General features: G+C 35.8%; 14 protein-coding genes, 1 long non-coding RNA gene and 2 pseudogenes across 27 annotated transcripts in view; 10 read left to right on the top strand and 7 right to left on the bottom strand.

Moving 5' to 3' along the window:
* LOC110714878 (protein ZINC INDUCED FACILITATOR-LIKE 1-like) overlaps positions 1 to 11743 on the bottom strand; it is a 13499-nt gene extending 1756 nt beyond the window's left edge. Inside the window, exons 1-13 of one of the 2 annotated variants that reach the window (XM_021893430.1) lie at positions 11390 to 11743; positions 3371 to 3411; positions 3040 to 3100; positions 2831 to 2933; positions 2613 to 2715; positions 1919 to 1972; positions 1773 to 1835; positions 1576 to 1625; positions 1075 to 1150; positions 774 to 977; positions 588 to 675; positions 188 to 273; positions 1 to 92 (exon numbers count right to left, since the gene is read on the bottom strand). The exon at positions 1 to 92 is cut by the window's left edge and continues 16 nt beyond it. In XM_021893430.1, coding sequence (XP_021749122.1) covers positions 1 to 92; positions 188 to 273; positions 588 to 675; positions 774 to 977; positions 1075 to 1150; positions 1576 to 1625; positions 1773 to 1835; positions 1919 to 1972; positions 2613 to 2715; positions 2831 to 2933; positions 3040 to 3100; positions 3371 to 3411; positions 11390 to 11546 — 1178 coding nt within the window. In that variant the 5' untranslated portion in view covers positions 11547 to 11743. Of the gene's footprint in view, positions 93 to 187; positions 274 to 587; positions 676 to 773; positions 978 to 1074; positions 1151 to 1575; positions 1626 to 1772; positions 1836 to 1918; positions 1973 to 2612; positions 2716 to 2830; positions 2934 to 3039; positions 3101 to 3370; positions 3412 to 4330; positions 5124 to 11389 lie in introns of those variants that run through there. The other variant, XM_021893431.1, reaches the window with a different exon arrangement.
* A 2593-nt stretch (positions 11744 to 14336) lies between these two features.
* LOC110714954 (leucine-rich repeat protein 1-like) lies at positions 14337 to 22828 on the bottom strand. The gene is made up of 6 exons (XM_021893508.1): positions 22237 to 22828; positions 19125 to 19196; positions 18874 to 19017; positions 18696 to 18767; positions 18529 to 18600; positions 14337 to 14703 (listed from the first exon to the last, which is right to left on the bottom strand). The coding sequence occupies exons 1-6, from the start codon at positions 22449 to 22451 to the stop codon at positions 14631 to 14633; spliced, it is 648 nt and encodes a 215-aa protein (XP_021749200.1). The 5' UTR covers positions 22452 to 22828; the 3' UTR covers positions 14337 to 14630.
* A 2950-nt stretch (positions 22829 to 25778) lies between these two features.
* Positions 25779 to 28936, top strand: LOC110714953 (F-box protein At4g09920-like). Of its 2 annotated transcripts, XM_021893506.1 has the most exons (4): positions 25779 to 26186; positions 26694 to 27651; positions 27747 to 27908; positions 28078 to 28936. In XM_021893506.1, the coding sequence occupies exons 2-4, from the start codon at positions 26716 to 26718 to the stop codon at positions 28387 to 28389; spliced, it is 1410 nt and encodes a 469-aa protein (XP_021749198.1). In that variant the 5' UTR covers positions 25779 to 26186; positions 26694 to 26715; the 3' UTR covers positions 28390 to 28936. The 2 variants fall into 2 exon arrangements, with proteins under 2 accessions (XP_021749198.1, XP_021749199.1); XM_021893507.1 differs by lacking the exon at positions 25779 to 26186 and having other exon boundaries at positions 26329 to 27651.
* Positions 28937 to 29336: 400 nt separating this feature from the next.
* On the top strand, positions 29337 to 34636 carry LOC110714887 (fatty acyl-CoA reductase 2-like). 2 transcript variants are annotated; one of them, XM_021893438.1, is made up of 10 exons: positions 29337 to 29451; positions 30872 to 31222; positions 31346 to 31449; positions 31536 to 31735; positions 31853 to 31953; positions 32060 to 32270; positions 32387 to 32548; positions 32654 to 32735; positions 33501 to 33898; positions 34197 to 34362. In XM_021893438.1, the coding sequence occupies exons 2-10, from the start codon at positions 31033 to 31035 to the stop codon at positions 34360 to 34362; spliced, it is 1614 nt and encodes a 537-aa protein (XP_021749130.1). In that variant the 5' UTR covers positions 29337 to 29451; positions 30872 to 31032. The 2 variants fall into 2 exon arrangements, with proteins under 2 accessions (XP_021749130.1, XP_021749129.1); XM_021893437.1 differs by lacking the exon at positions 29337 to 29451 and having other exon boundaries at positions 30826 to 31222; positions 34197 to 34636.
* Positions 34637 to 34996: 360 nt separating this feature from the next.
* LOC110714898 (L-2-hydroxyglutarate dehydrogenase, mitochondrial-like) lies at positions 34997 to 39204 on the top strand. 2 transcript variants are annotated; one of them, XM_021893453.1, is made up of 5 exons: positions 34997 to 35671; positions 36806 to 37087; positions 37207 to 37643; positions 38350 to 38462; positions 38550 to 38645. In XM_021893453.1, the coding sequence occupies exons 1-4, from the start codon at positions 35351 to 35353 to the stop codon at positions 38447 to 38449; spliced, it is 1140 nt and encodes a 379-aa protein (XP_021749145.1). In that variant the 5' UTR covers positions 34997 to 35350; the 3' UTR covers positions 38450 to 38462; positions 38550 to 38645. The 2 variants fall into 2 exon arrangements, with proteins under 2 accessions (XP_021749145.1, XP_021749144.1); XM_021893452.1 differs by having other exon boundaries at positions 35002 to 35671; positions 38303 to 38462; positions 38550 to 39204.
* A 1529-nt stretch (positions 39205 to 40733) lies between these two features.
* Positions 40734 to 46014, top strand: LOC110714749 (myb family transcription factor PHL7-like). Of its 3 annotated transcripts, none has more exons than XM_021893292.1 (7): positions 40734 to 41432; positions 42264 to 42484; positions 44198 to 44274; positions 44414 to 44456; positions 44544 to 44601; positions 44733 to 44802; positions 45352 to 46014. In XM_021893292.1, the coding sequence occupies exons 2-7, from the start codon at positions 42274 to 42276 to the stop codon at positions 45772 to 45774; spliced, it is 882 nt and encodes a 293-aa protein (XP_021748984.1). In that variant the 5' UTR covers positions 40734 to 41432; positions 42264 to 42273; the 3' UTR covers positions 45775 to 46014. The 3 variants fall into 3 exon arrangements, with proteins under 3 accessions (XP_021748984.1, XP_021748983.1, XP_021748985.1); XM_021893291.1 differs by having other exon boundaries at positions 40736 to 41432; positions 44414 to 44462; XM_021893293.1 differs by lacking the exon at positions 40734 to 41432 and having other exon boundaries at positions 42313 to 42488; positions 44414 to 44462.
* Positions 46015 to 47815: 1801 nt separating this feature from the next.
* Positions 47816 to 54928, bottom strand: LOC110714866 (protein argonaute 4-like). Of its 4 annotated transcripts, none has more exons than XM_021893416.1 (24): positions 54723 to 54928; positions 54319 to 54365; positions 53163 to 53327; positions 52839 to 53044; positions 52514 to 52738; positions 52253 to 52389; positions 52044 to 52141; positions 51856 to 51953; positions 51615 to 51774; positions 51411 to 51527; positions 51223 to 51330; positions 51077 to 51139; positions 50877 to 50990; positions 50586 to 50778; positions 50387 to 50499; positions 50170 to 50301; positions 49951 to 50087; positions 49682 to 49747; positions 49444 to 49507; positions 49232 to 49346; positions 49075 to 49148; positions 48580 to 48674; positions 48446 to 48477; positions 47816 to 48339 (listed from the first exon to the last, which is right to left on the bottom strand). In XM_021893416.1, the coding sequence occupies exons 1-24, from the start codon at positions 54736 to 54738 to the stop codon at positions 48194 to 48196; spliced, it is 2721 nt and encodes a 906-aa protein (XP_021749108.1). In that variant the 5' UTR covers positions 54739 to 54928; the 3' UTR covers positions 47816 to 48193. The 4 variants fall into 4 exon arrangements, with proteins under 4 accessions (XP_021749108.1, XP_021749109.1, XP_021749110.1 ...); XM_021893417.1 differs by having other exon boundaries at positions 52514 to 52723; XM_021893418.1 differs by having other exon boundaries at positions 52514 to 52720.
* Positions 54929 to 55332: 404 nt separating this feature from the next.
* On the bottom strand, positions 55333 to 59278 carry LOC110714727 (anti-sigma-I factor RsgI6-like). Of its 2 annotated transcripts, none has more exons than XM_021893264.1 (7): positions 58550 to 59278; positions 58014 to 58060; positions 57625 to 57847; positions 57323 to 57489; positions 57092 to 57190; positions 56193 to 57002; positions 55333 to 55944 (listed from the first exon to the last, which is right to left on the bottom strand). In XM_021893264.1, exons 1-7 carry the CDS (start codon positions 58587 to 58589, stop codon positions 55573 to 55575), a joined length of 1758 nt encoding a protein of 585 aa, XP_021748956.1. In that variant the 5' UTR covers positions 58590 to 59278; the 3' UTR covers positions 55333 to 55572. The 2 variants fall into 2 exon arrangements, with proteins under 2 accessions (XP_021748956.1, XP_021748955.1); XM_021893263.1 differs by lacking the exon at positions 58550 to 59278 and adding an exon at positions 58290 to 58514.
* A 138-nt stretch (positions 59279 to 59416) lies between these two features.
* Positions 59417 to 64765, bottom strand: LOC110714729. Its single transcript, XM_021893266.1, has 6 exons — positions 63721 to 64765; positions 62554 to 62712; positions 62077 to 62464; positions 60486 to 60693; positions 59836 to 60336; positions 59417 to 59734 (listed from the first exon to the last, which is right to left on the bottom strand). Exons 1-6 carry the CDS (start codon positions 63724 to 63726, stop codon positions 59650 to 59652), a joined length of 1347 nt encoding a protein of 448 aa, XP_021748958.1. The 5' UTR covers positions 63727 to 64765; the 3' UTR covers positions 59417 to 59649.
* A 131-nt stretch (positions 64766 to 64896) lies between these two features.
* On the top strand, positions 64897 to 73720 carry LOC110714728 (vacuolar protein sorting-associated protein 45 homolog). Its single transcript, XM_021893265.1, has 13 exons — positions 64897 to 65208; positions 67556 to 67757; positions 67913 to 67992; positions 68617 to 68844; positions 69095 to 69214; positions 69315 to 69395; positions 69476 to 69617; positions 69756 to 69934; positions 70980 to 71135; positions 71501 to 71608; positions 71682 to 71803; positions 72293 to 72424; positions 73153 to 73720. Exons 1-13 carry the CDS (start codon positions 65119 to 65121, stop codon positions 73211 to 73213), a joined length of 1701 nt encoding a protein of 566 aa, XP_021748957.1. The 5' UTR covers positions 64897 to 65118; the 3' UTR covers positions 73214 to 73720.
* A 969-nt stretch (positions 73721 to 74689) lies between these two features.
* LOC110714886 lies at positions 74690 to 76514 on the top strand. The gene is made up of 3 exons (XR_002510167.1): positions 74690 to 75056; positions 75172 to 75239; positions 76064 to 76514. It is a non-coding gene; the product is annotated as an uncharacterized LOC110714886 (long non-coding RNA).
* A 39-nt stretch (positions 76515 to 76553) lies between these two features.
* LOC110714885 lies at positions 76554 to 82757 on the top strand (annotated as a pseudogene).
* Positions 82758 to 86354: 3597 nt separating this feature from the next.
* Positions 86355 to 103578, top strand: LOC110714884 (protein argonaute 4-like). The gene is given in 21 exon segments (XM_021893436.1): positions 86355 to 86860; positions 86960 to 87184; positions 87280 to 87413; positions 87508 to 87605; positions 87728 to 87825; positions 87911 to 88082; positions 88166 to 88282; positions 88375 to 88482; positions 88602 to 88661; positions 88739 to 88852; positions 88984 to 89152; positions 89244 to 89356; positions 89441 to 89572; positions 89674 to 89801; positions 89893 to 89961; positions 101722 to 101785; positions 101894 to 102005; positions 102092 to 102165; positions 102479 to 102573; positions 102672 to 102703; positions 102804 to 103578. Coding segments are annotated over 21 exon segments (2757 nt in total). The 5' UTR covers positions 86355 to 86393; the 3' UTR covers positions 102980 to 103578.
* Positions 103579 to 104158: 580 nt separating this feature from the next.
* Positions 104159 to 109078, bottom strand: LOC110714788 (ABSCISIC ACID-INSENSITIVE 5-like protein 2). 2 transcript variants are annotated; one of them, XM_021893336.1, is made up of 4 exons: positions 108241 to 109078; positions 106799 to 107928; positions 106576 to 106647; positions 104159 to 104621 (listed from the first exon to the last, which is right to left on the bottom strand). In XM_021893336.1, exons 2-4 carry the CDS (start codon positions 107663 to 107665, stop codon positions 104541 to 104543), a joined length of 1020 nt encoding a protein of 339 aa, XP_021749028.1. In that variant the 5' UTR covers positions 107666 to 107928; positions 108241 to 109078; the 3' UTR covers positions 104159 to 104540. The 2 variants fall into 2 exon arrangements, with proteins under 2 accessions (XP_021749028.1, XP_021749029.1); XM_021893337.1 differs by lacking the exon at positions 108241 to 109078 and having other exon boundaries at positions 106799 to 108209.
* Positions 109079 to 122132: 13054 nt separating this feature from the next.
* Positions 122133 to 125345, bottom strand: LOC110714766 (UBP1-associated protein 2B-like). 2 transcript variants are annotated; one of them, XM_021893314.1, is made up of 2 exons: positions 123709 to 125342; positions 122133 to 122491 (listed from the first exon to the last, which is right to left on the bottom strand). In XM_021893314.1, the coding sequence occupies exon 1, from the start codon at positions 125209 to 125211 to the stop codon at positions 123730 to 123732; it is 1482 nt and encodes a 493-aa protein (XP_021749006.1). In that variant the 5' UTR covers positions 125212 to 125342; the 3' UTR covers positions 122133 to 122491; positions 123709 to 123729. The 2 variants fall into 2 exon arrangements, with proteins under 2 accessions (XP_021749006.1, XP_021749007.1); XM_021893315.1 differs by lacking the exon at positions 122133 to 122491 and adding an exon at positions 122512 to 122992 and having other exon boundaries at positions 123709 to 125345.
* A 1528-nt stretch (positions 125346 to 126873) lies between these two features.
* LOC110714868 (14 kDa zinc-binding protein-like) lies at positions 126874 to 129848 on the top strand. The gene is made up of 5 exons (XM_021893421.1): positions 126874 to 127058; positions 127573 to 127630; positions 128215 to 128304; positions 129252 to 129369; positions 129448 to 129848. The coding sequence occupies exons 1-5, from the start codon at positions 126889 to 126891 to the stop codon at positions 129513 to 129515; spliced, it is 504 nt and encodes a 167-aa protein (XP_021749113.1). The 5' UTR covers positions 126874 to 126888; the 3' UTR covers positions 129516 to 129848.
* A 764-nt stretch (positions 129849 to 130612) lies between these two features.
* On the top strand, positions 130613 to 137868 carry LOC110714862 (annotated as a pseudogene).
* The last annotated feature ends 2177 nt before the right edge of the window (positions 137869 to 140045 follow it).

Here is a 140045-nt window from a genome sequence, read left to right as displayed (position 1 = left end):
ACTGCAGAAGCAAGATCAACCACAAGTGAGAGACTCGTGCCTCTTAAATTCTCAAAAAAGGGATAACATGACAGCAACGCGATACTGAGAACCTTCATGCCACAAAAACAATAATTAGAGTAAAGTTGGGAAAATATCGCAAGTCTTATCATGGTAGGAAGAAAAACACACTAACTCAAAGCCATACCGCTCCAACACGTGAAACTGTGATTGGACCAAGCTTCCTCTCCAAGAACGGGTAGAGAAGTAGTTGACAAAATAACAAACCAATTCCTACAAAAGAATTGAAAAAAATAAATGTATAAAATCAGATACATTATATGTTCACTGAATTATGTTCACGAACATGATCAATATCGATTACAAATAATTTTTCATATAATTAAATGAATACGAAGTATTTCAAAAGGACATCAACCAAGTAGTCTAAAGCTGTCATTCGATAAAAAGTAGTAAAATTAGTTCAATGTCCTCATCAAATCTTTTACAACTGGACATCTTACAGAAAAGAAATAGCTAATATATGATATATTTGATAAACGAGTTCAAATGCATTGCAACTATGCTATTGATTGACAGAGCTATACCTGCCACAGCAAGAGCTTGACCAACATCTTCAGTTGATAAACTCAATCCTCCAACAGACTTCGGACTTACAGTCCATAATGAGAATATCTGAGGGGGAAAAAATCAAATTTCATAATCCAATCATGATAAAATCTGAAGCTGATGTTTCCAATGATGTCTTTATGTCGCTAGATATTCCACTTTACCTCAATATATGCCATATCATGTAGCTGGAAAACACAATATACTATGATAGTTGACATTAAAGGCCAATTTTTGAGAAGGCTGAACCATGAATTTGAAGCCCCCTCTTTGGAATTTTGCAATTTTTCAGTGTCAGCATCTTCTATATCACTAGAGTGATTCTGGACTGTGCCTTCAGCACTAAGCGTGCATGTGTGCAATGTTTCCTGAAAAAACCAGTGAATGCAGGTAACGATTGAGTTATTCAACAAAAGTATGAGTGGTCAGAAATGCATTATAAAGAGATGGACAAAGAGACTGTACCGGGAGCCAGAAGCAGAGAACGAATACAAACATCGCAAAGATTGAAATCACCAAAGAAACTAAAAAGTACGGGAACCTACAAACCACAATTCAAGTTGGAGAATATTAATATAAAATAAAGCAAATGCTTGCATCTAGAAGCATTAAGGCTATGTTTGGTTTAAAGGGAAAAGTTATGAACTGAAATTATTTTCAAAAAGAAGTACCCTCAACGGAAACTAAGTTTTAAATTTTATTTCCTTCGTTTGTTTCTTTACTAAAACAGAATAGAGAGAAAAGGTAAAAAGAAAATGGAAGAGATCGAAGGAAGAAGGGAGATCTGGAAAAAAAAACGTGACATTCCTTTCCTAAATATGGAAAACAGACAAATTGATTATCCTCACAGATTTACAAACCAAATGAAAGAAAAAAAAAGGTAGTTTTCTTAAATAATGATTTCCCTTCTTAACAAACACAGCCTTAAAGAAGTAAGACACGGGATAAGGGGGAAAAGGAATTTACCTCCCGAAAATTGATTCTTGAGAGAATACACTTGGAAATTTGTCTGCAGGCTGTACAAAAATATTCAGATGTATAACAAAAAGATTGACAAGATAAAAGACAGAGAGGTAAAATAATTGATTGTATAGGGAGATATATGAAGAATAATTTCATGTATTGATGTATACATAAACCAGAAAAGATAAATGAGAATTCACCTGTGCAAGATAACCACCAATTGCAGGGCCTATGACCAAACCAATACCCCATGAAGAAGTCATCTGAAATGGATTAAACTCTCACTCAGCATTGCTAAGCTACTCAACAAGAATTGCAACAAACAAGCACAAGTTAAGAATCATACCATTGCCACCCCTAAAGCTTGATGCTCTCTACGGCTAACTTCAGTTGCATATGCCTGGCCAGTGAGTTCAAAAGTTGAAGCAATCAGAAAAGTTACACAGACGACGCTAATTGTTGATTTTGAAAGTATGAATAAAATGCAAGAAAAATTATCCGTGTAATGAAAACATGTACATACATAATCTTTGACAAGTTTGGCTTGCTATAGTGTAAAAATATATATATCAATAAATTTCTCTTGTGGCTTCACTTACTTGGAGCCTTGGAGGGACTAAGAAACAATGTTAAAGTAGAACTACATAGCATGTTAGCAACACCATAATAAAGAAATCTCATCATCACTGTCTCTAAATATTAACTTTTAATTTATCAGGCAGGATCAAAACCTTACAGTGAAATAAAAGATCGATCCACGACAATTGAAAATTGGTTTTAGGACTTCACAAAATATATGAGTCAATATGTTAAGAATAAATGAAATCGTGTGTATCTTGCACAAACAAACGTTATTATAGAAGACACTATATATGTTCTTCCATCAGGACTTCTCATGAGTCCTGTCTAAAACCGATAGAACCTGCTAAGGCAATACAATCAATTCCTTAGGTTTTTTACTATCACCAACTCATACATTCCATCAAAGACAGCAGAAAGAATGTCAGCAAAGAAGCTACATAAACACAAGGTGAACATACCCTCATCGGACCAAGTGTACCACAGAAAGCACCAAGAAGTAATCTTGTAGCAAGTGCCATCCAATAATTTGTGCTCAGGCCAAACATTGTATTGAATATAACCCTGTAATAAGCATATATGTAATGTCAGTCTACAAAAGAGACAAGAGATCGATCATACGGATATAGTACATATGAGGGGAGGACTGAGGAGGAAAGAGTCAGAAGGCACTACTTACACTGATAATGTGCTCAATATCATGACAGGTTTGCGGCCATAACGATCAGCCACCATTCCCCATAAAACAGCCGTCAATGTTCTCCCAATCATGAATGCAGACCCTTCAACATACAGAAAAGTATTACATTGAAATGTGAACTCCGTTTGATAATATATCTCCATACATTATTCCTGTCCAAAATGTCAATGCAATAAAACTTTGCTTACCCTCAAAACCGGCATAGAAACTAACATCTTCTTCCCGTTTTGCAATATTAAAGTCCCTCACCTAAGCAATACAATAGTCTTCAGATTCACAGAGCCAGAAAAAATTGTGACAGTGAAAAGGTATAAACTTGTATACAACCACCTTAAATACCTCAACTTACATTAGCATCAACTTCACAACTTATTAAGCATGTTATAAACAATACTTCCGTTGTATTCAAGACCTAATATTTTGAAAAGAAAAAAAAAAGGCATTTTCTCCAAGTAATTGGTCCACCACAGACATCACCAAAACAAAAAGACTACATATAACCCGAAAAACTGTACTCACCATGTAGTAAAGGAAGGGGAATATGGATGAAATCGGCAAAGCTGAAACAGCAACAAAGCAAGTGACACATGTTAGTATTACAATACAAACCCACTAAACAAGAAGTTAACTAAAAAATTAATGGAGGCATAAGTCAAATACTAGTTATTAGTATTAACATTCTTTATACAATCAAATAAGTTAGAATTAATCAAAATTTAAATCATCAATCAACCACATTGCAAAAACGAACTTTGATCACTTTATTTAGCTAATCATTGATGAAAACTAAATGAATCCAAGTTATAAAAAAAAAAAATGGTTTCCTTTGTCAATCATGAAAGGACATGAACGTGTCGAATTTCAATGCCTTGACAAAAGAAACAAAAAAAGTCCCCAATGATCAATTATTCATTTAGCAATGATTTAAAATCCCAAGTACCTAATACTAAGAAAAATTAATCCCATAAACCAAATAACATCACTCAAACCAACAAAAATCATACACTAACTTCCAAACCCAAAATCCCACTAAGATTAATAGCAAAAGCTCAATTGAAGTTCCCTAAGTAGCTTTATTAACAGTAAATCAGGAAATGATTGGAGAAGTCAATTATTAAAAACAAATCTTCTCAACTTAAAAAACAACATAAATCCAATGAGGACCACATTATGTTTCCTTGATTCATGAAAATAATACCGTACATTCATTAAAGTTACAGTATGTTCTTTAATCTTTCAATCATTTAATCTAAAATTATGTTGTTTTTCTCAAAGTTAGCTTCTTTATGATGCAATTCAAGAACAGAACACCAAATAATTACTGTAATATATAAATTACTCCGTATTAATAATAAAATGCATAAAAACACAAAATTCAAGAAACCCGCATAATAAAAACATATCATAAACAACAATAACAAAAAAAAAAACCCAAAAAATCAACATAAAAAGAAAGAAAATAAGGAAAAAGAGGGTTACAAGAACAAAGAGTAATAATCCAAATGAAGAAGAAATGAAGCCAAGGAAGATTTGGGTTTTCAGCTTTTCGCTTCTCAACTTGACAACCAGCGCAATCTTCATTGTAATAGTAATCCTTCAACAACAATGGTGCTTTCTTTTCCGCCATTGTTAACCAATTTAATTTAATTTCTCTTCAAAAATCTAATCTTTATCTAAATTAATTAATTCCCTACTAAACTACACTAAAATGAATTCTACAACTACAACAAAAAGTGAAAAAACAGATTTTGTATACAAAAAAATATGGAGAAAAAAAAGTGTTAAAATATACAAAAGAATAGCAATTATTTATAATAATGATTTGGAGTTTGTTATATAAAAAGAGAGTAAGTAGTAGTAGAGAGATCTAGTTTCTCGTGTACCAAGAAGGATGTCGTAACAAACAAAAAAGAGGACAGATTAAATGTGAATTATAGTAGTATATTGGATCAACGTGTCGTATTTTGTTTGTGTTTTTGTTGTTGCATGATATGCTTTCTTTTTTGTTTGTTTATTTTTCCAATTAGATGGGGTTGGAGGATTGAGATGCCACTTATTACGGTGGATTCTACAATTTCGTATTGTCTTTCTCACCTTCCGTTTACATCTTTGGTTCTTAATGTCACTCCAACGTACTTGATTGTACAATGTATTTGAAGTAAACTATGGGTGGGAGTAAGTACAAGTCAATTCGGATAGGTTTAATTTAATCGGGTCGAGTCGAGTCGAGTCTAAATTTTAGGTTAAGTTGTGCTATCATTGTGTTCATACTTCATACAACTAAAAGCTAATAGGAGTAAATTATTTTATTGGCTTTTAACTTGTTGGTCCGATTTTTCACTAATAAACAATTATCAATCACAATTTAGGCATGTTCACATTTACTGAGATGAGCTAAATTGAACTGAGCTGAAATAAATATTTTATAAGATAGGGAAACTAGGAGTTGAACTGAATTGAACTCAAATTAAGTAAATGTGAACAGACCTTAATTTTGCCAAACACTTTTACTACCTCCGTTTCATATTACTACTTACCACCATAAAAATTATCAAAACCGTCAACATTTAGTGTGACTAGACAATCAGGCCCTTAGTACTTCACTACTATCTTCCCTCTTGCCATCAATCACTAACACCTTGACCCCACCACCCTAATTGACGACTAACACCACCACCACCCCCACCACACTAACCAGCGACGATCACCACCGCACTAGCGACCCACCACCTTCCCTCCTTTTTTTTATTTTTAAATTTTAGATTTTCAGGCAATCGCGGTAACCAAAGCCCAAAATCAATTACCGTGCATGGTAAACGGAGCCCAAAATCGGTTACCGTGCATGGTAAACGGAGCCCAAAACCGGTTACCATGCATGGTAACCGGAGCGGTAACCGGTTACCACGCACGGTAACCGATTTTGGGTTCCGGTTACCACGGTTGCCTAAAATAATAATAAAAAAAACCACCACCTTCACGCTGACCAGGGAAGGTGGTGGGTTGTCATAGAGGGGGGTGTGATGGGTCGTCGGTCAAAAGGGGTTGCCGGTTGGAAGGGGTTGTGGGTTGCCGGAAGGATGAAGGGATGGTGAAGTAGTAAGGGTATGATTGTCCATTCACACCAAATGTTGGCAGTGGTAATCATTTTTGTTGGCGGTGTTTAGCAATCCACTTTTTTTTTATTTGCATAACTTTCCTTTTATGGGTGTTTCTTTAATTAAATGCATCACTTCTATATTTGGTAACTTTATAGTTTATATTATATTTATCATTTCTCTCTTTTACTATAAACCGCACTAAACTTATTTTATCATTTCTTTTTCTTTCATGGTCCCACTAAAATAATAAAAATATCTATCCTCTCTCACATACTACCTCTTTTGGTCTCAGCTTACTTTACTACTTCCTCCGTTTTTTTAATATTGCACACTTGTCCCTTTTTTTAATATTGCACCACTTGTCTCTTTTTTTAATATTGCACCACTTGTCTTTTAAGGAAATTTCACAAATATTGCACCATATCCATTTTAGGAAAAGAATTATTTGTATTCACACTATAAATGCCCAATATACCCTTGCTTTTCAACACTTACATTTTGTTTTGTGTATACTATCATATGGGCAACTTTGTATTTCTACCTTTCTCTCTCATCCTTTTTTCCACTACCAAAAAATTTGTGTCAATCTCTTATAGGGCAATAATAAAAGAACGGGGGAAGTATAATAATTTATTCACCCACAATATTATATTACTCTCTTAAAACTTTGTGCAATCTAAAGTGATACAAAAAACACAAAAAAAAAAAAAACAAAAAAAAACGAAGGGAGTATTTGCAAAGATTAGACATTTCTCCTCTCTACTTTATATCAAATCGTTGCAAATAATATAAAACAACAAGATTAAACAACCAACTTAAAAAGTTCATCTGTACAACCAATACTTCCAGTTGGTCAAACAAGCTTAGCAAACTAGCCAACAGCCAAAAGTAAACCGGCAATTACCAATTAACTCCAAAATCAAAGAGCATATGTAAATAATGGAGATAAATTATGCAAATATTTAAACGTGGGGAAATTGTTCAATTGCGCACAAGTCGTCAGGTGATGAGTATTTCACCTAAAGGTCAAGTCAGATTGACTCGCCACCTTCTCTTTTTCAATTAACATATCATGAAAAATTGACTTGATCATCATTGATCTTATGCCATTATATGGTTAAGTACGGATCATATCATTATGGTCAAGTTATTAGTAAACCATATTTGACTTCGAACAAAAACAATTACTTTAGGGTCAATTACTCAATTACTTTCCACCTCGGCCCCCACCTAGCTAACAATTACAAGTGGCAGGGCATTTAAGGGATGGTGTATTATTCAAATTATTAACGGAGGAATTATTTAATTCAAAAGATCCGTCAAAACAAAACTAATCGAGATAAGTTTGGTAGTAATAAAGTAAACTTAAACAAAGTTCAAATAAGAAAATACAAAAATGAATATAACACATCCTTATATTTTTAAGGCTTAGGAGTTAGGAGCACAATAGTGTTGCCCAACCTTATGCGTGAATACAACTTGATCTTAATGATTAATAATTTTTAATTTTTTAGGAGTAGAAGTTATTGACAATAGTTATAGAAAGGAGTTGATACTAAAAAATACATTAGTATTAAAATTTTTAATAAATTATACAAGTACTTAGGACACATTCGATTTACTGAAGTGAACTGAATTAAATTGCTTATGAGAGAAGAAAATTAGGATTTAAACTGAACTGAAATTAAGTTGAATAAGCTGAAGTGGACAGGTCCTTAATTGATTTTACAACATAATAATTAATCAACTTAGTAAAGCTAAATTTATAGGTCTATGATAATAATACAACAAAGCTTGTATCTTCAAACTTGAAAAGATACTCCGTAACACCGCCTTAAAATTATTACACATAAATTTAAAATAAAAATATAATATAGTATCTCTATAATACGCGTAATTTTATATCCACCTTAAAAAATTTTGCAGTCTCTAATAATTTTTATTTATTTTTTTTTATTTTTTTTGAAAATGTCGTATATACTATTCTAATTTTTCATGCAAGGTGTGCCTATAGATCTACAGTATTACTTTCAAATTCCAAGAATGCATATAAAAAAAATCCCATACGCTTCTAAGTGTATATAATAAGAGTTATAAGACAATAATAATTCACCAAAACTTCCCTTTTAAGCCACCACCACCTCAAACACAATAAAAAAACAAAACCAAAACAAAAACAACAAAAAAAAACGTGCAAACACAAAAACCCTACATAATATTACAAAAAACGACCTATATTTCTCTACGACAAAATTCTAGCTACTTTAAATGGCAAAATTATAGCTTAAAGTTGCCCGTAATAATAATGCTCTTATAGCAATCTGTCTTTTATTAGTTGGTTTTATTTGCTAAAAGTTATGCTAAAAATATTGTTTTTATTCCTACTAGTAATCTTTAGTGTAGTAAACTTTGGGGCAACTATCGCCATTTTTTGGGAAAAAGTTCGATGAATTCTCATAACATACACTACAAGTCTACAAGTTATTGCATGTGATGAGTGCTTATTTCATATATTCATGACTTATTTAAGTAAAATAATGTAGAAAAAACAATTAATTTGAAATTTGTACGTAAGACAAAGTAAGGACGTTATAGCTTTATAGGAATTTTAATTGGATTCTTAACTATACAAAAGTTGACAAATAAATAAGCTTATATAATAGAGATCATATTTTTGAAACTATGCCTCATACAAACTTGTTCCTTAGGCTTATATAATATAGATGACCAATAATTATGTTTATGAAATTTGATCTTATTATTCAATATTACTCCAAAGTTATAACTAATATTTAATAGAGATAGTAGATATCTACTATCTGATTCTTTAACCAACTAAAACGCTAAGTAATTAGCATCCACTAATTTAAGTCACGCAACAACCAAAACTAAAGATAGTCATTTTTACAACAATGTCCGTGCCACCGCTGCGGCCGACACGTAATAAGAACACCCCTACCAATCCCACGAAGGCCACGAGGAACCCTGACCTCAAAGGCCAAACGAGAAGAGAAATTGTGTTTTTTTATGTATCATTTTGCTTTCTCTGAATTTCACTACTGTATGTCTGCATTACATTGATAGCTCCATTTCGATGATTTGCCAAGTATAGTACAGTCCATGGTTCATTAAGCATAGGTCGTGCCAATAGTGGGTTCAAGTAAGTTCACGTAATCATGGGCCCATTAACAAACTCCTTACCTTCTTAAGAAAAGGACTTATAAGACTTTTAAATTAACCATTAGTTTGGGCTAGTTTTAAAATTTTGGGGAAATTTTAAAATCAAACTACTTCATTTAAGTTTTATGAATAGTGTTTGGACAATTATATTCTCTAAAATATTTATGGGTAATGCTATATGCAGCCCTTAGGGCTGCATATAAGCATTTAATATACTTCCTTTTTTAGTATTAAGTTGGGAATTTATCGACAATTCACGAGTAAATCGGTGTAATAAATGGTTATTTATTGTTTTTCCTTTCTATTTTTAGCTTCTTATATGCAGCCCTTAGGGCTGCATATATCTTTTTCCAATATGTATTTAGTTATTTGTCTTAATTAGGGTGTATTCTATTCACCTAATTTTTACTTATCTGAACTTATCTGGTCTAATTTAAACTTATCTGAATTTATCAGATCTTATATGAACTTATTAACCCTTATTAAAACTTATTTTAGTAATAAATTAAACTTGAGTAGCCCTGATTAACCCTTATCACAACTTATCTGAACTTATTTTTCCTAAACTTATCTTATCTGAACTTATTAACCATTATCAGAATTTATCTGAACTTATCAACCCTAAAATTAGTGAAAATAAGGTGAATAGAACAGGGACTTAAATGTTAATTTTTTTTTTAACTCTTAAGAAGAGTGTATGGACATTTTATACCCGTAAAAATTGCCAACAACTAAAAAAGGTCCCGATACATGACTAGTTATGATATGTGCATCGCGCGCCTTAGTCACCCAAGTTTAAGATAAATTATTTTAAGATACTACTCCCAGGTAGTTAAATAGTTTTTATCGTACAAGGTACAACAATTGTATTGTATGTGTACCTGGTATAATCAACTCATTAAACAACTGTATGGACTATTTTTGCTCATTTACTTGTATAATACTAGTACGAGTTCAAGTAATTAGCATTAAGTGCTTCAATAACACATACCTAAACTACCAGTCTACCAGCACCTTCCAAATAATGAGATAATTAAAATTTTCTATGTTCATGAAAGAAAAACAAATTGCTAAAATGTCTTTTTCTTTTAATTAAGTTCCAATCTTCTAACTTTTGCTATGGAATAACTTAAGAAGGTGACTTTTAAAAACAAGTTATAGTAACATCTAGTAAGATGTTGCGTAAGTAACACTACATATCAGTGCGATTTTGATACCCCCACCCTTAATTTTACCAAGTGTGAAGAATCCATAATTTCATTTCACATTGTATAATTTGTCGTTTTATCAATAGAGAATTTTATACTTTTTGTACAAAGAAACATTATACTTCGTATATTTATACTCCATTCGTCCCAAAAATCCAAAATATCGACTTTTTCACTACTCATATATTACTGTAGTTTTGACTATAATTTTTTGATAATATAATAAAAAAAATTATTTATTATAAAATATAGTGTTAGATAGCTAGGTATTAATACAATATAAAGTTTCATAATACTTCGTACAATTTTTAAAATAATTTTCATTAATACTTAGTTATATAAAAGTAAAGTCAAGCTAACATATTAGTATGTATGCAATGTTGATTGTGTTAGATATTCCGGGAAATAAGGAGTGTTGTATGTATTTAAAAGTGTCAATAATCTACCATTATAGCTAGCTACTAAAAATGACTTGTTATTTTGGAAACATCATACTCCTTTTGTCAGACGGCCTTATAAAATTATTTAATTTAGTTGTAATTTGAATTTGGATAATCCTATTTAAACATCATTGTAACTTACAAAGTAATTTTTCTAATTTTATCTTACAAAAACTTTTTTTTTTAAAATAAAAAGAAATAAGATGAATCAAACAAGACTTAATATCGATCCCACATAAAATTAGTATTGTTCATAATCATCTAAATCCAACCAATTATAACTCGTCACGCACCAAACAAGGCTTGGTTCATATAACAAGTGAGGGTGTTTACAAGTGGTAAACCCTTAGCCATTTCATTTACTCTGAAATCATCCCAACTCCCAAGTGACTAATTTTGCAAATTAAATTGAAAAAAAAAAAAAAAAAAATCGTAAGAGTTAAACTCTCGCCTAAATCTAACTTATCACCCTTCCCCGCCCATGTCTCTTACAAGTTACAAATGAGCCCCTTAAATAATGATTTAATACGTACAAGCTAAGTATTTCATGTTCGGATTCGAAAAAACTCAACAACGAGAAAGCAATAAAGAAGATAAAAAATGTAAAATTACCAGCAGTAAGGGTAATAACCCAAATGAAGAAGAAATGACGCCAAGGAACATCTGGGCACTCTGCTTTATGCCTCTGAATTTGACATCCTTCGCAATTTTCATCAAAATTATACTTGTTTTCCTCCGAAACTAACAATGGTTCTTTGTAATCCGCCATTTTTAAAACCTTGGATTATAATAAAACTCGCAACTTTATTTTCTCTCTATTATATGTATTTAGAAAAAATAACAAAAAATTTATTGTGGTTTTAAAGGACAAACATAATAATGAAGAATAGAAGAAAAATATTAAATGATGACAGTTAATGTGTTATGATGGGTCGTAAGTTTTAAAGGAAAAATTCTGGTTGTGGTTCGTCCACGAGAATAATATACGTAAAAGTTATGAATTTATGCAAATTTGACGAAGGCATTGATGCAGCTAATCAGCACCTGTCTTATTTTTTCAATATTTTTTTAGTAATTTTAAATGCGAATATAATAATTAGATTTGGCATTGAACATATTTGACAGTGACAGAATTTATTAGCAAACCAAGTAGCTACGGTAGCTTCGCTTTATAGGGCCAATGACGACTTTTAGGTCCAATCTATACTTGATAACTTAGGGCCCGTTCTGAACTGAACCGAAGTGAACTAAATTTATTAGAGCCGAACTGAACTGAACTGATGAACTTATTATAGCTGAACTGAACTGAAATAAAATGAATATTTTATAAGAGAAGGAAATTATGAGCTGAACTGAATTGAAAATAATCGTATGAGAACAGATCTTTAGTGTTTGTTACATTTACTGAACTAAACTAAATTGAACTGATTAGAGCTGAAATGAATATTTTATGAGAGAATGAAATTATGAAGTGAATTGAACTGAACTGAAATTAAGCTGAAGTGAACAAACCCTTAATAGCGGTGTAGATCGAGTGAGGGATAGCTCAAGTGATTAGAGTTTCTCTCTTGATTTCAAGAGATTTTGGAATTTATTCTCATCATTTGTCCGTGTGGCTCTCTAAACAAAAAAAATAAAAAGAAATAGTGTTGCAAGTTACATAGTTTTGCTAGAACATCGGACAATAGTCATCAAGATATTAACCTATTTATAGATAAGGAGTAACAAATGTTCTTATTTTCTCCTCTAGGTTAGGTCTTTGTTTTGAGTAAGGACGGGTTTAATTTTATATCTCGTGCATGGTTTGATTCTTCTCTATTCAAAAAAGAAAAAGGTACTAGTTTTTATGATGTACTCAATTCACAATTAAGTTCTATGAAAATTGTGTTCTTAAGTAGTTTGATATTTGAACATTGGTAGTTTGGTACCAAACAATTTATTTACTCCTTTCATATCTTATTACTTGTTCTATTTTCATGTCCGGAATTTTAAGAAAAATAATACTACGTAGAAAGTAATATAAAACATAAAGGAAGTGTAATTGGTGGAAAAATAAAGTACAATAACTGGGAGGAGAGAGAATATAGAATTATTAAAATATGATATTTGAGGGTCTACAATGAGAGAAAAAATTAACAAAATATTGTAAAAAATTTCCAAAAAAGAGAAATAGTAATAAAATACAGCTGCAAAAGAAAAGTTGAGCAAATAATAAAATACGAGTACAAAGGGAGTAGTACATTGCTAAATAAGGTGCAAATCAAGTAAAATATGAACCTTGCCTAATTCCGCCTAAACATAGATAAAACTATGTAGATCCAATAGTTTATTTTGGAAAATTTGCAAATTGTAGCCATTTTTTTTTTTTTGCAAATTGCAGCCCAAAAGTTCGTATAAATTGTAAATTGCAGCCCGATTCAATTTTTTCATCGGTTTACATGTTGAAAAATCTTCGGTTAAGGTTTTAAGGGTCATTTTAGCCCTTAGGGGCCCGAATTGAGCTCAAAATTAGCAAAAAAAATAACGTAAGTGTCTCATATTTACAGTTTCCCACAAATCGATACATTTTTGTTACGCAAACGAGATACTTGCGTTATTTGTTTGCTAATTTCGAGCTCAATTTGGACCTCTAAAGCCTAAAATGGCCCCTAAAACCTTAATCAAAGATTTTTCAACTTGTAAACTGATGAAAAAGTTGAATCGGGCTGCAATTTACAATTTATATGAACATTTGGGCTACAATTTGTAATTTTATATTTAAATGGCTGTAATTTGCAAAATACGAATTTTAAATAACTGAATATGCAAATATTCCTTTATTTTTTATTGTTATTCAGTGTGGTCACACGAATTATTGCCCTGATCGCTGACTTTGACAGGTTGATGTAAATGTAATCCAGCGTCACACAAAGTCAATAAATGTTGATTTGTTTTGCATACTTCACCCTAACATTGACGCAATGCAATATTCAACTTACCAAAATTTGAAAAAACTCCCTTACGGGTATGTTTAATTTTCAACAAAAAAAAAAATAAAAAAAAAAAAAACTCTATTCGTCCCTAAATAAAAGTCCTTTATGGGTAAATTTAATCACAAAATGTTCACCCATTTGCTTTTTCCAACAACTATTAATATTAATTTTTTTTACCAAAATTCCCTCTAATTTACAACAATATTTGTGCAAATTTAACTTTTCCATGTAAATTTTATTATTCCCTTTTACGGAATACTTTTATTACTTTCTCTCTCTACTTTTTTGCATACCCAATGTCAATTTACTTTTTTAATGTACTTTTACTATTGTTATTTGTGTTTATTAATTCCCGTTAAAAATGTAAAGGACAATCAATAGGGGACGAAGAGAGTTAAAAAAAATACCAAAATTTGCGAACATGGCATAAGATAGTATAACAAGTTTATTACTTGGTGGTGGGCATAGAATTTTAACATGTTCATTAGCCTAGGGTTTCATCACGAAACCGGGCATGCCTACGATGAATTTTTCGAGATCTGAATGAAGAACAATACCTCAGTCATTGATGCATAGTATGCATGATAAGGATCAAAGGAGAGTAACTTTAGAGATTAGAGACATTACATTGGCCACAATAATGTCCGGTAAATGTAGGTCTATAGCAGCTTGCTAGTGCCAGTTAACTTTGTTAACAATCACGTTTTAGCGTCAAATATATAATCTTTCATTCACATTACTTTACTACAAGCAGTTTTGCACTCTATATAAACCATGTATTCAGTTATTATCACCGCCTTACATTACATAACTACAAGCACGAACACATTCAACTGTATGACAAGTAAACTTCGGCACTCCACGAATCAGTCCTTCGGAATTCAAACACAGTTTGTGTCATAACTTGCAAGTCCGACCAACTCAGGGCCTTCCAGACGAGGGTTGTTCTCAAAGCTGCAAAAATAGGTCATACCAAGTCAATTAGGTGTGGAAAAGATTTCTTCAACGGAAAATTTTATAGAAAACAACGATGGCTTGGTCTGTTCATCTCAAACACGCTATTATCATGAGCATCACATTTTCGCAATGAATGACTGCAAGCAGTAAGCATATAACAAAAGCAAATACATCAGCATTTTATGTCACACATTTCACCCCAACAAAATGCTAAGACCCTTTCTTAACCGCTGATTAGACAAACAGGATAAACACCTGGGAAGTGAAAGCTGAATAGTCTGTCATACGCCCATAAACCCTCCCTAGCTTACCCTCTCTTAACTGACATGCTGATAGTCTCGCACTCAATCAATCAAAGCCTTAATCCCACATAAGTGGGGTTTGAAAATTTCTTACAGCGAGCTTATGAGAGATAGATGAATAGAGGTAGTATATTGGATGAGGTGATGATGATGCAAAGAGGGAGGAGGGTTTGAAAAACTATTAATCCCATTTTAGGGTATAGTTCCACGTCATCCACCTAGCGTAATACCTTCCGAAATGAGAATATTCCCTCCTCACTTCATCACCCCATCATACTTCATGGTCTTCATCCCAATATCATCACGCCCACTCATCATCACTCTTATTCCTCTTATTACCCCTTTAACTCATTAACTCTAACATAAGCAAGCTAGAAGAAGGAAGATAACGGAAAAAGTGATAAGCACAAAGAAACAATAGCACCCGAAATGGTTGCTCTCACTGGAGTAGCAAAGTATTGGATTGCAGAGGAGATATTATCCGAAATCAGTATGGACATGCTATTAGGAACTTAAATATGGTGATAAATAATGAAGAACTTGATTTGACAGAGTTCACAGGAAGAGAAGTATAAGGCATGTAACCTGATCACTTTCTTTCATCATATGAGCTTTCTGAGATTTAATCCTCCCTAAAGAAAATATTTCATTGGCCAAAAAATGGATCCAAATACCAAATACGCGACCTCATAATTATTCAGATGCAACCACATCCTAAACACCAATGGCGGTTTTTTATTGCCAACTTACGATTCCGGCCACAACCGCTTGAGACCCAAAATGTAAGCTCTATTATGCCATAATGACCTCATCTTTCTTCATATATTATATGTATTTTTTCTGATTTCATCCTTGCTCTTTTCGGCAAATCAAAAACCATAATGATGAACCCATCTTTTTCCTTCTATATTATTTACTTCTCTCTACACCACACATCAAACTTTAGAAAGCCATGGCTTTTTGGTATGTTCATCGTCACTAATTGTATAGCACCACATACAAATATGAATGGAACCCCAAATTTTGGTCAAACAACTTCTCTTCTATTACAGTTTGAATTGGATGTTCATCGTCTAAATTGAAAAACAAATTGTATGTTCATCGCCTAAATTGGATGCCTTAGCCACAAGCAAATCTTCTAGATTCATAATACATATACCAAGTTACATTGTGATAAATGAAATTACAAACAGAATATATTAATCAATAAGTTCATTTAAAATGGAAATACCCAAGTAACAGTGTCACACAGGGGTCTCATTCCTCCACAGTCAACACGTTTTGTTAAACTCCACAAACCACCAAATTTTCTTTATTCATAGTATATTTTATAATAAGTTTCCTGTATTTCCAGCTAATCAATCATAATCATCATTTTTCCCCTTTAATACAACATCACTAATTCTGTCCGGTAAAGTCAGTTCATAACAGAAGACTCTCCGTAAGAGAGTTAAGTTCCTCACAAGCACAAAAGGTTGAAATCGTGTAATTCTGATAAGAGGATAATGTGACATTGTTCTTCAGCCTCAACTAAGGGATACCTTAAATATGCAAAATGGATATTATTAATTTATTATATCCTAGACCATTATCTTTCTAAGGAATATTTAAGTTAGAGTTAGGAAAAGAGGGAGGAGTCTTCAAACTGTAATAGAAGAGAATTTGTTTGACCAAATTAATAAGACCCCTAAAATATGGAGCCTTAGAGCATTCTATTTGATTGTATGTTTATTTACTAATTTATTTCAGGATACAAGATTGTTAATCGGATATGGATACTATCATAGACTCATAGCCCATAAGTGACAAAGTAAGCCACAAACTTGTTTGGAGCACATATCAAAACCCACTTTTGATGCTATCTTTCATATGATCATACTAAGAGGCTCATGGAACCCCACATTAGACGCATAACATACACTTTACATAAAAAAACTAAAACAGATATGTCCATAACAGTAGGGAAGCCCTCAGTTTGAAAATAAACATAAGCTACTAGCCAAATTAAGTTATGCTCATTAAAGGTGAACTTAGAGTTTCTATTAAAATGGTTATTGATAAAACCATAACAAGTTCTCACTTCTCGAATTGACTAGAAACCACCTGGGGCAAAATTTACATTAATAGGTGCTGTCTTATACATGCATACAAATTCAGCTTTTACGAAGAAAAAAAAAAAAAAAAAAACTTTTCTTTGTTTCATCTTTTGTGTTTCTTTTACATTTTAAACATTCTTAATCATTTCATAGGGAAAAGAAGAACAAGAGAGGGGGTAGCTTCTTAGACAATGCAATGCGGTCGGCACAATTAGACAAGTACATTTCTAGCACAATATACACCAATCATATCAAATACTAAAGACAACTAACATTTTCTGGAAGTGCAACAGAATATTTATTATTCTACCCCACCATTTGCAAATTTTGTCACAATTAACTTTACAAAAGACTCAATAGTGAAATAGAACTAATGAAGCAGTAGAGCGAAAAATTGATGATTTAGTTATTTGAAACATGCCAGAATAAGGACAAAAAAAATAGTTCGGTAAGAAAAAAAAGTATTCATTCATAAAAAAAAAACGCACACATACAACAAATTTGTGCTCTCAATGAAGAAGGTCAATGTTACATCCTATACCTACATGTGTGACTGAATTGGCTATACAATTAGCCACTTTTTCTTTGAGGCAATGAAGTTATCATATTATCCAGTTAGAATTCATCTTAAAAACTGAATGTTTAAGAAGACACCTTTCTGACAAAGTGACATGTTAACTTTATAGGATGTGGTTTATGGTATGGTCGATATCCATTGATCTTTAACATCTTATTGTAATACTTGAAAAAGTTGCAGACTGATTTCACAGATAAGTGAGATAATCCTCATTTAATACACCTATCTTTAACCTGTAGAAGAGTTGACTTTCATAATGTCCAATGATTTATAGGTTTGTCAAGCAAACACTGCCAGGGTCATAAAAGGAAAGTAAGGCAACCTACTTAAAAAAACATCTATCATTTTCAAGAGAGGTTTGTGAAGGGAGGAAAAGATGAGATCTAAATTCTCTTAGATTTAAATTGGAAAGCAGATAAAAGGACAAAAGCAAGTGGGGTAAAAGGTCACACCAGCAGCTTGAAGGAATTAGAAATATCAACACAGGGCAAGACGATGCTTAACTTGATGCCTGATACACTAATGCAGCACTATCCTGATACTATCAATTATTTTTTAACAAAGAAAGGCAGAGAGACCATGGATCTCTTCAGCAAAAGAATGCAGAAGTGCCCCATTTTATATATGAAAATGCCTGACAAGGTAACAACTTTTGGGAAAGCATAACAGCTCACTGTAAGCAACACTTATAGTTAATCTTAATTGAATGAATGACTTGCTGGTCTAATGCACTAATGACAAAAGACCTAGATAACTCCAGTTAGGTAGCATCCCAAGAATATGAACTACTGCAATTGTACAGGCAAAGAAAAAGTTAACATATAGAGTACAGAAGAAAATCACTTACTTCTCCAAAGGAATGTGCTCAAAAGGACCAGATGTTGGAATTGGTCCACATAACTTGTTGTTGGAAACATCACTGGAAAAGTAGAAAAGAGTTTAACAAATTAGAGAACTGCCAAGTGCCAACCAATAGAAGGATACATTGCAAAGTCTTCAACAAGCTCAACTTACATTACTTTCAGGCTGGCAATCTTGGATAACTCCTTTGGGATACGACCAGTAAGTTGGTTATCGTTCAATCGCCTACCAGAGTAAAAAACATCAGTAATTTCATAACCAAAATCCTACATAGATAACGTAACATAATGATAAAAACTAAAAAAAATAAAATAGAGTCAAGCTCACTTACAAGAAAACAAGGGATTGTAGATTTCCAAGTTCCGGGGGGATGCTTCCTGATATATTGTTGTTATATAAATCCAAGCTAATTAGGTTCTTTAGATTTCCAAGCTCACATGGAATGGTCCCTTGTATATTGTTCTTGTAAAGTTCCCTGATTCCACAAGTAAAGGTCAACTTAATAACCGAAGTTTTTTTTTTTAATTCAGCTGCACCAAAATCAACTATTAGCCAACTTAGTGAAACAAGGAGGATACTTACAGATACTGAAGATGTTCTAGCGTCCCAAGCTCAGGCACTAGGTGGCCAGAGAGATTTGAATTGCCAAGATCTCTGCATATAAAACCACATCGACATCAAACATTTGGGTATATATTACTCTTGAAAAGCAACTTCCAAAGTCTTAAGGCCACCAAATCAACATCCCAAACAAGGAGCTTAAAATGATGATATTCAATAGATCTTTTCAAGACAGTAAAGTTTAAAAACCAGAGCTTGCAACTTCAACTTTCAAGCTGAAAGAGAAGATTGCACCTAAGGTGCTATGTGCGTGCAAAAGTGAAAACAAAGAAAAATACCACAAAAAATCACATGATTACTAGAGGAGACGTGAAGAAAAATTACTCAAGAAACAGTAAAACAAAACTTCTACCAAGAACAAAGATAAGTCAGGGCGACATTTTTCAAATTTATATTTAATTGAACAGAAATCTCATATATTCCTTTTGAGAAGATCATTGATTGGCTAGATAAAAGAATCAGCAATGATCATTGTAAATTGTAATGGATGAATCAAGTTGAATCTTTCGATTATGACATTGGGTTAAAGGCATGTGCCACCTCCCACCAATCCTCATTCCTCAAGTCAGAAACATTGGAGCTCCTATAATTGCAATTCCGATTCTTCCAACCTCAATGTAACACAGTAACATAAATGCAACTGCTGTTGACCCATTTTTGACACCATACATCCTGTTGTTCTCCATAACTCCACCATTGGCCACATCAATAGAATGAATATTAAGATCAAAACCATATAAAGTAAAGTGATACATCCTCCATTCTTTTCTAGTTGCAGCAATTTCTTTTTGGAAAAGTTCCAAACTAGTTGCAACATTATTATATGAATATGACTTCTTGTCAAGAATTTAAGATTTGGGTTTTCTCTATCTCTTTTGTCATTACATAAGCCTCCTCCTTATCTCTCTTTTTTTTCACATGGCCTCCTTAATATGAGCCTGCACAGTACCACACCCTACGTTGTAGCTAAAAGAGAGCGGAGGAAGTATCTATGAGAGAAAAGGGATTTAAATCTGATCAATAATCAACCTGACACATCTCAGACCCTAGCTCATCAACAAACATCCACAATCAAAACCATATGAGGCATTGTCATTTGTTACATAACTTTGACTGCTGACAACCCTATATCTTTGGATCTGACCCAAAATTCTCTTTCCAGTCCCAACAGCTAATGAGAGGCGAGGCTGAGGAAAATGATGATCAATCTGGCCCATCTGAAACACTGGCTCGTAACCAAATATATACAGTCAAAAGACTCAAAACAATATGAGGCATTGTCATTTGTTACTTAAATTAAGTTATTAGCTGCTGGCAAATGCCCAAATCTATATCTCTCACTACCCCACCTCCTAAAATCTTTTTACAGCCTCTAAAGCTAATGGGAGGCAAAGCTGAGTCAAACGGGGCATCATTGATCCATGCTTAGACCCAAAGATATTTCAGCTCATCACCAAAACCAACAAAAAACACCATATGATTGACAAGATCTCCATTAGATGTGGCATGACTAACTGGCATAACGTAGAAATATTAACTGGCAAATGGAGGGATGGGCGGGATAGATGATAAAAAAGAAAAATATTTATTTGAACTGCACAGAAAAAGGAACACATAACATGATATACATCCAACAAAGATTCCAAAAGATGATGAATTATCCAGCTTTAATATCATCCACGCTCTCAAAACATCAAGCTATACAAACTAGGTAAGTATGTATCACTTATGCGCCAGATGCCACTGATTCCACTTTGAGCTATCCCCATAAGAGCTTTTCCTTTGAAGAACAACAATATTTTTCCCTAGCCTCAATCTACAGTTCTAATCACAAAACTTTTTTCTCTAAAAAAACACCATTGAGAGACGCATTGGTAAAGAAAAATACTCGTATATAGCAAGAAGTTTTCCTTCCAAAGGACCAACATACTTTTAAGATTCTGACACAAATCAAATGAAAACGCACATCACACATACACTTCACATCAACAATAGAAATACAACTGGAGAATAACTCCAGTACCAATTGCCATTACCATGTGCTGCATCAAGGACTTTCAGGTTCACAAATAAATCAAGTTGCTACTTGCCCAATATTCAACGACAATTACTTTCTAGGTACCAAATTACCAATTTGAAGAAGATTACATGTATGCGGAAAATACGGCAAATTATATTCACTTACAAAATACTACATACACAATTTTACTAACATAAAAAAAAGGCCATTTCTGTGGTTTTAACTAAACTAGAGAAACTTAAATTCCGCAACAAGAGTACAAAACCTGCTCACCCTGACAAACTCATTCTAGATTTTTCTACAATTCACCTCAAAAACCAGATCCACGACTTCTCTTAGTTGTTTTACAAAAATGTTAAATTCATGAAATGAAAGGCAAAATTTCACCCCTAAAATCATCCAACACAACAAGCAATAATTCATAGAACTGATAATGTTAACAATAGATTCTCTGGTTTACAGTGAACTAAGGTTAATTAAATCCCTCGGCTACCTTTTTTACTACCAATCCATGTCTTACTATGACTTCATTATTATTACTTTATGGGGCACACAAGAAGAATCTGATAACAGTTCACATAAAACAAACTAAGAATTGCTCAAGATGACAGATAAAATCCAACTCATTGCAAAATTTGCTTCCAATTAACTCAATTTAGACCAATCTCCCCCGATTTAAACCATTCTAAAACGAACATAATTGCCACAAAATCAAACGAATGCCCACATAGACTAAAATAATCCCCACAAAACCATCCAACAGAACAACGATTCAACAACCAAGCACTTAACAAGTTAAAATACACAAGTTCATGCAAATACAGGACAAATCCAGTCAAATACTCAAATCAACATCATCTGAATTGGTATGGTCAGTCTTACTCCAGAACTAGAAATCAAGCTTATCTATCCAAAACATCCAAAATAAGATAAATAAAATGAAATAAACAAAAACAAATCAATCAACACCCAAATCAGATACAAGCCCAAAATCCAAAAATTGCACAGAATAAAAAAGCAATCAAAATTAAAGAGAGAGAAAGAAGATTATACACTCGAGTGACATGATCATCAGCGTTGCAGGTGATGTGAAACCAAGTACAAGGGCTAACAAGATTCGGATCCCAACTTTGAAGAACATTATTTGGATCATTCAAACTCTTTCTCAAAGCATAAAGAGCATCTCCTTCAGAATTCCCAGAAACCCAATTCACCAAAACCAAAGATAAACACACCCAAATCAAAGATGAAGCTTTGAACCCCACCATTTCAAAACCCCACCTTTTTTTTCTCTCTCAAAATTCTAGGGTTTGAACAGCAGAAAATTGCAGAAAGTTGACAGCTTTTTTAATAATTACAACTAGTACTTGACTAGTTGCTTAAATACAACTAGTGAAGAAAGTAATAATTAAGAGGTTAGAAATGAAGGGAAGAAAATCAGCTTTGGAAATAGAAGAGAGAGAAAATGGAGAAAAAGGAGGAATCTTTGTATGATGAAGGAGTGAAACGCGTGCGTGTGAAATGTGATAATGCCGTAGAAGGTGGGTTTGTTTGAAGGAGCAGTTTCGTTTTGACTTGGAATGGAAAGGTTGGAACTTGGGATTATTATTAATGGTGATTGGTTATGGTTAGTGGAATTTGGAATCACTGGAAATTTCTTAAGTGAAGACTAGACTTTATTTGGAATTTTTGCAACAAATTTTGACTCAGTCTACTATGAGAATAGTTTCATCAATCAAAGTTTTTAAGTCATTGTATTTCTTGCTTCTAGTCAAGAAACTCAAGAGTTATACTATTAGTAGTAAGAATTTTTTAGTGCTTTTAAGATAGATTATATTGATTGGGGATTGACGTAGTTGTTTGTTTGATGTAATATATTGTAATGCTTTGCTAGTCAAGATGTATTGTGTACTAGTAGTAGTAAGAATTCTTGAGTGCATTAGAAGATGGATTATCGTGATTAACGTGTTTTTTGTAAGATTGATGAGATAGTATTATGTTCTTTTTACTTAAGATTAGGTTAAAAGGTGACTTTGTTTACATATTAATATATTATGTTGCAGATCATAAAGTCTTATATGTGACTGGCCACACCGTGTGGTCATCCATCGTGAGGGTTACTTGACTTACTTCGTAAGTGTTATAGGAATTGTTCATTCAGTTTTACAAGGGTTACTTCGAAATGTTTTACGAGTAACTTATGAGTCACTTGGTCTATATACCAAGAGTTACCGAATCAGTGTTACACGGAATACTTTGTTGTTTTACAAGTGATCACATGATGTGACCAGCCACACACAAGATGCATTGGTTCTTATAACCATATTAATTTTATAAGTTTGCAAAATGGATAGAATAATAATTAAAGGTTAAAGTAGGGATGTCAGTGGGACGAGTCAAGTAGGAGACCCGCCCCATCCTCGCCCCAATGGGGCGGGGATGGGTCTTGGTTTAGCGGGTGGTGGGGGCGGGGATGGGGATAAAAACCATACCCGCCATGGGTGATGGGCGGGGGTGGATTTTAAGTTGTACCCGCCTCCTCCTCGGCCCGTCTTACCTGCCCCATTTCGTACCCGCCCCATCCCCACCTCATACCCACGTCTATATATCTTTAAAAACAAAATTATATATACTTTTATACTATGTTATAAAATAATTACGTGAAATAAAATAGTACTTATAATACTTTGTACTACGCTTATATTATAAACAAAAATGTTTTGTAATTTTAAGAAATTTTTTTTAATTATTATAATCCGCATTAATTATGTAGGATTGTGTATTTGAGAGACAAAGATTAGGTGGGGGTTAGGCGGGTCTTTGGTGGGAATAAGGTGGGGGTGGATATCTTAGTGGGAGGTGGGGCGGGGATGGTTTTTGGAGTTGTATTGTACCCGTCGGGGCGGAGATGGGGATGAGTATTGGACCCGTTGCGGGGATGGGGATGGGGATGGGTATGAAAATGATAAGTGGGGATGGGGATGGGAAGGCCAACATCCGCCCCGCCCCATTGACATCCCTAGGTTAGAGCTCCTAAGTTATTACAAACAGTCCCAAGATCAATCTCTCCCCACTAACAACTTACAATTTGCATAAGTATAACATAACTAACTGTTTATTTTTTTGCCAAACAAAAATTGGATGTTGAATAAAAAGTTGCACATGGACGGAGGGCCTCATAAATGTTATCATGTTATGTCATTGTAGCCTTGATACTAAATCAGGTCTAATTTTAACTTATTTTCAATAATTAAAAAAAAAAATCTTACTTACACCGTTACACCCCCAGGTGCAAGATGTATCTAAAGGTATTTCTCGATCATTTGATGATTGATGCAAAGGTATTAAATCATCTAATAACTGAAAATTTTCCTTAGAAAGAGATTGAATCAGAATAGCACCAATTAACTAAAGATTTTCTTAGAAATTTTTGATGATCATAACTCATGGTTGTTTGCCAATTTTGGAGTTTTTTTTTTTTTTTGACAAAGGATACAAACAACTACATATTAATATTAAAACAAATAGAGTGAATTGCCGCTTCTCCGGCAATTTGGTGAGCTCTGTGGACGCGCTGGCGATTCGCCTTATGAATACCACAAACTTGGAAGCGCGAGGCAAGTTGCTAAATTCTCCGAATAAGCCATTTATAAGCGATGCTACCCTGACCCTCTCCACGAAGCAAGGAGACCAAATTATATGAATCAGTAAAAACCGTAAGAGACAAAATCTCGGAATCTAAAGCCCATACAAGCAAGCTAAAGCCTCCGCATGTAAAGGAGAGGAGCAAACCCCGTAGTTGCTACCTCCAGTAATCCGATCATCCAACGGATCCTCATTATCCATGCACCAACCCATTCCAGCTTGTAGAGAATCTTTAAACCAGGAGCCATCAATCTGAAGTGAGAGTAAACTCCTGTCAGCTTGGCCTGCACCCCCAATTTTGGAGTTGGTGATGGTAATTGTGGGCTTTTGAGGTTGCAAAAGGTGTGATAATTTTGTGAATTAACAAAAAAAAAAAAAGGTGGGAATTTTATTTAGAAAAACAATGTACTTGAAGAAATTTTATTTTACTTTTTTTCATTTTAGCATATTTCGCTTCAAAATGAGACATTATTAACCCGTTATGCTTGCACTCGTCCCAAATTTTAAAAATGATCACTATACACATTTCGTGCAATAGCTGGTTCCTACAGGCGCTGTACGGTGCAACGTACAATCGTTTTGTAGGAAAGAACATGATATATAAAAGTAATGAACATAAAGTTATAGTGAAAAGAACATACTATTAAAATGTAATGAACATATACCTAAAGTAAAAATAACATACCATCAAAATGTAATGAACATATACCTACAGTAAAAAGAACATATTTGCACCAAAAAAATAAATAAAAAGAACATATGTTTATGTTCATTGATCAATTAGTGTAATGTACTTTATTTGCAATATAATTATTTGCAATATAATGATCATTGCTTAATGTGAAAAGTTTATTAAATTTTGTCTTCAAATTAGGGTGGTTATATATAGATAAAGTTTATTACATAATATTATCATGTTCTTTATTAATATCACAGATGTTCTTTACATATGAAAAAAATATATAAAATTGGATGTTCGTTACAAAACAATTATATGTTCTTTACAAAATAAATGTATGCTCTTTACAAAATAATTACATGTTCTTTTTGCATTTTTTGGCTGTACCAAGCAAGGTACAGCCGCCTGCACCTTAAAATTTTCACATTTCGTGACCAACCATCGTACTTGGCTGTGTCGCTCGGGCTCGTGGTAAACTCGTTCCTGCCATATCGAACCATTTCGTGCCATCCTATGATCCTACTCTCAGTTCCCAAATCAAATTTTCATCTTCTATTCTATTCTTGTTCCCTCCATTTTTAAAACTCACTCAGACAAAAAAAAGAAAGCTCACAATTCAAAAACCTCCTCTTCTTCAGAAACTTCTAGTAGAAATCATCAACTCTACCATTTCAATTAGGTACGCCGATTTCTCTCTCCTATATACATTGATGAACTAGGGTTTAGTCTTATATTTCTTTCTTAATTGAATAATTCATGTTTGATTAATTGTTCTTGTCAATAAAATGTTTGATTAATTGTACCATTTGCATTTCTTATAATTTTGATGTTCTTGCGTTTGATTTTGTTTCGATATTCATGCCATTTTAGTTAATTTAGTCTTGTCCTGTAGAATGTGATCTTGAGTTCATATTTCAATTGTAGTTGTTAATGATTTTCAATTTTTCATTCTTACATTTTTAATTTGATTTTGATTTTCTGAATGTGTGTTCTTGAGAATTCTTGGTTTGTCTTAATACAAATTTTACATTTGCGTTGAATTTGATATTAATTTTTTTGAATGTTGTTTTTGTGGGTATTGAATTTTGGTTAATTAAGTTGAAGAATCAGAAATTTTAATCTCAATTGAACAGATTATATGATTGTGATGATGATTATTATTGATAGTGCTATGATTTCAATCTAGGGTTTTTTGGAACTTTGCGATTATGAAGACTCCAAAGAAAGATAGGATTAGCTATTTACCCGACGAATTATTGATTCACATTCTTTCATTCCTTCCTATGAAAGAGGCTGTGGCTACTAGTGCTTTGTCGAAGCGATGGAAGAAAACTTACACCTGGTTATCACGCCTCGAATTCGATGCCTTCCCTATATGTCATTGTCAGAAACGTCCATATTTGATTGACTCTTACCATGCTTTTGAGATGTATGTTGATAATGTATTGAAAGCATCTCAATCTCAGAAGATAACCACTTTTAGACTTCATTTTGGGGGTTACTGTGAGATCAGATACCCGTCTTCTTGCAATCGAGTTTGTTTCCCTGATATGGAACCTATGCGCTTGAATGCCTGGTTAACTTTTCCCTTAGCCCGAGCAGTTAGGGAACTTGACATTTATGCTCGTGTGAGGACACCTGGAAACCTACCATCAACAATATTTGTTTGTGGAACATTGGAATTGTTGAAGCTCGATGTCAATCTTGATCTTGATGTTCCTTTGTCTGTGAGGTTGCCAAACTTGAAAGAGTTTAATCTCTCTTTAATCTTCTTCCCGTTTGATGACTCTGTGGCTAGGCTAGTTTCGAGCTGCCCATCCCTTCAACGCCTTGATCTGTATGGTGCCTGGTTACCTGAGGCTCCTCTTGTAATTTCTTCACCTTCGCTTCATAGATTAGCTATAGAGAATGTTTTAGAATATGATGGCCGAATGTGTAAGGTTGAGTTTAATGTTCCTAACTTGGAGTATCTAGATCATTTTGACACATGTCCAAGGAGCTACTCTATTGCACATCTGAATGCTCTAGTCGAAGCGGACATTGAACTAGTTGAAGGATGCGGTTTTGATAGTAGGGTTGTACTGGGCTTTGTCTGTTTGATGTCCAATGTTCAGCATTTGTCTCTGCGTTATTGGCTTGTATTGGTGCGTCCTTCTATCCTTTTCATCCTTATGAGTTCTGACTGGGCTTCAATTATATTCTGCCTTTTTTTATCTAACTGGTTTTCCCATTGGTCTAGGGTTTACACTATGTAGATGCTTCTGAACTCAACCGTATGCTGCCAGTCTTTCGTAATCTGAAAAGTTTGAGGCTTGGTTGTTGTGGCTATTATGATTGGAATAAACTGTTGATGGGGCTGTTAAATTGTGCGCCTTTCCTAGAAGAACTTACTTTAACACAGGTTAATGTGATGTTTGATTTTGATCCCAAGCTCTCAAAAATGACTATCACTCTTATTATTGTATTTGCAGAGGCTCTTCTGATTTACAATTTTACATGCAACTGCATATTATTATTCTTGTAATTGTAGCTAATTATCTTATTATCTGACTTATCTCTCATATTTTCAGGGAATCAGATACGTAGGTGATGAAACTGACGATGCTTATATGATGGTGTCTGATCGGGACTGTCAGCCTTGGAGAAGAACTCAAACAGTACCATCTTGTTTGGGGTCTCATTTCAAAAAGTTTGTAATAATGGAATGTTACCATTCAGAATTGGACCGGGAAATCATAAAGTATTTTATGAGAAACTCATTAGTTTTGGAGGAGTTGGTGGTTGTAGTTTGTCATCCTTCAGTTACACAGGCAGCAAGGACATATTATGAGGAGTTACCAAGAGCCTCGATCACTTGTTCAGTAACTGTAACAGACAAGTGATTTTCTTTGGGTCTCATATTGTGAGCACTCTCAAATAATGGATGTAATACTCTTTAGTGGTTAGAATAAGTAGTACTGTTGTTTTGTATAGACAGTTTGGAGTCTGATGTTAGGATTTAGATGATGTCTTGTTTGCAGTTCGCGACTTTACAGTGATGAGTACTTTATATTTGGGTGTTAGTGCTACTATAGTCAGAGAGGCATGACTGATTTCAAGTAGTTAAGAATCTTATCTTCACTGCTAAACTTCTGCTGTTCTTCTGAACTTCATGTTAAGCTGCAGGTGAAGAGGAGATTCGAAGTTCCTGATTTGAGTTCTATTAATTTCTGTTCAGGCTTCCAGTAGCTACTGGAATAATACATTTGTATAAATATTTTAACCATTGTATAGGTTATATGTTGCTATAGAGGTTTCCTTTTCTTCCTTTGCGCATAGCTTGTAAAGAATTTGCTATCAATACAAAGTTACAAACATTACTTGCTTTCCAAAAGAAAATAAAGTGTGGTAAAAAGTTTTCTCTGATTAAAATGATTATCATATGTTGACAGGTGGGTTATTTTAAGAAGATCCAATTAACTTTTGTGAGCAATCTCCGTGTTTACAATCCCTACTTTTTAAAAAAATTTAGAAGTGTTTGAAAATTATACCCTCTAATAGAACACGAAAGAAAACACCATTTCGAAGTTAATGAGAAAACTCTCATTTCTTTCCTAATAAAAACCTTCAATTACAAAATTAACTCGAACATGATCCAATTGAATAGCTAAGCTTTAGCGTTTTGTTAATTTTTATTACCAATCCAAATTTAATACGTGACCAACACACAAGTTAGGGAACACAAACCATTTACCCGAATTGCAAGCTCTAGTAACCAGTAACCCACCTCAAAATAAAAAAGTAAAATTATTGGCAAACAAAATTACATCATCCGAATGAAACAGGATGATCATTCCGAAATCGGAAACAATCTCGATTAACCAAAACCCATTTATATTATCAATTGATTTTCAGCAATGGCGCCAATATTCACTGCAAATTTTTGTTCTACAGCCATGCAAATGGTAAAATTTCTTCCTTTTTTTCTGCTCCAATTTTAATGTTTTACTTGCAATTTCACAAGATTGTTTGTAAATCTACTACAACATATTAAAGAAAGTTTTGAATTTGTTGGTATATACATAAATATTGATGAAAAATTTGGACTTTAACTCATAATTGTTTTAGATTACCTGTTTAAACTGGAAATATTATTGGTTGAACTATGCTTAAGATTTAAGATGTTAAGAGTATCCTTAATCTTGTTACTGTAAATTTGAAGATGGGTTAATTATTTGGAAATATGGGTTAATTTCAGAAGATGGGTATGTTGATTTATATGAATTGGCAGCTTAATTTTCTTTGCGTGTGGCAACAAAGGCGCAATGATGTAGACGAGATTTGACGAGGTCTTAAGAAATTGGGCTGCTTAGTTATTGTGTATAGAGTATATTTGACTTAGTTTTTTGAATGTAAAAATACTTCTAGCATGCTTTATATTATTCATAATTGCCCTTGCTTGTTGAAAATAAATTATGAATTCATGTCAGAAAAGCGAATTTGTATGAGCACAACTGTTGATTTCTACACTGGTGATTCAAATTCCAACTTCATATTTTGATTAAATAGACCGAGTAGTCGAGTACCTTAAATATAACTCAAAACTATGCTATGATTTATCTTCTACAATAAAGTTGTGAATTTGATAAATGTATCACATTCTTACTAATGTTTGAGGCTGAGATCACAAGAATGGTAAAATAATGTGGTAATGATATTTGGGTGCATAAGATATTGTTGTCTTCTAGTTAAACAACCCAAACTTATTACATTTAAGCTAAAGATTGACGGATTTTGAGGAAGAAATGAAGAGCATTCTTTTGAAACACAAGTTCAATTGGTCAACAATTAATTGAAAATTTCTATTTTCTTGGCATCCACATTCCACAACCTTTCTTCTCCTTATAAAACCTGCATAGTTTATGTGCAAAAGTGTAATGATCGACGGGTTAAGAAATACTATAAAAATACATAGTTCCGCCATTTTAGCCATTGGTGGAAAATGTGTGAGGGAGGCAAAAAGAGAGCTCCTTTGTAATAAGAGTGAATCTAATCTAATAGCAAATTACCTAACCTTCATCCTCTTCACATTTATATGTTTCAATTTCTTCATTCCCTTTTTGTCACATCTAAACCATTTCTAATTTTTATGGACATTAGTTTGTTTACTTGCCATTATGCATTTGTTTTCTTATTTTTTTTGGTTTTTCAGTTCAGGAAGTGATTAGCTAAGGTTTTTAACCCACTTCTTATTTACCTACCAACTTTTTCCCTGCTTCCCTAACTTCCTTGGTTTGTTTACCTTTTCTCCTTCTAACTTTATTCATTCCCCCCTGTTGATGATGGGGGCTTTGCTCCGGAATTCGTTCACCATTGATCTTAAAGGGCTAGAACTATCCCATAAGCATCAAAGAATTTCGGCAAAGACCAGGAAAAAATGTTTTGTGCATTGCCAAAGTGGAAGCAACGTGACAAAGAGTGACAAGTTCACACCTATTTTGTCTGAGAGATCCACGTCGAAAAACACAGGTCATGGGGCAGCCATAATGGATCCAAGCAGCAGTTTGGTATTAAACCCAAATGGGAAAACTCCGGCTGATCTTGTGGCTAAGGACCTGGCACCTTATAATGGGGCATCGAGTACGTTAGCTCAAGTCCAGGAGGGGATTGGGATTGTCAAGTTCCTCAGAGGGAAGACTTTCTTTGTCACTGGTGCAACTGGATTTTTGGCTAAAGGTGCTCCTAATATATATATATGTTTTTACTTATAGTCCTATAAAACTATTAAGCTAGAAGACAGGCTCTTTGACACACCACTGTGCTCACTTTTCTTACCGGGCTTTGTAACTTTGCATGCAGTTCTTATAGAAAAGATCCTAAGGACAGTACCTGATGTGGGTAAGATATATGTCCTAATCAAGGCAAAGAACAAGGAAGTTGCATCCAAGAGGTTAAAAAATGAGGTATTTTCTTTATCTAGTGAACAAATTTTAATGTGCATGCTTTTTGTTTCGATTATGCTAAATAAGGATTTTTGTATTGTTATAAGATCATGAATACAGAGATTTTCAAGTGTCTCCAACAAATCCATGGGAAGTCATATGAAACCTTCATGCTTAGCAAGCTTGTCCCGGTGGTTGGTAATATTTGTGAATCTAATCTTGGGTTAGATGAGGCTTCGACGAGCATGATTGCTGAAGATGTAGATGTTATAGTGAATTCTGCTGCTAATACCAATTTCCATGAAAGGTGAAGTACATCTTATTCTGAATTTTGTTTTATTAATTTTGAATTCCCTTATATATCCGTTCTACAACTTGCATAAATCATCATGTTGTGGGTACTGAGATTTTCTTGTCAATCCAGGTATGATGTTGCAGTTGATATCAACACACGGGGACCTGGCCGGGTAATGGCCTTTGCCAAAAAGTGCAGGAAGCTTAAACTCTTCCTGCAAGTTTCGACTGGTAAGACTTTGCGTCTCAACTCTGATGTCTATATTATTAATACACACATACAGCCGTAGCTCAGTTTGAGGAAGAATATGATTTTATGATATTATCTAAAATGCAGCTTATGTGAATGGACAAAGGCAAGGGAGAATTATGGAGAGGCCATTTAGGAAAGGAGAAAGCATCACAGAGGAAAATACTGTAAATGGGAGTCTACCTTGTCCAATGCCTCTTTTGGATGTTGAGGGTGAGCTAAACCTAGCTTTTACATCAGCAGAAGGTTTTGAAGAGAATAAAGTATCCCAGAAGATGAAAGAGTTAGGCCTAGAGAGGTAAGAAATCTCGGCTTGGTTTATAGAATTGAAGTATAATGAATATATCTTGTATAGAGATAGAAGAGATAGATCTGAGTATGTATAATTTATGGATTCTTTTTAATTAACTACAGGGCAAGAAAATACGGCTGGCAAGATACTTATGTGTTCACCAAGGCTATGGGAGAGATGCTGCTTGGCAGTACGAGAGGAGATGTACCAGTGGTCATCCTTCGACCTAGTGTCATCGAAAGCACTTATAAAGATCCATTTCCTGGATGGATTGAAGGCAATAGGTATAATATTGCTATGTCATAAACCTTAGTTTGTACAAGATTTTAGATTAGCATCTCCTGTTATCTCATATATATTTCTTCATGAAAATTTTAATCTCTATTCAGGATGATGGATCCAGTAGTTACATACTATGGAAAAGGATTGCTTTCTGGTTTCCCAGTTGACCCGTTTGGGGTGATTGATGTTGTAAGAAGCTTTACCTATCATCCTCTGGCTTTTAGTCATGCATCTTAGCTAAGTCTATGTTTAAAGGTCATTTACCCTTCATGAAAAGAACTAAAGAAGTCAACACACTTAATCTGCAAAGTCAGCCTATTTTAAGCCTAATATAATGTGAAGCACAACTTTTATGAATTTGTATATTGTTGCAGTCCATTAATCAGCATAATGCCATGTGAAAGACTTTTATTCAATTCAAAATAGTTAAATCCTTCAAAGACCTACATTCAGAAGGGCACTAGAACCCTCTGGAAAACAGGGCAGTGTTACACAGGCCACTAGGGTATTCTAACATATGCTATCTTTAGCATTGCAAACAGATATCTTTTCTTAAGCTACCGCACCTAAGTTTGTCAGATATTTTTCCTGGCACGAACTCATGACTTGAGTAACAATATGAGTGAATCTTAGGTGAGAGTATATCCTGTTAACTTATTGTGAGACGTTAAAAGTTAACCTTAATAAAGGTCAAAAGGCTTTCCTTTAAATAAAAAGTCAGCCCACTCTCACAATAAGTCACAAGATATCAGGGATGTACTCCCATCTTATGATATATCTTAAAATAGTGTGTGTGTGTGTCTGTGTGTTTTTTTTTTAAAGCTGCTCCTATATTAAAGGTCTCTGTTATAAGTAAAATGCAGCCACTCTATACTATTTTAATGTCTTCCATTACAATCATATTTCGCAATATGAGTAGTAACACCAATTTTTTCCCTTTAATTTGTTTTACAGGTTCCAGCTGATATGGTTGTTAATGCTACATTAGCAGCTATAGCAAAGCATGGAACAGCTGGGAAACCAGAAATAAGTGTATACCAAGTAGCTTCATCAGTTGAAAACCCATTGGTTTATGGAGATTTAGGGGACTTGCTTCACCAATACTTCACGAGATGGCCATGCCTAGACACACAAGGAAGACCAATTCAAGTCGAGCCCTTTAAGTTCTATGGATCAATGGATGATTTCTCGTCTCATATATGGAGAGAGACAGTACGTTACATTAGTTCGTCTATGATGCCATCACCTAATGGAAAACAGTCGAAGAAAATCGAAAATTTGTGTAGGAAAGCTGTGGAGCAAGCTAAACACCTTGCCAGTGTATATGAGCCATACAGCTTTTATGGTGGAAGGTGAGTCCAAACAAATTTAGGTATCAGAAATTATGCAAAATTTGTCAATTTTTTTGAAGCTCACCTTGTATTTTTTAAGGATGACTTAGCTTAAACCAGTAACATCCATGAGGCATCATTCTTAAATTTGAATACACAAGAAGATTGCATTTAGTTGCAATTTTGAAAAGCCACCCACCCTCTATTTTATCATTTCTTTTTCCCAAACACGCTGAGAGATGGACTGCTTATAAAACATTTAGGAAAATATAAGATCATTTTCCAACATGTAAGAATTCTGTTGTGCAAAATTTTGCAGGTTTGATAACAGCAGTACAAGTTCATTGATGGAGAGCATGTCGGATGAGGAGAGGAGGACGTTCTACTTTGATGTTGGGAGCATAAACTGGACGGATTACATATGCAGTATCCATATTCCAGGTCTAAGAAAGCATGTCATGAAAGGAAGAGGACAGAGCAGCTAACTTGTAGTATTATCATTTATTTTTCCATCAGTGTTAAGTAAATCCAAAATCCTTTTGTGTTCATTTCAAAAAATAAAATTAATTTGTATGCCTATTTTTATGTCATTTATATGATTAGCACCCTTGATCGAGGCATCAAAGTGATAGAAATGAATGATGTTGCCTTGAATAAACGAATGTAATTCATCATGTATGTAATGACAAGCTCCTCGGAAAAGGGTTTTACTTTCGTGTTTTGGAAGGATTGTAGCTGTGCAGTAGGTTTGGAACTGAACAGATAAGTTGATTTATTTCAATCTTGCTCACAGTATACATGAAATGTCCATTATTTGGTTGTTGCACAATTTGTGTATCAAAATTATGGTAATCCACTAAGAATTGTTTACTGCTTAAGAATTGAGCATAATGTATTATCTACTTCATCTAACAGGAAACAAATGCAGAGCTCCCTCAAAAAATCTCTTTTCCTTGCAAAGTCAAAATGTTCTCATAAACACCAAAGGGGCAAAGATGCACCCACACAATATTTCGAAAGGCATTACCATAAACATTGATATACCACCAAAACTATTTAGGAGGCCATGCATGTTTACATGTTAGAGCCGGTCAAAACCAAATTGCTCCGATGTTGGGCTGGTCTTAGGCCAAGGAGTTTAGCCTGGCATGCCGGGGTTTATAACTCAGTTTGAATAGCCTATTTTACCTCACTTTATCCTATGAATTGATGAATTTAACCCGAAATTTTTTCTTTAACACTTTGGGTTGCTAAACCGTCCCTTAAAAGATTTTTAGTACTGACTACTAACCCGGCTCGCCCCGATCCATGACCAGCTCTTTTACATAAGAAATTTCTGGGCCCTTAAGTCTTAACCATTCCAAGAAATCCACAAACCTAAACTACCAAGGCAATACTACATCACTAATACCTCCACCAATTAGTAATCACTGCATAATCCAGATATCAACCCCAGAAATATCAAATAACAAGATGATGCGCAAATCATTATCAACTATTTTCCTAAATTCCTTGAAAAAAACCCTGAAAATCCAAAACCCAACTCTAGAATCATCTACAAAAAGCTTCAGCAGTTCAATTTGCAATTGGGATTCAAGTTCTGCTGCAAAAGAGAAGGTTGATTGCGTTGTAATTGGAGCTGGAATTGTAGGAATTGCAATTGCAAGAGAATTAGCATTCAAAGGAAGAGAAGTTTTGGTGATTGATTCTGGTCCCACATTTGGTACAGTCACCAGTTCTCGCAATAGTGAAGTCATACATGCTGGCATTTACTATCCTCCTAATTCTCTCAAGGTCTATACTTTTTGCAACTTTTCTTGAATTGGGTTGATATTATGTGAAATTTTAATTAATGGGTTGGGTTGATTTAATGTTATAATAAAGTATTTCTTGATTTGAAATGGGTTGATATAATTTGAAGTTTTAATTAATGGTTTATGTTGATTCAATGTTACAATGAAGTATTTATTGACAAATTTGTAGTTGTATACTAGTGTAGTTATTTGTATCGACTTATTGATTCAATGTTATCGTGCTTTCGAGTGTAGGATCTAAATGTAATTGTTGGCATACTTGAGTGATATTAGCAGCCTCTTGTAAATGGCCTCTGGCTTCTATCAATTTCAATTGTATAAGATGGACCTGTTGATTTAATTGAGTAGAGTGGCATTAGATAGTTGAGGATGTGTAAGTTCATCTTCATGAAACTTGAAATTGTCCAATCCAGGGAGGATGAATGTGGTGCTACCTTTGAGGCCCCGTAGTAATCTGGATGGCTGTGGTAGTTTATGATTATGGCGGTTCTATACTTCTATGTGGTTAACTAAGTATATTACCATGAGTTGGAAGTATGGCTCTTGATGGAGAATGGTGGCGGGTGTGATGGTGTTGGGGTGGTGGTGATGGTATTGGAGTGGTTTGTACTTTAGGTTGAGCTTTTATGTAGTAGATCAGGAACTGAGAATTGCTTAGTATATGTAAAATTGTATTTGTTGGGTTCTGTATTATTTGATCCACCTGTCATAAAGTCTTTTCCCTCCCAACCCATGTTCAGAATTTTGGTTGATAGATTTACTGTAGTGGCTAAATTAGAATTGAACTGATGAAACTAAATAACAACTGTGACCCATATCCGATGAAGTATGAACCTTTTTCATGAGTTATTGATCAGGGATGCTAATCCATTTCTGCCTTTTGGTAAAATTTGATAATGCTTGGACCCCTCACAGCCTCACCCTTAAACGAATTAATCAGATAAAATTTTGATGTCCCATAGGCCATAGGTAAGATCTATAAGACTGTATTGCATAGTTGGTTTGCATATTTACTCAAATTGTTCTGGTTAAACCTTCATTTTTGGAATTTGAAAAATTTACAGTCTAGCTACTTGATATGGGGTTCAGAAGAATTTCAATGTACATTTTGCAGGCAAAATTTTGTGTCAAAGGAAGAGATATGGTGTATAAGTATTGTTCAGAGCATGATGTCCCTCACAAGCAGATAGGTAAGCTTATTGTTGCTACTCGAGAATCAGAGGTTTCAAAATTGAATGAGCTATTGGTCCGTGGAAGTGAAAATGGGGTTAATGGTCTGAGATTGATGGAGGCATCTGAATCTATGAAGATGGAACCAGAACTACAATGTGCAAAAGCCTTGTTTTCACCTGTTTCGGGAATTGTTGATACCCATTCTCTGATGCTTTCTTTAGTGGTATGTGCTTAATTTTCCTTGTTAAATGGCATTCACAGAGCTCGAAAATTTGCTATGCTCTGTTTGTCTTCGAAGTAATGATTGGAAATTTACAGGATGTTGCTGGGAATTGAGTTCAGGGAGAAGCTGAAAATTATGGAGCAATATTTTCCTACAATACTGCTGTTCTTGGAGGCAACATAAAAGCCAACCAAGTTGAGCTTTTTGTGACGGGAAGCCAGCATTTAGACAACTGGAATGAGGGGGATAGATTACAAGCTGAACTTAGGCTTCTTCCTGAAGTTGTAATCAATTCAGCTGGCTTGGCTGCTGTTCCCCTTGCTAAGAGACTGATGGGCCTTGATAGTTCTTACATTCCTACTGCTTATTATGCTTGTGGTCACTATTTTTCTTTGTCGAAAACTAAGGGGTCCCCTTTTAGGCATCTGATATATCCAATTCCAGAAGATGGTGGATTAGGAGTTCATGTAACACTAGACTTAGAGGGCCAGGTGAAATTTGGGCCTGATGTCGAATGGATTAGTGGGGTTTCTGATATTGCAAGCTTTTCAAACAGGTAATTTTTTTTTTTGCCCTGAGAATTAGCAGCTCCTGTATTTGTGTTTCTATATTTCCAATTTTATGTTTTTATTTTCAATTAGCTTAGAGGAACCCTTGGATTTGTGCACTCTATTCATATTTATAACTTTGCGACTTATCCTTGATCTTCTGAAACTAGTCAGATTATCTTTTTTTGATCCAAGTTGGTGGTAAGTAGTATGTAGTAACTGCAACTTGTTTCTTGATCCCGATCATGTTCTACAAGCCTTATTACATATAGTGACTTAAGCTATTTTTCATTTGAATGCATAACAATTTTTAAATCCACTCACCTTGATAGTTTTCTGTACCAATCAAACTTTTCATCGGCTCATCCTCAGATGCTGAATGCTCTTGGAATATAAAAAAACGGTTCAACAGTAAAACCCCAGTAAGGGTCTTGCCTTTGGTGAACATGCTTAAAATTTTAGTTAAATTTTGAAATGGTTGCGCCTACCAAACTACTTACTAGAATAATTTGTTTTATCTTGTACGTGTGGACTCCCTAAGCTCTCCTTTTGTTGGGAAGTAAACTAGGTGGTGTTTATTTGAATTGTTTTAACTGTCTTTATAATTGAGGGAGATAATTAATGGTGTTTGGATATGATAATATATTAGTGATCTTCTCTCTTCCAGGTTTGATTACTCTGTACACCCTGATCGCAGTGAATTTTTTTATCCAGAGATAAGGAAGTACTATCCTCTACTGAAAGCAGGGTCACTGGAACCCGGTTATGCAGGGATACGGCCAAAACTCTCTGGTCCAGGAATGACCCCTTCTGATTTTGTAATACAGGTCAGTCTACACTTCCTAGTACAATACACAGGTTATGGTTTATGTGAATTTCAAAAATTACTTATGCTATCTTTTTTTATCAAACAGGGGCAAGATGTTCATGGAGTACCTGGACTTGTCAACCTCTTTGGCATTGAATCACCTGGTGTGACTGCAAGCATGGCCATTGCAGATTATGTGACTTCGAGGGTCCTCCATCAGATGTAGATTAGTGTCCACATAACAAGACTTGGGTTTCAACTTTCAATTCTTCTGCTTGCATTAGTTAATACAATTTCATGGTATCCGAATCCAACTCACAAACGTTATTGCTAGACCGCATAACCAATTTATACAATGGATAGAGGACCACGGACTGGTTTTAAGCGTAAATGACCCCTTAAGCTTTGTCATGGCATGTGAAATTCGCCTTCTTGAGTTGGTGCACTCTCCGGATTATTCTGCAAAGGAATTTGGAAGAAAAGGCACATTATGTGCTCATGATGTTATGATTGTAGTGCATTAGATTCTCTCATATAGGCATGGTTCATACTTTCATGTACCTACTTTTATGAGCACATTATGAGGCCATCTCATTCATGCAACATGAAAAAAAAAAGTATAAACCCATCTATTAATTATTTAACCACATGATGTTTCAGGTATTGTTGCAATTGAATAAGGAGGTACTTGAATTAATGATTGTGAAAATTGAAATTGCACTAGTTAGGACAAAAGTTATAGTTGAGGCATATAATGTGCAAAGATGTGTCAATTTTTTTGATTCAATTGATAGGGAGAGGAGAGAAGAAATTAAAGTGGGGAGGGGTGCTCTAAATTCACATCCATTAATGGTTATCTAAACTAGATATATTTATGTACACAAAATTTGAGGTATTTACATGTATTATACATGTAAATGACTCAATAATGAGTTTAAAATTAGGGCCTGTTCACATTTACTGAGCTGAACTGAAATGATTAGAGCTGAACTGAACTGAACCTGAATATTTTTGTGAGAGAGGGAAATTAAGAGCTGAACTGAGCTGATTGGAAGTGAACTAAACTGATTGGAGCTGAACTGAACTGAACTGAAATTAAGTAAATGTGAATAGGCCCTTACATGATTGATTTGAATTGAGATTCTAGTTAAAACTGAATTGATTCGAATTGAGATCTAGCCGAATCCAAAATAACATGATTCAAAATCTATAAAAACCATTTTGACCCAAATAAACCTAATTAAACTCGAATCGGAGTTCACCTGAACTCGATATAGCTCGACCTGAATTTGACTTAATCCGAATTCGATTTGTACTATAACATACTTGGATCCACCTTTGACTCAAATATAATTAAGCTTGACTTGGCTTGATTTGGTTTGTTTGGATAAATGGCTTGTCATTACCCGACCCATAGTGGGTCAACCTAAATTTCATCTGGGTACCCGATTTGACACCCATACATGTTGTATGTGTACAAATTTACAAGTCAGAAAATTTCGCTGGATGATAAAATTATGCATTATTTTTTATTCAAGATGGTTACAATTGTTTCAAATGAGCCTTAGGGTGTGTTATTGCCAACTTATACCAACTTATTTTGGATCAAATAAATCTAGATAAGTTCAGGGGTCTGAATCTTTGATGTTTGGATCATTACTTTGTCTCTAATGTCTTGAGGATTGTGTAGTAGTAGCCATTAGAATCAACAGTTCAAGAAAATTATTTTTTTAAAGCTTTGTAACTCAATTGAAAGACGTAATAAATATAATAAACAAAAAACCATATGTGAAAAGTGTCAAATATATTGAATAAATGATCTTTATTTCCATCAATAACCATAATCTTGAGTGAATTTTACTAAATAAATCACATTTCAAACGGATATGAGCACAAATTGAAAATTTAATTCGATATTATACTATAGATTGAACTCACATGAAATTTACACATTATATTTGGATTTAATCCCAAAGATTTTAACCATATACAACATCATAAAAGATACAAAATACAACGATTGAATTCTATATATACAACACCTAACAAAATGTGATATTTGTAATCTAATATGCCTGTAATCTAATACGAAGTCATGAGAGATTCATCCGAGTTCGAAATTCCAAAATTTTAAATTTCATAATTTCTAACTGATGATATATCTTAGATTAGATACTTAAAAATTTAAACCCAACTCAAAACGGAATTTTAGAAAACAATTTTGCACTCCCACCATCAAACTTAGTACTTAAGTGGAGAAGTATAAAAAATCTAACCTAAGTATGAAAATGGAGGAAATTAATTAAATAAATTACTTTTTTTTTTTTTGAAGACAATTATTTATTTATTTAATATAAAAAAAATCTATTCCGATTGAAACGTGTAAATGGCCGTCGACCGTCGTCTTTCCCACGCTATAGGGGGTTGATTCAATCCCAGATTTCCCCTTTTTTTTTCTCTCTTTGTCCCCTTTTTTCTTTCTCTCTCTTCCCCCAAATTCACAGCAAAATTACTCAGAAAATAAATCCAAATTTCTGCAAAAACCCAAAAAGAAAAAAAAGAAAAAAAATTCCCCTCTGCCACAAATTTCTCAACGCCAATCTCCTCTTTTTGTTTTTGCCCATTTATTTATTTTGAATTTCCCCCTATTTTTCATATTTTTTTCACCCCTTTTGGCTTTCAATATTAATTGAGCTGAAGTTTGCAAAATCTGAAGCTGCCCTTTTGAATTAATCATAAATTTCCGTTTTTTCTGAACTGGGGTTCTTGAATTTCTCTCTCTTTTTTTAATATTAGTTTGTCAACAGTCCCAGATTTTGACTTCTCTGATATCATCAATTTCTGGGTTTAATTCAAGTTCCCGAGTTTAAAGGGTGACTTCATGATAGTAACGGTCTAATTTACTAATTTCCCAGAAACCCAGTTTCAGATTTGTGAATTTTTGAGAAAAGGTGCCTTAATTTGATGCAAAGCTTCGTTCTTCTTTCTGGTAATTTTTTTATTAATATTTTTTTGGTTAAATTTTTATCTTTTACCCTAATTAGATCTTGTTGGAAGTGTAATAGTGTGGAATACATGCTGAATTTGAGGTGTAATTTTTGTATTGCAATATTTGATGGGTATGTTTAGAATTACCAAATGGTATTGATTTGTCTTTAAAATAGGTCATGCTGATGAAAGTTAGTACTTATTATTATTATGTTGATGATACAATTGACAGTTATAGAATTTGAAGTTATTATAGTTGCTTCTTCTTCATGTATTAATGTTAGATGATGATCACGCACTTATGAGTGAATTACTTTGTTTTTGTTTTGGAAGATGAGGTGAAATTGCATTATTTCAAGAGCATGTTTGAGCTGCTTTATAAGAACATTATAGGGAATACTTTCATTGGTTTGGCGTGAACGATTGATTGGCTATTTAGGTTGACTGTTGCGGCTTCTTAGTGAATGTGAGTAGGGAGCTGGAATTCGAGGCTTCGGTCATCATAGTTGCTCAGTGTTTCCTTTGTTTTTAATGGGTGATGAATGTCTTGTGTTGTAGCTAATTGGAGAGTATCATATAAGGTGTGGTAAGATGTTGCAAAAATCATGGGTGTGATTCTGAAAATCCAGCAGAACTTATTCTTCTTAAATTGGACTGAAATGTTAAGTCTCTTACAGACTAGTGTGTCTCAGTTTTTGTTCTGAAGGAATCTGAACTCTGGTACTTGTTAATTTATGGTAATGGGTTAGAAGGATCATACTTCGTATAAGACAATTAAGTATCAGAATGTTTAATGTTGATTCCGTTTTTTTTTTCTCTGCCTTAATTTCAGGCTATTCAACATGTACCACGCTAAAAAATTCTCGACAGTGAGCTTGGTCCCACATAAAACACAAGGGAGTGAGCCAGTTGCAAATGCTGGAGCCATGGGAAATTCTTCCATGAAGAGCTCAACACCTCCCGGAGGAGGAAGTGGGAAACAACGGCTAAGATGGACTGAAGATCTTCACAACCGTTTTGTAGATGCCATCACGCAACTTGGTGGACCAGATAGTGGGTATTTTCTTTTGAGCAATGAAATGTGTTGTTAAGTCAATGTCAATCCATGGTCCTGTGGACAATATTAGTTTACTAAGTCATTCCACGCAAATCAGTTTTTGTGGTTGCTGCTGGTCACTAGTTAACCTAGATGAACTTAACTAAGGCCTCTTACAAAGCTGTGTACTTAACTACTTAAATTGAAGGCTTTGATTGAGGATCCTTGTCAAAGGAAAAGAAAGGTTTTATTTGGTGCTACAGTTACAGAATTACATTAAATAAGTCTGTTTTGCTTACTGTGTTGGGCCTTGGAATACAAAATGCCTTTGATTTTGCTTGGATTTTACAAGGGCTTGCATGATAGAAATTTATCTCCTGCCACCTTAGCTCATGTCATTTTGAAATTTATGTTATGGGATGGTGGCTGTTGTTTTGACTGGAGTCTTTCTGGAAGATATGAACTCTATTCCTTCCTCCTTTTCTCCCAATTAGCTGTATATGTTATGGGGTGTACCTCCTTCTAGTCTCTAGGAAACCAGCATTATAGAAAATCTTTACCTTGTTTGATAGCTATATGACAAGACCTAGCCAAGATTGAATGTTTTAAGAATCAGGCTAGCTGTGAACCAGCTTTGGACTGATTCAGGAAGGATCTAATTTCAAATTTAAAACTCACTTTTTCTCCTCTTCCACTTCAATACCATTTTGCACTAAGTCTTACACATGCATTTCTCGTTCTATCTACCACTGAAGCCCATTTTTAAACGTGAGTTTTCATACAAACAAGACACTCAGTAGAGTATAGTGTAGTCTTGATGAGTACACAGGTCAGATTGTGGTTAGTAATTCTTGCTCTTCCTTTTTCCCTTATCTGCCACATAGTGTTTTCCTTTTCTCTGCTTTTGCAGCTTCTTGATATATATTTTCTTCTATTGTTGATGAACATATCATATCAAAGATCTCCTTCTATTCTTCCATATTTATCTCTCTTTGTTTTTTTTAATTATTTGTAGCACATTGTTGACACATATCTACTTCAAAAATATAAATATGATATAGGTAAAGGCTTGCATATAAGGAAGATTTGAAGTGGAAGATTTAGTCTTCCGAATGTATCTGAAACTTTTTATAATAGTAATAATTTACTAGGTCCTTGATCTGGAGATGATTATTATTATATATTTTTCTTGTTGCTGTCACTACAGAATACAGATTATTATTACATTTATTCTTTTATAGGCAAAGCCTTGGAGGGATTTTTTTTTTTAAGAAATAGACATGTAGTATAATATTCATTTGAAGCTAATATGTTTGGTTAAAGGGTTTTTTTTTTTTTTTTTTTTTTTTTTTTTTTTTTTTTTTTTTTTTTTTTTTTTTGGTGACAAGTGCTGAACAAGTTATTTTTCTATCAGTGTAGTTGAAATTTTTGAATGCCTTGCTGATGCTTACATGCTTGACTCAAATAATGTGATTTTCCAAGAAGAGTCTTTTGTACTACTGCTCGTTAATGCAAAGGGCCCCACACTTGTTACGGATTTTCTGGAGGATGTATTATTTTTCTTAAAAAATCTTTTCTTAGATGCTCTTGGAATACACTTGCATATTATTATTGTTAGAAATATGGCTCTTACAATCTTACTTGATTGTGTTTTTGCCAAGAAAACCTTGTTATTTATTAGTTTATCTGTTGAAAATATGAGAAGATTCATTATCATTTCTGTTTTGCAGGGGCAACCCCTAAAGGAGTTCTAAGAGTGATGGGTGTACCCGGACTTACCATCTACCATGTGAAAAGTCATTTACAGGTCCATCCTCAGTTTATTCCATATGCTCATAGTTTCACAGTTATTGGTTTATACTCTAGTAAAGATATAATCAGGATGGCAATTGTTTCAAATTATCATTCATGATGCTCAACCCAGTTGAATGTATCTTTTTTTGCAGAAGTATCGCCTTGCTAAGTATCTGCCAGAGTCGCCAAGTGACGGTACAGGTGCCTGCCTCTATACTCTGATTTTGATATATCTTCTTTAATTATCGTGTATTTAATGTAGACTTTTCTCTTGATTTATAGGTTCCAAGGACGAAAAGAAAGTTTCTTTGGATGGTTTAGCAAACGCAGATTCTTCCCAGTGAGTGTCTCCTAGCTTTATCCAATCTTCACATGCAATTTTCAGACCGTCCTGCTAGTACATAAGCTGCACACGACATGGGCGTTGATACTATTATTTGTTTTTATACTCCTATATCTACTGCTTTTCAGGGGATTACAGATTAATGAGGCACTTAAAATGCAAATGGAGGTCCAGAAACGTCTTCATGAGCAGCTTGAGGTTAATATTTATGATTCTATTCTTTTGTTTATTGATAGAAAGGACTTGATTTTTTGAGCAATTTTAAGAACTTGCTCTTCTTTAGATGTCACTCTGAGCCTTTATATTTTTATAGTAGGCCACATTTAATTCAAGATTTCAAGGTCATTTATGAGGAAATATTTAGAATACCATAACCATCTTTAACGGTTTATAAACTTTCCTCTCCACGTTACCAATGCAATTTCTATGGAATTCGATGATAGCCTATTTCAAATAAGAGGGGGGGGGGGGGGGTGGGGACATAGAACTCAAGATGTAATGTAATTAAGAAAGTGGCTACTTAGGACAGGCTAAAATAGAATGTGGCCTGATTCTGTAAGGGAGTAATATATTTCATTTTCAAACAAGAATTTGACCTAGTATTATGTGGTTCATGTTGCTGATTTTATAACTATATATAGGATACATCTTATGGGCACAGATCTAGTAATTTATGCTTCTGAAATCAGTGATTTAACCATATATTCTCTGAGATATATATCCTCAGTAACTTTTTTTTTCTTGAAGGTGCAAAGGCAGCTGCAAATGAGAATTGAAGCGCAGGGGAAGTATCTGCAGAAGATCATAGAGGAGCAGCAGAAGCTGGGTAGTGTCCTCAGAGCTTCTGAAACACTGCCATCATCCAACAATGAAGATGGGGAAAGAGAAAAATCGGCAGATTCTCAGCCTGGTAGGGAAGCCTCACCAAGCCCCACATCTCCTCGGAAGAAGCAAAAATTGGATGATTCATCAACAAGCAACATCGATACTCTCTCAGTTCCTTTAGAGAATAGTTCGAAGAAGGCTCTCCTCGACCAGTGGGATCGGAATCTATATGGCTCCGCTGCTGGGTTTGGGCTCGACTTAGAAACGGAGTTCTATAAGCAGGAAAACAATGAATGCGAACAAAGAATTCCATCAGAATTGGATTATCCAGGTAGTTCTAAGTAGGGCAGAAGCGCATTTAGAAATTAGGGGCACTTTAATCCTGCATCATTCTTGAATGCACACCTGTTTTGTAAATAGTATTATCATCATTATACACATTTATAACAATGTAACTTGTAGTTGATTGTGTAAATTATTAAACCTTTGAAGTTGAAGTGTCATATTTGAGCTTTGGAGCTGAAAATTTCGACTAAGTTCTCTGAAACTTTTCGAATAAGAAAAATGGCTGGTGCTGTATTATTAGATGGTTGTGGTGGTTGTGATACGCAGAATGATACGAATCTCGGAGATTGCTGTACCTTTTCTCCACAACTGGTGGTGCTCAAATCAATCTCCATTATTGAGTTAAAAAAATTTGCAGCTTATAAAAGTTCTTCAACAAGACAATTATTTTGTGTAATTTAGGTGGTCCAGGGATTAGAGAATTGTTATTCATTTGGAGTTTTTGATTAGGTCAGGATTGTATTAGTTGGCTAAGAAATTTACTTTGTTAAATATATTATAGGATTGCCAGCTATTTGAAGTTGACAGGAATCAACAAATAACTTCCATTTGTAGTGAGGTAAAAGTATCTTATACACTCACACTGTTTTCTTTGTCCTCACTCTTTGAGTGGTTAGGAGTAAGTAAAAGATTATTAGAATCATAATTAGGTCATAAGTAAATGCAATATTTAATTTTTTAATTAACACATGCCATTAAACTTATCTAAACTTAATAGAAATATGAAAAGTGTGCTTTATGTGGGTTGTTACCTCCTTAGCCTACCATAATAAAAACAATATCTCTACGGCCTCATCTCAAAACAATTTTCTTTTTTCATTACCTAAGAAGTTTAAAGAGAGACCCACTTTTCACTAACTCTCACTATTTCATGTTTTAAATTACTATAGTAAATAAGAAGATCGAAAAAGAACGAACAAAGTAACTAGATATCGTGTCATTGAATAAAGATATCATTTACTTTGTAACACAAGATAGACTTTCAAATCAGTTGAATTAATTCCCCATATTCCTTAAGCAGCTTAGACAACATTTCTTTAAGCCTTTTCCCTTTTCTTCTTGAAATTCTTAGATAATTTTGTAGAATTTGAGGATTAGGATGTGTGATTTAAAGTTGAAAAATGACTCCTCCATTATTGTACTAGTATATCATATCATATCATATCAAAAGTGCCAAAACACAAGCAAAATGATATGTATAATTAATTTCTTATTTCTTGTCAAACTTGTTTTGCATTTCTTTTAACCAAGAAACTAAAAATCCATCTTTCAACTTGCAATACAAAATTTGTTAACAAAAATATGAAGTATTCAACTAACTATTCAAGCATCATCTTGTACTCTATTTATTAAAAACTTTACAATTATTGTACCTCAAACAAAACTATCCAAAATTGGACCATACAAAAAGATGACCGATGTACACTTCAATACAACTTAAAAACTTCAGCAATCACCCTTGAATCTGAGCACTATTCTTCTCAGTTAACTATGCTATATATATATTTGTTAACCTTTAATTAGATTGAAATAGCTCAACAATTTGGCCTGGATCCTCATAGAAAGAACGGATAGACACACCGTACCCTGAAGTCTATTTGGTGAGCCTGTGAAGGAACAATAATAAGGCTTCTGCTACGGCTTCTGTGCACGAAAGATGAACACGGTCATTCCAAATGTGGCTGCAGCATGCATGCGTACAACTATATCCTAATTCCTAAGGATCAAGGTGATATGACAAGAATGACAGGTCTAGTACTGGCATCTACTAGATCATCATACAAAGATCAATGAAAATCATATATGACCATAGATGACTACATCAACTCAGAAGATCGAAGTCACGTTGTTAAATGATAGCAAAGCCACAGTGGATTTGCAGCGTCAAGTCTAGGAGGCCCTATCACTCGAGTTTGTTATGTAAATGGTTCCGCCATGGTAGAAAACTAATGTATCAGATAATTCTGATGAAAGAGGAGAAAAAATGGTTAGATTTTGGGAAACTTTTTGATCAAGTGTTACGCATGATGAGCATTTAGTGTTGAAGTGACAATTACACATTTACATATATGATCACTTTTGTGTTACATGGGTGTGTATAACTTAACAGTATACAGTATACAGCCACCATTAATTTTCACACATTTACGTAATATACATCGATGACATCTCTAAAGCCGTGACTAGGCTGACTTAACAGTATACAGCCACCATTAATTTTCACACATTTACGTAATATACATAACTACAGACTAACAGTATGTAATGCTTATACCTGTAACAAGTTGCAACACTAGGAATATATTCTAGGCTAGATAAGCTAGAAACTGGCAGTTTGATAATTCAGCACTTCAGCAGCAGCAACAACTCTACGATGCAAGTAGTCTCATAGCCAAGTTTTCGACCTGCTAATAAAGATTTAACAGAAGAACATGGATTCACAAACTTCCTTATGCAGCTTGGGTAGCTCAGGTGCTTGAGCCTCTGTATGATTTGAAAACACTTCTGAAGTCAAAATTTGTGACGCTTTACTGGCCGCTAGGTGTGCATATCTGATTGGAGTAACTGCAAAAGCGTTCAAAAAGCAATTCGATCAGATAATGTACCATGCAAAAATCACTATCAATTCCTGCTTTAGTAGGGTTGTCTAGAGGACAGCTTATGATTTTACCGATAGATATGGCCTTCGTGCATTTTTGGTACCTGCATATAATTCAGTAGATATGGATACTGTTAATCAGGAGTTTATTTGGATAAAAAAATCTTTTAATTTCAAGGTAAGTTAGGTATGGCCTTTGTTCTTACACATAAGACAGAGAATGAACCAACTCTTGCAGCTCATCAGATGAAATTCCTATCTCATCCAGCAAGACATGGTAATGTATCGGCCTCGCTGTACCCTGTGAAAAGTTAGCCAGAGTTCATTAGGAATGTTTCAAAAGCATGATACTTGTAATTGGTACTCCTCCGTCCCTAAATAATAGTATAACACAAGTACTGATTGAGGGTAGTTTTTTTTATATAAAAATACAATTTAATATAGCATCAATCAACATAATAATCCTTCATTATTCAAAGCTGTATTTATAATCCTGTAAATACCAAATTACCAACAGTCTTTCTTTGGAATTAGCCAACTAGGTGAGGTTTCATAAAAGGTAATATGGAATAGCGCAAATTTAGAAAATGGCCAATTATCTACGGAAGGCAGGATAGAATTATGGCCTACAATTTAAAGACAATCAGAAAGTAATTACAAATTAAAGGCTTAAGCTTGAAGTAATCACAAATTCAACTTACAGCATATGCAGCATGCGGGCACATGTAAAAATCATAGTAATGAGGATGGCAAATTTTGCTATCGACCACAGTTCCTGCAGTAGCATTTTAGGAGCTTTAGCAGGCTTAGGAGCTGACGTAAACAAAAATAAAAATCTCAAACAAGAATTTTCCTCACCAGGAGGAACATTTTGATGTTGTTGCCTAGATTGAAAGAATTTTGTATGATGCCTTTTCTGCGCGATAATTATGGTAAACTTTGGGTGCCAATCTGAATCAAGAAGCTTACATGCCTGACATTAAAACAAAGAAAAACTTCAAAAAGACCATGATGAATACAGATATTTAGAAGCAAAAGCTGCCAAGAGAACTTTTTGGATTAAAACTGACCTCCAAGATTTGATGGAACTCTACATTCAAGACTTGTTTGAACTGACCCTCGGAAACTCCATCCCTAGACATGAAAACAGTAATCAGATAGCAGCTCTAGAGGCTTAGTTTCATACAGAAATAACTAATTAGATCCATGACCAGAACATTGCTTCAGGTTAAACAGTTAGAATCTGACAACGATCACTTACAAAAAATACTCTCGAATCTCACACTATGCAGCTAAAAGAAATTCTACCTGAATATTATAACATGTGAAGGCTTCACTTTGCCTGAGGTTGAAAAAAAATCCAATAATAACTCCCTGTCAGAAAGCACAAAAGACTTGAGCATGTACTTTCTTTGCTCAGCACAGAGACAGAAGAAATGAAACCAATCAAACCAAACATCACCCAAAGCATAAAGCACGTGTATATATAAAAGTTTTTGAACAGCACACAGTCATCATATGTCGAGTTGAATTAAAGTAATTTAAAGCACATGTAGATAAGAGATTTAGGAACCTACCTGATCATGCCTTCGTCTTTGTCACCATTGCCAGGCATGGGCTTAAAAAGAGACTCTATAATTTCAGCCTTGGATGACTGAGAACGAACTGATGCCCTGTAATGAGACATTGATGGCCAACATCTCGAACTTACTACCTGCAAGTTCCAGGAAATATTTAGAGGGGGGGAAAGTTAATAGAAAGAAGAAAATAGTGTACAAGAAAAGATATCATCTTACAGAAGCAATGGATGGAAAATCATGTAGTCCTGTAGATCCATGACATACATCCATACCAAAAATTATGGTTGGCTTCTTAGAGAGAACAGGAGAATTCCATTCAATTGCTAGTCGAGAGTGCAAACCACCAAGCTGCAAGGAAGAAAAAGAGACTAGTGTCAAATGCAACTTCTAATGCATGTAAGGATATAAATGCACGAAAAGCAACATTATTTACTTTGGCATTGATCTTCAGCAGGAGACTAGTAAAATATTGCATGTCAAGTTTACTTGATGAAATGCATTGATTTGAAATCCCAAGCTCTATAAGAGTCTTCCTTTTCCATGGACCTTTAAAAGAATGCAACAAATTTGATTCATGAGAATTTTTCAGAGATGAACAAAAAAACGTGTAGATGCAAAAGGGTGACCCTGACCATATATGTCGGAATTTTTATTAGGCAGAAGGCAAAGTATGAAATCTGGCAACGTCTTTTTTTTATTTGATTGTGCTTTCAATGGCTTCAGCTTCAAGTCCAATTGTTCAAGTATCTTCTCCACTCTAATGGCAGGTGGTGCTTGTCTATAAGATTTGTTCTCCTCAATAATGCAAATTGGAGGCTTAACAGACTAGTAACAAAGAAAATGATACATATAAATAATATATAATAAGGTAAAACAAACAGAAATGCAGAAAAGAAGATTAATTTTTTTCAGTAGGCACTTACAATTCCCATCATTTCACCAGACTTAGCAAAATAAGTACAGACCATACTTGGATCAAAGCTTGATCTGAAACTCACCACTGCCCAACTATGAACACTCATAGGCTCAGCTAGCATCTACAGAACACAATATATCAAATATTGTAATATGTATACAGTTGGATATTAAACTAAGAGAAAAAAAGCATATTTGTATTAGCTACCTTGCCATTTAGGTTCCAGCAGCCAGCTCGAGGAACAACTTCTTCTCCTCGTCCTACTATTAGCTGTGAATAATCCAGTGACTAGATGTAAAGTTTGCAAACGGGGATATAGAGCATGTAACTGGGGAGACGGAGAAAATGATCACCTTTGGGGCTGCCAAAACACGGCCTTCAACTTGAGTAAAAGTGCTAGCAATTGAAACACCACAAGACTGCAGCATTGTCTCAGTTGCATATTTATTGGTTTTCCGAGCCTTTTCACCAAAGAAATTTTGAAAATTGTTAATATTTCAACTTCTGTGGAAAGAAAAGGGCAAAAAATTTAGGGTCATACCTCTGTCAACATTGTCATTTTTTCTAGCGGCCTCTGCCTTGAGGATTCAATAAGCATCAATCTTTGAGGGAGAGAAAGCTCTTTAGTGTATCGCTGTAGGGGAAGCAAAGAGCATAGCTTCAAAGCATACAGGAAGAGAGTTAGTGTATGAGATGGAGAAATTAAACAAATTTGTGAAACATTAAAATGTATCTGGATAATCACCTCAATGGGGTAGAACTTTGATTTTGTTTTGCCAATGTTAATACAAGGGAAGTCACCAGAATATTGAAGGTGCATCTTCTTATGCTTAACAAAATAATCATAGACTGTCACTTGCACCTCTTGATTATCATTTTTTAATCCTCTATTCCTTAGCAAAAACCTTACAAGCAATTGAATCATTGTAATGAAGTCAATGCCGGAATCTGAAAGCAAAGAGGAGGTGGATATAAATCATACTAACCTCTGCTTTTTACATATGTACTCACTCAATCCGGTGATTCTACTCTCTCTATTAGATGGGAAAATTTTTATCTTCAAATTCTTCAGCACACGTCTAGCCTGCAGAAAAGCAAAATGATATCAAGCCCTATCATTTTCATAGTATGACCTGGTTACAGGAATTGCTTCCCTCATCTAGAAACATTATACCTTTGACCAATCGATGCAAGATGTATTTTTGACATTCTGGTTGGCTACTAGAAAATCAAGCACAGGACCAGGCTTCAGAACTGTGGTCAGGGACATATCTGCATTAAAGACAGAATTATTAGAATGTTATGCATGTGAGCATTATTTCCTAAAAATGCTTAAATTTTAAAACCACTTTTTCAAAGAAAAGAGGAAGGGAGGAAGCTTGCCCATGTTAAGAGTCAATCCATTCTGAGTAGGACAAAAACTTGAGTGAAGACCTTTACATCCAAAGACACCCTTTCCAATATCAGTGAAGTTCTTTGGATCGTCATGATAAAATGATTGCTTGACAATAAGGCAGCTCCTAGGAGAAGTTTGAACCATCGGTTTTAAATTTTTAATACATGTAATAAACATTAGGCAAAAAAAAAAAAAAAAAAAAAAAAAAAAAAAAGGGAAACGACATGAAAATAGATATCCAAACTCACTTTTTTGCAGCATGTTGCCTTAAGACAACATCTAGCACCTTGATGACTTCATGAACCTTCTCAGAATGTCTTCCACGTAGCATGTCAGAAATAACACTAAACGGATATTTTCCTACATACTTCATCACTACTCTGAATGTCCTTGTCTGAAACACGCACTTTTGCCTCTTTCCACCACCCTGAGTAAGGCTTCCACTTCCATTAAAGCTGCTATTATCACCATTACTACGTATGTGAAAACAAAAAAAAAAATCATACCAAAGCTAGGTTTCACACATCATATATCATCAGGAATTCAATTAACTCGACAAGAAATATTTGCTACCTTTTTAATGAAATCTTGTCCAAAACAACAGTGAAGTCCAGCTCTTTCCTTGGAAGGGCACCCCACATGAATAAAGATTTCTCACCATCATAAGCAAAGTCCTTTCCATCCAGATCAAATTTATAAATTTCACGGATTTTGTCCATTATTGTCCTTCCAATACCTTTCCCTTCAGCAGGTCGGCCATCTTTGTTATAAATTGAAACCTTTATTTTGTGGAAGAGAAAGAAAAATCAAATGAGAAACTATTCATAAAAATTGCATTGTTAGAAGATTATGGAAGTATTAGATAATATCATGATAATAATGAAAAATGAGACATACAGAGTAGTGAAAGAAGTAGCCAGCAGAATCAGCAAGCTCTACTCTGAAGTGATTAGTACAAAGTGATATTTTGTTGCCTTTTACTCCAAATCCAGGCCTTGACATAGGAGTTCGTTCACGATTGTGATCAGAACCAGAAGCACTCGAATCCATTTTCCTCTTTACCTAAGTATACACCAATTACCAGAATCACAATGTTAAAAGATGATGAAGTCTAACAAAAAAATGCTCATGATCAGCCTGAACTTCAACCAACCCCAATGAATTTTTACAAAACCTCTATAATATACAATCAAGAACATTGTGCCAATTGCCAATAAGCTTTATTAATCATTATAATTTATACATAATGAACTAACAAGTAGGTGCCCTGAGCAGCAGAAATACAAACACTAAATCAAATCTACTTCAGTAATAAGGATTTGCATGAAGATAGTAAAAGCTAATATCATCATTATATTTGTTTACCTAAGGTTTAATGAGTTTTGAAAATTTGTACACGTAAGGTTTAATAAGTTTAGATATGTTATAATAAGTTTAGATATGTTCAAATTTACGCCAGTTTTGTTCAGATAATAAGTTTAAATATGTTCAGATAATAAGTTTAGATATGTTCAAATTTACGCCAGTTTTGTTCACCTTATTTCAGAAAAGAGAAAAAATACAAACAAACAAACAAAAACAAAAACAAAACCAAACAATCTTTCTTAAAACACATAAGCTCAAAGGAGGGCAATATGAGTTAGGAACATTTTTAGTAAAGGTCAATAAGAGCTACTTAAGTTCAATTTACAGTTAAAATAAGTTCGTGTAAGATCAGATAAGTTTAATTACGTTCATATAAGTGAAAATATTAGGTGAAAAGTTTAATTAAATGAGTCTAAAGTTTGATTAGTTAAGGTCAGGTAAATAGAACGCAACTTTTTTAATTCCCTAGTTCTCATCCCTCACTAAAAAGGTAAAAATCAATTAGCCCATTGTCAAATAGCAGAAATAATTGAGTGAAACAAAAAAAATAGTAATACCCCTTCTAATCTACTTTTTTTTTTTTTTTTTTTTTTTGAATAGCCCTTCTAATCTACTTGAAACTCCCACACTCTACAAAAAAAAAAAAAAGCTCTTTCAATTAAACAAGAGAGAAAGAGCAAATTTTTACCTTCAGAGCCTTTTGCTGTCCAAATTGAAATGGGCACTTTTGGATTGCTGAAAAGAAAAAACAAAAAAAAAAAAAAAAAAAAAATCAAATCAAACCCTCTTTGATCCTTAACAAAACAAATCAACAAGAAATGATCAAGCATTATATACCATCAAACCCAAAATAATTAAAAAGAAAAAAAAAATTTAAATTAAATTGAAGAGATCAAGACAAACCTTAATCAAAATTAACCAAAGATTGCATGCAATTAAGTTTCTTGTATTTCACCAATTATCCCTTCCTCTAATTTTTTGGGAGGAAGTAGGAGTATTGGAGTAAGACTATGAATTTATAATGCATGCTAGAAAAAACTGAAACTTTACAGGTGAATTTTTCAGCCATTAGATAAAACTGAAGTACTGTACCAGTAGTACCACCCATCTAAGCTGGCAAATTTCTGAATATTATCTCTCCTTGTTAGGGAAGAAGGTGCTGTTGGGCGTGGGAGTGATAGAAGAACAGAGGAATAAGGAGGGAGAAATGATGGTACCATTGTGTATTTGTGTACTGTGTAGTGTTTTGAAAATTTAAACCATTAAATTAATTTCGGGTCGGTTTCGAGTCAAGTACGGGTTTTTGTCAATTATTGGTACGGAATATGATAATTTATTGATGTTTCATACCAAAGTATTAGTTGTCGTGTTAACATCAATTTAGTCATGAAATTTTGAATACAATTTAAATAATCGGGTACGAGTCAGTTTTATCAGATATATCTTTAAAATGTATCAGAAAATAAACCCTCTTGTATACCGTTTGTATTGGTTGAAAGGGTATAAATCAATTTTGTTTTGCATTAAAATGCACTCTTGGACATAATGACATATGGTGTCAACAAAGTTAGTAACAATTCATTCTTGGTTTCTTGTAATATGATTTAATATTTCAACCTTGCTTAAGAGCAATGTATAGATGAGCTTTGCAAGCCTTCTAATATTGCCATAACTCATTTTTCTCTATGAAGGAACACATTTGTTATATTGTTTAAAGATCACTGGAGTATAGAACCGAGAAAAGTAGTGATGTACATGGTAATTGATCTCATGTCTTAAGTACCACCCCGAGACTTTACCAAGCAAACACACAATACTACATTGCTGACATTAGCCCATTACACACATTGACACATACACTTGTAACTTGTAAGACACTTCTATAAAGTGATCATGAAATGCAAGAATAATTATATTTACGGAAAGCTAACAGCAATCCCAGTTACATAGACAAAACATGGGGAACAAATGCATCAAGTTGAACAGGTACAAAGTTTGCTGAATTTTTAGTCACCTTGAGCTTCAACTTTGTGTAAGAATTTGTTTCAAGATGCCTTACAGTAACTTCATAATCCCCATGAAGCAACACAACTTCAGAGATTCCTTGGCCATTGGCAGAAATCTCCAATGGTTTCGAGCTTGAAAACTCCGCGATAAGCTTATCAACGACGTCTCCATTGGGTGTGTTGTTGAAGTTTTGCTCAGTCAAGCACATCTTGCATTCACTGCTGAATGGTGAAGTTGGCCATATCACAATCCCTTCAACTGCAGGATGTGAATATCCCTCCCTTAAAACATCCTCCAGATACTCTGCCTGCTTATAATTTTCGAGCAAAATAGTCACATCAAAATGTTAAAAATTGTACAAGCAGTAAGTATGTAACCTTTCCTAACATAATAGGTCTTATTTTGAGTTTGGATCATGCAGGTCGGGTTGGTTCTGTTTTGGTTCAAAGTCAGGTGATGTAATTTCGATATTTAGTTGGATGATCGAATACAGGTTAATTTGGCTGGACTATTTCTTGATTAGTAAGCTTTGTAACAAGTAAAAATTGATAGTACCTGGTTTTCCCCTTTGTCAACAAAGAGTTCAGTAAGCCATAGCGGGAATTTCATTGAAGCTAAGTAGTCCATTCCTGCTCTCATGTAAGCAATGTTGGGCTGACCGGGGCCGAACCTTGATTGCACCCCTACTCCCATAGGCAATGTATCATTACCACCACTCCTTTCTCTATAATATGATTGAGTGTTCTTCAACTTTCTAGCATATTTTGCTGGTATTGAATCTTCATCTTGGCTCAACTCTATAGTGTTGTACTCGTTCATGAACAAAATCGGCTTTTGATCAAGCTCATATGTTCTAGCATAAACCTCTGCTGAAGCATTTTCTCCAAGCTTATTCTCATAGAAGCTAAAATGCAAGTTCTCATTCACAACATCCCAATGGATCAATCTCCCTTTGTACCTTAATACAACAGATTTCGTCCTGTTTTCAGCTGCATCTTTCAACTCTTGTGGACTGGTTTCGTTGTTTATCCAAGTGGGTTGGTATCTTGGATCATCCCAAATGATGTTGTGACCTCGAACATCAATGTTGTTCTGCTCACAAAATTGTAGCATGGCATCAGGTATGGTATAGTCTTCCTGCCCTCGTGTTTTTTCTGTGAAGTACCATTTCATTTCGTTCCCAAAAGCAGTGACTGAAAATCTCGAGGCAAACCAATCTTGATACTTCTTGCTGTTTAGGATATTCTGGTTTATTTCACATCCTGTAGGGAAACCTGATTTTATTTGCTTCAGAGTAATTTTTGCTCCTGCTACTGAAGTGTTATCTTTATTTGTCACATGTAATTTCACCTTACTCTTTCTCACCTACATAAACGGCGATTTTTTTATGATTATATTCACAAAGTAACATACCATATGACTGTCATAAACTCATAATGTTGGTGTTATTTTACCTTTGCAATGGTCTTTTCTTGCTGTGATTTCCATTGCTTCTTAGTAAAAGGTTGCAAAGAGACATTATCTACCCAGATTTCATCAGCTGTGTTCTTAGTCTGCACATACAAAACGTCAAGAACTTTACGAAAGTAGACAAATAAGAAACAAACATAGGCCTCCCCCCCCCCAAAAAAAAAAAATATGCTATAACTTTCCCTGAGAAAAACATTGCACTGGTCAGAAATTACCTCGAAAAATAAATCAACCGGACCTGAAAAGGCTGCAACTATACCGCCTTTCAACATGCTCCAACATCCTTGCTCTGCTATCACTGTACCTCCATGGAGGTATTTTCCACCAGGACTTCTAAATTTTACCGATATAACTTCACTGCCTTGACTAATTTGAATCCAGGCTGTAAAATCCATTTGAATATGAACTCATCAAAATTGTATTGTGAATATAAACTCATATTTGGTCTTAAATTGTTGCCAAATCCTTCTCAGGGCAAGTTTTAAAGTTGGACAAGGATTAAGAAGCTATAAATAACCTGAAAATGCATAAATTTTTCCTTTCTGAATCTGAATTCTCTGAGAAAGGCTATCAGATGGCTGAGTTCTGTTCAGAGCCGCGATGAACTTGTTCCCATCTTTTGTTATTCTTTCTTCGAGCTTACCCTGACCAAACATAGTCCATCCTTCGATACCATTAGTGAACTCTGGATTTTGTATGATTCCTCCACCATATTGAACCTTCCAGGCTTCTTCCAAACACTTCAAATTGGCATAGCAACAAATGAAATTATGTATCAGAACAAAAAAAAAAAGCAAGCAACATTTTAATTGTACTGATTGGTTTTCAACATAGCTACATATCATAGAAACATTTTTTTATAGGTATTATTTGTAAATATGCTTAAATTTCAATCAAGTTTAGTACCTCTGTAGTTGCTGAATAGTCGTATGACAAAGCTTGTATGGTATCACCTACATCAGTTGAACAAATAAATTTTAGTAAATATAACATGCAAACTTTGTAACATCTACATACTAAGATATGTAACAGCAAGCTGTTTTGTTCAAAAACAGCAACTATCTTGGGAAATGAGAACATCACATATTAGAAGCCTAATATTCACAACCCTACAAGTGTAATCTTTAACAAACAGAACTAAATGAGAAGAATTGAAGCGATGATCAGGAGAGGAAGAGAGACCTAGATACAATAGAAAGCATGCATGCCATAATATGAAACTGATCTTCATTTCATAGGAAAACCAAGGAAATGAAATTTTTAAATAGCAAGTGTTCTCGGCTTAGAGAATGTTTGAATCTTTAAATAGTAAGCAGTAGGATGTCTCAGAATCTGTACAAAGAAGTAAATTGTAGATTACAGCAAGAGAAGTTGATTTTAGAGTTGAAGGGGCAGAAACTTCACCAACCTATATGGCCCACAGAAGAGTTCTGAAAACTTACAAGCAAAATGTATAAGATGTGACAATGACATTATGGTCATGTTTCATTGCTTTAATCCTGGGATTTTCTCGTCATCTTGGCTCACACTTTTCGAATGATCTTTTTCATGGTCATCAGCCTGCGTGATTGCGATGATAGGTGGATTTGGGAATTGCTTTGCTTCAATACTAATATGTGCATTTGACATGACAGCTTCTTTTGTAGTTTCACTTTACTCAGCACTCAGCAGCAGTGCGGGATTGAGCTTATCTTGGCTAGACAAGCCTTAAATCAAAATAACCTCTGCCATAATTGTTGTTTCATTTCTGAATGTATTCAATCGAAAATAGCAGCTCCGATCTTTTTCAATCTCTGCCTGTTTCATAGACGAACAATCTTAACGGAAACTACTGAATGAATGAATACTGAGCATGACCAAGACTCAGATCCTGTAATATAACATACTGTATGTATGTTCCACTCTACAACAGAAATCAGATAAATTCATGTAGTCTTTTGTCAAATTACATTTCCACAAAAAAGACCACAATAGTCAATTTGGTACGTGGTAATGATTTATGGTATTAGAAATAAATGTGTAAGATACCAAACCACCAAAGACCAATGTCAATGGATCAGTAATGTACATAAGCTGCACTTGCTATCCAATAAATGGTGCTTAATTTGACAACTTTAATTTTATGACATCTGCATTCAAACACTTGTGTCCTCATATCTTCCTTTTTTTTTTTTTGGGGGGGGGGGGTAATTTGGGGGATAGGACTATAGGAGGATCAGAGGTGTAGAGGAATTTCCAAGCAGATGTAAAACATAGGAATTGCCTATATGAAGATAACCAAACATTGACAATTTGACAACATTCTACAATTTACATAAATTCGGATTAATTTTCTTATGAAGCAGAGGCTCCTCTCGTCCGTATCTAGCAAAAACGTTTGCAAGTGTAGCCTTCTCATTCCATATTTAGTAAATTAGAGGAAGACCAGAAGCATTGAAAAATTTCCATATAGAGGTAAAACATAGGAAATGCCCCTAGACAAAGATAACCCAACATTGACAAACTGACACTTGACAACATTCTACAATTTACATAATCCAGATTACTTTTCTTTTGAAGCTGAGGCACCTCTCGTTCCATATCTAGCAAAAACGTCTGCAAGTTTAGCCTTCTCTTTGACTTTCAACCTGCATTATGGATAAACAATATGTCAAAATTGGATATACAATCAGATCCAGTATTGATGCAAACATTTCCAACAACGCTCATGCAAAAAAACATAGCTTACTTCTTTGCAGATCCTGGGATACGTTGTTTTGGCTTCTTCTCTAGCTTTAGGTTCGGATCCTTATCTGACTTTTGGTTAGGCTTCTTGTCTGGCTTTTTTTTAACCTCTGACTTCTTTTTAGGTGACTTCACTTCATTTAACGAAGCACGTGCCAACAATTTTGCTTCTAGCATTTCTACTTGTTTTAAGCGTTCGCTAGCACTTAATTGGAGCAAGTCCCCTAAAACATTTTGGCTGTCAAGGGCCTTGATGCTTTTAACTAATTCTTCATACACATAATCATCATCCTCCCTAAATTGCAACGCTGTTTCAATTTGCTCAACATCAACATCTTCATCTTCTTCCTCCTCCGAGGCAAGGAAGTTTCCTTCAGAAGTGCTGTTGTATCCATCATCTGATGACCCTTCATAACTGCCATCAAGCGGCTTCAAAATTTCACACTTTATAGGCTTCTCAGACTTACCAAAAGATATGTTTTGGCCTGAGAACATCTGAATGAACCTGTTGTAATAGAAGATTTCATTTAATTCACAATATTAACATAATGATCCAGAGAATAGGCGTAACTCATAAGTGATCAAAATGGCACAGAAAAGAATTCTGCAAAACAAATGGGTCACTTTCTCTCAGAGACAAGGAAAAACAGATACCTGTTTGCATCCGCCAGACTCTTAAAATCCACATAGGCAAGGCCTTTGCAGACAGGATCCCTTGTCTTTTTGTTTCCAGAGTTCACCGGTGATATTTTAATAATTCCAGAAACTCCTTCAAAGGCTGACTTTAGATCTCTGTGAATATTCCTTTTCTTAGGAAGGTTGCTGATACGAACACGGATCCCGCCAGGAACACCTTCAGAAGCTGTAGACATTTCAGGTAATGCATCTTATGATAAATCCCACAATTCCTCGATCTTTTAATCAAATATATTGAATAACAACCCATTGCAAAGACAATATCATCAACAAATTACTTTAAGCAGATTAGGAACTGCAAAAGGATATGCATGAAGAATTTAAATTCAATCATCACATCTTCGGAAGTGTCTGCTATAGACGTTAACCATCTGTTTCAAAAAAGTGAACATAACAAAGAGACAAAGAAAAAGGTTTTTTAGCAAGTTTTTGTGGAACACTACCATTTTCCTTCTATGAAACAAAATATGATCCATCAAGGCAATGGTTTGAAATCAATGTTTAGTTGATTCCATCTCTGAACTCTGACCTAAAAGTTATAAGTTTATAGTTCCTGATGTAATCACACAGTCAACAGAAACCACAATGGCATGAACGTACAAGTAACATGATAGATCAAACTTCCTAAGGAGAGTAGGATAAGTTGTTGGGTTGCCAGAGTTGAAAAATACCATGCAGCAAACTAGAGAGAAAGAGTACAACTGTACAAGACATACGTAGTATAAAGTACACAAGTATCAGATATTAGTCATATTACTTTATCGGATATCAAAGTAGCCAATGTCACAAAAACTAAACTAATGTATTTTATTTATTTCTTGGGAGAAAGGCATTCAACTGTTGCAAATTTTACTAAGCAGCAGTGCTACAAATGACTTAATAATGAGCAACAAGACGCGGGTTCTGATATCTGTAATTTCACTGCAAAAAGAAAACTGGACCTTCTTAAGCTGTCAAAGTTTTTTCTGAATTCCAAATCTCGAAAGACAGTTTTGCTTGAAACCACCTAAGATAAAGGACAAATGCATACAACTAACCAGGCATATTTGCATCATAAAAGGGGCATCTAGTCATCTATTACAAACAAATCACGGTGTCCATCCTACATCCGATTTTAAATTGTACCCTCTCACATCCTCCTCAACATGTGTTCTTTATCTCTTTATTATCATGTCGTCCATTAAACACATATATGTATATTGTAACTGAAAAGCTAAACAAATTCAAAACCAACAAAATATTTTTAACCAATTTTATTTCTAACAAATTCAAGCATCCAATTTCTACATCTTGGTATGGTACATTTCCTAAATCCATAAACTACAAACATAAGTTCATTCTATAAATTGCAAATAATATAACACTAAAGGACTTCATTCAAGGAAATGATCATTTATGGATCAATTAAGGAACAATTATGCCTAATTCCACATCCAATTATGGGTTAACCATGGTTCATTCTTGCTAATTAAGGCTACCAAAAATCAGAACAATAAACAAAAACCGAGCAAAACAATAAACAACCAAAGATGAGAGAGATTACACACACCATTGAACAACACCTCCGGGGGGTCATTCTTGGGTTTAGGCTTCTTGCCCTCATTCTTAAGCTTGGTAATGTTAGATAACTGAGCTTTGAAACTTTGCTCAATTTCTTCTAGTAACTTATCTTCAACTGAAGTATCATACACTTTCCCTTCACCAAACCCTCTTGGTCTATTCTCAAGCCATTCATTCATCTTGTCATAAGTAACCATCAATTCATCATCATCATCAAATTCATCCTCTTCTTCTTCCTCATCATCAAAAACATCATCCTCATCAAAATCAAACCCATCTTCATCTTCAATTTCTCCATCATTCTCCACCAATTGGGTAGCATCCAAGTTTGGATTTTTTTCCTTATTTTGGGCAAATAAGCAAAACCCAGTTCGACCCTGATAATAAAATGCAGAAAATTTAAAAAGGGCAATTTCCAAATTCGTTCAATTAAACATATAAACAAAATGGGAAGTTGAATACTAACCGAAAATGAGGAAGATAATGATAATGAAGAGTAATTGGGGAGCGATTCTGGAAAAAGAGGGAGGTTGGCAGTTTGATGTTGGAAGAGGAGAGAGAAGAAGTTGGTGGGTTTCTTCAGAAGAAGCGGCGGCGCTGACGGCGGCAGAAGCTTTCCTACAGCCTGCATCGTCGAGGATTAGGCGTTGAATGGGTGGGTGATAGTACTACTCTACTCTGCTAGCTAGTTCTGGGCTCTATCTACAAGATTCGCGCAACTCTACGCTTATGAAAGAGAAGGGAAAAGAAAGTAAAAGTTTTTTTGCCATAATTTTCTACAAAATTTGTAAATTACCACCTAAATAGTACACTTGTTTTAAAATTACCACTTGTTAATTTTTTAATTTTATTTTATTACTACCCCTTAAATTAAAAAATTACTCAGATTCCCATCTTTTTCAAAATTTCGGATGATTTTCCGTCTGTGAGCCCACCTCCATTTTCATTTTCCACTGCACCACCGCAAAACCTCTCTTCTCCATTTTCTCGCTTCTCCTTCTTACCTGAAACCATCATAGGAGGCAGAGGAAGGAGTCGCACTCAACGGAAACACTTCAAGCAAAGGGGAAAGAGGAAGGAAAAGGAACCCTTATCTCATAGCAACCCCCAATATAATTGAAGTAAAAACTAATTTCAAAAAACCCCCTAATTTAAGAAAACCCCTAATTCAATTGAAGCATGAATCCTAATTTCATAAAACCCTCAATTCTACCTATTTACTCCAATTATAGTGGAATTTGGTGAAGAAAATGTGAATTGAAGTTGGAATAGCTGTTTTAAAGAGAAAAATCGGGGGAAGGGGAAAATCAGTCAAAATAGTGGTTAATAGCCGTTAGGTGGGGCCCACAGGCGAAAAAATCCATTTTGCAAAATATGGGAAAAGTAATTTTTTAATTTAAGGGGTGGTAATTTTAAAAAAGGCCTACTATTTGGGTGGTAATTATTTATAAGATATATTAAAACACGTTCCCAAAAGGAACATAAGGATAAAGAGTATCGAATCGTCAACCTCTTATAAGAAAAATAACCATTTCACCATCTAATTATCAACTATGTCATTAAAAAAAAATAATAAAAAAAAAAAGTTATATAAGTGCAAACCATAAGGTTTAATTAAAGAAATATATACTACCTCCATTAACAGTTATCTGCAACAAAGGGGGTAGCACGGACTCCTAGGCAAAACTTTTAAAGTATGATTAATGAAAAATAAGGGCACTTGGTTAAGTATTAATAAAAAAAAAAAACAAAAACCCATAACCACCGACACCTGGAACCACTAAACCCAAAACCACCGACAACCACCGGAACAACCAAACCCACCCACAGTTTGAAGTTTTGAACCCAAAACCACCACCGACATCCAACCACGAACCCAGCAAAAACCACCGAAACCCGACCACAAACCCAATAAACCACCCACGAACCCAACCAAAACCAAGAAAACCACCAACGAACCTAGCCAAAACCCAGCAAATCCACCCAAAACCGAAGAAACGCCACCCACAACCACCGAAATCGACCCACAAACCACCGAAATCCACCCAAGAATCACCAAACCGCCACCCACAAACCACCGAAATCCACCCAAGAATCACCGAAACCCACCCACGAACCACAAAAACCACCCACAAACAACAACTACCACCGGATCTACGGAACCCACCCACAAACCACCAACATCCACCCACAAACCACTACCATCCACCCACGGACTGAGATAACAGAGATGACGATGGAGAAGAAGATGAGAGATAAAGAAGGAAGAAGGAAGAAGGAAGAAGATGAGAGATAAGAGATGAAGGACTGATCAGAAGGTCGAAGAAGATGAGAGATGATGATGAAATGGAGATGAAAATGGAGGAGAGAGATGGTGGAGAGATGAAATTAGGATTAATTTGTTTTTTTTGGGAAAAAAAGCTTAGATGATTAAGTTAAATTAGGGTCATAATAATTTGTAATTATGTATGATAATATGGGTTAAAAAATTTTAAATGAGGGTATTTTGGTCACTTTACCAGAAAAAGTTACTATATTAGGAAAGAAATAGTTTTGTTGCAAATAATAGGTAACACCCTTTTTTGGTAAATGTTGCAGATAACTTGAGGTAGTACTTAAAAAAAAATAAAAATAAAAAAACTCAATTTTAGTTTGACAATGACAATTAAAATGTTAAAAAAATATCGGGGAACGCCCGATCTATTCACTAATTGGATTATTAAAGAATTAGAGAAAGATAATGGAGGTTAATAATTTTAAGCAATTTAATTGAATGAATTTATTTGTAGGGAATAATTTTCTTAAAGAATAATTTTCTTTTTTAATGACTGAAAAAATTAAATTTACAATTATACCCTTCATTCCTTACAAGTAACAACATCGCAGGAGATCATTGTCGACTTCCATTGTTGAAGCTTGCAATTTCCACTCAACTTTGCCAATTTTCTGGGAATCAATCCCACCATTTTTCTCCAGAAAAGGAAGCAATTGATCTGAAATACAGATCTACCCGAAATCAAGGAAGACAAAGATGGTCTTAGTTACAGCAGTTCGTGATTACATCAATCGTATGATACAAGATATCTCCGGCATGAAAGTTCTTATACTCGATTCTTCTACGGTACTTCTAATTTTTCATCTTCTCCCTTTTAATTTTAGGGTTCTTGAATCTTAATTTATTCTAGTTGGGATTCTTTTCATTTGATTGATTGACGAGAAAATTTGGTTTCAAATGATGATTTTAAAGGAGAAGAATATGGTTGATTTGATTATTAATTTGGATCATGGGATTGTAAAATGTGGGAATCTCTGTATTCTGTTTGTGATGAGCTAGAATTATAGTTATAAGTTATTCTGAATTCGAATGCCGGGTTTTGCAATGATAATTTAGGGGTAAAACAAGGTTGATTTGATGATAATTTTGATTAGTGATGTTCTTTTTTGAACTGAATTGACCTATTACCCTAGTTTTTTTTGTTAGTGGTGAGCTAGAATTATAATTTATAATTCTAAATTTCCGCAAAGTAATTTCCCAAATCCCAAATGTGCTTTGTTATGCTGGCAAAATTATGTTTTTTTAGGGTTTGTTAAGTGTGAAAGTTATTGATCAATCAAATGTTGTGCTGTTATAGTTCTTGTCATTGATTTGGAATCTGGTCACGGCTCAATAGGATTGAAGTTTCTTTGATGTGAGGTCGTTTAATTTGTTTGGTTTTAATTAGTTTTGAGTGGATAGCTGGAAGAAAGGAAAATTTAATAGCCTATAAACTCGATGTTTCACTAGGTCAGCGTAAAACCTTCCACGTGTGACATTGGATCTCTACCTCCAAGATGAACTAGCTTAACCTGAACTACCATTAATAGAAGCCCCTGTAACATGCAATTGTGCTCACCTCCTTGTCAACTACTCATCATGATTTACATTAGGATGATCTGAATTAAAATGGAGGTAGTTTAGGATGTTGTAGAGAAGATGTAATTTTAATATGATCTCATCAAGAAACATCTTCATCTTAGTCTTGGGGGTCTCAATATGATACCATAAGTTATATACGGGATATTATAGACAATATTAGATTACTTTAGAGAACAGTGATGATGAAGTCTAATTATGGGCTTGAAAAATACTAATTCAGCCCTTTTTGAATCCCAAAAACCCCAAGGTCAAGTACATTAAGTAAAAAAAATTAATAAGATGATGAGAACAGGCTAAAGGTCTACGAAGGTGATCAACAAGGACAACAACAAAAGTTTTCAATTTACTTATCCTTCAATATATATGTTCGTTGTGACTTATGGAGTACTTTGTATTAAAATCATTTAAATGTCCGTATGCTACAAGGACTCTGTTGGTATTAGATCTGGCTGTCACTTATTAATGACATCAATTATATAGATTTTTTTTTTCAAAAAGTCTTTTGCATTGTGAAGCTTTTTTCTTGAACACATAATTCATCTGGAACCACATGCTTTATAGGAAGTAGACATTAAGACTGAAATGAGAACTGAGAACCAATCTTATCCATCAAAAGTAAAGCAGGAAAACACTAAAGTAAATTGCATTGACTCGAAAGTAAATGTATTTGCATCTATATATACTTGTTTTAAATTAAAAAAAAAAAAAAAAAAAAACTTTTGCTACCCTAATAATAATCAAATAGTAGCATCAAATTAAACTTTTAAACCTCTTTTGGTAAAAATCTGTTTTAGATAAGTTTTCATTCATTGTTTCCAAAAGCTGAGAAGAATATAGTAAAAGTAAATCAAATTGACTCATAACTACATTAAACTGATTTAATAGTTATTACAAAAAAGAAAAAGAAAAAAATGGAATTAGTTTGAGAAAATACACAAGAAGCACCTATCTGGCTATCAATGACACAGAGTAAATGGAATTACGTAAATGTTATCAATGACACAAGAAGGACCTATATGGCTATCTTGTCTGATTACCTTTCCAAAAAAAGTCTTGGACCGAAGCTTTATCACTGTGCCCGCTTCTAGTAGCTAGAAAGATCTTGGATCGGATTATGCTGATCTAAGTTCCCGGTTCTTTGTTCTTATTTTAGGCTATGGTTCTCACCAGATCCTAATTCCTTTATGCCAATGTTAAGGGGACCTTCTATTACTTTGCACGTGATGGGTTGGCTTCATTGAGTCATTGATGAGACGATAATTTTAGAAAGTAGTAGATAGAAAGATCACTTACGCAGAGTCCTATTTCAAAGTAAGATCTACTGGCAAGCCTGTCATTACTTAAACACCCCAGAATACGATGCTTTTGTTTCCTTGACATTATAAAGCTGTTGCAGCGAATTTTGTCGTATTTACTATGTGCCTGAGACTCTGTTTCTATGTCAAACACTCTGGTGCATTCTAGGATACCACAGTTTCAAAAGTTTTAAAGAAATGGTTTGATATCGTTAATAACTGAGTACTGACAGCTATTATGTAAAATCTTTTTTCAGGTTAGTATCGTAAGTGTTGTCTATAGTCAGTCTGATCTACTGAAGAAGGAAGTGTTTTTGGTGGAATTGATAGACTCCATCTCAATGTCAAAGGAACCCATGTCTCATCTTAAAGCTGTGTACTTCCTTAGACCCACATCAGAAAACATCCAGCACTTGAAGCGTCAGCTTGCTAGCCCTAGATTTGGAGAGTGTCACCTTTGTAGGTTACAATTTTGAATTTCACTATTTGCTTGAATTCACCTATTTCTTCTTGGAGTCTCATTTGAAGTAAAACTCAATAGTTTACTTGGAGCTGTATATTGACTTTTTGAGTATGGAATTGAGCATTAATTGTAAATTGTGCTGATTTTTCAGTTTTTTCCAACATATTGAATGACACTCAGATTCACATATTAGCAGATTCAGACGAACATGAAGCTGTGCTGCAAGTTCAGGTATAAAATGCAAAGGAATTAGTATTGTCAAAATATTACTATTAACCTATTATTGTGAAAAATACTAACTTAATTTAATTTACTAAAAAAGCTATGATCATCAACTTTAGATCTATAGTCTGTATGTTACTGTCAAGGCCTATATACATACTTTGCTTGTTAGGCCTCACCTCTTTAATTTTTTTTTTAATTTTTTTTTTTTGGGTTGGGGGCGAGGGGACGGGCTCTTTCATGTCTTTTAAACATGGTCTATATGTTTGAGCTCTATTTGTCATCTTAGCTCAATCAAAATGAATTGAGTTTTGGTGTAGAAGAGTAAAATTCACTTTAGTCCCTCTGCATTTTCTTGAGATTTCCTTTATGCCTTTTTGTGGCTGTATCATTTAATTAATGAGTAATGTGGAATGTCTGGACCGAACTTATAGTAAAAATTACCAGAAAGTTGTTATCTGACATGATTACAGCCTTTTGCTTAACACTGGGATCATAATTTATCTCCTTCCTAAGGTTTTATCAGAGAAGCTTGAAGTTATTTTGAAGTTGCTATATCTTCATCGTTCATTAACTTTATATATTTCATGGTTTTATGGGAAGCTGATGTTTTGTTCCGACTGTATGCTGCAGGAATTTTACGCAGACTTTGTTGCTGGTGATCCTTGTCATTTCAGTCTCAACATTTCTTCAAATCACCTCTACATGCTTCCAGTGGCTATGGATCCTTCAAATTTGCAACACTATTGTGATAGAATTGTTGATGGCATATCGGCTGTTTTTCTAGCACTAAAACGTCGACCTATAATCAGATACCAAAGAACATCTGATATTGCAAAAAGAATAGCTCAGGATACTGCCGTAAGTTCTGCACATTATCCTGTAAAATATAAAACCTTAGAAATTTTACAGATACGGGAAAATGATCACTGATAGGTTGACTTATCCTTAAGATGCTAATTAATTGTTTTGATTTAAAAACTTGGTGGTTTGCATTAGTTTATAACTAACCTTAGTCGTGCCTATATCCTTCCTGAAATTACGCATGCCTTTATTGTTTTTACATTAGGGTTAGTTTATCAGTAGTCAAATTTGTAATTTTGCATTACAGAAATTGATGTATCAGCAAGAGAGTGGTCTCTTTGATTTTCGGAGATCAGAAACATTGTTGCTTGTGCTGGATAGAAGGGAGGATGCAGTTACTCCATTGCTAAATCAATGGACTTATCAGGTACTTTGCAGGAATTGCAGCTGTGCTTATATAATTACATTGTACATTGCTTGTTTATATAGTTCTGGCTAGTTGCTCATCTATACGATGCTTTCTACAGGCAATGGTTCATGAATTGATAGGCATCCAAGATAACAAGGTTGATTTGAGAACTTTTGGAAAGGTTCCTAAAGATCAGCAGGTGAGTTTAGTGTTTAGATACTCCTTTTACTATTGTGAGTGCATTGAGTGTGAACTCAAGTACTCAATTTTCTTTTTCAGGAGGTTGTGTTATCTTCAGAGCAAGATTCATTCTTCAAAGCCAACATGTATGAGAATTTTGGAGACATTGGAATGAATATCAAGAGAATGGTGGATGAGTTCCAACAGATTGCAAAGAGTAATCAGAAGATACAGACAATTGGTGGGTACAAGAAATAAGTGCTGATACCTAGCTATCTCATTCCTTTATGCTGCAGACCTGCAGTTCTTATTTATACTCCATTGCTTCCTGGACACTCACTAATCAGCTATGTCATACATGTACTTTTGTGGTTTGCAGAGGACATGGCCAAATTTGTTGATAATTACCCTGAATACAGAAGAAAGCAGGGGAATGTTTCTAAGCATGTCACACTGGTAACAGAAATGAGCAAGATAGTTGAGGAGAGAAAGCTTATGTTAGTGTCTCAAACAGAACAAGAGTTGGCTTGCAATGGTGGACAAGGGGCAGCGTTTGAGGTTGTGAAACATTCAATTATCCTTTATATATATATATATATATATATATATATATATATATATATATATATATATATATATATATATATGTATGTATGTATTTTTTTTTTTTCCTTCTATGCTCAGATTCTTTAGTCAATTGCTGATGATACTTCTATAGTAGGAGATACTTAAATGGTTCTCTTGTAAGGTGAATTTTAAAGATGATGCTATACGGCTATACGCCTATACACCTTAATAGCTTTGTGGTACAAAAGTACCACCTATCTATAGGCTACACAAGTGAACTTGTTTGGACGTCAAGAGCCTTCTATTGTTCAGACTTCTGACCCACATCTACATATGTACACTACTGTCATTGATGTACTCTCAAGGGAACCTATTTGTATATGTTGAAATGCACAGTTCAGCCTCATTTCAATATTGATACAAAATTTTTCCCTTGTTTTGGTGGCCAATTTTAAATTGATTGATTTTCGTATATGTATTTGGCTTTGTATGTGTACATAACGGTCGTTTTGTTAAAATTATTAAATTTTTCAAGTTATAGATAATTAGACCTTTTCTTCATTTATTTGTTATAACTCTCCTGTAATCCTGTGAAGAACTTTTTCATCTTTTTTTTTTCCCTTCTCCTCAATTTTACTTGATGGCTATATTGGTTTTTATTTTATTATGTTGAATTGTTGATCATAGGGTCAATGGTTAATCATAATTGCTTGGATGGCTGATACTGATACTAAACATTGATTTGTTCCCGTAATTTACTGCTGATATGTACAAGGTGGTTTCTCAGATATTTTTGTTCATTTAAGAGTGATTTATGTCCTAGTTTGTAGTATGGCATGCTTGTTATCTATGTGGCTGTTTGTCTAACTGCATATCTGTTCGTCGTGATAAATATTTCAAAAATGAGCTTGCTGTGTGTTTGCAATGCCTATTCAAAATTGCCTGATAATTAGGAATGATGACATTGACCATGTGTTTAGTATTGAAATGTCTGGTATGCATATGACGTTATCTAATGCATTCCTGTGCTCTGTAGGCTGTGACAACTCTTCTCAACAATGAAAATGTCTCTGATATTGATCGTTTAAGGCTGGTAATGTTGTATGCTTTGCGTTATGAAAAGGAAAGTCCTGTCCAGCTGATGCAACTTTTCAACAAGCTTGCCTCCAAATCTGCAAAGTACAAGCCTGGGGTAATGCAGCTAATTGTCGTTGACTCTGAATTTTTTGTGTTACAACTTACTTGATTGTGTGCATCTGCTAAGTTTTTCTGATTTGCTCTTTGAAATATAATTTCTACTCCCCCAGTGTAGATTTCTCCTTTTAGTATTGTCAATTAATTGAAGAACTTGAACTTCATTCAGTCTTCACTGCATGAAGTCCAACATCACCAATTTATTAATGTATTTGCATATCATCAGTGGATGCTTTTCTCATCACTCTGTACATAAGATTTTCTTTCATTCTTTTCCCTGGTTGAAAGCTTAATGACGGTAGTTCTTATTCTGAGGTATGTCAATCTAACTGGTACTTGTTTCTCAATTCTTCGAGGTGACAGCTGGTACAGTTTCTTTTGAAGCAAGCTGGTGTTGATAAGCGTACTGGGGACCTGTTTGGGAATCGAGATCTATTGAATATTGCTCGTAACATGGCCCGTGGACTGAAGGTTTGTGACATTTGTTAGAAACAATGTTAGTTTCAAATAGCTTGAGATTAACCTATGAATTACAATCTTGTAGGGTGTTGAGAACGTATATACCCAACATCAACCTCTTCTGACCCAGACAATGGAAAGCATTTCTAAGGGGCGATTGAGGGATATTGACTATCCATATGTTGGAAATCACTTCCAGCCAGGAAGGTAAAAGATATGGAAACGAAATGTTGTATTTAAGGTTAATTACATAATGAACTTTCAATCAAATTTGTAGTTGCTGACTAATGCTCAGCATTCTGTGGAACTGTGCATTAAATTGCTTAAAATTTAGTGTTCAGGGGAATTAGAACTACAGGATACTATGTCATTTGTTGCATGTCCTTAGACGTGTTTAGATGGATGATAAAGTAAATGAAACTTTTTGCTATTTTGTTTTAGGATCTCAAAGATGAGATTTAACATGCTTAGCTGGTGCCATACCAATATACCATATACTTATGCCACATCTGAATTTGTCAGTCTAGTGTCCAAAGGGCAATGACGATAGATATAGTATGCACAAATGTTATGTTGTGATAATGTGATTTATATATTGTGAACAAGACATATTTTGACTGACATGTTTGTTGGACACATCATAATTTTTAACTGACTTTGCCTCCAACTGAATGGAAATTAATTTGCTCTGTGCAGACCACTAGACGTAGTCATATTTATTGTTGGAGGGACTACGTATGAGGAATCACGCTCTATTTCCCTGTTTAATTCCACCAATTCTGGGATTCGCTTTATACTCGGAGGCACAACAATTCTCAACTCTAAAAGGTATTTTGCTTGCCATTATATGCTCAACTTGAAAATTAAGATTTTGATTGGGGAGCTCTGTACAAGTTCATATAGATGTTAGGAATTGTAATCTCTTAACTCTACATATTGTTATAAGGGGGGATATGGAGAGGATGCTGGAAAGTGGAGAGGAAGTTTTTTTTATCTTCATAAGTCACTGTGCCTGAAAATCTTTTTTTTAACTATAGATAAATTTTCCCTGCAACCAACTCCTCTTTTCTCCCATGAGAGTAAAATTGAAGGGGGTAAGAGACTAAGAGAGAAGGAACATGAAATTTTTGTTCCGTCTTGAAGTTTAAATAGCTACCGCTGTTGAACTCCTTGGAGTCATTGGCATGGTGTAAAAAATTTACCACTTCCATTCTACAGTTTCTACATCCACCGTGACAATGTAGTCTTTTTAGGGCAATATGGGAAGTTCAAAATCTAACCAAAAGTGGTCTCTTTTATTTGTTTAGTTTGGGGTGATCCAAGTTGCAATGTGGCCTATAATTTTGGGTAGTCCTAAAATAGAAATGTGGCCTTATCTTGAACGGAGGGATCATTAGTCAATCATTAGGATCGGGATGTGGAACATTTAACAAACTTTTCTTGACCCTTAATGCAAACATACATGATGTGTTTGAGAATGATTTCCTTGCTTTACATTGCTGCCATTATACTTTGCATAGTAAAAGCAGAATGCTCATTCACATGGTTCAATATAGGTTCTTGAAGGACCTTGAAGATGCCCAGAGAATGATCCGGTCCAGCAGTACTGTAGTTTGAAACATAAACCACTCACTTTGGAGCTCTACTGATTCATGACAGCATGAAGCCATGTTGGGTAAAAAATGCTTTTAGGCCAATTTTTAATGGAAGCTTAGCTCAGCGTAATCCATTTCTTCAGCCATGTCTGCTGTAGTTTCCGAATTCTTGATGAAGTGTGTGTATGATCCAGAGCATGAGCCCATCAATTGTCGTGCAAGGTTACAAACTGTTGGACTATCAAATCTCGATGGTGCTAGCTAACACTAGTCTGTTTAGTGGACAATGTAGAGGGTGTTTGTTGATTGAAATTTTGTATACTTCTTTGATACGAAAGAGGAGCTGTATCTATAAAGGAGAGGAGAGGCCAAACCGTCAAATGTAGAAATTAGACAGGCTGCCTTTTTGTTTCCTGGCCTTGTACATCAATGTTTGAGAGCTTTATAACTGGAAAAGGGAAATCTTATGTCATTTGTAGATTTTATGTATGAATTCAGGTTTTATCTAACTTGTTCATCTTGAGATGTCCTTAGACCATCTCCAATGGTGAGATTTAAGTGAGTATTTTTAGGGGAGAGAGTATTTTTTGCAAAGGATACCAATAAGTTGGTATCTAAACTTAGCGACTCCAAAAGAAAGTTGCTAAGTTTAGATACTCAACTTTGAGTCTCATTTGAAAAAAAAAAAAAAAAAAAGTGTGGGCCCTTATCAGCATTAGTAGTAATATGTTTTGTAATTTATTTAAGTTTTAATTTTTTTGTTTTTTACTAAATAAAACTTAAAATATGATTTGGTGGGCCAATTGAAAGTGACATTAAAATACTTTAGAAAGTCTCACCATTGGAAAATTAGATTTCATATGAATTGCTAAATTGAGAAGTGGCTTGGAAATCACCATTAGAGGTAAAAAACAACTCATTTTGTATTAAAATACTCAAAGTTGAGTGCTTGAGTCTCACCATTGAGATGGTCTTCTCCTCACTTTTGCCTTCTATTGAGAGTGTCATTTAATCAAATAAACATAGTCATCAAATTGCAATTTCCAGTTTTTCACCTAGAAATAGGGCAGAACATTAAAGAACGGAGGGAGTATGTTTGCTCTACACAATTGCCAGAAATTAAAATGTTTACAAATGTTCATCATACAAAATAAATAAATAAATAAAAATCCAAATCTAATTAGATTAAAAAAAAAATACTACGTAAGTTCAAATTAAATTAGAGAAATAGAATGAATTTAACATACTACTTTCGTGTTTAAAGTGTTACCTCTTTGATTTTTTTCACTATTTACATAATGACTTTAACTTGTTTATTATTATTACGAAGTAATACTAGTATATAAAATGCAAATATTATTGTGTATAAATGTATAATACATTGTTGTTTTGTCATAATATATACTTTCATAATATCAATTTTTTAGTCAAAGTTGTGTTTGGTCTTGCATGGTTAGCCAAAGTGTAATACATAGTGTTAAATCATTACTAAGAAATGTCAAAACCTTACTCGATTGATGCGACCCGATCTAACCCAAAAAAATCCATTTCATATTTCAACTCGTATAGACACAATAACTTAGCACTAGTTAACTTTGAAATAAGCCCGACCCAACCCCACTTCACCAAAATGATCTAAGTACTCAAATCGACACCCCTACAGCTCATAACATCAATCAATTGAAATTTCACGTATCCAAGATTCCGAGCAGGGGCCTAATCGTACATTCGTACGTACGTAAACCCTCATCAAATTTGTTCGTTTCAAACTCCAACCATTTCTAGTCAAGCTTATAAAAGAGAAACAAATCAGACCAAAATTTAACATTTTTCATTTCTAGTCTTAATAATAGCAATTACCAAAGGTTTCTCTCTTTAATTTCTCATTTCTACTCTTTTTAAGCTTCATTTCCCTCTTATTCTTACTTCTTTTACTACAATTTCTTCATATTTTCTTGAAAATCCACAATTTTCTTGCAGAACAAACTTGCTCTTCTTCATCATTCTTCTGGGTTTAAGCTTTTTCTGGAGAATTTGTCGCTGGAAAGGTATATAATTCTGCTCTGTTTTACTTTAATATCTTAGAGTTTGATTAATTGCTTCTTTTTTTTGGTGGGTTTTTGTTCTCGTGCAAATTTATGCATGGGTTCTTTCATTTCATTGTTTTCGTTTTTTCTTTACTAATTTTTTCATTTTCTTAGTAATTTTGTCAATTATTTATGTTATTTGATGAATATGATGATCTTATGTAAAATGGCTACTTAGATTTTTTTACTTCGTAAGTTGGAAAAGTTGCCCATAATTAATTGCTGGTAATTAAATTTTAGGCATTTTAATTTTCATCATATTTTTGTTAAAGATTGATAGAGTTTTCTTGATGTTTTTGAAAATGGCAACTTCATTCAAGGGTAATATCATAGGTATTTTATGATTATCTATTGGTGTTCTAATTTTTTTGGGGTTTTTTTCATAATAATAAAAAAATTATTCCAAATAAGAACAACCATTGATTTCAATTTTATTTTTGTAATCTTCTGCCTTTAGTTTTAATTTCTCAGTCAATCTTTATCTTCTAATCGACTAGTCTTCATATTTTCACTTAAATGTACTTTTGCCAATGCACAAGATATTGATTACATTTATAAAAAAAAAAAAAAAAAAAAAAAAAAATATAAAAAAAATAATTTTAAAAAATAAATAAATAATATAAATTGGAAAGAATATAAATGTGTAATAGTCCTAAAAGAAAAAGATTATATAAATGTATTGAAAGCTCAAAATGAAATTATTTAAGGAAATTATATGGTTGTATTAACTTGTGAGAAGCATAGAACAGTTTTATGGTGATTTTGATTTCATCTTGGTGTACTAGAAAATGGATGCTATGTCGAGGCCTGGCTGTGGATCAAGTGGAACGAAAACTCAGCTATTAACCAATCACTTCAATGTATTTGTTTGTTTAATATTTTTTAATAATAGTAGTTGTTTTTTTTTTTTTTTTTTCCTAATTAGATGAGTTACGAAGAATTTATGCTGAAGAGGGAAGAGTGGCTTAGAGATTATTTTCGCTCCGGACGTGGGCACCAGCTATACAGAATTGCATAAGCTCCTCTGAACCAGGAATCAACATGGATATATCTTCAGAATTGACACAGGGGTTAGTTAATTCTCCGGTACAACATGAAACTGTTTTCAAACCATAAGGAAAAGAGGCCTTAAATGTCGGCATGCACCGGCCCCAAGGTATAAGTGGGTCACGTATACTCATTACCGGAACGTTAATAAGTTTACGTGAAATCACACTCAAATTCACTTACAGTCAATCGAACTCTATGAAAAATGTTTCATACTTAAAATAATGTTCCAAAACATTAAGTATGAAACATCTACCATCAGAGTCCGATTGACCGTAGGTGAATTTGAGTGTGATTTCACATAAACTTATTAACGTTCCGGTAATGAGTATACGTGACCCACTTATACCTTGGGGCCGGTGCATGCCGACATTTAAGGCCTCTTTTCCTTATGGTTCGAAAACAGTTTCATGTTGTACCGGAGAATTAACTAATCCCTGTGTCAATTCTGAAGATATATCCATGTTGATTCCTGGTTCAGAGGAGCTTATGCAATTCTGTATAGCTGGTGCCCACGGATCGTCCGGAGCGGGGTTACTGGATAAGGAGGGAAAAATTTTCGCAATATTAATCGGCGGACACGCTGAGGACCCTGGGACACCTTTTGTTTTCGGAATTCACATTGATAGATATCTCGAACGTTTGGCAAAAATTTGTGATTGACAGTCCATTCCACAAACTAATTCCCTAATGGAGAGAATTAGTCGGCTAGGTAAAAATATGTTAGACAGCAAAAACAAACAGATGGATAATATACGAGCCCGATTGGATGGTTCAAGTGAAGAAAGGCCTTCAGTGTCGGAGGTTAAGAAATTGTTTGGTATTTACCGGCCAATTCATCCTCTAAATTTTTCTATTTTAATGTTTTTATAAAATTTTACTTATTTTTTAATTTATTTATCGAATGTAGAGAGTTTGGAGAAATCAATTACAATTGTTCAGCCTGGACCACTGATTGATTTTCTCCTAGCCAACCAGAATGTACAAGATCTACACTAGCTTGATTGGGTGAAGGTAATAACGGAACTTTGAGTGTTACTAAATAAAAAATAAAAATTGGAAAGAATATAAATGTGTAATAGACCTAAAAGAAAAAGATTATATAAATGTATTGAAAGCTCACAAAGAAATTATTTAAGGAAATTATATAGTTGTATTAACTTGTGAGAAGCATAGAACAGTTTTATGGTTATTAACTTGCTGGTGATTTCGATTTCATCTTGGTGTACTAGAAAATGGATGCTATGTTGAGGCCTGGCTGTAGATCAAGTGGAACGAAAACTCAGCTATTAACCAATCACTTCAATGTCAAGATTGACAATACTGATGTGCACCACTTCTTCCAATACTCTGTATGTTTCATCTCTTATCATGTTGTATAGTAATGTTGTTGCGAAAGATGAAATATATATCTGAAGTACTATGCTGATCCTACCCCTCAGATTGCCCTTTACTATGTAGATGGAAAACCAGTAGAAGTAATGAAGGGTGTAGGAAGAAAAGTAATGGACAAGATCAAAGAAACATATAGCTCTGAGTTGGATGGCAAGGACTTTGCTTATGATGGTGAGAAGACCTTGTTTACTGTCGGTTCCCTCCCAAGAAAGAAGTTAGAGTTTACTGTTCTGCTCGAAAAGGTCTCATCTGAAAGGTAATTATTGATGCCTTTCTAAAGCAATCAAACTGCTAGAGAGTTTATTACTTTGATACAGTGCTTACATTAGTACTATAAAACATTATTATATTGTAGGACGGATGGTAAGAGCAGCCCGGGAGGCAATGGAAGTCCTAATGAGAGTGATAAAAAGAGAAGAAAGCGCGTGTCTCAAAGCAAGACTTTTAAGGTGGAGATCAGTTATGCAACCAGAATTCCAATTAAGGCAATAAGTGATGCTCTCCGTGGTATAGAATCTGAGGACTTCCTTGATGCTGTCCGGGTCCTGGACATAGTACTGAGGCATCAGTAAGTTCAAATTTCTTACTCCATGTTCTTTTTTCATATTTTTGCCTAATCTTGTATGTACTAACATACTGATGTTCTCTTTATGTTTTATATAGGGGGTGCCTATTGGTGAGACAATCATTCTTTCATGATGATAGGAACTCTGATGTTGGAGGGGGTGTCCTTGGTTGCAGGGGATACCATTCAAGTTTTCGAGCCACTCAAAGTGGACTGTCTTTGAACATGGGTAAGTGTTTTCATATGTATGGTTTTATAACACATATTGGTGTTTGGAACAACACTCGCCCTTAGTTCTTCCTTTGTTGTGACCTTGAGAGCAGATGGGACGCTTACTACAATTGTTCAGCCTGGACCACTGATAGGTTTTCTCCTAGCCAACCAGAATGTACAAGATCCATACAAGCTTGATTGGGTGAAGGTAAGAATGGAACTAAGAGTGCCTCTACACTAGTCCATACTGTATAGGGACTATGTTTTCATTTGAGGAGTTATGATAAGTGATACTTTACTTGTCATAATACCTTGTATAGGCTAAGCGCACTCTGAAAAATCTGAGGGTAAGTGTAAAACCCGGCAATACTGAGTGGAGAATCTGTGGATTGAGTGAAGATATTTGCAACAACCAGAGGTGAGAATTATCCATGCTAGCTCTAGTCTTTGCTATATAATGATCTTTGATAATTTATGAAATGTTCTGTCCTATAAGGTTCACACTAAGGAGGAGATCAGGTGAAAGAGATGGAGATAATTTTGTGGAAACTGAACTGACAGTTTCTGAATATTTTGCTCAATATCGAAAGATAAAGCTAGACTACTCAGGATACTTACCCTGTGTTAATGTGGCTAAACCAAAGAGGCCAATTTACATACCAATCGAGGTGATAAACTTGTAGCAGTTTTTTTTTTATTTTTTGTTTGTATGTGTGGTCTTATCCATAGAACTCTTATCTTACCTGAACCTCTTTGTTTTTGTTCAGCTGTGTTCGTTGCTTCCGCTACAGAGGTACACTAAAGCATTAACTGTCCATCAGCAATCTTCATTGGTAGAAAAATCAAGGCAGAAGCCACAAGATAAAATAAGGACTCTCACAGATGTATGCCTAGCAATCTTTGTGATTAATTCATTACCACATTCTCATATTTTTTGCCACATTTTGCTTATGCTCGCGTCTTGGCTTCTTGCTAGGCAATGAGGAGAAGTAATTATGCTGCTGAGCCACTCCTACTCAACTGTGGCATCACAATCAGCAAAGAGTTTATGCAAGTTGAAGGCCGTATTTTGGAAGCTCCCAGGTATCACTGCCCAACCGTCTTCATTCCCATCCCTCTTGGGAAAAAACAAAGGGACTTGTTTGTTAAATTTGATTAACCCCCCTGCAATAATTTCCTGCATATTTTTTATTCTTGCAGCTGGAATTTGGTGATGTGAAATTTTTTCCAAAAAATGGACGTTGGAATGTAATGGACAAGGTAGTTCACATTTTTCGGTCCCTCAGTTGAGACCTCTTTCTTCCCATCTTTTTTATGTTTGTTCTTTTTCTTTTACAGAAATTTTCAAGTCCCGTTACAATTAAAAACTGGGTGGTAGTGAACTTCTCTACACGCTGTAAGATATGCGACCTTTGTGAAAACCTGGTGAAGTGTGGAAAAATGAAGGGCATTGTAAGTCGAACAATATCATATACTTTGTGTGTGCCTGTGTGCCTATTGTCCTGTACATCTTTCAGAGTAGTAGTATATTCAGCTAATAATGTCTGAAACTTCTTTTCTTTTTGTTTGTTTGTTTTTTTCCTTTCTATTCAGGAGATCCCTAAGTTACCATTGCGTACTTTTGAGGAGAAACAACAGTTTAGGCGAGAACCACCTTCTGTTCGAGTGGACAAAATGGCTGATCAAGTGATGTCAGTCATGTCACGACTACGTGATAAAACCTCTATTATTCTGTGTGTCTTGGCTGATAGGAAAAATTCTGAAATATATGGTCAGAAACTCATCACCATTACATTTGATAATGTATGCACATCGTTTCTGTATTTTATGTTCGAAGTTGATTGATCACACCTTCTCTACAGGCCCTTGGAAGAAGAAAGCCCTTGTTGAACTTGGAGTTGTTACTCAATGCTTGGCACCTCAAGGATTTGCTAATGAGCGGTACCTCACCAATCTTCTGCTTAAGATCAATGCCAAAGTAATACTTCTTTCATTGCTTTTACTTATAGATTTCATACTACTGTTGGTTTCTATCTAATTATCTCTTACTTCCTTACAGCTTGGCGGAGTGAATCGTCGGCTTGCAGTTGAACGTAACATTCCTGTGCTCATTGATAAGCCTATGATAATCTTTGGAATGGATGTCTATCATGACTCTCCTGGCCAGTCGGGAGTTCCATCTATTGCTGCTGTTAGTAACACACTAATATTCCTTTGTCTCCTCAGCTCCCTCCCACTGCTTAATTAACTACTAGCTAAACTGGATTTATTTTTTTCAAATATATACAGGTTGTGAGTTCAAGGGCCTCATCAATATATCGGTACAGAGCATCTGTCCGTTCTCAGTCCCCAAAGGTTGAAATGATAGAATCATTGTACCAGCCTTTGCCTACAGGAGAAGACGGAGGCATTATCAGGTTTTTTTTGGACTTTATCCATCAAATAACCTTGTACACTAACTGAATAATAGATGTTCATGATATTTGCTTTTTTAATAGAGAGCTTCTGGAGGATTTCTACAGAAGTTCAAGCCCCCCCAGTTAAGCCATCACAAGTCATAGTATTTAGGTATGATACCAGATGAGATGCTTTATATTTGGTGTCTATGCAATCTTTAGATCCCATTGCAGAGACTAATATTTTTATTCATACGCGATCAGGGATGGAGTGAGTGAATCACAATTCAAGCAGGTCCTCAACATAGAGTTTGAACAAATTCTTCAGGTTTGTTGCAAATGTTCCCTAAATGAAATAGCCATATAGGTTTTGAATGTTATTCGAGAACCATTCACATAAAGAATTTGCATTATTGTAAATTCACTTCGTTTTGCAGGCATGCAAAGTGCTTGATGAAAGTTGGTCTCCGAAGTTCACCATAATCATTGCTCAGAAAAATCATCATACCAAGTTTTTCAAACCAGAAAGCCCTAACAAATATGACAATGTACCACCTGGTTAGCAAATCTAGCACACTTGCAAAAAAAATAAGAATCAGATTTCCAAAAAAATTCAGAAAGTTTGGCCTTAATTGTTGCCTTTGTTGTATGCAGGTACTGTGGTTGACAGCAAAGTTTGCGATCCTCGATACTATGATTTCTACATGTGTGCACAGGCAGGGATGATTGTGAGTAAAAAAATCTATTGAAGTTTCTTTCTTTTCTTTTAAGTTTTAGGATTTCATGAACCCACTCAGCTAGTCTTGATTCTTTGGTTTGCATTGTCATGCATTATCTATATTGGACTTGTTTTTACAACTCATACTTTACATGAATTTTCATGCTACTCAAACTCGAATGTTGGTGTGCAAATTTACTTGAGTTGAAATTAATAACATAGTTGTTGGACTATTGTATATTCTAATGAGTTCTTCACATTCTGTAAATCTTTGCTAGCAGTAGCAGACATAATCACAGCATATTCTTCACTGCTGGAACCTTTTCATTTCTATGATCAAACATAACGTGAGTCAAAATTTGCAGGGCACGAGCAGGCCAACTCACTACCATGTTCTGCTTGATCAGAATGCCTTTACAGCAGATGATCTGCAACAGTTGATTCACTATTTATCCTATGTGTAAGAAGCTCTTGACCTCTAAAAAAACTTGCAAATTTTTGTGTTTAAAGCTAAACATGCACAAGGACTCTAATTTTGAGAGCATATATAAACTCATGCAGGTACCAGAGGAGCACTACTGCTATATCTATTGGTAAATCTTATTGCTAACTCTGTTATATAGTCGAAAAAAATTAAAATTAAGCTTACTTTCACAATACTAAGTTTCATTTCATTCTTTTTCTCCATTTTTATCCTGCAGCTGCACCAATTCAATACGCCCACCTGGCAGCCTCCCAAGCAGCTCATTTCCTGAAGTATGAAGACCTGTCAGAAACATCATCGGGTCATGGAGGCATGACTTCTGCTGGAAATCCTCCTGTGCCTGAGCTCCCAAAGCTGCATCACAGAGTGTGCAGGACCATGTTCTTCTGTTAGTCATACCTGTAAAAAGAATGATCTGAAACAACTACTAGCTAGCCCCTCGGTTTACCCTGAAGTGTGTAGGATATTAGGATATTTCGATGACCACTGTGGCTCTCTTTACGCTTTCTGCTAACTGCTAAATGATGCATACAGTTTTGGCTGCAACATACATGTACAAATCGTCATTGATCAGAAATTTTGGACCAAATAATTTGTTGCTATGTTTAAGCAGTTTGTAATCTTTTGAATGTTAATAAACTTGATTTTATTGATTCTTTTAGACTGCTAGACTTTTTAGTTTTTACTATGCTTGTTTATTAGATAGATTCCACATAACTTCTGTTGTTTAGACCAAACTACCAAAGTATACATATCTGATGTTTAGTCAAGTACTTATCAGAAAAGATAATGGCAATGGTAACCTGCATATTTACAAAAATGACCGTGATGATGCCCTAATCTTTGGATTTAAGGCATTTGTTTAAATTACCTCATATGTCAACCAATCCAAGAGTAACACGTGCATTATTAATCTGTTAAACAGATTACAACTGTTTTGATCTCATTAAAATTGATATTACCAAAGGTTGTAATATTAAGAAACAATCAAAAGGTTGTCTTATTTAAATTCTATAGCTCAAAGGTTGTATTACGAAGTGAGTATTATATTTATGATAATATTTTTAATTTAATAAAGAGTAATGCATTGTTAAACGTGAATTGTAGTGTCGCAAATAAAAGACACAAAGTATGCACAATCAAAATTGGAAAAATCATTGTGAAACAGAAGGAGTACTCCGTGCTAAATTTCTCGTACTCCCTTCGTGTTTTGAAGTGTTACACTTCCTCTTTTGGCAAAAAAACTTCATTTTAATATTATATTTACCTACCTCTTATGGTTCGACTCAACCAACTATTACTTTTTTATTTCTCCATTTGTTCTCAAGTGATTTTTCCATTTGTGAAAACATGGAAATCAAGAAAGGGAACATGTAATTAATTGACAATAAAGTAGATAGATAAATACTCCCTCCGTTCCTTTTTTGGAAAATGATTTTGGCACACCCTTAATTGATTTCGACACACCCCTATGTGATAGCACAATTTTCTCTTCTCACATAAGGGTGTGCAAAATAAGAAGGGGAAGGAGGAATTAGTAAAAGTACATTGAAAAGTTAAATTCACATGATATTTGCAAAAAAAAGTAGAGAGATAAAGTAATAAAAGTACATCGAAAAGATAAATTCACATGAAAAACTAACATTGCACAAATATTTTTGCATAAGAGGGTAATTTGAAAGGTCATTTAATAAAGACAAGAAAAATACTCCCTTTGTCCTGTAATGATAGTCACTTTTGGCCAAATTTTACTATTTTAGTTCCAAAATGTCACATTACATTATTTGTTTTTTCCAACACTCATTAATACGAAGTATTAAATTTACTAAAATTCCCTCCAATTTGCAATAATATTTTTGCAAATTTAAATTCCCTATGTAATTTTGGCATTTCCATATACTCACTTTTATTACTAGCTCTTTCTACTTTTTTGCATACCTCGTGTAAATTTATTTTTTCAATGTACTTTTACTCCTTATTTAAGTTTCTTAATTCTCGTAAAATTTCACCAAAAATGACTATCATTAAGAGATAGAGGAGGTAGATGATAAAAGAGTAATTTAACGCAATAAATGGTAAAAAAAAATGAAATGGATACATCATTTATGTCCACAAAAAATGACAATAAGGGAAGATCAATAAGAGGAGGGCTAGAGGGAGTATAAGTAAATTAAAATGTCGTGATTAGATGGAGAGAGTAAATTTGAATTTACCCCATGATTCAATAGCAACCACCTAAGTGTTCGTGATTAGATGGAGAGAGTATGTATAATTATACAAGACTTAAAAACTTATCCCATACTCCCGTAAGACAACCTACCCTATACACCCGTAACATCAAATACTTCCTCCGTTCTAAATTAAATTATGGCAACATTTGAAATTTCACGTATCTGAACCAATGTCATACGTACATTATTACATACCAGTAACGTACATAACCTCATGTAGTCACAGTCATAGTAATCAAGTCAAGTAGTCAAAGTTAGTCGTTCCAAGACATCCTAGACTCTAAACAAGCTTAAAACAGAAACAAATGAGAGCCAAATTTAGCTAAAGCTTCACTACTCTGAATAGCAAAGGTTTCTCTCTTTAATCCTTTCTTTACTTTCTCATTTATTCTCAACACTCTTTTTATCTTCATTTTCCTCTTCTTTTTCTTATTTTCTTACTACAAATTTTGTACATTTCTTAAAAAATCATATATATATTTCTTGCATAAAAAACTTGTTCATCATTTTCTACTGGGTTTAAGTTTTTTTTTGTGAAGAATTTCGCTGGAAAGGTACAACTTTGCTCTATTTTACTTAGTGTTTTATTTCTTTTTCTTTTTTTGGTGGGTTTTTTGTGTTCATTGTGTTCTTGCACAAATTTGAAATTTATGCTTGGATTCTTTCATTATTTTTCCTTTATGGATTATTTCATGTACTGTATGACTGTATGTAGTTATTTTCTGTCATTTTGAGCAATGACTTTGTAATAAAAAGAGGAAAAAAAAAAGTTATTTTTGTTTCATAAATTTTTTTTCTTTTTTTATGTCGTTTGCTGATCTCACATAAAATGGGTACACAGTGTTTCAAAAAAAAAAAAATGGGTACGAAGTTTTTATTTTTATTATGTTGAGATGGAAAAGTTCCACAGTTAATGAATAAAAAAGAAAAGGTATGTTTAAGTATTTTTAATAAATTATTATGGTAATCTTTCTTTCTTTTTTTTTTTTTTTTTTTGAAAGAATCTTTCATTTTGATAAATTTTTATGGGTAATCTTTCATTTTGTTTTTTAGATGGATAAATTATTATGGGTAATCTTTCATTTTGCTTTTTAAGATGGTTAAATTTTCTCTATATTTTGATAAAGATGGTAACTTTAATTTTTTTTAATAGTAATTTGAACAAAACTTTAAAAATTTCTTTCTATTTCGATACAGGGTATTTTTTTTAGGCATTCTTTCACATGACATGAGTAATTATTTCTTAATGCTCTAAATTATTTTGAGGTTTCTCTAACAAAAAAAAAAGGCATTCATTCTAAAAAAAAAAAAGAGGTTTTATCTTCTTTTCTCGGTAACTTAAGTGTACATTTGCAAATGTACAAGATATTGATAATAACACATTAACACTAGATTGTAAAAGGAAATATTTTTTGAGGTAGTTTGAGAAATTATAAGAGTATATAAATGTGTTGAAAGCTTCCAAAGAGGTTTTTTAAAGGAAAGAATAGTCCTTTAGTAGTAAAAAATTTTAAAAAAAGTTTTATTAGTGACTAGTGAGTTACTAGTATGAAGAGAATTTTTTGTATGACTTACCTTCATTGTGGCAGATAAATGAAAGTGATTATGGTTATTGGTTAAGGATTGTTGTGTTTTTGTATGATGCTTGTGTATTTCACTTTATTTTACATGAAGAAAATAAATAAATAAAAAAATTTCGATCTTTTCATATATACCTTAATTTGATCCTAAGGGATTGTATCTTATGATGATTATGTTATTTTACCTCTTGGAAATGATACATGTTTATTGTGTGATGGAACTACTTCTAGCAAAAGTTTTAGATCTTACCTATCTCAAATGTGGTTTTGAACGTTTTAACACGAATCAAAATGGCTCTTAGGACTTCCAAAGCACACATTGATTGGTAAGTAGAATTACTGCTAGTCCATCTTTGGTGTGTGTATGTATGGAAGTACAATTCTTTGCTTGTTGTTCGCGGTAATGTAATAGTTATAAGAAATGTTTTCTTGATTTTGTGAAGTATAGAACATTTATGGTGTTTGTTAGATTGTGTGTGGTAGGAAATGGATGCTCCTGAACAAAAGCAGGTACGAGTTTCTATGGCGAGGCCTGGCTGTGGATCAAAAGGACAAAAAATTCGACTATTAACCAATCACTTCAATGTCAAGATTGCCAATACTGAAGGCTTCTTCTTCCATTACTCTGTATGTTTCATCTAAATAATTTCTTAACATATAGTGACCATGTTGTATAATAATGTTGTTGCGAAAATTGCAACATTTGAAACTTTTCATGTATTATGTTATCTCTACTCTATCCTCCAGGTTGCCCTCTACTATGAAGATGGAAAACCAGTCGAAATGAAGGGTGTAGGAAGAAAAGTAATGGACAAGATCAAAGAAACATATAGCTCTGAGATGGGTGGCAAGGAATTCGCCTATGATGGTGAGAAGACCTTGTTTACTGTCGGTTCCCTCCCAAGAAAAAAGTTGGAGTTTACTGTACTGCTCGACAAGGTCTCATCTGAAAGGTAATTATTGATGCCTTTCTAAAGTAATCAAACTGCTTGAGAGCTTATTACTTTGATACAGTGCTTACATTAGTACTATAAAACATCATTATATTGTAGGACGGATGGTAAGAGCAGCCCGGGAGGCAATGGAAGTCCTAATGAGAGTGATAAAAAGAGAAGAAAGCGCGTGTCTCAAAGCAAGACTTTTAAGGTGGAGATCAGTTATGCAACCAGAATTCCAATCAAGGCAATAAGTGATGCTCTCCGTGGTATAGAATCTGAGGACTTCCTTGATGCTGTCCGGGTCCTGGACATAGTACTGAGGCAACATGCTGCAAATCAGTAAATTCAAATTTCTTACTCCTTGTTCTGTTTTCATATTTTTGTCTAATCTTGTATGTATTAATTTACTGATGTTCTCTTTATATTTTATATAGGGGGTGCCTATTGGTGAGACAATCATTCTTTCGTGATGATAGGAACTCTGATGTCCTTGGAGGGGGTGTCCTTGGTTGCAGGGGACATCATTCAAGTTTTCGAGCCACTCAAAGTGGACTGTCTTTGAACATGGGTAAGTGTTTTCATATGTATGGTTTTATAACGCACATTGATATTTGGAACAACACTCACCCTTAGTTCTTCCTTTGTTGTGACCTTGAGAGCAGATGGGACGCTTACTACAATTGTTCAGCCTGGACCACTGATAGATTTTCTCCTAGCCAACCAGAATGTACAAGATCCATACCAGCTTGATTGGGTGAAGGTAAGAATGGAACTACGAGTGCTTCTACACTAGTTCATACTGTATAGTGTATAGGGACTATGTTTTCATTTGAGGGGTTCTGACTTTCTGATAAGTGATACTTGTCATGGTGCCTTGTATAGGCTAAGCGCACTCTGAAAAATCTGAGGATAAGAGTAGAACCTGCCAATATTGAGTGGAAAATCTGTGGATTGAGTGAAGAAATTTGCAAAAGACAGAAGTAAGAGTTATCCATGCTAGCTCTATTCTTTGCTATATGATGTTCTTTCAAATTTAATCAGTGTTCTGTTGAACGTCGTCTGAAGGTTCACACTAAGGAGGAGATCAGCTGAAAGAGGAGGAGAAAATTTTGAGGAAATTGAACTGACAGTTTATGAATATTTTGCACAACAACGAAACATAAAGCTTCGGTACTCAGGAGACTTTCCTTGTGTTAATGTGGGTAAACCAAAAAGGCCGACTTACATACCAGTCGAGGTGATAAACTTGTACCATATTTTTTTGCTGTGTTATCCATATTACTCTATCTTACTTGAACTGTTTTGTACATTTTTGTGCAGCTATGTTCATTGCTTCCGCTACAAAGGTACACTAAAGCACTTACTGTCCAGCAGCGATCTTCATTGGTAGAAAAATCAAGGCAGAAGCCACAAGATAAAATAAGGACTCTCACAGATGTATGCCTTGCAATCTTTGTCTTTAATTCTTTACCACATTCTCATATCTTTTGCCACATTTTACTTATGTTCGCGTCTTGGCTTCTTGCTAGGCAATGAGGAGGAGTAATTATGCTGCTGAGCCACTCCTACGTACCTGTGGCATCACAATCAACAACGAGTTTATGCAAGTTGAAGGCCGTGTTTTGGCAGCTCCCAAGGTATTAATGTATCATTGCCTAATCCTCTCCTCCTGGGAAAAAACAAAGGGACTTGTGTAGTTTTTATTAACCTCTCTACAATAATCTCTTGCATTTTGCCATTTTCGTTATTGTTGCAGCTGAAATTTGGTGATGGGGAAGATTTTCCAAGAAATGGACGTTGGAATGTAAACCGCAAGGTAGCTCACATTTTCTGTCCCTCAGTTCAGGTCTCTTTCTTCCCACCTTTTTAATGTTTGTTCTGTTTGTTTTACAGAGATTTTCAGATCCCGTTAAAATAAAAAACTGGGTGGTGGTGAACTTCTCTGCACGCTGTGACATACGCAACCTTTGCAGAGACCTAGTGAAGTTTGGGAGAATGAAGGACATTGTAAGTCCAACAAAATCATACACTTTGTGTGTGCCTATTGTCCTGCACATCTTTCAGAATAGTAGTATATTCAGCTAATAATGTCTGTAACTTCTTGTCTTTTCTTTTTTTTTTGATTTCTTTCTATTCAGGAGTTCACTGATTCCCCAATGTGTACTTTTGAGGAAGATCCACAGTATAGACGAGCACCCCCTCCTGTTCGAGTGGACAAAATGGCTAGTCAAGTGAAGTCACGACTACCTGGTCCTTCTACTATTATTCTGTGTGTCTTTGCTGACAGGAAAAATTCTGAAATATATGGTCAGAAACTCATCATCATTACATTTGATAATGTATGCACATCATTTCTGTATTTTATGTTCGAAGTTGATTGATCACACCTTCTCTACAGGCCCTTGGAAAAAGAAAGCCCTTGTTGAACTTGGAGTTGTTAGTCAATGCTTGGCACCTCAACGAGTGAATGAGCAGTACCTCACCAATCTTCTGCTTAAGATTAATGCCAAAGTAATACATGCTTCTTTCATTGCTTTTACTTTTAGATTTCATACTACTATTGGTTAATATCTAATTATCTCTGACTTCCTTCAGCTTGGCGGATTGAATCATCGGCTTGCAGTTGAACGCAACATTCCTGTGCTCATTGATAAGCCTATGATAATCCTCGGAATGGATGTTTCTCATGGCTCTCCTGGACAGTCTGGAGTTCCATCTATTGCTGCTGTTAGTAACACACTAAAATTCCTTTGCCTCCTCGGCTCCCTCCTTTCACTGCTTGTTTAACTAATTGCTGCTAAAATGGATAATTATTCAAATATTTACAGGTTGTGAGTTCTAGACCCACATCAATATATAAGTACAGAGCATCTGTCCGTTCTCAGTCCCCAAAGGTTGAAATGATCGATTCATTGTACAAGCCTTTGCCTGGAGGAAAAGACGGAGGCATTATCAGGTTTTTTTCCGGACTTTATATCCATCAAACATCATTTTACTTTACTAACTAAATATTAGATGTGCATGATATTTATTTGCTTTTTTGATAGAGAACTTCTGGAGGAATACTACTCGAGTTCAGACCGCCCAGTTAAGCCATCACAAGTCATAATATTTAGGTATGATACATATTGTTTGGGTCCAATTTAGTCCAATTGGGCTTAGGCATTAAATGATCCAATTAAAAGCCCAAGGTCAAGGTTCATCTCTCCAAATGTGCTAAAGTCAAATATCAGTCCTCAAGGCAAGTCAATTGGGCTAAGGCCCAATTTCTCCATGTATGCAGAGGTATAAAAGCCATCAATATTACATTTGTACATTCATTCAAGTAAAGTCTCAAGCAATTAATTCTCTTGCATAGTGTTCTCTTTCTAAACACTGTACTGACTTTAGCATCGGAGGGGCCTTCCTCGGCAACACCCCCGAGGCTAGTTTACGTGTGTTTACTGTGCAGGAAACCTTCGGCCCAACATTACTTGGATCGAATCTAGTCTTCTCCACTTCATCGGACCTTCGACAAGGTCCCATTGTTTTCACCCGAAACAATTTGGCGCCGTCTGTGGGGAAGACTTTCAAAAATCTTTAAGTCAAATTTCTAACCAAGATCATCTTGCAATTATCTTAGTAGCAATGGCTAAGAACCGCAAGAGCAAAGACCTCCGTCAAGGAGCAGGCGAAAAGCCTAAAACCCCTACACCATCACCCTCGCCGGACCGGAACTCTCCCAAGGGTGCCAGCTCGGGGGGAGGATCATACAGGGAGGATTCCCTTTCTCCCGTAATTCATAACTCTCATCATAGGCCGAGTCACTCTCGGTCTAGCAGGGGTCAGTCCGATCATAGGACACATTCAGTGCCCCAAAGCCAACCATCGACCGTCCGCTCTCATTCCCATACTCAGCCGAGGACACTTTGACGGGGCCCAGCTCGGAGGAGGTGGCAAGAGCGCTGGCAGTGCTCATGGAGGCAATGAGGGCACAAAATATGCCGCCACCTCGTGATCGAACTCCTCCGCATACCCGGCATCAGCGGAGGAAGCTAGACCATGATGGTGGGAAACTTCCTTCCTTCCGGGAATTGGAAGAGTGGGAAGAGGATACCTGGAAAACTGAAAAAGAGAGGAAAAAGAACCCTCAATTCTTCAGAGGATCCTCGACCTCCCGACAGGAAACGCATAAGAGCAGCAGCTCAGCTTCTCGGCCAGAATCTGCTCGCCAAGAACCTGAGACTGTTCGCCGAAGTGTTCTCGACCGACTCGGCAGTAAGGAACCGAGCGTGCTCAGTCGCCTCTCGTTCCCTGCGGCCGAGGCCCAAACTTCCCAGCCAGGGACGAAAACCGCTCCTACCTCTCTAAGAGGGCGGAGCGCGGTCCCTTCGGCTAGGAACAAGGGCAAGGTCGTTATGCTACCCGCCAGTTCGCCATTCGAGCAATGGATACTGGAAGAGCACGTGCCCACGGTTAAAATACCGTCGCACATCACATATGACGGGACCTCGGATCCGAAGGACCACGTGGCCTCGTATGAGACTCATATGCATCTTTGCCCCAGATCCGAAGCGACTTGGTGCAAATATTTCCCAACCACTCTCAAGGGGGTCGCGCAAGCGTGGATCTCCAAGGGAGTAAAGCAAGGCTCCATAACAGGGTGGGATGATCTGTCCTCCAAGTTTAGGAGCAAGTTTTCCACGGCAAACCGCCGAGAGAAGACTACTGCAGAACTCATGAGTCTGCAACAGGGGGAAACCGAAAGCCTCCGAGACTATCTGACCCGTTTCAGTAACGAGTCATCCAGCGTCTCTCAGCTGGACCAGGGGCTAGCCGTTTTTGCAATGCAGAATGGCCTTCAGCCCGGGAAGTTCCTAGACTTCATGGTCATGCATACCCCGCAGACCTTGGAGGAAGCTCTGAATGCCTCGGATAAGTTCATCCGAGCCGAAGAATGGAACAAAGCGAAAACCCAACCTCAATTCGGGGGAGGGAAATAAAGACAAATACCCTTGTCTGAAGGCCAAGGCCATAAGGCAAAGGGAAAGTCAAAGGCCTCGGAGCAATCTTCGGCCAGCGACCCAAAGAAGGAAAAATCTGCCTCATACACAGGCAGATACGAGTCCTACACTCCGCTCTCTCTTCCACGCGCCAAAATTTACAGCGTGACGATGGAGGAGCAGAGTTACCGAAAGCCGAGACCACTCCCAGAGTGGTATCAGCGAAAAAAAAAATCAGTGGTGCGAGTTCCACGAATCTCCGGGACACAACACTGAGGAGTGTATCCAACTGAAGGACCAGATAGAGGACATGGTCCGGAAGGGATACTTGAAAAAATACATCGCGGATCACCGCGAGAAAAAAGAGTCCGAGAAGTCAGCAAAGGACTCTCGGCAAGACCTCGACTTCCCCCGGAAGAACAGTAAAAAGCCGGAGGAATATGCTCTCGGAGGGAGCACAAGCGACACCTTAGGGCTTTGACTCACCAGGTGAACAACGCTGACATTCAGTCTCCCCAATCGCCGGTGCCGAACATGACGTTCACAACCGCCGACTGCCGGGGGATAACGTTCCCTCACGAGGATCCGTTGGTGATCATCGCCACGGTGGCCAACCACGACGTCAGTAAGGTCCTTGTTGATGGTGGCAGCGGAGCAAACATTCTGTTCCGAAAGGCCTACAATCAAATCAAGTTGAAGCCCAAGCACCTTACGCCGGTACCCTACCCGGTACCCGGGTTCAACGGGGCTTCAACTTATCCAGATGGGAAGGTGACACTTCCTATCACCATCGGCTGCGATGAGGCAGCCAGGAACGTCATGATTGAATTTTTGGTCATTGACGCTCCTTCAGTGTACAACGTGATTTTGGGGAGACCCATAATTCATGAGATCCAAGGGGTCGTCTCAACTTATCATCAACTGATGATTTACGTCTCAGACGCTGGCTTCCCCGAAAGGATACAGGGCAACCAAAAGGACGCCCGAAGGTGCAGCTACCTCAAGCCATACAGTAGTCGCCCAGATGACGACAAGGATGAGGAGGAGAAAGAAAAAGAAAGAGAGTCAAGCACAAAAAAGCCGAAAGGCCTAAGTGCTTCGGCCCAAGGATCTGTACCCAGAGGTAAAGGGTCCGAAAGGGAAAAGGCTAGCTCTTCAGCTGAACAGCAAGACTCAGAGAGCCAGCCGAAGAACAAAAAGACTAGGACACCTGCTGACATAGGCAGCAGGCCAGATTATGAAGAGTCCAGTCCATCAGCAATGGACATGGACCAACAGACTGAAACAGTTGAGTTGGCCGAAAGAGACGTAGAGAAATGTGTAACAATCGGGATGGACCTTGATCCGAACACCCGTTGTGAACTTATTCAGCTCCTTCGGGACAACAGAGATGTGTTTGCTTTCTCGGCAGCTGATATGCCCGGGATAAGTCCAGACCTCATCTCCCATAAGCTTATTGTTGACCCAACGTGTCGACCAATTAAGCAAAAGAAGCGGAATTACTCCGCTAATAAGAACCGAGACATCGCAGCCGAGGTCAAAAAATTGCTGGAGGCAGGCTTCATCGAGCCTTGCCAATATCCAGAATGGCTGGCAAATGTGGTGATGGTTCAGAAGGCCAATGGTATCTGGAGGATGTGCGTTGACTTCACGGACCTAAATAAGGCTTGTCCAAAGGATTTCTATCCCTTGCCGAGGATCGATCAGCTAGTCGATTCAACAAGTGGCCATGCCTTGCTTAGTTTCATGGACGCATTCTCGGGGTATCATCAGATCTTCATGCACCCCGACGATCGAGCAAAGACAGCATTCGTCACGAACGCTGGGGTGTACAATTACAAAATGATGCCCTTCGGATTGAAAAATGCGGGGACAACCTATCAAAGGCTGGTGGATCAAGTTTTTGCCGATCAAAAGGGCCGAAACATGGAAGTCTATGTCGACGATTCGATCGTCAAAAGCAAAAAACCTGAGGACCATGTTAAGGACCTGGCTGAAACTTTCGCCACCTTAAGAAAGCATCAAATGAAGCTGAATCCGAAGAAGTGTGTCTTCGGCGTGAAGTCAGGGAAATTCCTTGGGTTCATAGTCAGCAAAAGGGGGATTGATGCCAATCCCTCCAAAGTCAAAGCAGCGCTCGACCTTCCTGAGCCGAAAACAAAGCGGGATGTTCAGCGGCTCACCAGAAGAATGGCAGCCCTCTCGAGGTTCATTTCCAGAGCTTCGGATAAGGGGTTACCTTTCTTCAAAGCCCTGAAACTCCCGAAAACAAAAGAGCTCGTTTGGGAGGAAGAGCAAAAAGACGCCTTTAAACAGCTTCGGAAGCATCTGGCTCAACTCCCAACGCTGGCTAGCCCAGCAGAAGGAGAAACTTTGTACCTGTATGTGGCCGTTAGCCCAGCCACCATCAGTGCAGTACTGCTGAAGAAAGAAAGTAAAAGTCAGCAACCGATCTACTTTGTCAGTCATACACTGACGGATGCCGAGACTCGCTACCCTCTACTCGAGAAAGTCGCTTTCGCGGTAGTAGTAGCTGCTCGGAAGCTGAGGCCCTATTTTGATTGCCATCAGATAGTGGTCTTAACTGATCAGCCGTTGGAAAAAGTTCTCGGCAAGGTTGAAAAATCTGGTAGGCTAGCCAAGTGGGCTTTTGAGCTCACCGAATTCAGCATCAGCTACCGTCCGAGGGCTGCCATTAAGGCTCAAGCTCTAGCGGATTTCTTGGCCGAATGCTCATACCAAGAAGCGCTAGACAATGAAAAGAAAGTCTGGACCGTGTTTACGGATGGATCTTCCACCGAAAACGGTTCGGGGGCAGTAGTGATAACTTCTCCCGAAGGCAAATCCTTTGAGTATGCACTAAAATTATCTTTTAAGGCCTCGAACAACGAAGCCGAATATGAGGCAGCAATCGCCGGCCTAGAATTGTGCATCTCCCTGGAAGCCGATCATGTCTGCCTGAAAACAGACTCTCAGCTAGTTCCATATCAGATTAGCGGCAGCTACGAGGCCAAAGAGCCCTCCATGATAGCTTATCTTGCCAAGACCAAGTCAGTCATTGCAGAGCTGAAAACTTTTGAGGTTCAGCTGATCCCAAGGGGTCAGAATACTCAAGCCGATGCACTCTCCAAACTTGCCAGTTCAACTCTTACCGAGCTGAACAGATCTGTATATGTAGAAGTGCGTCGAGAGAGAAGTGTCGACAAAGCACCTGAATGGTGCTGCGCTGACCCTGAGCCTAGTTGGATGGACCCCATCCTAGCTTTCAAGCTTCGGGGAGAAACTCCCGAAGATAAAGCTTTGGCCTCCAAGATGAAGAGAACCAGCTCAAGGTTCATTGTCTTCAGGGGGGAACTTCTGAAAAAGTCCTTCTCAGCCCCATTGCTGAAATGCGTGGGACCAACAGATGCAGATTATATCCTACAGGAGATTCACCTCGGCATCTGTGGGAACCACATCGGGGGAAGGACCTTAGCCCACAAGGCATTGAGGGCTGGATATTACTGGCCCACCATGATCGCAGATGCTAAGGAGCTGGTCCGGAAATGCGAAAAATGTCAAAAATACGCTCCAGTTATCCACCAGCCAGCAAGGGATCTTCAGCCGATCCTTAATCCACTCCCGTTTGCCCAATGGGGACTGGATATACTAGGACCATTTCCAGAGGTTGTGTACCAGAAAAAATGGCTGATAATTGGTGTTGACTACTTCAGTAAATGGATCGAGGCCGAAGCAGCCTCGAACATTACAGAGCAAACTGTCAGAAAATTTATCTGGCAGAATATCATCACTCGTTTTGGCATCCCGAGAGTATTTGTCTTCGATCATGGGAGGCAATTTGATAACTTACCATTGAAGCGGTATACAGATCAGTTCGGCATCAAAGTGGCATATTCAGCGGTATGCCACCCGCAAAGTAACGGACAAGCCGAAGCTGCAAATAAACAGATCCTAAATGCCCTCAAGAAGAGGGTGGAAGATCAAAAGTCCAAGTGGCTGGAAGAGCTCCCTGGAACCCTTTGGTCCCTTGGACAACTGAAAAAGAGGCAACGGGCTATTCACCTTTTGAACTGGTGTATGGTGCCGAAGCCGTTCTTCCAGTGGAAATTGGCTCTGAGAGCCTACGAGTGCACCACTTCTCGGCTGAGAATGAGCGACTGATGAGGGAATCTCTCGATTTCCTCGACGAAGTAAGAGACTCAGCCTGAGACAGAATGGCCGCTTATAAGCAGAGAATCAGCAAATTTTATAACCGAAGGGTCCATGCAAGGCCTCTTAAAATTGGAGACCTTGTCCTTCGGAATGCTGCTGCAGTTCAGAAAGGCCGAATCCATGGGAAACTCTCAGCTGCATGGGAAGGGCCTTATGAAATCTGTGATGAGCTTCAGCCAGGGACATACCGACTTCGGTAGTTGGATGGAACTGAGTTGAAAAATCACTGGAACGCTGATGTACTGAAAAAATATCATGTGTAAACCCTTCGGGGCAGAACAATCTTTGTAAGTACATTTTGAACTAATGAAAGGCCTTGGAGCCGCCATTTATATAAATATTTGCAACTTTTTATCCTTTCAAAGTTTTCTCGGTTCTATCTACTCTTTAAGGGTTTTTTATTCAGCCTCGTCTGAAACCTTCGCCTTCGGGTAACTGGGTTTCAGATTGCTGACAAAACTCGTCTTTTTAAAGAACACTGGTCTTTCAGCTGAAGTCAAACTTTAGTAAGACTTGTTCTCCAAAGACATGAGTCCATGGACAATTCTGGGATATTGCCTTAACTGAGCCTTGTATCCCAGAAAGCCATTATCCGAAACATTGCCTTCAGTTGGCCCTGTGTTTCGGATATCCATTTTTCAATGATAGACAGAAAATCAAGGATAACAGCAACTGTTGGAAATTGTTTATTCAGCCTCGTCTGAAACCTTCGTCTTCGGGTAACTGGGTTTCTGATTGCTGGCAAACTCGTCTTTTTAAAGAACTCTAGTCTTTCAGCTGAAGTCAAGTTTCAGTAAGATTTGTTCTCCAAAGGCATGAGTCCATGGACAATTCTGCGATATTGCCTATCCCAGAAAGCCATTATCCGAAGCATTGCCTTCAGTTGGCCCTGTGTTTCGAATACCCATTTTTAAGAAATAAAGAAATTGTTTATTCAGCTGAAGCCATACTTCAATTTCTGGGGGGGCAAGAAGCACTACCAGTGCAAGTTTATGTTCAGCAGAATTGAAGAAACAGTAAAGCACTCAAAAACAAAGCAGCTGAAGAAAAGAACATCAAATTAATAATTTATGCTCAGAAATTGAGCTACAAGTTCAAATAAGTTAAGAAACTATATCGGCAGCCGCCCACAAGCGGAAAATAACAGCTGCCGAAATACGTACAGAAGCAAAAAAAATAAACTGTTTTGTACGACAAGGCAAGCTGAAGCAAAAAACAAACAAGGCAAAAATTCAGAAAGCGGCAAGTCTAAAGTTGAGCGCATGATGAACTGCAAGATTCTGAAGACGACTGCCCGAGTTCCTATGCTTTAGCCCGAGGATCAGACTGGTCAGCATTGTTGGGCCCCATGGTGGTCTCAGCCCCAGCAGCAGAAGAAGCAGGCTTTGCACTCTGTCGAGCCTCCCTTTCCCTCTGTTCAGCCTCCAACTCCATTCTCTCAGCTTCTTCTTCGGCTTCCTCAGCCTTAAGGATTTCAGCTTCGACTGGAGTTGCATACTTCATATGAGGGTCTTCGGGATCCTGGACCCATTCAGCACATTTGGACCAGTCCAACTTCGGCTCAGCATGAAGGCAGACTCTTCGGCACACTCTGAACCCGTTTCTGAAACCCATTTCATATTCTTCCTGGGTATAGACACGGACTTTGAGTAGAGCCTCAGCATCAGCCAACTTCTTCTGGGTCTCCTCCAAGTCTTCCTTGGATTTCTTCAGCTCATCGGCGAGCTTGAAGGAGGAACCTTTTAGCTCATTCAGCTGCTGCTGAACTTGGGAAGCCTCTGTCTGGGCCTGGGCCACTTCTTCCTTTTTGGCCATCAGCTGATCCTCAGCTTCTTGGAGCTTAGCTCTCTGAGCTTCAGCAGCAGCAGCAGCCTCTGAGAGTTGGACATCCTTGGCTTGGAGCATCTCTTCAGCAGCCATTCTGCTGGCTTCAAGAGCTTCTAGCCGTTGCTGCACTTCAGCTTGTGCAGCAGCTCCTTCCTGGATTCGGCTCTCAATGGTAGCCTTGAATTTGGAGATGTCCACTCCCATGTGCTCTTGGAGGAATTTTTCCCCTTCCATCAGTGGGGGAAAAACTTCCTTCTCCATAGCATCGCAGAAGGTTTTGAAGGCTTCAGCAGCTTTTTTCTCATATTCTTCACCCTTCTGCTGCTTCTCTTCAGCTGCTGCTTGCTTCAGCTTAGCAAGCTTTAACTCCTTCGGCTACCTTTTTGTCGTGCTCGGCAGCGTCTACCCTATCTTGTAGGGTATCTATCAGCTCTACAGTGAGAGTCTGATTGTGCACGAACTGAAAACAGGAGCACAAGTTAAAATAAAAAATAGAGCTGAATTTTAGAGGAGATAAAGGCAAGGAAAATCACCTGCATCATCAGCAGTTGGTTAGACCTGGCTGGGTCAGGAACTGATATGCTGGATTCGCCCATCCCAGCAGTGGCCTTCAGCGACCAGATTCTTGCCCTATCTACTTCGGACGTGCCAGCAAAATCGCCGAAGTAGGCTGCAGCACCTTCTCGGTTCTGACCCCATATGAGGTCCCAGATGTGATCTGGGATTGGAATTCGGGGGGCCGAGAAACTCATTTCTCCAGATTGTAGAGTCTGGAAGGAAGGAAAGGATGACGACGGAGCTTCTTTAACTTTGGATGGCTCAGCATCCTCCTTCTCAGAAGAGTCAATTATTATGACCTCTTCTTCTTCAGGGGTGAGGACGAAGGCCTCAACCTCTCTTGCAATGTCTGTCGTGAAACCCTCAGCACTGGACATCACGGCATCCTCATTCTTGTGCTCAGCAGCACTCTCTTGAACTTCTTCTTGGACCCCTCCCTTAGGTTCGGGAGTTTTCTGATCCACCTCCATCTCGGGAGGTGGTAGAGGGGTCTTTGGAGGTGATTGAGGTGGTGGTCGGGGAACCCTCGGCGATCCATTGCCTTCCTCGGGTTCCCTTATTTCGACGCCGATGGTCATCGGCCTCCGCTGAAAGTCACGGGGGCCGATGATGGCCATTCTTCGGCGCCTTTTCTGAAGCGGCTGCTCGTCCATGTCTGAGTCTGAGGACTCTTCTTGTATCTGGTCTTCGGGACGAATAGGGGCTTTCCCTTCTCTGTGTCTATTACTCTCTTCAGACTGTAAAAGACAGGGGGGAGGAAGAATGTGAGTAAAAACAAAACAACAAACAGAAACAGACAAAATTAAGTCTGAAAGCTCACCGAGGTCTTCAGCAAAGCCTCGTCTTCTTCAGCTGCCCTAGCTGCAGCTTCTTCTTCAGCAGCCCTGGAGGACCCTTCTCCTCCTTCACAAGCTTCAATAACCCGTGCAACCTCTTCGGCCGTACGGGCAGCTTCAGCTTCTTCGTCCAGCAGCTGAAACCAGGGATCTCTCTTCTTCCACCAAGGCTTCTGCCTTTGATACAGAGCAACAGCCTCAATTTGGAAGTGGGAAGAGTCTAGATGAACTTCTCTATGCCGCGGTTCAGTGATAGAGGGGGCCCGATCAGTTACAACTCGTTCTCGGTTGACGCCAAGACGAGCGTAGTTAATGCCGACGTTGGTCTCGTCCCGCTCTGAAAAAAGAAAAGGGGAAAGGTCAGTTCAGTTAGGTTGGCACAGCATAAAAAAGCGAAGTGAGAAGAGAAAAAGAGATAATTAAAAAGCCTCGGCCCCAGCCGAAGAAGCTTACCATCCTTAAACTTTCGGCTGAGGCCGACAGCTGCTAGCATGTTCTCTTGGAAAACATAATGCGTATCGGGGAGCCAAGTCTCCGGGATATGCTGCATTCAGCCGCTGCCCCCCCGGTTCGGCAGCTTGCCGAAGATATTCTGTTGATTAAGGTTTGGATCTGGGTCGTTATCTGCGGGGGGACCTAAACTTCCCATGTCGGGATCAGGCTCAGCAAGGTACCGGGGAGCGCTGAAGACGCAAGGGTGGCCCGGGTCCGTGGGTGCCCTAACCCAAATCCATTGACCTCTCCAGTCCTTGTCTGAAGAGTCGTTCGGCCACATGGTTAGGTACTGGGGCCGAGACTCAATCCGGTACCACCCAGAACCATGACTTCCGTGCCCACTTTGAATATTTGGCACTAGCCGATGAAGCTTTTTGAAGCAGTGCAGGTTCGGCACATACCTGAAGAACTTGCAGACCCATAAGTATGTCATCACCCTTCGGATGCTAGTAGGAGTTAGCTGACATAGGGAAATATTGTAATGGATCAGCAAGTCTCGGACGAATACGTCCAAAGGGAACCTCAGCCCATACTGAAGTTGTCTTGTGTACACCCCCACATACCCCGGGGGTGGACGATGGATTCTATCGGATGCCACGGGCATTCGGCACCAATACCCATCAGCTTCAAGGATGCCGTAATGTAACTCAATTTATTCGGCAAACTGATACTGTTCGGCATTCTCCACCCACCATGAGTAGGGGCGGTTCTTTATCATGGCCGAAGCTACTTCGGCATCCTCCCACTCTGAAAACCCGGGAAGGATATCCCAAAGGACAGCGGGAACTTCATCGTCCCGCCCAGAAGCGCTCGGCCCCTCCGTTCTCTAAGGAGGAGCCGAGGAAATTGGAGTCGCCCTAATCCCTTCAGCAGGGTCAGACTCTGCTCTTTGTCCATTCCAGGTCCCAATCCTGTTCCTGGGATCGGGAATTGGCCTTGCTCTTCTTGGAGCACGGGCTCTACCCCTAACTCCTCTCGCCATTGATAATTTCGAAGAAAAAAGTCGAAAAAAAAGGGAAGGAGTTCAAATTCGAAGAAAAATAAACTAAAATCAAAGGAATTTACCTTAATCAGAAGCGAAAGTTGCCGATTTACGAATTGGTAGTGGCGAGTCTCAGTTTCTAAGCTTAATGCTCGGGGAATTTGCGAAGTTTTGATGCGGGTTCTTGGGTTCTCTAAGTGAGGAGAGATGACGCGCCTCTAATTATATCTCCAGAAATGGGAATACGGGGAGTCCGCGTTTCAATTTCTCTTAAATACCCCACTAAGTAACCGTTAAACACACGACCTTGCGATTAAACTGCCCATTATCCGTCCAACTTCCACAATTATCCGCCTTAACTGTTGTTATCTCATTAATTACGGTTTAATTACGGTTTAAATTCAAATTTTTGGATTAATTAAATCATTCACTTCCCTCCTTTTCTGATTAAATCAAACCTGACCCGTCATCCTTCCAAATCGGGTCTGGGGGGCAAGTTGTTTGGGTCCAATTTAGTCCAATTGGGCTTAGGCATTAAATGATCCAATTAAAAGCCCAAGGTCAAGGTTCATCTCTCCAATTGTGCTAAAGTCAAAGATCAGTCCTCAAGGCAAGCCAATTGGGCTAAGGCCCAACTTCTCCATGTATGCAGAGGTATAAAAGTCATCAATATTACATTTGTACATTCATTCAAGCAAAGCCTCAAGCAATTAATTCTCTTGCATAGTGTTCTCTTTCTACGCACTGTACTGACTTTAGCATCGGAGGGGCCTTCCTCGGCAACACCCCCGAGGCTAGTTTACGTGTGTTTACTGTGCAGGAAACCTTCGGCCCAACATTACTTGGATCGAATCTAGTCTTCTCCACTTCATCGGACCTTCGACAAGGTCCCATTGTTTTCACCCGAAACACATATGGTGTGTTTATGCAATCTTAAGATTCCATTGCAGGGACTAGTATTTTACTTCTGACACGCTCGATCAGGGATGGAGTGAGTGAATCACAGTTTAAGCAGGTCCTCAACATAGAGTTTGAACAGATTCTTCAGGTCTGTTGCAAATGTTCCCTAAACTGAATAGCCATATATGATTTGAATGTTATTCGAGAATGTTCACATAAAGAATATGCATTATTGCAAAATCACTTCATTTTGCAGGCATGCAAAGCTCTTGATGAAAGTTGGTCTCCTAAGTTCACCATTATCATTGCTCAGAAAAATCATCATACCAAATTTTTCGAGCAAGGAAGTCCTAACAATGTACCACCTGGTTAGCAAATCTAGCACACCTAAAGAATCAGATTTCCCTAAGAATTCAGAAAGTCCATATTGGCCTAAATTGTTGCTTTTATGCAGGTACCGTGGTTGACAGCAAAGTCTGCCATCCTCTTTACTATGATTTCTACATGTGTGCACAGGCAGGGATGATTGTGAGTATAACAAAATCTTTTGAAGTTTCTTTCTTTTCTTTTGAGTTTTAGGTTTTCATTAGCTCACCTAATCTTGATTCTTTCATTTGCATTGTCATGCACTATCATATTATGTTAAACTTGAACATTGGTGTCAGAAATTGGTACATGTTCAAGAGTATTGAAAAATGACAATGTAACACTTGAGGTAAATTGAGGAATTTGTGCAAGACTATTCTATATTCTAATGAGTTCATCACTTCTGTTAAATCTTGCTACTAGAAATCTGGAATGTTTTCATATCTATGCTCATATATAGCGGGTTAAAATGTAGGGAACGAGCAGGCCAACTCACTATCATGTTCTGCTGGATGAGATTGGCTTTTCAGCAGATCAGCTGCAAGAGTTGATTCACTCTCTATCCTACGTGTAAGAGGCTCTTGAACTTTTTTTTAAGGGCAAAATTGTGTCTGAAAGCTATATATGCTCAAGAATCTAATTTAGAGAGTATATTTCAACACTTGCAGGTACCAGAGGAGCACTACTGCTATATCTATTGGTAAATCTTATTGCTAACTTTGGTATACAGTCGTTTAACACATTAAAATAAAAATAAATATACCTCAAATTTACAACATGTTTCTCTCTTTTTCCTACAGCTGCACCTATTCGATATGCTCATCTGGAAGCCACCCAAGTATCCCAGTTCCTGAAGTATGAAGACCTGTCAGAAACATCATCGGGTCATGGAAGCATGACTTCTGTTGGAAATCCTTCTGTGCCTGAAATTCCCAAGCTGCATGACAGAGTGTGCACCTCCATGTTCTTCTGTTAATTACACCTTTTAAAACAATGATCTGAAACATTAGCCCCTCAGTTTACCATGAAGTATGTAGGATATTAGGAATTTAGGATAATCAAATAACCAATGCACAACTATCTCTATGCTTTTTGCGAAATTATGCATATGGATTTGGCTGGTAACACAGGTCTATAGGTCGTCGTTGATCAGAACTTTTGGACTAAATTATCAGTTGACTATGTTCATGCAGTTTGTAATCTTTTGACTATCAAAAGACTTGATTGTAATTGATGCTTTTAGTCTGCTAGACTTTTTACAATGCTTCTTCATACAATAGATTCAACATGACTATCTGTTGACTGTTGCTTAGAACAAAGTCATACATAATGAAGGTTAAGTAGTCTTGGTCCCGGCTATAGTAAAGTGCTTAAACAGCAGAAGATAACAGCATAGGTAACCTGCATATTTGCAAAATGATCGCTATGATGCCCTAATCTTTGGACTGGAGGCATTTGTTGTAGCTAGCTCATTGCTGTACTATAATGTGCAATGTTTTGTTTCGCTTTAGATAACCCCAAGTTTGCTTGCGACTTTCCTGTTTATTACATGTGAGCAAAATCATTTGCCAAATACAAGTTTCTTATTTCAAATACGCTTCATTGCTTATGACATATTTACTCCCTCGTGGAATTAGTAGTCATATAAACTATAATGTCTTAAAGAAACATGTTTTTAAAATTTGATGACATCTTAAGATCACTGTGGAAGAGGAAAAGGAGACAAATATTAAACAAATTTGTTAAATCATTATAAATTGGCTTATTATGGTCTTTCAATCATCTAATGTAAATTTTGTGTCATGTAATCTTAAGTACAATTAGTCAATAATTAATAAATGTATGTCATACGATTAAAATAAACAAATCATTACCAGTTCACCACTGCCTAATAAACTGCTCTGCTATCTCAACTGAAGAAAAAATGAATACATGGATAAATGGAAGTACAGGAGAAACAACAAATGGAGCTTTCTAAGTACAGCTTAAATGTGATTTCATTTATACAAACCGAGTACACATATTTTATAGCCAATTTACCAGTAACTATCTAAATGATGGAAGGCGCGTCTCACATACAAGAAAATACAAATCATGAACCAGAAATTAGCAATTCAAGCAGTAATTTCGACCAAACAATAAAACGAGACAACTATGAGTGAACATTAGCTGCATTCTAAAATTTTCTTTTTTCCTTTTCTTGCAACTCTCTTAAGATTCGTTCGATACTTAAAATGTACATACACAGGCTACTCACAAAGGAATAGAAGAAACTGGTAAAAATAAATAAATAAATAAAAAGGAATTAAAAAAGAGAGGAAAAAAAAACCTAGGAAAATCAGCAGCAGTTGCAGACTAGGAGAACTGCCAGATTTATGAGAAAGGGGGGAGAAGTAGAAAAGTTACAAAGATGAACAATCTGACATGAAAGATGCAGACATTCCAGGACAACAGTTAGCTTTGCTCGTTAAACACTATAAGGTCGTACACTCTTTTTTCCACGGCTTTGCATCGTACAACTGCTCATGAACAGATCGCTAGAGAGGTGCTGAGCTTGTTCGTCGGAGCTGGTATTTGGGTTGAGGAGGGGGAACACTTGGCAGGGCCTTCTCCACCTCCTGTCAACAGATAATCATCATAAAGGGCAAAGGAAGGATCAGTCAAGAAAAACACAACTTAGTACAAGTTTTTGAAATTAATCATGCTCACATGAATCAAATATAGTGATAAAGATGACAACTTAAAACTACACAGCTAGCAACATATGGACTGATGTAGTTCACAGACTTGTTACAAGCCATTTATTAAACAATCATCTAGTAAGATATGTTGAGCTAGAAGTTAGTTGAATCCAAGACTCGTAGTGGCTAACAGCCCTGAGCTAGTTTATAGCCAACTGGGCTGCAGGGATGGAACCCAGGCTTGGACTGATGTGGTTCACAGACAGGTTACAAGCCTTGGCCAGGCTGATTCAAGAGGGCCTAGATTTATCAATTTGCTTTATAGACCGGGCTAGCTAGGTCAGATTTAGAAGGCATGACCCAAGACCCATGTACTGATGATCCAAGGTGGACCTTCACCGGGTCTGGGAGTTTGGGCAAGGGAAAACCCAGCCCATTAGCCACCTCTATCATGACCTTACAGTGTCATCAAAAGTCACAAAATGCAAGATGAAAACAGTATATGAAATAACGACTAAGTATCATTTAACATGAGACGGTATTGAACTATAGATACTAGTCAGCATTCACTCAGCACCAGTTAACAATTATTAAACATATTAGTCAGCACTTTGAAAGCACAGCCAGTCAGCCATAACTGATACAGAGAAGAAGAAAAAAATATTATCACGGGATGTACTTTCACCCAAGAGTTACTAGAAAAAAGCTGCTTCAGAACCTACAATCAGCCTAGAGGCTATAAGGGGAAAAGGTAGCTTGATGATTAGCAATACCATGTTTATCAAAGAAAAACATGCAAGCAAAGGGCAACTTTGTTGCTATGAGACTGGCTTTCTCCAGGACATTGCATGCCCAGCTAAATGCAGGGTGAACTAACCACCCTTACTGAGGTAAGTAGCAAACTGAAAAACTATAAAGATGTCTATATCCATTATTATACATAAAAGGAGCACTCTTCAGAATTTTTGCAAACATACTACTCTTGTGCTCAACTGCTCAGTCACACGGCTTACACCATGTATGATTGTGTAGTAAATTCCCGTCCATCCAACCAAAACCAAACAAACAACAGAAAAGAAAAAAAAAATGATATGGGAGTTACAGAAATATTAGGGCTAGGGTGAGGCTAGAAATGCATCTCTTATAAGGAAATCTGATAGACTACTTCAGATACAATTTCATTATGAGTTGGCCATGCACAGAAGCCAAAGAGTATGCAGGTGAAAAGCCTAAAGGGCTAATCTCAATGATAGTGAGTTAGAGACACCAAGTATACATTTCAGACCAAAACTCCCCAACCAAGAAATCATAAAATTTCTAAATCAACAAGCCACTGTTTTCAAGCCATACCAGCCAACGAACAAGTATGGAGTAATATTGGTTTAATTTGCCAAGACTGAATATATATTTTTTGGAAAGTCATCCCATCTGCCTTTATATGAAACACTGAGTCGGAAAATGTTATTTCAAATAGTTGAATCCTAACCTTTGAAGTTGTTTAGACACTCTAATTAGATCCAGATAATTGCTTTCATCCATCTACTGCCTAAAGAATGCAACTAGCTTGTGATTTGCCAATCAAACTGCAAACTGCTCAAAATATCATCTAGTAAGATGTCAAAATCTAGCCTTACAAAATGAATGTTTATTATTTTCTGACTACACACCAACTGTTAATGTGAGTTATCAAGTACTACATCAAAGATACACTATCGCAACAAATTTTAAAAGTGGAGACTCTACCACAAGATTATCCAATAAAAGACCGAATTTCCCTCACTTTAATAGAAAGGGATTGAGATAGCACAACTGCAGCACTAGTATAAAATTAGGACCTTTTAAAATGCGAATTTCACAACCATGAATACTATAATATGGTAGCAGAACATACCCTCATTCTCCTTAGCCTTTCGTTTTCCTCTTCTAGCCGTTGAACTTTGTTTTCCAACTCGTTGGTATAAGCCTGTCCACCATAATCACAACTTTATCATGAGAATGGAGGATCAGAGACAAAGTAGAAACAAAATTCTACCAGTTGGATAACAAAATATAAGACAGTAACCGAAATTTATACACATGCAAAGCAAAATTAGAGACAATAATCTGTATTTAACCTGTTTCCTGGCTCGAGAACGTGCAGCAGATTCTCTATTCTTAATCATTCGCTTCTGCCTCCTCTCTACAGTCTTTTCAACCACATCTCCCGGAGCAAGCCTCTTCCGACCAATTGCCTGTGTATCGGACAACGTTCCCATCAAAGGAGTAGTTGTAACAGCCAATTGAGCATCGGGGTAAGCTGTATCTGAGAGAGCTCCGCCACTGACAGCAATAGGTTGAGGAACATGGTGTCCTGGCATAAACATTGTCATCATACTATGCTGTTGCTGCTGTGGAAGTAGCTGGTAAGGCATCCACTGAGCATGTTGCGGAACATTCGAATGTCGCCCAGAGTTTGGATCAATACCCCCCAAGTTACATTGAACAGCACTGCTAGTATCATTCTCATTTCCACCACCACCATTACCACCAGCTGCATCAAGAACAATCCCAGCTTGAACCAAGAAATCTTCCAATGTCATCTCACCTAGTGTATTTTGCCTCTCAGGATTCCTCTCCTTCACCTGCTGAATCTCCCTCCAAACTTCATCAACCGTCTTCTTACTTAGATCCCGAGACAAATTAAAACTCGATTGTCGATTAAGAGACGCCTCCCCAGGAACACCCTGGTTAAGATTTTGAGCACCACTATCAACATCATTACTACTACTTCCTCCAACAGTCTGGTTAGCTTCCACTGTCCACACATTCCTAAGAAGCTCATCTAGATTCATACTACTTAAGGGTTTCCCCAAATTTCCCAACTGATTTTGTACCTCATCAAGTGTAAGGCTATACAATGAACCTTGTCTAGATAAACTTGGAGGCTTTGGTACTGAACTATCACCTATACCACCTTGAGATCCCATTGTTTGAGTACCCATTCAAATCACACACTTCATAGATACTTATATATATCCATCTACAACACCTATCTATATATATATATATCTCTTTACAAAAACCCAAAACCCGGTTTCGCCTTTGCAATCTCAATCTCAATCACAGACACAAACATAAACCCTATGTATTTGGCAATGCAAGATAAACCCTTTCTATCAGAAATGACAAGTACTACACCATACAATTGAGGAATCAACAAGAAAGGTCTTGTGAACAACACATGCAACCCAAATTAGCTGCACCCCTGTAAAGAAATCAACATTAAACATTGAATCATTGTTTAAAAAAGCTAGAAAATTAGGGTTTAAGGGGGGAAAGAAAGACAACAAAAATGAGAGTTTTTGGGGAAAAAAGGAGAAACCCAAAAACCCCAGAAACCATACACAAAAAGAAGAACCCCAGATCAATAAATTAACACAAATATAGAATCATGGTACTGTATAAATTTATTAATATTATTACTACTAATTTAATTAACAAAATAATCAACATTTAATACACAGTCAACAACAAGAGCTTGATAATTTAAGAGAGAGAAAGATAGAGAGATACCCACCAGATAATTTATTAAATTAGTCGTTAGAAAATCCCACCAGAATCACATTCTGCCATTTGAAGCTAATTTATTTATACAGTGCACAAGATCATCATTATAATGAGCAAAAAAACGAAATTTTTTATATATTTAAATAGAAAAAAGTTACCCAGACAAAATTAGAAATTACCCAGAAAAATTACCCAAGTAAATATGGAAAAATCCCATTAATTTGTGAAAAAGACACTACATTTTCTTCATCTAAAAGAAGAAGAATTTAGAGAGAGGAGAAGGGTTTTTTTTTTTTTTTCAATTTGGGGATTAAGAAATTGGAAGTGGAAACAAGAATTATAACCTAAATTAGTAGTAGTAATAAAATAAATACCAAAAATAAAAAGAAGACCCAAAAAAACAGAAGAAAACAAAAGGAGATTTTAGTGTGTCAAGTGAAAGTGTTGTTGGGATGGTAGGGAGGAGAGAGAAACAGAGGCTTCGACAGAGCAAAACGCCGCAAGATCAGATCTGATGAATTTTAAAAAAAATTAATTTTCAAAGAAAAAAATAATCAAAAAATTAATTGTAATTATACAATAAAAAGCTTAAAATACAAATTAAAATCATAAAATTCAAAGGAATTGTTAAAGAAAAGAAAAACCAAAAAAAAAAATTGAAGTGTGTTACGTTTTGCTGCTGCACAATGCACATAACTTTAAAAGGAGATTGGGGACCCATTTTTATTTTTACTCCATAATTTCTGAGCAGAATTGGACCCATATATTATACGAATATGTACATTTCACCATAAGTCCATAAATTATGCTTTACCTCCGTCCCCGAAAGAACGACTCATTTAGGTTGATTTTGCGGGTATTAAAAAAATTAAATAAAAAGAAGTACAAGTATATTGAAAAGATAAATTTACGGGGTTTGTAAAAAAGTAGAGAGAGGAAGTAATAAAAATACATAGATAAACAAAATTTTATATGGGGAAGCTAATTTTGCACAAATATTATTGCAAATTGGTGGGGATTTTAATGCAAATGGGTCATTCTTTTTGGGACTAAAATTAGGCCAAATGGGTCGTTCTTTCGGGGACGGAGGGAGTAAATCTATACTACAAGCTCCGTTTCATAAAATCTGCAACAATTTTCCAAAACGGAAAATACACATTATGTGCAACAAACCAAAAGTTACCTCTTTTAGTAAATTTTTTTATGTAAAATTACCACCATACCCCTACTAAATTTTAGTTAACTTTAATAAACAACATATTAACTCTTTAACCCAAATTAATTTATTCCTAATTAAAACCCTAACCCACATTCTCTCTTCTCCCTCACAACCATATCCACCACCAACACCAGCACCATCCCTATCCTCTTTTCTCTCTCTTCTCTCACCGCACCACCACGACTTAGAGCCACCACACCACCACCACGACTCAGATCCACCGCACCATCTCTTCTCTATCTTCTCTCGTGGTTGGGGGCGCATTTCAAATCATGGTGGCAATATGGGGTTTCGGTTCTTGATGGTGGTGAGGTCGGGTCTCAATTTGATGGTGGTGGTGAGGTAGATCGGGTCATCGGGTTTCAATTACCCTCGATTGTCGCACGACCCTCGTACTCGTGACAGTTGCCAATTTCTCCGACTCCAGTTCGCCGCCCCTTTTACCTTTTTCAAAGTCGTCGCCGTGCGAGTTGGTTGGATTAGGTGGACGTGCGAGTTGGTTGGATTTGGGGGTTGTGCGATTTGGTTGGATTTGGGGTTCTGCAATTTGGTTGCGTTTTGGTGGTCTAATACACGTCAACTAAAAAATGCTTATGGCAAGAATTGAACTCGAGTCAATTAGAAAATAAATAAGAAGTTACACCATCTTTGCTATCTAATAATGTTGTTTATATATTCTTTTTAAATATAGTTAATGTAGACCATGAGAGTGTATTTATTTATAATTTTACAGTTGCTATTTGTTTAGTATTACGGGGTACTCCGTACTATATACTAGCTAGAACACAAAATGTTTTCTTAGATTAAATCTAAACTAAAAAGATGTACTTTAGATTATCATGTACCTCGTAAAATAAAATTAAAAGTCAAATTCATCTACATAAAATATAACACGTGAAAACTATAATACAATAAAATTTAAAGTACCGATCCGGAGTATCGCTAGGGATAAACACTAGTTAATGTTTATACGGAGTAGTTTTGTATGTAATTTTTTTTACGGATGATTTACGAAAGTATGGTTATTTTAAAATTTATTTACACTTTTGCGTCGGAATGAAACTTAATTACGGAATTACTGTCCACGTAGGCTCGGATAAGTTTTTTTTATTTTAATATTTTTCAGAGTAAAACCGCTACCTCAAGTAGCGGTTTATGTACTCACTGCTACTTGAGGTAGCGGTTTTACCCTTTATAAATTGATTAGTTGTATCTTTACTTAGAGTACTAAAGACAAACCCTGCTACCTCAAGTACGTAGCGGTTTTAGACTATAACCGCTACAGCACTACTTAAGGTAGAGGTTTGTCTCTAAAGAAAAAAAATTATCCCAAATGTATCTCCAAGCATACGTAGACTGTACTTTCGTAAATAAGTTTCATTTCAATGCAAAACCGTAAATAAGTTTCTTAAAAGCTATATTTTTGTAAATCATCCATTTTTTACAACATTGTAAAAATATTTGTTTGTTGTTTTCATGTTATATGGAGTAATAATAGTAAAGAACATTAAAGAACAAAACGAGAATATATAATAGATTTTACGAGTAATTTTACACTAGAAAATTTTTTTGTTTTCCAATCAATTTTTTCCATTATTACTTTGTGTTCTTGACCTGTCGAGATTTTAGGGCATGTTTTAGATTTTTTTGATTTTTTTTTTGGTGAAGGAGAGGGGCAAGCCCTTAAAGAGTTAGGCCTTGTTTAGTTCACCTTATTTATCAGATCAGATTAGAAAAAATAAGTTCAGATCAGATCATCGTTTTATGTGCAGTTTTTATCGCTAAATATCTTTAATTTCGTAATTAAAAAATTCTAAAAATCACATATTAATAAAATACACATTATTACGAATCTAACAAGACTCCACTTGATAATTTTTCCGTATAGATCATCGTATTTTTAAGGTCAAAGTTTGGTCAAATCTGACATTCAAATCAAATCATATCAGACCAGACCAGACCAGATCATATAAGTCAAGATAAGCAAATATAAGGCGAACTAAACAGGGCCTTAATGTTCAATTGTTCATTTTATTATACTTATATTTATTTTATTAAATTTTTGTGTTCTTCAAATTGAATTAGTATATGTGTTTGGTATTATATGTTTCTTTGTGAACGAAGAAAAAACACATTATTTTGTTTTTAATTTTTGTATAATCTATACCTATGATTTGTATGCTAGCTTTATAGTATGATTCAATTCACATCATGCTCATGACTGCATAAAATAACTTCAAGTGGAATGTGAGTGATTGGTAAACAAACAAACATCTCAAAATCAAACTAGACACACTTTATTGTTTACGTCTCAAATTTTAGTGAAAATTCAACAACCAAACTAAAATGAGATTTGCTACTTCTATTATTTTAAAAAATTTAAGAGAGTGATATATTGTTTGAACAAAAATGCAAAATAAAGGTCACTACTAATATTTTAGATTTTATTTTAAGAGAGTGATATATTTTAGTAAAATTCAACAACCAAACCAATATATTTCAAAATTTTCTAACATGAACTGATGCGGCCTGATATGATCATATTGGATAATGGGCGACCTTTGAATTCATGTCACTACAAAAATAAAAGCTTTTTAGCAATTAAGTTTGGCAGCAGATTTTTAAAATGTTGCTAAATAGCAACGAATCTAAATTTTTTCATTGTCTAATTAAAAGCGACATTTTATGCTTTAGTTTTTAATAAACAATGGCTACATATTTTAGATTTGTTGCTTTTTAAAACAAATTATCTTACTAGTTGTTACTAGACGGCATCATATTTTTCTCTTGTTGCCAAATAGTAACAAACTATGACAACAAATATTTTATTTGTATTGATTTAGAAACAAACAAATACAATGAATTTTTGAATCGTTTCTATTAGAAACAAGTCTTCTAAATTATTGTTGCTAATTGATAACGCGTTATTTTGTTTGTTGCCATTGGAAACGAGTTGTGTTTACATATTGTTGTTAATTTATATGTAAGCCACTTTTTGCTGTAATGTATAAAATTATTTGTTGCTAAAATGACATCAAATAGAGACGGATTTTTTATTTTTTCACTAATTTGGAGACAAATTTTTCAATTTTGTCTCTAATATTTTGTTCACTTATTATAAATTATATGCATAGAAGTAAACAAATAGTACTTGGTATAGTTGGTAAGAGATTCACCATCTGACTTTGAGGTCGCAAGTTCTACTCCTACCAAATGCGATTCTTGAGACTGGGGATTCAAAGAGCCTTACATGCAAAGTCGAGCCGAGTTGACCTAACCTGAGTGAGATTTTAAATTGGTAAAGGCCGAGATCGGGTTGAACCGAATTGCTAATAGGGATTGGGTTTTGTCTCGTAGTGTTGATAGCAACCAATATTAATGATTTGTAGCTATTTTTATGAACCAACTTTAATAATTTGTTGCTATTTTTAGGAACCAACATTGATAATTTGTTGCTATTTTAGGAACTAACATTAATAATTTGTTGCTAATTTTAGCAACAACCAATGGTAATCTGTTGCCAAAGTTGGCAACGAATGCACCAAAAACAACAACAATCATGGAAACTATATTTAAATGATGCAATATTGCAACAAAATTGCTTTGCGACTGGTTTTCAAAATCCCGTGGCAACAAGCCTTTTAGCAACAACAAATTTTTGTTTCCAACCCGTTGCTAAATAGAGTTGGCAACGGATTTTTGGTGAACAGCAACAAATTTTAGTTGATGCTATATTGATTTTTTTTTGTAGTGTGTGCTCCGGTTGTAAACTTGCATATCATACTTTTTTTTTTGGTTGGTAAGAAGAAGGGCCTTAAGGGTCGATGCCGGAACCTCTCACAGGTCCTTTCGGCCTGGGTTAATGGGTTAAACATTTTAAAAGTGAGGAAAAAGGTAAGGAATCCCCCAACTCAAAGTGTCACTAATGGGATATAGACCAATCTTAACTTGATACTTGTATAGCATACTTATACTCTAATTTGTTCTCTATTCTTTCTTCTAATATACTACCTTTGTTTCTTTTTAGTTGACACATATTCCTTTTTAGGAAGTTTTTTTTTAGTTGACACATATTCCTTTTTAGGAAGTTTTTTTTAGTTGACACGTTTTGGGGTAAATTTTTTTTACCTTGTATTTACAAGCTACCCCACTTGCTTTTCCATTCTCTCTCACTCTCTCTCATTCTCTCTCTTCTCCTTAATATATGTGCCTAAATCAAACGCATCAACTAAATAGAAACAGAGAGAGTATTAAGAGGGCTTCCTAATATTTTTTCATCTTACCTCTATATTAAAATAATAATAATAATAATAATAATAATAATAAAATACTTCTTTTTTGACACAGAAAATAAAATACTTCTACAGTTCTACTACACTGCAAATGTGGGGTACAACGTATTGATTTAATATTTAAAAACAAAGTTAGTTTAAACAAGAAATAATTCACACATTTTGTATTTTTATTAAAGTCACATCATAATTCTCCATTTCTCCCTCTAAATGCGTGTAACACTCTGAGGTGCTGACAAATGTTGAGCATGTAACATTCCAACTCTTCAAAAGTGGACACTGGACCCCACCCCACCATGTTGCCCATTGATACACTGTAACTTTACTTTAATTTGATACACTGTAACTCTACTTTGCTTCTTTATTATTCCAACTTTTTTTTTTTGAGGAATTATTATTCCAACTTTATTTACGCTTTTTTTTAATTTTTTTTTAAAAAACATCATTTACGCATTTATGGTATTCCTATCATCCCTTAAATATTGTCATATGTGATTTTAGATGATATATAAGAGTCTAAAACATGCCTTAAAGTGTACATGTACATCAAATGAGATATGCTATGACAATATTCATGGTCAAAGTTTTTAAAGTTTGACCCTCTATGGTGTAATCTAAAGGACATAAGTACTTATTTTATATATATATATATATATATATATATATATAATATAAAGGGGAGTTTTTTCCCGAATTTTTAGAGAGCCACGTAGAATATAATTTTCTCAGCGCGCCATGTAGGATTATAAATCTTAGTGGTAGCCAATTAAATAAGAGATTATTAATTTCTTTTAGAATTAAATAATTTAAATGCCATGTAAGCAAAATTGGCGAATGAGATTTTTAAGTTTAAATTAATTAAATATTATATATTATCTTTTAATATTAGGAATTTTATCTTCATATAACAAATTTTAGTCTCATAAATACAAAAAAAAAAAAATTATTTTAAAAAAATCAAACAAACCGTGCATCGCACGGGCTTCATCTAGTAAGGATATAAATTGGAGAAAGAGTAATTAATAAAAATAAAGTATAGTGTGTGTCTAGGCTCACTCTCAGATAAATATAAAGATTTTTTTTTTTGTCTAAAAGGATAGCATGGATTAATTCATCACTGTTTTATCAAGACAAAAGGATAAGAAGTGTTACATTGATGAGGTGATATAGATATATAAGTTATTAGACATTTTATATAAGTTTTGGAGCGTCTTGACATGTGAAATTTAGATTTAAATTTGTTGACATTTCACATGCATTTATTTGTGAAATTTTCATATAATTATTGGACATTGGTGTTGTTTTGGATATTTATTTACCCTTTAATTTATTTATTTTTTTTAAAAAAAAAAACATGTCAAAATTTAAATAAAAGCAATTGTACATCAAGCCAATAAAGCATACTTCACATACTTACGACTTTATAACATTTACTGTTAAACGCACTGAAAAAGATACACAACAATTTTAATTTTTTTTCAGTGCAGATTAATTTAATAGATAAAACAGACAAGCTAAGTAGCAATGTATCTTTGACTCGAGTCACTCAATCGAAGTCGAATAGAAAATGTGTAGAATAACTCTTAGATCGAGAGAAATATGTTATTCTTATTTAATTCACTAATCATCAACATTAAAGTTTATGTATATTGAATTTAAACCTTTTATATAACATGAGTACTGTATTAGGTTATTATCTTAAATATTCAATTGAATTATACCATAAAAATACACCATGACAATATTAAAGCAAAGCTCACTAAGAATAAGATGTTCTATACAGCTAAACTCACCATAGTTCATCACCTAACACTAACTTTATTAAGATCGAGAAGCAAAAGTTTATCTTGAATAAATTAATCAATTAGTTTATTATACTTTGAAATTAGCATCCAAATCTCACATATAAATCTTATTCCAAATACCAATTTAATTTAATCCTAATTATTGGTGCTTTAATTATTCTCGTGACATATACAAATTATAAAATCATTTCATAGATACGTAATTAAATCTTGTCGATCGAAGACATTGCAAAAACTTAACATAAGATTGATCATTGTACAAAATTATTGCCAAAAAAGCTAATTTCTTTCCTTATTTAGCCATTAATAAGCAAGGGAACAAATTACTCCAAACTCTATACACATGTCCATAAGATGTAGCCTATTTTTTTTTTATTTATTTTTTTTTATTGAAATTATAAATACTAGGAATCAAGGATTGCACGTGCTTGTGTTGGTGGCTACCCTAACTCATTTACTCATGGGCTCACAGAATATTCCCAAGTAGTAATTTTTAATAAAGGTAAAATAAAGGTGATTGTTACACACGAGTCTAGTCCGTATCCGCAAACTAAAAGAGAGAGTCCAATTTACAAGTCTAAAAATGGTTTAATCCCAATATGGAAGTAGGAGGAGTGCCCCTTTAGTCTTATTAAGTACTGCACTCTCTTCATTTCTCAATGTGAGACTTACATATGTTATTTGGTAGGATATACTTCAACAATGACATTTAATAATAATTATAATTAAAAAAAAAAAAAAACCAAATCCTATGATAGTTTAAAACTGCAAATAAATAAACTAAACTGATTGCCTTAAAAAAAAAAAAAAAAAAAAAAACTGATTAAGAAATATTTTATATACGACAATATAAGAGTTGATAAGTTTTTAAAATACTTTGTTTATATCCATCTCTACTAACCTATACTCAAAGCAAATCCTTCAACACTTGTCATTACCTTTGTTCCATTTTTTTTTAATAATACAACTTTTTGATTATTTTATAATAATACAATCTTTAGGGGATGTTCATTTTAAACAAGATTAAATCGAATTTTCGGTGAGTTTTGAGGTGGGCGAAGGATAGGTGATATTACACCCTTCCCCGTCCCCACCACCAAAAACCCATCCCTTCTCTTTCTTAACCTCAAAGTCCACCGAAAATTTGATTTTATCTTGTTTAAAATGAACACCTTCTAAATGTTGTATTATTACAAAATAATCCAAAGGTTGTATTATTAAAAAAGAATGAGCCAAAAGTTGTATTATTTTTAGCAATTTTTCCTTCCCCCCCCCCCCTCCCCCCTTTTTTTCCAAAATAATTTTCAAAAGAAGATAGTAATGCCTTTGTTCATTTGAGTTGAATTGAATTAAATTAATTTGAAATGATCTAAATTGAATTGAAATTGACTGCAGAGAAATTCAAAAGAATATGACCTAATTAATTAATTGTACCAGATGTTCAATAAAATAAGATAAGTAATGGAAAATCTAGCAACTATTCTAGTTCTAAAAATCTCATAACCATATGATATGATCAACATAGAAAGGGAACAAAATTGTAGAGCGACTATATAGGTGTGCTTCAAGCTACTTGAGTTGATTTAGGGCGTGTTCGGCGCTAGCGTTTGAGTAGCTTTTAGGTAGCTTTCAGTGGTTTGACTTGGTCAAATCACTACTTAACAAAAAATATAAGTGTTTGGCAAAGTAGCTGTTGAAAAATTAGAGGTAGCTTTTAAAATTAAAGCTAGCTGTTGAAAATTTAATCTATAGTATTGAATATAAAATAATGATTTTTAAATGTAACAACTAGTCAACCGCTATTTTACCGAACACTCATACCGAAAGTGTCTATCTTCACAGTTAACAGCTTGTTGACAACTAAAAGCTACCTACACAACTGACAACTACCTTCACAGCTATATTTTACCGAACACACCCTTAATTTTTCTCTTTAAAATTGGAAATTGTGGGACGTTTCTTAAAATAAGACATCCTAAGACATCCTAAGGATTTAAACTTGTGACCAGTCGAATATCATATACAAACCTTAGTTTTATCCTTAGATTAATATCTTGTTAATTCCTCAATGTGTACCAATAGGATTATTTAATGTGTAGTCTATTTGACCAGTTAGCAATAAATGAGAATTAAGTTTAATTATGCCCCAAAATGTCTGCCCACTATCCTTTTATAAATTGGAAAATTGGCAAAAATAATAATAAATCTCGATAATAAAATATATGGTGTACGGAATAAATATTTGTGATGGGAACATAAAGATCTGATATCAGCTTTTCTGAGTTGGCTATTCATGGGCGTGAATATAAACGTTGGTGGTCCACTAAATTAATTGAATTTAACACTTAAACAGTACTGTACTTTACTATTTTTAGGCTTTATTTTGTTTCACCAAAGTCATTAAAATTAGGAAATTTTGTACTATTTGCCGATAACTTAACTTAGGAATCTGCCAAAATTGTATTATTACTACTAAAAGTAGTAAAATGCTCTAGTTGCCTTTTTTGGGATGAACTTAAACAATGAACCATCATTTTAAAAATAATTTTAAATAATTTTATTTGTCTTTCTATCGGTTTTCTCCCCATTCTCGATCCTCCCTCCTCACTGACTACCATTATGTCTTTTTTATTATTCGCTAATTACAATTTTATTTGTTGAAAGAAAAAGACGATAGTCTGTATATATATCTGGAGAGGAAGAGAGGGAAAAGGGAAAGTAGCGGTCAAAAGTAAGAGAGAAAATTTATTAGAAATAGTGAAAAAAACCAAATGAGTTGATGATGATAGTAAAATTGTGAGTAGAAAAAACTATCCATTAAGTTATGTTAGTTGACAAAAGTAATGGTTTTGGTTGCTATAAACTTATAATTATAGGTGTAGACGTGTAGTGGTGTTAGTTGATATCACAAGAGGTCTTTAATGTCGTGTTAAAGTGGTTGATGGACATAATAGTGTGATGATCAATGACAAGGCAATTAATTCAACTAATGAGATTTTAAAGATGAAGTTGGAAAGAATCAAAAAAAAAAAAAATGGCAAGAAAGAGGTTTGAGTTGAGTTCAATTTTTATTACTTTGTAAGAAGTATCCATTTCATATTGAAGAGAAGATAAAAGATAATACGAAGAACACATAAACGCAGCCAAGGGCACCCTCCTGCTATGCCCTCCCTCCGACCTCCAACTTAGCCACATTGGTTGTAATGCTAAGCCTGCTACCTTCGAAGTCAAGCCACCATGTGCCACTCTCCTGCTATTTCCCTTGACCGCGATAGGGGGTTTCGAACAAAGGGAGAATGACATTCTCAAAGGCTTCTTAACAGTCCTACTTGGTAGGGTGGGAGCTTTATAAGCAAGCATTTTCTAAGATTAATCTCAGGCACTCAAAGCAAGGTCCTCGAAACGTCTAGCCTTGATGGCACTCTCAAGTCTCACCATCCCTGTAGACAAAGAAACACAACATAGCCAGACTTGATAGCTCACACCGAAATTGTCCAACCTCAACCTCCCTCAATCAATGCCAAATTCCTTGCCATCTACCTACCTGAAATGAACCTTCTGCTTAACAAGCTCAAATATAAGTCTACCTGCAATGGGATGAAGGAAGCCACACCGTCCTCCGCCTCTTTATCTTCTTTTGTGGCACCTCAAGTTCCTTGCAATGTCCCCTTCTTCCTCAAAAAGGACATTCATAGCCCTTACAACAAAGTAGTAGTCTACATCAACACCACCTTCTTCCATCTCACGTTACTCTGAAACTACACTTTGAAGCCAACTGGTCTTCACATCAAACCCTAACCCTGCCACAATTATCTCACCATGAACCCCGATAGCATCCTCATCAGCAACCTTGTGTACACGAGAGGCTACATTTGGGTTAAAATTCCGCTGCTTCAAGCAGCAAGTTCTATTACATTAGACAACAGCTCATCATCTGCTTCCCGTATCATCTTCTGCTATCGGCTTTGTCTTCAATTTTGTCTGTCTTCATGGTTGTCCTTGATTGTAATTTGTTTGAGAAATTTTTTTGGAATAGGAAGCTAATTTCTGAACATTGTAGAACACGCTGAGATTTTTCTTCAGTTATTTTACTGGCCATCATATTTACTGGGCCAATTAACCAAACTTTTCAAACAAGTACATGATTTAGCATCTAGGTGATGGTAATATTGAGAATTTTAAGGGTAATAATTAATAAAAACAAAAGAGGTCCTAATCTGTCCTATATATGGTTCATTTGATGTACTTAGATGTACTTCTATTTAACTAATAAATTGATATCCTATTGACCCCTAAATTCATTACAGAAAGAAGAGTAGAGGGGAGTAGATAAACAATTAAACATGACAGATGAAACTAGATCAAAGATACAATAGAAAAATCAGTAACAAAATGACTGCACATTACATTTGCCTAGTAGCCTCTAAAACAACATTACATAGACACCAGCACTAGAACATTTACAACAGCCACCAATACAAATCTGTGTGATTCGACATTTCTTGCCAAAATCAATGACCTAATCTTTACAACTCTTCAGGAGAACATTGTATCTGCTAGTGAGGGTATCCTCAGTCTTCAGAAGGGCATTAAGCCAAGCAACAACACCCTGCCTTACTTCATATTAACATAAACCTATACCTTCACAACACTGGACATGCACCAATAGCTACACAAACAATATGCACCAAATTTACTTTAACGATAGTCCTGTCCACCAGACCACCCTTCAGCGATGAACAGGAACATAAACCTCTTTCAAACACTCTAAAACTTAGACAAAAGAGAAGCAACAACTACAATATTTTAGCACACAAATAGTCATTTACTCATTGGTTAAAATGCATCCTAAAATACAACGGGTACAAAATGTGAGACTTCTCTGATAAATGTAAGTTTCCCACAACATTTCAAACCCTAGTTCTAGTCATGCAAATACCAATGCCCACACATTAAAAAAAAAACTACAATAATAGTTGTGAGGTAACATTTACACTGGTCAACTGTGTACCTGCAGTTCATCAAGCCCCATAGCTAACATATAAAACTAACAGAGAACTCCTCCATACACGGGTTTCAGGAGTGATGTTCTGATCAAACTACTCCAATGACGCAATTTCATTGTCAAAAAAAAAAAAAAAAAGCAACCCCAGTAGGAAGAGTAACAAGAAAAGGGGTAAAGGTACCCTAGCAGATGCACTAGTGCACTACACATTCCTCACTGTTTAAAGAATACAGAATTTAGACACTCTGTATAACAAATAATACATCCACACATTATTACAAGGTTCTCTGGCTAATAATAAATCATGGGCTTATATGGCATAGGTTGATTTGATCTTCGGAAGACAAATTTTTCTATTTACAGAAGTCCAATGTATATGGTGTAGCACAGAGTGTAGAATAACAAAGCAGAGCATGAAAAAGACGGTAAATCTGCAGCAGCACAAATGGCATGGTTTACCCTAGACAGAGTAATATATAGTTCTGTAGTTACTATTAGCTCACAAGTATTGGCCAAACCCAGTCAGATTTACACCTAGAGTTCAACGACCTGGAGACATCTTTGATTATCTAGTGGAAAGAAATAATGAATGGAATGAAATATGGAAGAAGCGCAAAATGTAGATGCACTTTGGGATAAGCTCAACACAAGAGCCCAATAAAGTACCAGGCAGACCAGTAAAAGGCATTTTATCAAATAACCCAAACCTATAATCATCTTTAGCTAGAGGATACTCAGAGAAAGTTTTGCCACAAAACCTGTATTAAAAGCTAAAACTCTGGGTTGAGAGGAGGGGGAAGGGTTAATGCACAGAAAGCAAGCCAGAGGTTGATTGAAAACATAGAATTACAGAAATACATAAGACAAGTCATCAATGACAGACAGCTCTATTTTTTTTTTTTTTTTACGTGAGTCTCAATGACAGACGGCTTCACTCTAAAAGCTTCAAACCACAGAGCCAATTACTAACAACTTCCCAGAAAAAAATCAGAAAAGAAAATTGACAGCTTAAACTTAGCACTAAACATGAAAGACTTAGAGATACCTATGGAGTTAAAACTTGCCTTTATGGGATGCACATGCACTGCTAATTTGAGAAATACAGTCCGTTGGATTATCTCTTGTTGGGCAAATACATTGCAGAAGACATTCATAATAAACTAACAATCAACAACTTCTATGACTAAAGTCCCTATTGGTTTTAATTCCAAGAATTCACAACTGCACACCCCCCTCCTCAATCAATGAAACAAGTAAATTAAGAAAAAGTTTACAACAACCAAAAAAAATAAAAAAAATAAAAAACTTCATTTCACATCTAAAGCACTTAATCTCAAAAATACAACTTCTAAACCTTTCTGACATATAATGGCTAAGAGTCGCCCTCCTGCGTCAACAACTACCTACAACTACCTGCACATGAATTGAGACATGACAATGTCCTGTAATACACTCGTCACATGAGACAAGCTAGTTAAGTATTGATGAATGACAGAAATAAGCAAAGAGGAGAAATAAAAGCAGAAGTCAATGAATGCAAATTAAAAAAATAATAATAAAATAGATTAAAAAGAGAATTGATTCAAAAGTAGAAAATGTAGTAAAACAGGACAATAGAGATTCAACATCAGCCTCAGTAAAACATCCATAATAATTTTCAAAGTTACATAAACTTTGTAAAAAAAAAGTACTCAATGTCATCCCTGGAGCTTTTAAGACAAAATATACCTTAAAATATTACAGTGTTTAAAAAGGAACACAGGTAAAAAGAAAAAGAAGAAATGAAAACCAGCAACACTATTTGTTCGTTCAAAGACAACAGCCTTTCTAGAAGAGAAACAGAAAGTTGATAAGAAATCATATAAAGATCTTGTTTGCCTCTTCAAACTTGGGAAGAATCACCACGCGAGTATTAAAAGACTGATGCACCTAATAGAGATCTGCACAATGAATAAGTAAAACATAAAAACAACTTCTGGAAATTCAAAATTTTGTGGGGTAGAATCGTTAACAGACCAGGTCCATTGCTTAAAATCGCCTCTAAATTCATGTACAAACATCAGTTATTTACATTAAAACCAAATTTTAGAAGACAGTTGCCTGAAAAAGGCATTTACTTGAACAAGAAAATTTGTAAGGGGGGCAGTACTTTGAAATTTTAACAAATACTAAAATATGGAAAAATTTTATTTGATATATCAAGCTCAACTATTATGGGTTATTAGAAAACATTTTTTAGATCAATGAAAGTACAAAGAACTATATGAAGCACTGCACAAATTCATAGCCCTTGATGTGACGAACTGACAACTTCAGATGTGCTTCACAAAGCATTTAATTTAACAGCTTAAAACAGTCACAAATAGAACCCTAGGGCAAATCATAGCATAATAACTCACATGAATGTTTCAAAGACACCAAATCAGGTCTCCGCGTAACAGCTGCCAAACCCCAAACACAGGTATATGCAATCAGAATCAAACAATCTCTTGCCTCAGACCAATAAGATGGCACGATTACAGCCCAAATATCAAGTTTATATGTTATATACAGAATTGTGATCATTTGTGTTGTTTGCTGAATTTGCTATTAAACCAACTAATTCAAACTAAAGAATACAGACACTAAACAGATATGCCATAACACCTTCAAACAGAAGCAAACAACTACAATGATTGTTATATACAGAATTGTGATCATTTGTGTTGTTTGCTGAATTTGCTATTAAACCAACTAATTCAAACTAAAGAATACAGACACTACACTGATATGCCATAACACCTTCAAACAGAAGCAAACAACTACAATGATTGTTCAAAAAGATGTAGACAAACAATGCTGCATGAGAGTACACAAACTACACTCCATAAAATTTGAGGAACAGAGGTATGCCTAACAAGGGCTAACTCAATGTTAATTATGATCACAGCAAAGTCTAAATGCAAAAACTTGAGGATGAATTGAAGTGTATCAAATACCAATGAAACTGATACATACTACTCTGAGTTAAAATTCACACGCAATTGGCTACCTAGCGTGCTAAAACTATTCAAAACAAATCTTAACATCACGTTATTGAACGCAAAACCCAAGAATAATCAAAGATTTCAAGACCTCATAGAAACTAGAAGTTTAAAGTTTAAAGGAGATGGTATACCTGTAAATATTCAATCATAACTCAATGGCCGCCATACGGTGCAACACCACCCATATGGCCATGCTGCGATCTCCCACCAGCTCCTCCTTGCCCCAGCTGCTGATTTGGATACGCGCTCTGCAATCCCCCTTGATTCCCATAACCACCCAAAACACTAGGATTTACTCCAACATTCTGAGCTCCATACCCACCATGAACCGCACCAGGAGCACCCCCCATCCCACCACCTAGTGTCCCAAGCAAGTTATTCAGCCCTAACCCCGCCCCCTGCGAAGCCAAAAGAGCTGTCAAAGCTTGTCCTAATGCTGGATTCAATCCGGGCGCAGCAGCAGCTGGCCCCAGATTATACCCAACACCACCAACCGATTGTCCCATCAACCCAGCCCCAGTAGCCGGAGGTCCACCAATTGCTCCTGCCAAATTCGGGTTATCCACCCTTCCTCCAAAATGCTTCCCTCTAGGCTGATGATGTCCCATCTGCTGCTTCCCCGGCTTCGGCCCATCAATTGCCTGCTGACAATGCAACACATGCCCCTCAAAATGCTTGTGAGGCTCCTCCAAAGCCTTCTTAGCACTCTCAACACTCCTATACACGAACAAACCAAACCCTTTCGGCTTCCCCGTCTGTTTATCTAACCCTAAAGGCCCTTCCTCAATCTCCCCAAACTTGGCAAAATACGCAGTCAGCTTCTGCGGATCAATATCAGCAGACACATTACTCACATAAATCTTCCTCTGTGTATACTCCGACATCGGCTGCTGCGGCTGCACCACTGCAGCAGCCGTAGTCGTAGGCACCGGCCCCACTGCCGCCAGCTGACACGCCGTCATCCTCCCGCCAATCCTCTTCTGCGGCATCTCAAGCGCCTTTCGTGCCCCGCTCCTCGACTTAAACAATATAAACCCGTACCCTTTCGACTTCCCGGAGATCTTATCGGTGACCGCCTTACAATCCTCGATATCGCCGTACTGCGAAAACGCACTCCTCAGCGTATCCGCCGTCGTATCCCACCCCAATCCATGAACAAAGATCTTCCGATGAACGGTATCTTCATCCGCAACCTTACGAATACGAGACGCCACATCGGGGTGAGCTTCCGCAGCTTCCCGGAGTATCATCATCAACTGTTCCTTCGTAAAAGGTTCTAGAAGCATCGGAATCGGCTCATCATCAGCTGAATTCGTCGTATCACCTTGAATCGCCTTCGATTGTTCATCTTCCTCTTCTTCTTCACCTTCCTCTTCTTCCTCCTCCTCTTCTTCCTCTTCTTCCACCTCTTCTTCCTCGAATTCCGCTTCTTCTACTTCTTCTTCCTCCTCCTCTTCCTCTTCAACAGGCTTCGATTGTTCCTCTACTTGCTGCGGTCGTTGTTCTTCTACCTTGGGTGTTTCTTCCTCCGCTGGTGCTTCTTCCTCGATTTGCTCCTTCTTCTGCTGCTTCTTCTGCGGCGTAGAAGTTGCAGCTTCGGCTGATTTAGCTGCGAGCTTTCGCTTCTTCGCCATTGATGATGGATAGAATTAGGGTTTAGAGTGGGTGGAGGAGAGAGATTTGGGATTTAATTAGGGTTTTCAAAAGAGATGACAGAAGCAAAGGATCCCCTTTTTGTAGGTGGAGGAGTCAGATTTCAGATTAATAAATCTGCGATGTCTGGATTCTTATTGGGGAGACCATGTTGGGCTTTTCTATTGTTTGTTTCGTACTTATACTGGGCTTTGCTCTTGAGATCAAATCAAGACTGTTGTCGGTTTTGGATCAGGTCGGGTCAAATCGGTTCAGATTATTATGTAATTATATGGGGGTTAATGTATCGATTCATATAGAAACCTCAAAAAGACTTTGGTCGGGTTCGAATTAGGTCTAATCAGTTCGATTCATATCAAATAATGGCTATGTAAGGTTAATATATTCATGTGAATTGAATGCATACTTTGTTTTTCGGGATTTGTTCTCATTGTCAAATCTAGACTATGATTAGTTTCGAATCAAGCATAATCAGTTTGAGTCATAAATAGTGTTTTGTGCAAGATTATCGTATCCATCTGAATTGAATGCATTTATTATTCTCTGGGTGATTTTAACTATAGAGTATTATCAAATTGCGGTCGAATTAGGTTGCCTTATAACCACGCTAATCTTGTTCATTGACTCAACTGAATATTTTCATGTTATTGAAGTGGTTTTGAAAATTATTAAAGTTGTTATGACATTTATTAGCTTGATAGAATTTGGGAGATTTTGCTAAAGTCATAATATTAACGGTAAGTTTATCATAATACTATTGAATTATTAGAAATTGAGTTCACTTACATTAATGCTAAAATATTAGGACGGCTAATAGAGAATACAAATGAGATGTGAATGAAAGTGTTTGATAGTTTTTTTTTTTTTTTTTTTTTTTTTTGGAAAGAAAATGAGAGGGAAATTTATTGTGTGATGAAGTGGTTAGGAAATTGGTTCGCCTTTGTTAGTTATTACATACAAAATTACAAACACATAATTGTTTTTATAAATGTTTAAAGCAATTATATTGTAGCAATATTCAACCCTTTTGCAAAATCATCAAATGATACCACATGTGTGGTTGTTAATATGATTTACTTTTGATGATATATATATGTGTTGTATAATTTTGTTATTTGCAATACTTCAATTAATAAACATAACATATTGAAAATTCCTTGTTAAAATGACTTAATATTCATTGTTTAATTTTTCTCACATGTATAAAACATTATATGGAGTAATATAATACTCCCAAGTAAAAATAATTCGGTTACGCCTGAGCCCAAAAGCATATTATCTTCAGCTTAATTTCAGTTCAGTTCAGTTCTAATTTCTTTCTCTCTTAAAGAATTCATTTTAGTTTAGTTTAGCTCGAATCAGTTCAGTTTCAATCATTTCAGTTCAGCTCATTTCTAATTTCTTTCTCTATTAAAGAATTCATTTTAGTTTAGTTTAGCTCGAATCAGTTCAGTTTCAATCATTTCAGTTCAGCTCATTTCTAATTTCTTTCTCTGTTAAAGAATTCATTTTAATTTAGTTCACCTCGAATCAGTTCAGTTTCAATCATTTCATTTCAGTAAATCAAAATTGGATGTATAACCTATTATTCGTCTTAAAAAATCTTAGACCATAAAAAGATAGCGTGGCATCTCCTAGAAGAATGGTTGTACAAGTAGATGGTCGGCAGAGATGGTGCAATGATCGAGGCCGTTATAAAATCAAAACCCCACAAAACAAGTCGCATTCAAGTGTTAGCCTCACACTTTCTTCCCTCTTCTTCTTCAATGGCTTCCGAGAAGGAAGCTGCTCTCGCTGCTGCTTCTACTCCCCTCGATTCTCCCACCATGTAACTTCCTTCTCCTTTACTTCTCACTCTTGTAAATTTTTCAATTCATTTTCTCATTTTTAATCAAGTTTTATTGTGTTAAGATTGATGCACAATACCCTAATTTTGCCCTATTGTTTTGTGGAATTATGGATTGATTTGGGGTGATTTGTAAGATTGGTTAAGTTTGTTGGGATTAGGGTTTTCCTGTGTGAATTGGGGTTTTTGAGTTTTGATTGTTGTTGCTTTTGATCATTCTGTTGATATATAAAGAACTAGTAATAACAAGAATTGAAAATAACTCTAGCTGATTGTTATAAGAATTTTGTCATTTTAATCAATGATGAATGTTAAATTTAACACCTTTTCAATGTTGGGTTGACTTTATGGAGTATTTGGAAGAAATGAATGCAATTGTATATATATGTAGCATTGTAGCCTTAAAAATATGAATGTTAACATGATTTCGCATTTGCATTTTTTCATCTCTGTATTGGTTGAGTTTAAAAGCTATGATATTTGTTTGATGATGTAGATTTGACAAGATTATCAGCAAGGAAATTCCTGCCAATATTGTGTTTGAGGACGAACAGGTACTGATATTACGAATCAAAAAGTGTTGTAATGAATCATCCAATGTGATCATGCCATTTATCTTATTCATTGTTTATATTTGTGTTTATTAGCATTGGTTGTTGGAATTTTGACATTATTCTTGTTGGTTTTCTTAAATGACCATGTTTTAACTTGTAATTCATAAACTTCAAAACTCATATTAAACTTAAGATGTATTTTAGGCCCCTTCATTGGAGTTCCATTTACTGTCATCATCATATTGTTCTTTGATTTAATTATGTGGATCCTATTTCCAAAATTGATTTTGCCTTTCCCTCATTATGTTCTAATATGCATTTATGTCCCAATTGAATCTTTATGCTTGTGTCAAAGTTGGTTCTTTAAGTCCCGCATGGGTCAAGGCGTATTTCATTGCGATTAACAACATTCATTTTGTTTGAGCTTAGTGAGGATCTCATTTCCATTAGTGTGATATTTTATTCTTTCATTTTATATCTTTAGTTTTGGCTGTAAGATATGTGCTAGGTAGTGTGATGTTTATAATTGTTTCCTACAATTCACCCACTTAATTGTTTTTAACCTTCAATTTGCTATCATGTAGGTTATTGCTTTTAGGGACATAAACCCACAAGCTCCGGTTCACATTGTTCTCATTCCCAAGGTTAAGGATGGGTTAAGTGGACTCTCCAAGGTACTTATTACTTCGTCATTCCACATTGTACTGCTGTTCAATGTATCTATCTTATCTGTATGCTAGATACTTGCTTTGTTTCCAATGGAGTGAACAGATTTTTAGGTTTTATTATATTGTCCTTGTGTCTTGTGCTTGTAATGTATCGATGCTTCTTTCCAACAGCATCTATAGAGTTCCTAATTTTGCTATGGCCATGTGATCAGATATTTCCTTGTTTTTTGTGATTGAAGGTTGGTAGTATAATAACTATGTGCACAGTCAATTAGTTATGCCGAGAGCTGAGTTGCCGCGGCTTAACACATTTCGAATGCACATTGGTGACTCATGAGTTTTGATTTTCCATTGAGTCCTAGCCTAAACCTCTTAACTTGACTGGAGTGTTTTTTGTAGGAGACATCTGAGAAAGAGAAACTATTAAGAGAGAGATGCATATAGTAGTCTCTCCAAATATTTGAGAGTTTTTCTCAGTGTAATTGTGTAAAGAATTCCAATTTGGTTCCGTTTATCTTATGTTCTCTTGCTAAGATACATACAAGTATAAAAGAGGAAGGCAGTATTAAGAAAAGGAGGCTTTTGGGGAAATATGGAGTTCCAGAGTGCCACATATCTTGTGGAACCTTTCTTATGTACCTACCTGGTTAGACATGGAAAGATGTGTGAACAGGTCAACTTAAGGTGTGCTTGATCATATTAATGGGGAATTAATCATCTTGCTAACCCATGTTGCTTATTATTTCACAACTATCGAAATATATCTGTATGGTGGTATGACCATATGCTTTTAATACAAATGTAATGGTTTATGTATGAAACATGGTCCAGCAGATGTTATGATGTGGACATTATTGCATTGATTAGTAGACATTAGGATGAGTGAAAACACAGTTTATATTAGATTTTTCCGCAATATTCACAGGCTGTCCTGATAATTTATCTGTGCATAGGCTGAGGAAAGGCACTGCGAAATTCTTGGCCGCCTTCTTTACACAGCAAAGCTTGTAGCAAAGCAGGAAGGACTTGACGATGGCTTCAGGATAGTGATTAATGATGGTCCAAAAGGATGTAAGTTAAGCTTAGCACATAAACTCTACATTTCAACTTAATTTCAGCTCTAACAAGCTTTAATGCTTTGTTCATCAGGTCAATCTGTTTATCACATCCACGTGCACCTACTTGGAGGACGTCAAATGAACTGGCCCCCTGGCTAAGACACAGATTTGTAATATCAGTAGAAGCAGGAGACTCGTTATCTGGCTGTCCTTTTTCTACGAAGTACATGTCAACAGAAACTAAATAATGCTGTTGGGTTATCGACTTGACATTTCCTTATGTTTTATGTACTTGACTAGTATAATCAGAATTATGATCATGAACTTGAACTAGGCTTTGTGAAATTGTGACAATGGTGTGTTTTTCCCTTGTCAAAGACGCACAAATACTCAATGATTTTGAACATGGTCAGGGAGCACTTTTGCCCCTCTTCTGAATTGTATGATCGAACGTCAAGTCTTTGATATTGGCAATGTGGACATTGCTTAGCACACCTTTCTTCTCCCCTACACACCTCCACTTGCTTGGATGAAGTATTAATACCAAATCTAGGGCATGAGGTACTTGTGGGAGTGCCTATCACTTGAGTCACCTGGTTACTACCCCACTACCTTTGTCATTGAAAAGTAAAAAAGTGCATGAATTGGATAATTTAAGACACTAATTCTATTTTGCAAATAAGAATTTACAATAAAATTTATTTTGACCACAATATTTTGTCAAAATCTAAAAACTATTAATTCGGATCTTGTCAAATGCGTTTCAAAACATCAAGTATCAAAAAAATGCTGTTTGCTTGGTGAGCTAATTTGATTGGAAAAAAACTTGTTAAAATAAAACAAATTAGAATAAATAAAATGAAATTTATCAATGTAAATTAAGGATGTGTGGTCCATATAAATGGTAAGCTATTAGCTAGCCATTGAAGCTAAAATGACAATTAGCTTAAAAACTTATGTGACATGACAACCTAGTTTGACAATTAACTTGCTTTTGGAGTTGTTCTTAGTACGGAGTATCAAGATATTATCTCAAGCTTAACATTTTATATTATTGGAGTTGTTCCTAATACCTAATTTGTTCGTCTAATATAAAATACTACCTTGGATTATTTTTAGTTGCAACTTTGAAGTATTTACCGGGTCTATTTTAGTCTTTATATTTTTTGTGAGAGACAAAATATTTCAAAATTGCAAGTAAAAAAAAATCGGAGGTAGTGTAGTACTTAAGGCTAGAAACGAGTATTAACAAATTTAGAAAATTCTTGGTGTGTATGAACCGGTGACACCCCTTGAATCTACACGGTTTACAGTTATCACTGACCTCTCTCAAGTCTCAACTCATCATCTATTCATCTGTTCTTCACAAAACGTTTTTCCAGGTACACCATTACTCCTGTCAAAACCTAGGATGCACGGAAACGGATACGGACACGGACACGGACACGATACGGACACGGGAAAACGGCAATCCTAAAATAGGGGACACGGGTACGGCGTATAACAAGGCATATAATATATTAAAAAAAAACGAGAATTTGACAACTAATTCAATAAAACACTAAATAATTAGCCTCAAAACACACAATTTTAATTAAACAAGTAAATGAACAAAGTGTACGGACATAGTCGGATACATATCAAGAAACCATCAAACCAGACATGTCTTAATAGTACTCTTCAAGTAATCAAACAAAACTAGAAACATAACACAAAATCAAACATCTCATCAAGTAATCAACAAAACTGTCAAAACACGGTGGTGGGCGGTGGTTGTCTGGCTGACGACGAACAACAAATTGAATTATTGAAGCAATTGAATTTCAGAAAATCAGAAGTTCTTACACACTTACACTGATTAAAACCCTAAAAAATTCCCCAAATTAGCATTACTCGAATTCACTTCAGAATCACAGCAATTGTTGAATGGCAGAAATTGAGCTCCAGTAAAGATAACAATGGAGCTCAATTGTTGAATGGCAGAACACCAAGAAATAAGCACGAAAAGGCTGAAATTGAGCTCCATTAAAGACAACAATGGCGGAGACTCAGAAAATGAAGACCGATTAAGTTCTCTCCCAGACTCCATTCTCACCGACATTCTCTCACTTCTCGACATCCAAGGATGCATATTCAGAACTTTAATTGAATTTTTTTAAAAAAAAAGTAGAGAAGAACCATACCTGGTGGCTGACACGGACGACGGGCGACAAGGTGGGCGGTGGAGTGATAGGTGGTGGCTGAGGACGAGCAGGCGAACAGCAAGGGCCAGGCCAGCAACTCCAGCAACCCCCGCAACAATGAGAGATGAAGGCCACGAGCAGCAAGGGCCAGGCCAGCAACCCTGACAACCGGCAAGGAGGCGAGTGGCGGTGACGGAGACAGCAAGCCGGCGGTACGGTGAGACCTACAAGTCGGCGACTGAGCAAGTGAGCAGCAAGGGGTTCAGTTGAGACTTGAGAGGATGAGAGGATTGAGAGTTTGAGAACTGGAAACTTGGAAAGAGGTAGAGAGGCAAAGCATAGGAATTTAGGTATTTCGCGTGTCCATACCAAAACGGCCCGTGTCAGCCCAAGACACGGCCCGTGTCCAAAAATCAAAAACGGTTAAAAAAAATCGGACACGGTTTTCTGCGTGTCGGACACGTGTCGCCCCGTGTCTCATTCGTGTCCGTGTCCGACACGCGTGTCGACTCGGACTCTTCAGATTTTTGGCGTGTCCGTGCATCCTTGGTCAAAACTATTGCAATTAGTTTCTTAACTTAGTTTTTGCTAACGCTAAGCTGTAAAATCAATTGCTATAAAACCAATTCACGATTTTGTCAATTCAGAAAAAAAAAACATGTTTAACTTAGCTCAGTTTAACGAAAGAATGTAATCACGAATTGGGTATTTCTTATTTTCCCCAAAAATTCGATCTTTTCATTGATTTTTCACATTTTTATATTGGGTTGTTGATAATGCAGAAAACAATGTCAGTAATTCTATCTCCAATGCGATTATGTCGAAATCCCATTAAAGCCCGGTTGTTTTCCGGTCATTTTGGGCCCCAATTGAACCGGAGTTTGACTCGGTTAGTGAGTGGTCAAGGTCCGAGTTTAACTCGGATGATAGCTTCACAATCAACATCATCACCAAACCCTTCAGTTAGTTCAGAAAAGGAAGCTGCTTTGGCTGCTGCTTCAACTCCCTCTGATTCTCCTACTATGTAAACTCTCTCTATCTTTCTATCTTTCCTTGAGTTGGTGATAATTTATATGAAATGTTGATAACGTAGTCGGGATTTGATCTCAGGTCTTGGTTTCGATTCTTTCGATACTTTAATTAATGAAGCTAGTTGACATCCTCAATATGGGGTTGTAGTGGCACAAGCTTGGAAATGTGACAACGTGTTGACATTAATGATGGACAAACATAAAATTAGTATGGTCTTTTGTGATTTATGAGACATATATAAGGCAATTATGTGCTTGAATTTAAGTAGTTATGAATCTTATGATATGCGAATGGGGGCTTGGGGACTGATAGATTCCTTGGTAATGATAAACATGCATGTTTGTCTATTTCATGGCTGATGTTGGTTGCTGTTTAGTTGAATACATACCAATTTTTAAGGTGTTAAGAAGGAAGAATGAGAATTGATAGTAGAGAATGTGATAGTAGGAAAGCTTTAGTTAACCAGCATATCATTTCACTCAAGAGCGTTTGGAATCACTTTGGATAAATTTTGGAGTTGCGCCTCCCTGTATGATTCTGTGAAGGCTTGAATGAATGTATTGTTTTGTTTTTTAGAAATTTGGGGCATATGATTCCTTAAATTCCTTGTGATGAGTGGGAATATCTAGAAGGTAGAGCTTCTCAGATCTCCATGTCGAGGGCTAGAATTCATGACACGGGCTTTTCAATTTTCATTTATGTGAGAATGGAAGGATAAAAACTGTAGCTTCTTGTTTGTTTGTTTGGGTTATTTAAGGCTTACTGATTTTTGTCCCTGTGCAGATTTGACAAGATTATTAACAAGGAAATTCCAGCAAATGTGGTTTATGAGGATGAGAAGGTTCTGATTGCTACTGACTTTTATCCTTCATACGTGTTTTTCTTAGCTACCAGTGCAATATAATCATAGGTCAGACTCATTGAATTTATGGGACAGTTTGCTTGTTGGTTTTTCTAGTCAGTCACATTGTGATACACATCTTGAAGTTTTAGTCTACGGTTATCTGAGGTGCTTAGGGGTTGTTATAATTGTTAAAGGTGCATATATACCCATCTGATAAGCTTTCCCGTAGTGATTATTCACTTTCTGAAAAGCTTTCGTGCCTGTGTTTGTCCTCTCCTACCATTTAATGAGGTCCGTTTTACTCACCTAATCTTGACAATTCTTTCGACCTTAATTTGGACGTGGAAGACATAGGCTGAAACGCTGAATAATTATTCATTCGTTGAGCTAGAAATGGCCTTGTTTTTTGTTTTTAGGAGGGATTTTTTCTCATAATAGAAATTTGGTTTCTGAATCATCATTATTATTATTAAATTAAAGAAACTTCTGGCTCCTATTTCCTTATGTACTTAAATTGTAGTTTAAGTCAGTTACATGCCCTTCTTTGGAGTTTTTCAGAAGGCATGCACATGTGTGAAGAACTTTATCTGTGATGCTTCAGATCCTGTGAACTTGAAAACTCGTTTGTCTTCTACTAAAAAATTTGTAGGGGTTCATTTTCTGGGGTTAGTAATGAGTGTTAGGACTGTGCTACTTTTTTTTTTTTTTTTTTTTTTTTTTTTTTTTTTTTTGTTTTGGAAGGGGGGGGTGGGATCGGGTATTGTGGCTCTGAGCCTTTGTCTATGTTGTTTAATCTGACTTGGAATGGTTTGAACCAGGTTCTTGCTTTTCGGGATATCAATCCACAAGCTCCTGTACACATTTTGATCATTCCCAAAGTTAGGGATGGTTTAACCAGACTCGCCAAGGTAATAATTTCGCATACAATGTGGTGTTCATATCCTCTGTTTTCTGGGTGTTTACATGAATGCTTCATTTCAATTAATTGAAAGTTCTACTTGGCTGGTTAATCTCTGATTTTAGTGTGTCCCAAGTCTCTCAACAGCTTTAACATATTATTTTGCTTGTGATGTGCTTGGGATTTAAGGGCTCAGGAGTTGATTAAAGGATTTCATATTTGTGTTCCATGTGTGTATGGCTAATTATAACTTTATAAGCATTTCTTTTTACGGATTTAGTCATCCCTGGATCATTTTGGCATTAGTTATTGTCAGCTCAACTTTGTTGCAAAACTCTGAAGAGAAGTCGAGTCCTATATTAAGCACAAAAGTTGAATCAAGTGTTATAAGCTCACCTCAAGATTTTAAACTAAGAATTAAGTGTTCTATAGGACTACTAATAGATCAGCGTAATTGCTTTGATTTGAATAATGCGCTTTTAGAAAGGATCTTTAAAGATGCATGGGTTTTCTTTTTCTTTTTATATCTTCAGCAATTGATAAGAAAGTTAATTAATAAGCAAGAGATGTTGTAGAACTTAAAATTGCAGGAATACACTCAATACAGTCATAGACCTCCAGAACAACAGAACCAAAAGCTTGCAGGCAGGCAAAACTTGCTAAGCAACCACCTTACATCACTATCTCTTCTCTAAGCTCATTTGAGCATCTACAAGAAACTTTCAACAAAATTTCATTAACAATAACATCAAAAGTTATAGCATTTACCATAACATTTGCGATATTATTATGAAGACACAATTGCTATATTGACTCGGTATTACATGTAATATACAGCTTTGATTGCAAGCTTTTTATCCAGTTCATAATTACTACTGTCTTCAACTCAGCATCAAAACCAGTATAATAAACCCCATGCGCCAACTCTTTCAAAGGACAGGTGCTTAATTCTTTCAGGTTGATTGTTGTATGATACACAAACACCATTTCAATTGATACCCCACTTATCCTGTCCGACAGCTTTGTATTACTAGTATTAATTAGCTAGCCAAGCTACAAAATACTTAGCAGTCTTGAGTCTCTTGACTTAATTTTTAAGCCACCTTTTTTCAAATACTCCCTGCAATTGTTGATATATTTACCAAAAGAGAAAGTGCTGTTATTCATAGTATACATCCAGCCTGCAATTTGCTGAATGTAGACTCTGCCATTAATATTCTTTCTCAAAGCCCAAGAACAGTTAATGGGGTTAGGACAGACATCAATATCCTTCCCATTTGTATAATAACTATCAACCCACCTCAATTTGTCCTTCTAATGAGCTAAGGGCGAAAGACGTTTGTTCATTGCATGTCTATTCCATATCACTGTTATTTTACGTTCCGAGGGATTTATAACCTCCTGGCTCCTGCTGATCCTGGAAGATACATCTTTTTCCAAGCCACCTAAGGTTTTTTGTAACTAGTTTTATCCCTGCTTCATAGAAAAAGTCTACAATAAGATTCCACCTCTTTAATCACCTTCTTTGGCATCATATGATCTGGCAGCAGAAAGTTTGCTTGGCAAGAAGTTGTTTTAACCATTTGTAGTCTCCTTGCATTAGTGAGGAACCTAGCTGGCTAGCAGACACATTTTAGCCCTGGCTAAAATCTTTTCCTCCATAGGCTTACATTGGTTGTAGGTAACCGATTTGAGGACAAAGGGACCCCCAAGTACCTGAAAGGTTAAGAATGTTCAGGAATGCTCACATTTCCCAAAATGCTTGTTTTTATGCTTTAGATATACCTCCAAACTGTATGTTATTTTTCCCCAAGTTTGTTTTAAGAAGTTGTAAAAAATGATCATTCCAATTCTTTTCCCTTTACTCCTTGCATTGGATATCCTAACAAAGGATGATGCTCCCTCCTTTTCTCTTCTCTTTCTTTCCCTCCATTTCTCTCTATCCAAAGATTGTGTAAATCTGCTCAGATTATTTGCTAACATCAAATGTGTGGTTTCCAGCTTTTCACACTTCGGTTGGAAATTGCAGTTACAATTTGAATATTGTTGTTTCATACATCTTGAGTACTCTCTACAAGTCTACAGTAATTCCGTACTCATGGAAAACAGAAAAGTTGACATGAATTGCCTTGTCTCAATCCCTTCTTTGCTTGAAAAGGTTTGCTAGGATGGCTATCAAATAAAATGAGTGTCATAGAGTAGCAAATGATGAGGTGTATGGTGGGAAAATCTCAAGGGATATAATTTGGAATGAAGCTAATTGGATGAGTTTTTGAGTTAAAGATATTGAGCCAATTGAGGAGGGAGAATTGATATTCGATAATGTTGGTTTGAGCATGTGAGTAGTCGGCTAGATGAAGCACTGGTAAGAAAATAAGAGAATTAGGATTATGGGGATTTACAAAGAAGCTGTGGAGGCCAAAGATGACTGGGATGAGGAAGGTTAAAGAGATTGGGTTTTTAGGAGCAACAAGTCAACAACACCTTATAGAAGTGAATGGAGGATCGGATGATGGTTTGTTGACAATCACCAGAGATTATATATTGGCTTCATGCAGCCAGTCCCATCTTGTGTGGATCAAGGCTTTGACATTGTTGTCGTAAGAGGGGGTCAAGCCTGCCTTTTCCTATTTATTTGATAAGAAGGAAAGAGTACAAAATGAAACTAAGAATACTTTATTCATGAGTTACTGCTGAGTGTAAATAGCAGCTAGAAACAGTTTTAAGAATTTTGGTGCTGCAGTTTGGTTTAGTTAGTGGATTGGCCAAGAAGTAGAATGATTGAGCCCCCCTTTTCTCTTATATCAGTTTCTTTGCTTGGAGACGCAATTGCTTCCCAAAATTAAGGGGTTGTTGGACTTGTCAATCAATTCATAATGCTTCAAATTTAAACCCTTGCTCTTTTTTCAAAATTCTCACCCTTGTTGGTAGAGTTGAGAAGTCCCTAGCTAGACTAGAGTCAGAACCATTTTGCCTTTTAGTTATTTGCTGATTTAAGGACCAGCCATATACCTTGATAATTAATGTAATAGTGCTGAACTTGGATCAATGTGGTAATGGCTTTCATCCCAAATTGCAGGCAGAAGAGAGGCACTTTGATATTCTCGGCCGCCTACTTTACACTGCAAAAGTTATTGCTAAACAGGAAGGCCTTGAAGAGGGCTTCAGGATTGTCATTAATGATGGACCAAAAGGATGTAAGCAATTTGGATCTAAACTCAATAGCTATTTTTGCAACTTATTTTCTTTGCCCTAACTTTTTAAACTGATGTCCTTCGGTAGGTCAATCTGTTTATCACATTCATGTGCACCTTCTGGGGGACGTCAAATGGAGTGGCCTGCTGGCTGAGTGAAAGTATGTTGGTTATTAGCGCCATTGCTTGTATTTTTCTTGATAAAATTGGTGAAATGTTGTATTTTCCCAGTTACGGCAGTACAAAGTTTATTGTAAACTAGAACATAGAATAACAGCATTATTGTTGATTGTACTTGACTATATACAATAGTGTTAAATGTACTTGACAATGAAATAGAAAGTTATGGCATGTTGGCATATGAGTTGGTGTCCCTGGTAACGAAAGAGATTGAATCAGCTGGGGCTGACCTATTGAATCCGTCTGTTGATCAGTACATTTCCAGGTCGGATTGTTTAGTATTTTTCTGAATAGAATTAGCATATAAACTTCTAGTGTGACAACTAAATTCCGGTGGAGCGTGTAGTTTGCTACATGCTATTCGGGTTAACTATAGCAGAGTAAAAGCGTAGGTTGTGCAATAGTGGTCAGTGGGGTTTTGTTTTAAAGGTTAGTGTCCTTTTAACTGATTGCTAGCCGTAAGCTTGTTTAGTGTGGGTTCATACATCATTAATTTCTGGGTTTGCCTTGTTCTAACTTTCAGACATCATCCACCTGTTTTCCGGGTGGAAGGACCCCCTTTGCTTAAGTTGGTGAGCTTTTGGGATAATGGATATGCTCTTCCAAGTCTTCGCGACTTCAGGTTTTAGTAGTTCATTTTTCCGTTTAGGAAAATTGAGGCTCGAAACCCCCGTACAATTTCGTTTTTAAAGGTAAAACTTTAATTAGTCTTTTTTTTTTTTTTTTTTTTTTTTTTTAATAACTAATGAATACGTAAAATTTACTCCCTCTGTCTCATATATAATATAGTTCTCATTTGTGAAATTTCATGGCAATTATGAAATGGAGTACATGAAGTACAACTCCTTATGAAATTTATGCGTGATGAGAAGAGGGTCATTTGAGTGGGAAAGAGAGATTATGGCAATAGCATGAGTAGTTACTTTCACTATTGCTTACTATAGTTCCATCCACCTCAATAGATAAAGAAAAAAAAGATCTCAAAATGTGAAAATCTTAAAGGTTGATGTAACATGTAAGTTGAGATTCCATCTTTAATAAAGTATACAGGCTCTTCTTCACTAATCTACGCAAAAATCACTAAATTTTCTTGCTACATAGATGCGAATTTGATCACTTAAATGTTGTCTATACTATAACGCTCCCTAATGTTGATCGATAGTCTATTATAAAGAGTCCGAGTGGTATAAATTGTGTTGCGTCTACTACTCTACTTACAGTGTTACCAAGACTTATAATTAAGGTCGCCCATGGTCTAAGGTCCTAAAGATTAATCTTTACTAGACCGCTAATATTCATAGAAATCCCCGGTGAGATTACATGACTTTAATCCCTGCCTTTCCGGGTTAAAAATGTTACTAATCTACCATAGCTTCAGAGAGGTGCATCAATAGATTCAATTTCATCATTACTTAACCACGGGAGTACAACATCGACACATCTTATCCTAATAAAAGAAACTATGTACTTAACGCTAATTAAAAATTCAAGTAATTATAGCATGAATTATTGCTCCCAGAATTAGGGGTACAAAATGTATTAATTTTAGTAAAAAAGAAGTAATTGAATAGAATTTTCCAGGGGAAAATAAACAGTTTTGAAGACTTTTTATGGGATAATGTCCTACATGTTTCATCATTTTCCTTAGCTTTAGACACTTTTGGACGCTCTCTCCAAAAGATAGAAAAAAAAAAGGGAAGAAAAGCAAAGGGCATAAAAACAACTATCCATGATTATAGGTTCTTGTTAACTTGTATCATTGTATGTGCCTAAAGGCCATCTTCCATCTTGTAACGGTTTTTCTTGTGAGTATAAGTAAAGCTATGTGGAGTTTTTTTTTTTTTTCTCTCTCTCTCTCTCATCCGATTCATCCTTTGGGCTAATTCTGATTCGGGGATCAGTTATGGGTGGTTAGGTTTCACTCCTCTATCCATTGTTGTTGCGGGGGATCGAACACGAGTTCTCCCTAACAATTGTAGTCTCAATCACCACTACACCAACAACCAATTGGTAAAGCTATGAAGAGTTGGCGAAAGTTGATTACTTTTCTTAGGAGTAATTATCGAAAGAGTTGTATTATCTAAGTTGAATCGTCATAATTTTATTATCAAATGAGTATATTACAGTTTTATGTTGTCGCATTGTTTCATTAGCAACTTGACAATTAATTTCAAATTGACAAAGTATTCACTTTGATTAACAAAACGAGGAAAATACTAAGTTTTCTTAGAGACATTATTTAAAGCGGGTTTTTCTAATAAGTTTTTTCATTCTGTTTCATATATGAGCTTAGACTAACTTATTAACCCTGAAATAAGTGAAAATAAGGTGAACAGAACAGAGCCTAAAAGTTTAGGA

The sequence above is a fragment of the Chenopodium quinoa genome, unplaced genomic scaffold, assembly GCF_001683475.1.
Source record: "Chenopodium quinoa cultivar QQ74 unplaced genomic scaffold, ASM168347v1, whole genome shotgun sequence".
Lineage (NCBI taxonomy): Eukaryota > Viridiplantae > Streptophyta > Magnoliopsida > Caryophyllales > Amaranthaceae > Chenopodium > Chenopodium quinoa.
This window is presented reverse-complemented; position numbering and strand designations above follow the sequence as displayed.

Coding starts and splice junctions, on each gene's coding strand:
- LOC110714954 (XM_021893508.1), bottom strand. CDS start 22,451: ATGGTGGGGTTCAAAGCTTCATCTTTGATTTGGGTGTGTTTATCTTTG. Junction 19,197..22,236: donor GATGATCATGTCACTCGAGT/GTATAATCTTCT, acceptor TTTTATATGCAG/AGATCTTGGCAATTCAAATC. Junction 14,704..18,528: donor GAGCACATTCCTTTGGAGAA/GTAAGTGATTTT, acceptor CTATTTTTGCAG/CTTTGAGAACAACCCTCGTC.
- LOC110714953 (XM_021893506.1), top strand. CDS start 26,716: ATGAAGACTCCAAAGAAAGATAGGATTAGCTATTTACCCGACGAATTA. Junction 27,652..27,746: donor TGCGTTATTGGCTTGTATTG/GTGCGTCCTTCT, acceptor CCATTGGTCTAG/GGTTTACACTATGTAGATGC. Junction 27,909..28,077: donor AAGAACTTACTTTAACACAG/GTTAATGTGATG, acceptor TCATATTTTCAG/GGAATCAGATACGTAGGTGA.
- LOC110714887 (XM_021893437.1), top strand. CDS start 30,826: ATGATGGGGGCTTTGCTCCGGAATTCGTTCACCATTGATCTTAAAGGG. Junction 31,450..31,535: donor CCAAGAGGTTAAAAAATGAG/GTATTTTCTTTA, acceptor TATTGTTATAAG/ATCATGAATACAGAGATTTT. Junction 31,954..32,059: donor CTTCCTGCAAGTTTCGACTG/GTAAGACTTTGC, acceptor TCTAAAATGCAG/CTTATGTGAATGGACAAAGG.
- LOC110714898 (XM_021893452.1), top strand. CDS start 35,351: ATGATGCGCAAATCATTATCAACTATTTTCCTAAATTCCTTGAAAAAA. Junction 37,644..38,302: donor ATTGCAAGCTTTTCAAACAG/GTAATTTTTTTT, acceptor TCTCTCTTCCAG/GTTTGATTACTCTGTACACC. Junction 38,463..38,549: donor CTTCTGATTTTGTAATACAG/GTCAGTCTACAC, acceptor TTTATCAAACAG/GGGCAAGATGTTCATGGAGT.
- LOC110714749 (XM_021893291.1), top strand. CDS start 42,274: ATGTACCACGCTAAAAAATTCTCGACAGTGAGCTTGGTCCCACATAAA. Junction 44,275..44,413: donor ATGTGAAAAGTCATTTACAG/GTCCATCCTCAG, acceptor CTTTTTTTGCAG/AAGTATCGCCTTGCTAAGTA. Junction 44,602..44,732: donor GCAAACGCAGATTCTTCCCA/GTGAGTGTCTCC, acceptor ACTGCTTTTCAG/GGGATTACAGATTAATGAGG.
- LOC110714866 (XM_021893416.1), bottom strand. Junction 50,500..50,585: donor TAAAAATTCCGACATATATG/GTCAGGGTCACC, acceptor ATTCTTTTAAAG/GTCCATGGAAAAGGAAGACT. Junction 50,088..50,169: donor ATTTTCCATCCATTGCTTCT/GTAAGATGATAT, acceptor TGGAACTTGCAG/GTAGTAAGTTCGAGATGTTG.
- LOC110714727 (XM_021893263.1), bottom strand. CDS start 58,338: ATGAAGATCAGTTTCATATTATGGCATGCATGCTTTCTATTGTATCTA. Junction 58,061..58,289: donor ATGCTTTCTATTGTATCTAG/GTCTCTCTTCCT, acceptor CAACTGATGTAG/GTGATACCATACAAGCTTTG. Junction 57,003..57,091: donor AAGAAAAGACCATTGCAAAG/GTAAAATAACAC, acceptor CCGTTTATGTAG/GTGAGAAAGAGTAAGGTGAA.
- LOC110714729 (XM_021893266.1), bottom strand. Junction 62,465..62,553: donor CATTATCTTCCTCATTTTCG/GTTAGTATTCAA, acceptor TTTTATTATCAG/GGTCGAACTGGGTTTTGCTT. Junction 60,694..62,076: donor CCCGGAGGTGTTGTTCAATG/GTGTGTGTAATC, acceptor AAATGTCTACAG/CTTCTGAAGGTGTTCCTGGC.
- LOC110714728 (XM_021893265.1), top strand. CDS start 65,119: ATGGTCTTAGTTACAGCAGTTCGTGATTACATCAATCGTATGATACAA. Junction 67,993..68,616: donor AAGCTGTGCTGCAAGTTCAG/GTATAAAATGCA, acceptor TGTATGCTGCAG/GAATTTTACGCAGACTTTGT. Junction 68,845..69,094: donor GAATAGCTCAGGATACTGCC/GTAAGTTCTGCA, acceptor TTTGCATTACAG/AAATTGATGTATCAGCAAGA.
- LOC110714788 (XM_021893336.1), bottom strand. CDS start 107,665: ATGGGTACTCAAACAATGGGATCTCAAGGTGGTATAGGTGATAGTTCA. Junction 106,648..106,798: donor GTTCTCGAGCCAGGAAACAG/GTTAAATACAGA, acceptor TATGGTGGACAG/GCTTATACCAACGAGTTGGA. Junction 104,622..106,575: donor AAAGGCTAAGGAGAATGAGG/GTATGTTCTGCT, acceptor ATCTGTTGACAG/GAGGTGGAGAAGGCCCTGCC.
- LOC110714766 (XM_021893315.1), bottom strand. CDS start 125,211: ATGGCGAAGAAGCGAAAGCTCGCAGCTAAATCAGCCGAAGCTGCAACT.
- LOC110714868 (XM_021893421.1), top strand. CDS start 126,889: ATGGTCGGCAGAGATGGTGCAATGATCGAGGCCGTTATAAAATCAAAA. Junction 128,305..129,251: donor GGTTAAGTGGACTCTCCAAG/GTACTTATTACT, acceptor ATCTGTGCATAG/GCTGAGGAAAGGCACTGCGA. Junction 129,370..129,447: donor TAATGATGGTCCAAAAGGAT/GTAAGTTAAGCT, acceptor TTTGTTCATCAG/GTCAATCTGTTTATCACATC.